Source organism: Trachypithecus francoisi, unplaced genomic scaffold (assembly GCF_009764315.1).
Source record: "Trachypithecus francoisi isolate TF-2019V2 unplaced genomic scaffold, Tfra_2.0 Lachesis_group8, whole genome shotgun sequence".
Lineage (NCBI taxonomy): Eukaryota > Metazoa > Chordata > Mammalia > Primates > Cercopithecidae > Trachypithecus > Trachypithecus francoisi.
Genome location: NW_022681473.1, coordinates 15,690,689 through 15,828,686, shown reverse-complemented (window position 1 = coordinate 15,828,686; position 137,998 = coordinate 15,690,689). Strand labels below are relative to the sequence as shown.

Sequence of the window (137,998 nt, the reverse complement as noted above, 5' to 3'; positions counted from 1 at the left end):
TTTTTAAGACAAAAGTGCCTAATAGATTTCCAGCTTCCTTTGCAGCTAAGGCATATGACTGGGCTCTATCAAAGAGAAGAAGCATCTGTTCAAGACTTTGAATCTGGAGCTAGTGACCAAAAAGATGGAGGCCAAGAAGGCCTCTCTCTGGCGGTTGCATTGGCAAGATTGAGTACCTGGAGTTGTAGTACCCACAGAGGCACTGCAGGATACATTGATCCAGGGTCTGAGCCCCACAACATCCTGGGTGCCAGCCACAAGGTCTAGGTCTCAGCAGCAGTGGGATTCTCCCTAGACCTGTTCTGCAGCCTGACTTTGGCTCCATGTCTGGTTTTCTGGCCCTTCCTACAATTTCATGAGCTACTCCATTTCCTTTCGGTCCTGGATTTTTCTACTCAGATCAGCCGTGAAGAGTTTCTGTTGCCTGCCATTAAGAGCCCGGACTGACGCAGCATTTAGCACAGGAACTGGTATTTAGTTATTGCTTAGTAAATGAATGCTACCCAGGGTCTTTGAGTGTGACCAACATTAATCAAACTCTCAAGAGACTGATGTCTACTTCTGGTGCCAATGACATAAATGAGGTTGAACTGTACTCACACGGGACCCACTTGCCCAGGCTCTCTGATAAGTACATTATCTCCCTGCATCACAACTATGGTGTGCTCAGGACTTGAATTTTGAATAGGAGCAAAGAGCTGGAGGCCTTTGGGTCCGGTGCCTTTGAGCAAGAGAACTGATACCCATCATCTCCACTTAATCGTCAGCCCTGACTCCCTCCCCAAGAAATGTTGACTCAACACTGCAGGATCCTGAATCTTAGGCATCCTCCTTTCTAGCCCTAAAGTTACTACAGAGGCTTGGAGGTTCCTAAACGGACTCAGTCAATCCTCTCCATACTAGCACTCTCAAAGGGGACCTGACAGATCACCGGTGCATTTAATCTTTTCTGATCTCATTCTCGGGGACTCGAGGGAGAGCATGCTATAGCTCCTGGTACAACCTGTCCAGTGTCAGACCTGGCACTGAGGGATCTGCCCCTCTACAAGGGTGGGCTGCTGCAACAGGAGAAAAACGTGTGCATCAGGCAGAGCACAGATCACCTTGGAGATGGTGCCAATACCAAGGAGCTCTCGGGATGCCCCTCCCATGCCCAACCCCCAACACACGGCAGCTTAAAGACTAAAAAAAATCACAGCTCCAGATATGCAGCTCACATTATTTAGCCCTCACCTCCACCTGCATCCCTCCCCACACCCTGCAGCAGAACTTTTCAAACTGGAAACTATGAATAGGCTTCAAGGAACCATGAACCCTGCAATTATGGACAACATATGGTGCAATGTTTCTACGGTGAGGGTCCAAACCCACCATGAGATTCTTTGATGACTTCCCAAAAGGCAAGAGAACCTCTAACTTTACTGGCTGATTTTTTTCCAGAAGAACCAAGAATGACATCCCACTGTTCTTCACCAATAAAATCCTGCTTGGCCCTTTTGATAGGCAGGATTCAGTTGTCCCCTGGTGCACTCTGCATAATCGCTGGGACTGTAAATAGGATGGATTTTACTCGTGTGGTTGTGTGATGTTACATGCCACAGTTGACTTTAAGGAAAAGGGACTGCCCTGTCTGGGTACGATCTAATCAGGTGATCCCTTAAAAGGGACAGGGTTCTCTTCCTGAAGTCAGAGATTCCAACCATGTGTGGGATTCAATACAAGGGAAATTCTCCATTGCTGGCTTCAAGGATGGAAAAGACCACGCATGTGGCAAGGAATGTGGGCAGCCTCAAGGACCTGAGAGCAGCCCTCATCTGACGGTCAGCAAGAAAACAGGACCTCAGCCCTGCAACCCCAGGGAACAGAATTTTGCCACAACCACATGAGCCTGGAAGAGAACCCTAAACCCTAGATGAGCACACAGCCCAGACAACATCTTGATTTTAGCCTTGTGAGACCCTGAGCACAAAACCTAGCCATGCTGGGCCCACACTGCTGATGGACTCACGGTGAGCTAATAAACATGAGTTGTTTGAAGCTGCTAAATTTGTGGCAATTTGTTATGCAGAATAGAAGACTAATACAGCCCTCAAGGCCCATCTCCCTCCCATGGTGAAATTTACAGTGGGTGCAGGCATTGGCAGAGAAGGGTCCCACAAGAATGGGCTGAGCAGCTGCTGGAAAATAACCCAGGGACAGCAGAGAGGTAAGATGGACAGTGAGAAAGAGAAGTTTGATTCAGGCCAGAGATCTCACCATTCTCTCCCTCAGACCACAGGAAGCCAGGTGGCCCTTCTAGTTACAAGTTCTGCTCCAGGATTCTCTCCCCGCCCTCAGAAAAGTGATGGACTCCAGGGACCTGCCCTCTGGGGCTGATCAACTGCTTGTTAGCTGGGCTTAGCCAATATCCCCATGGGGCAGATAAAAGCTGGTGAAAGTGCTAACACCACCGCAGGGGCGAGTGGCCCGGGAGATACGGACTGGGCCTTTGTTCTGTGAAATCGGCCTGGACAACAGTTCCCCATTTGGATGCCCCAACGATTGACATAGACCAAGACGATTGGCATGTGAGATCTGGAAGGCCCCTTAGAAACGAGCCAGCCCAGTCCCCATGCTCAGATAGGTTCTTCCCGCTTCCTCAGGAAGTGACATTATCCTCCTTCCCCTCCAGGAACCTCTGCTCCCAGAGACCATGAACACTCAGTGAGTTTAGAAGGAATATGACTTTGCAGTAATTGCCTCCCCTGCCCCACCTTCCACCTTCCCCAGTCCATCTACTTCTCCCCATCTCTGCTGCCACCTCACTAGCCCCTGCGACCATATTTGATAACATGTATCACAAGCCATTGTCCCCATGCTTCCCATTCAAAGTCTTCCCACATACTAGCAATTAACTCAAACCCATTACAACCATCTGCAAAGTCTTTCATGATCAGGCTCTTGTCTACCAGCTCAAACTCATCGGCATGCCAAGTGATGCTTGTCATACTGGTCCCAGCTCCATTGGCCAAGCTAAAGCATTTGTACTGGTTAAAAGTCTACCTCCTCAGATCAGCCTTCTCTGAGAACTCTTTCTAAAAGAAGCCCACCTACCCCACTCTCCTATTTGGTACTTTTGTTCCACGTCATCACATTTATTTCCACCAGAGCATTTACCAAAATGATACAATCTTGCCTTCTTACTGGTTTCTTGTTTATTGTCTGTCTCTTTCAGAAATTAAACTTCATGACAACAGGGACCTTGTCTGTCTCGTTCACGGCCTATAACTTACTCAGATCATAGAAGGAGTTTTTCCATTACATAATGAATGAATTAATTAATTGACTAATCAACTTGAACTTTACCCCCTGGAGAAAGTTTAACTGTGTTTAGGTCAGAGTACAGTCTACTTATTTCGATTCTGCAGGTATTTTCTGAGCCTCATCCACCATGCACACAAGCCTCCGCCAGACTCTGGATCATCAATTCATTCATTCATTCATTCATTCATTCATTTAATAAATACTTAAAGAGAATCTCTAGCTTCAGGGAGGTTTAAGGCAGCTGATAAATAAGGCAAACAGGATGAACATACTAGTAAAACAGGGCAATGTATTGAGGGGACACTCAGAAGTGTAGAACTAACATGAATGGAAGACACACACATTTTCAGTGCTGCCAGGATCACATAAAGGACGAGGGCAGGCAGAGAAGGCTTTCTTGAGAAGTGCTTATCCTAGGCTCAACAGACTGACAGACAGGATAGGACAAGCAGAGGAGAAGTGGGATGGCATTTTTGGGGGCCAACCATGTCCTCGTAGTGCTGGAATTTGAGCCAGGATATGGATGATTTTGTGTTTTTTGGAGGTTAAGTCAATGAGTGAGCTGGCTTCTCTGCTTTGCACCAAAGCCAAGCTCCTCCAGCAAGCAGTGTAGACTCACTGACCACTTCCTCAACACCCTCTTCCTCCTCATACCATAGTAATCTTGTTTCTGTTATCCCTATTGCTCCACCAAAACTGCTTTTGTCAAGGTGCCCACTGACCACCCCATTGCCAAACCCAACAGACATTCTTCAGTTATTATCCTACTTGACCTCTGCAGTAGTGATACCTCTTCACTTCCCCCTTCTTAAGAACTGCTTCCCTTCTCAATAGCCTTTGTGGCCATTCCCTCCCAATTTCTGTTGGCAGGCTCCTCTTATTCTTCTGGATGGTTAAATATTGGGGATCACCTGGCTTCTTAGGGCACGTCTCTCCTAACTCTGCACACCCTCCACAGGTTATGTCATCTCTCGTGGCTCAAGCTACCAAATATATACACAGATCATTCCCAAGTCTTCATCTCCAGCCCCAGGCCTGCTTCTGAGATGCAGACTCACACATATGATCACCCAAGATGCTTCTCCACTCCCATGGGCATTGTGAGTCCAACACATCTCAGACTGAACTCAACACACAAACACACACACACACATACACACACAAACCCGCTTCACTTTTTGTGGGCACTTTCTCAGAAGAAATCATCACCTTCCAACTAGACCTGCAAGGCAGGACTCTGGGCATCCTTCATCCCTCCTGCCCATCATCCACATATTAGTAAGTTGTAGTGCTTTCTTCACCATCTCATCCAGCCATCCATCCCCATTTCCTCTGCCACTTTCCTAGTTGCCTGCTGACCATTTTTCATCTGGATCATTTCAGTGGCTCCCAAATTACTTTCCCTACCTCCAGTCTTACCACCTCCTCCACCTCTGATGCACTGTCTACAAGCAGCCAAAATGAGCTTTCTAAAACCCAGAACTGATTACACCAGCACTTTCCAATTACTCCTTCTTGCTCTCCGGCACACTCTCTTTATGTTTTGGCCCCTACTTACCTAAACCTCTCAACACTGTGGACATTTTTGACTGGATACTTTTTTGTTACAGAGGCCTGTCCTGTGCATTGTTAGATGTTTAGCAGCCTCTCTAATCTCTACCAAAACGATACTAGTAGTACTTTCGCTGCTGGGCTGTGACAATCAAAACATGTCTCCAGACATTACCAAATGTCCCCTCTGAGGCAAAACTATGCTCAGCTGAGAATCACTTGACAACCTCAGTTCTCCCCCTAACCACACACACACAGTGCTCCAATCATGTTGAATGCCCTGCTATCTTCCTAACGTGACATGATCGCCCATATTTTGTCCCATGTCATTTCATCTGCCCAGAATGTCCTTTCCTCCCTAACCACTGTGCTCATTCCTTTTCTTCATCGAAGTTTCAACCAAGGATCACCTCTTCCAGGAAGCCTGCCTTGGCTCTCCCAGAGAAAGGTAGCAAGGAGACTAATCAGGGCTTCTCTCTAGTCCAGCCCCCTTCCCACCTCATTGTAGCAATCTTCTTGCTGTTTCCCCAGTACAGCCAGAGCCTTGCCTCCTTCACCTGTGCCTCTCTGGTCCTGCACAGTTCCGGAAACACAGTAGAGGCTCAATTCATGTTTGCTGTGTAAGTGAATACATGAAGAAAAGCAATTTTTGTTTAAGCCTGTCAAAGATTGAGTTGGGCTCCCTGAAATGAGATCTTAGGCAGGAATTTCTAGGTGCTGAGTATGTTAAGTGCTCCATATCATTCAATCTTCTAAACAACTTTAGGACACAAGTGCCATTAAACTTCATAAATTACAGACAAAAGACTGATCCTGGGAACGGTTAAGTCACTTGCCAGGCAAGTGTCAGAGCCAGGATCCGAATGAAGAGACTGCGTTCTTGTCCATGCCTCACTTCCCCGTGGTGGTGAATAACTAGCACAAAGCCATTTGCATACAGTTCTTTAATGTAACTTACCCTTTGCGTACGTTCTTTAATGTAACTTATTTGGGTATGTACGTTCTTTAATGTAACTTACCCTTTGCTTACGTTCTTTGTGTGTACATTCTTTAATGTAACTTACCCTTTGCATACGTTCTTTAATGTAACTTACCCTTTGTCTATGTTCTTTAATGTAACTTACCCTTTGCCTACATTCTTTAATGTAACTTACCCTTTGGGTGTGTACGTTCTTTAACGTAACTTACCCTTTGCTTATGTTCTTTGTATGTACATTCTTTAATGTAATTTACCCTTTGCATACATTCTTTAATGTAACTTACCCTCTGCGTATGTTCTTTAATGTAACTTACCCTTTGGGTATGTACGTTCTTTAATGTAACTTACCTTTTGCTTATGTTGTTTGTATGTACATTCTTTAATGTAACTTACCCTTTGCTTACATTCTTTTTTTTTTTTTTCTTTCTTTTTGAGACGGAGTCTTGCTCTGTCGCCCAGGCTGGAGTGCAGTGGCCAGATCTCAGCTCACTGCAAGCTCCGCCTCCCGGGTTCACGCCATTCTCCTGCCTCAGCCTCCCGAGTAGCTGGGACTACAGGCGCCGCCACCTCGCCCGGCTAATTGTTTGTATTTTTAGTAGAGACGGGGTTTCACTGTGTTAGCCAGGATGGTCTCGATCTCCTGACCTCATGATCCATCCGTCTCGGCCTCCCAAAGTGCTGGGATTACAGGCTTGAGCCACCGCGCCCAGCCTTTGCTTACATTCTTTAATGTAACTTACCCTTTGTCTATGTTCTTTAATGTAACTTACCCTTTGCCTACATTCTTTAGTGTAACTTACCCTTTGCATACGTTCTTTAATGTAACTTACCCTTTGGGTATGTACGTTCTTTAACGTAACTTATCCTTTGCTTATGTTCTTTGTATGTACATTCTTTAATGTAACTTACCCTTTGCATACGTTCTTTAATGTAACTTACCCTTTGTCTATGTTCTTTAATGTAACTTACCCTTTGCATACATTCTTTAATGTAACTTACCCTCTGCGTACGTTCTTTAATGTAACTTACCCTTTGCGTACATTTAATGTAACTTACCCTTTGCCTATGTTCTTTAATGTAGCTTATCCTGTAAGTTGCATGGGGCAGGTGATGATTTGGAAAGCATAAAGAATGTGGTCCTTGGATTTTAAAAGACCCTAGTTCCATTCTTGGTTCTGTTGGACCACCCTGGTAGTTCCCTCATCCCCCCAGTCTCCTGTTGCTCATCTGTGAGTTGTTAAGGATGACTACCTCGCAGATGTTGCAGGGCTTGAGGAGGACCAACTGAAATGTGGCGACACAGTAATCTACTAAGTGCCTGAAACATGGTGCCCCCAACAAACAATCAACAATCCTGAATATTGTCCTATGTTAGGGATAGAAAAAACAAGGCTTGGAAAACTTAAGTGGTGGTCCAAATTTTGCATGCCAGTAAACAGTGGAGCTTGGAAAAGAATTCTTACTCTTCCGTTTTCTGTGAGGAGAAATTTTCTGAGCCTCTTCTACATAAATGCTCATTACCGTGTGAGACACATCACAGTCCCCACCATCAGGGAACTAGAAGCTCAGAGCTGGGGTTGTAGGTTGAATCTCTCTCTCTCTCCCCCTCCCCCCATGTGTCCAGTATTTATTGATTTACTGAGCCTCCATTCTGTGCTAAGTAGGGTACAAAGTTCTCAGGATATAGTAGGCAATAAAAAATATAGTTACTGTCTGCATGGAGTTCCCAAATGAAAGCCTAATGAAAGACATACCTGAATATTTTTAAAATCCTATGATAGTACATTAAACTGCAACTGTGACAAGCTCTATGCCAGAGAGGTAGCTGGTGCTATGAAAACCAGTACTAGGTAACAGTACAGAAAGGAAGGGATATCTGAGCTGAGAACTGAGAGAACTATAGGAGTTAGCTATAGGTTGGGTAGGACGCATTCCACAGAAACACAATAAAACTGTTTCACGTCCAGGCCTGGTGGCTCATGCCTGTAATCCCAGCACTTTGGGAGGCTGAGGTGGGCAGATCACAAGGCCAGGAGTTTGAGACCAGTCTGGCCAATATGGTGAAACCCTGTCTCTACTAAAAATACAAAAAAATTAGCCGGCGTGGTGACGCATACCTGTAATTCCAGCTACTCAGGAGGCTGAGACAGGAGAATTGCTTGAACCTGGGAGGTGGAAGTTGCAGTGAGCTGAGATCGCGCCATTGTACTCCAGCCTGGGTGACAGAGCAAGACTCTGTCTCAAAAACAAACAAACAAATAAAAAACTGTTTCACTGTCATATAGTGTACTTGACCTGTAACATGATTTTGCATATGTAATAAAAATTAGTAACTGCCATTAACGAAGGACCCTGTGCCAGGGCTGGCCACTTTTCACGTGGAGACTTAGGTATCCTTATTACTCTCTGAGGTAGGCACTATAGGTAGCAAACAAAGGCACTAAGAGGCTTCATGACTCCTAAAACGACACCTGATCTGAGAACGTGATAACAGGACTCAGATCTATCTGCCTGCACAGTGATAACAGGACTCAGATCTGTCTGCCTGCACTCTTCCCCAGCCCAGGGCTCTGAGAGAAATTCATAGCCCCGCCCCTGATAACTGACATTCCTGTGCACTTGGATTCTCTCTGTTGACTGCTGGGGAGACAAAAGTATCGCAAAATTTGAATGTAAAGATGGATATTTTTCATTGACTTTGGCTTAAGATTTGGAGTAATTCGAAAGTCTTTTTTTTTTTTTTTTTGCCTTTGAAATTTTCCCATTCCAAATAATAAAGAACTTCTGATGTTTTGTTAGGTGGAAACAAGCTAAGGCAAGTGCTTGCAGGGAGGTTTTCCATCCTGACCTATAGTAGTGGCATTCCAGACACCACCAGGAGTGAAATGTGGTGCAAGCTCTGAAGGGCGCACAGATGTTACTAATAACACCTGCAGCCACACACAGCACATCTGCTACAAGCCAGGTGGTTTATATTGATCACTCACTACATGCCAGGTCCTCTTTGAAGTGCTTGATGTTCGTCCAGCCACTCAATCCCTACAACTCTATGAAGTATTCCTATTGTTACTCCATTTTACAGATGAAGCAGTGGAGGTACCAGGAATCTAAGTGCCAGAGCTTGTGTTGGGAGGAACTGGAAGTTGGTCTTAGACAGTCCATTTCCAGATGGACTGTCCAGAGCCCAAGCTGCTGCTACCTTTTATTCCCAGGGTTAGTCCTTGCAACAAACCCCTGTGGTACCTATTTCCATTAGAGCTGAGGAAACTGAGGCTCAGGGTGGTTAAGGTCACACAGCTGGCCAGTGCCTGCAAAGCACAGAGCCTTTCCCACACACCCGACTGCTCTAGCCTACCTGCAGGCCTGGGAGGTGACACTGGACCCAGGAAAGAATATGCTGAGGGGCTTGTGAGCAGATGTTTGGGATTAGAACATAAAAACTCAAAATCGGGCCGGCTGCAGTGGCTCACGCCTGTAATCATAGCACTTTGGAAGGCCGAGGCGGGAGGATCATGAGGTCAAGAGATCGAGACCATCCTTGTCCAACATGGTGAAACCCTGTCTCTACTAAAAATACAAAAATTAGCTGGGCGTAGTAGCACCCACCTGTAGTCCCAGCTACTCAGGAGGCTGAGGCAGGAGAATCACTTAAACCAGGAGGCGAAGGTTGCAGTGAGCAGAGATTGTGCCACTGTACTCCAGCAAAGAAACAACAACAACAACAAAAACAACAAAAAACACCTCAAAATCCCTGAAGAGTCTGGTGTGAACACAAGCCATGGTCCTGGGTTTAAGACTCACTCAGGCATTGTCCTGTCTGTGAACTCCTTATCACCAAAAGACTGGAGCTTATTATGCCTGGAAGCCTGGATGGAAAATGTTCTTCCCAAAGAATGTCAGAGGAATGACTCACTGCTGTGCCCATGTCACACCTGAAGCGTTTGAGAATCATCTATTCCCTGAGGGGCTGGCAGGAAAAAGGGCTCCTAGACATAACCACTGGGACCATCACTCCAAGCTTTGAATTTGGGAAGGATTGCTTGAGCCTGGGAGGTCCAGGCTGCAGTGAGCCATGATCTTGCCACTACACTCCAGCCTGGGTGACAGACTGAGACCCTGTCTCAAAACAAAAACAAAACAAAACAAAAAAACGTTGCAGGAGGAAGGCTCTTAGGGCAGAAAGGTGAGATCTGTGCCTGTGGGTCGCTTCTCCTGCTTACTCCCTCTCGCCCATCTTCCCTAGAAATCATCTCTGATTCTCACAGAATAGACGTGTTCTTGGCAGCCCCTGGCCAGGACCTGCCAGCACCTTCAGCTAAAGCACAGTTAGCACCAGATTATGGATAGTGATTAGCAGGTGTGAGGTCATTCTCTGGAATACCCCAAGGTGCTCTTTTGTGATAAGCCCACTTGACAACTGCTCGCCCGCCCGCTGAGTGTTATTATTATTTGTACTCTCTAGTCTGCTGACCGAAGGTGCCCTCTGGCTCACCACCATCTAGGACCCCTGCACAAGCAGGGAAGGGGAAAGGGAGTAGGGGGTGGATGGGGATAAATAAGGTATGGCAAAGCCATGAGATGGAGTTGTGAGCAGCCATTTAAAATCATGGTTTTGGCTACTATTTGATTACATAAGGAAAAGCTTATGAGATAATTCTAATTATCACATACATCCAGTCAAATGACAGGAGGGAACATAGCAACATGTTAACCATGAGTATCTCTGAGTTGTCCATTTAATAGTGATGCGTCTTTTCCATGCCCCTCTTTATTTTCTCATCTGTTTTACAATGATATCTTTCTTACGAGAGAATAAATGCAGGCTGGGCATGGTGGCTCATGCCTGAAATCTCAGCACTTTTGGAGGCCAAGGCAGGAGGATTGCTTGAGGCCAGGAGTTCAAGGCTGCATTTAGGTATGACGATGCTGCATTCACCCTGGGCAATAGAGCAAGACCCCACCAGAAGAACAACAAGAAGAAGAAAAGATAGAAAGAAGAAGAAGAAAAGATAGAAAGAAGAAGAAGAAGAAGAAGGAGGAGGAGGAGGAGGAGGAGAAGGAGGAGGAGGAGAAGGAGGAGGAGGAGGAGAAGGAAGAAGAAGAAGAAGAAAGAAGAGAAGAAGAAGAAGAGAAGAAGAAGAGAAGAAGAAGAAGAAGAAGAAGAAAAGAAGAAGAAGAAAAAGAGAAGAAGAAGAAGAAAAGAAGAAGAAGAAAAAGAGGAGGAGGAGGAGGAGAAGGGGAAGAAGAAGAAGAAGAAGGGGAAGGGGAAGGGGAAGGAGAAGGAGAGGAGGAGGAAGAAGAAGAAATGTAAAGTAAAGGTAATGTCTACATGAATGTGATCTTGCAAGTCAGACAGACCTGGTTTAAATACCAGCCCCACAATGCACTAATGGGTGAACCTGACTTTCTTCATCTGTGAAATGGGGCTGATCATATGCACTTCCCTGGGCTGAATAGGCTTAAAGGGGATCATCACACAAAGTTCCTATTTCATGCTGTTTTCTGTTCCTTACACAGCAGGTGTTCTCCCCCTGATGGAAGGGCCCAGGTTGGCACTGTGGAGGTGTGATGGGGGCCAATTCATCTCCAGTTCCTCTCTACTGAGGCTGGTTGCAGGAGAGAAGGGTTGCATTGGAAGCCCATTGCTGATTGAAATCAAAACTTGTGAAACTCCTGGGTTGCTTGCTTCCTCATTGGTTCCACTTGAGGAAGAAGTTGCAGGAGGTGCCAGTTACAGTGGCTCACACCCATAATCCCAACACGTTGGGAGGCCAAGGTGGGAGGATCACTCGAGCCCAGGAGTTTGACACCAGCCTGAGCAACAGAGTGAGACTCCCCAATCTCAATAAATAAATAAATAAATAAATAAAAGATTAGCCAGACATGGTGGCATGAACCTGTAGTCCCAGCTACTCAGGAGTTCAAGCAGGAGGATTGTTTGAGCCTGGGAGGTCGAGGCTGCAATGAGCTGTGATCACACCACTGCACTCCACTCTGGGTAACAGAGTGAGAACCTGTTTCAAAATAAATAAATAAATAAATAAATAAGTTGCAGGAGGAAGGCTTTCAGGACAGAATGATGAGAGCTGCGCATGTGGCCGCTTCTCCCACTTACTCTCCTCTTGCTCATCTTCCCCAGAAATCATCTCTGATTCTCACAGAAGTGTACTGTACACTTCCTGCGGAATCCAGGCATCTTTTCTTCCTTTAAATAACAGTTTTATTGAGATATAATTAACATACCATAAGTCCACCCGTTTTCATCACCCAAAAGAAACCCCTTCCTCATTAGCGGTCACTACCCATGGCCTGCACCCAGGGCTACCCAATCATGAATCTACTACTTTCTGCTGCCTCTACAGATTGGCCTATTCTGGAAATTTCTTTTTTCTCTTTTCTTTTCTCTTTTTTTTTTTTTTTTTTTTGAGACAGAGCCTCACTCTGTCACCCAGGCTGGAGTGCAGTGGCACGATCTTGGCTCACTGCAACCTCCACCTCCCAGGCTCAAGCAATTCTTGCGCCTCAGCCAACCAAGTAGCTGGGATTACGGGTGCATGCCACTACGTTCGGCTCATTTTAAGTAGAGACAGGGTTTCGTCCTCTTGGCCAGGCTGGTCTCGAACTCCTGGTCTCAAGTGATCTGCCTGCCTTGGCATCCCAAAGTGCTGGGATGACAGGCATGAGCCACTGCACCCTGGCCCAACGTTTCATATTTAAATAGAATCATTAGCAGTTTCTTGTATTTGGCCTTCTTTCACTTAGTCTCATGTTTTCAAGTTTAATCCGTGTTGTAGCACGTGTCAGTACTTTTCTTGATTGCCAGATAATATCCCAAACACGGTACGTTTCCTTTGTTCGTTCACCAACTGATGGACATCAGGCATCTTTTTTTGGTTTTAACGTATCATCTGTAATGCTAGCTGTGATCTGTTCAACCTACCACATGCCAAGCAGTCGACCTAATTTGTCATCCTTACAACAGCCCAGAGAGGCATGTCTATTTCTTCCACCATACTGACAAAGAAGTTGTCCATCCAAAGTCACAGAGCTGATAAAGTAAGTGACAGAGCTGAGATTTCCAGAAGGGTTTTTTCCACTGCACCACACTGCACCTCCCCTACCCCCATGTGTTTTTTCTGGCTCCTTCTAATTGGTTCTGAGGCCAAAACAAGAATCCACTCATTCAGCGATCATTCATTCAACAAGAATTAGCTGACACCATGTGGATGGGAAGCACAGATGAATTAGAGCCAGGCGAGACCAGACCTTGCCTCCTGGAGTTTGCTGCCCAAGCAAGGGGTGGGAGGGTCATGATGTGGAGGCAGATGCCAGTCACCAGGAAGGGTGTGACCAAGTGCCAGGGACTCAGACATGCTGGAAAGCCTGAGTAATGATTTTTGGAGAAGATGACATTTTGAGCAGGATCCCAGCAGACCAGATGGATTTCACAAGCCGAGGCAGGGTGAGCCGCCCACTCAGAGAAACTGGTGCACACACAGACCCAGAGACTGGGAATCCTGGTCCACAGGGATGGGTTCTGCCCCTCTGTTGGTAGGAGGTAAAGAGGGCAGGGGAGAGGTTGAGATCACACTAGTGACAGCCTTGAATGCCAGGCTAGCATCTGGGCTTTTGTCCTGTGGGCAGTAGGGAGCTGCTGAAAGCTTTTGAGCAGGGTAATAAGACCAAATTCATCCATTAGATTTAGACGCTGCTCACAGACACCACTAGAACTCTGGTGTCCACCCTCAGATCCAGGCTCTCGGGCCCCTGGAAAGTATACCCGGATGCCTACAAGAAGAAGGAAGAGCTGGGCTTCAGACCCTTCTGTATCTTTATAGCCCCAGCACCCAGGACAGGGCCTGACACATGGCAGGTCCTCGATAAACATTTGTTGAATGAATGGATGGATGAACCTGCCTGCCAGCCCCCTGCCTTCCACCCCCATCCCCGCGCCTCCCACCGTTCTTTCCTAATCCTTCTCCTAACAAGGTGGGAATGAGACAGCGGGTGTGCCCCAGATTCTCCCATCCCACCCACCTGCCATCTCTCTTCCTGCACCCTCAACTTCTCCCTCTTTGCCTCCATCCTCCCCGAGGGTCATGAGTAAACACAGGAGCAAACCCTCATGTGCTCCCACCACAGGCTAGGCAGTTGAAATGATTTTACACTCTCACAATGACCGTCAGAGATAAAAATGATTAACTGTACTTTACAAGTGGGGAATTAATGTCTCAGACTGGTTAAGGGGCTTGTCCAGCTGCTGAGGGGCAGAGTTGAAACTCAAACTAGGACTTTCTGATTCCATCCAGTGCTTCTAGCTGGGGATGTGGAGTGAGGGGTAGGGTTCTGCTGAAGGTTAAGGATGTGGAGAGGAAGAGGAAGCGAGGGGTTCCTGCAGGAGGAAGTCTCTGGATCCATGTGCCAGGACCCGCGGGGTGAGTCATAGACAGGGTTCTCGCCCCACCTCTGGGTCCAGCTGCCACACTAGGATGTGTAGCCAGATTCCCTACGCTCTTCTCATGCCAGGGTAGGGCCTCCTCAGAAACACACACATACACACACACACACATACACACACACACACACACACACACACACACAAACACACACATACACACACACACAAACACACACACACACAGCCCAGCCCCAAAGCCTAGAGAGATGGAAACAGTAGTTGCCTTAGACACAGAAGCTTTATTTTTCTATAAAATTATTCCCCAGAGAAATTTTCTTTTAAATGCCCAAAGTAAATAACTTATATCCCTTCTTGAAGAGGAAAACATCCCCAAAGATAGTTTGTCCGAAATCCTTCGGTCAAGCAGGCCAGCTGGCTCCCACGGCCCTTGCAGTGGCCTGACTCTGTCACTGTCCCTAAAACCTTCTAGGACATCTGCTCCAGGAAGAACCTTCAACACCAAAACTCATCTCAGTTTTACAGATGGGAAAAGTGATTCTGAGACCAGACCAGGGTCAGGCCAAGGTCATCCAGCATCAGTGGCCGGGCTGAGACTGGGCCCAGGGAACCCTGTCTGCTCCTCTTTTTCCCAGAGCTGTGAGTTCTCTAGCCAAGGCTGCACTCTTGAGGGAGAGCTGGGAAGGATAGCTGAGGCCATGACAACCTTACTCTTCACCTGAAAATGTAACCCGTGGCAGAGGATCCAGGCACACATAGGCTTCAGAGCCAAACAGGCATAAAGAAGTAGGTGACATACTTCCTCCCCCATGTCACCTCCCCTGGAGTCAAGGGTCTGCCAAGGTTAAGTGCAAGGAGACACTCTTGTTTTGAAATAAAGAAGTTCCACGTCTTTGCTTTGAGTCTGTGCGATATCAATCTGCTCAGCAACTGAGATTCTTTTCTTGCTGCTCAAACGTCCTTGTTAACAGTTAAATATGTCTTTGCGTGCGTGTGTATGTGTGTGTGTGTGTGTGTGTGTGTGTGTTTGCTGGGATAGGCAGTCTTTTGGGACACGAGGTCCTCAAAGGTGGAGAAAGATGAACGAAACCATCCTCAGGGCTGAAAAGTGAGGGCTTCTGAACTATGCAATTGCACAGGGAGTTTCTTTCCAAGTGTGGCACTCCCGGTATACCAGAAAGGGGTGGACGAACGTCAGAAGAATGGCAAGCATGAACGTCACATTTACCTGCAGGGAGAGCAGAAGTGAGGTGAAATCCAGGAATTCTGAACAACAGAACTGTTGCTCAATGAAGGAAGCACTGATCCATTCCATGACCAACGAAGGGACCAGAAGTCTGCCGAGTTTATATTCTACTTTTCACCCAGACACCATGGAGTCCTGGAGGAAGGATTTTCAGTTACTTTTCATTCTGCACTACGGGGTGGGGAAGGGGAGGAATATTAAGCCCATTTCACAGGTAAAGAAACAGAGGCCTAACGAGCATTCAGTGTCATGTTCACGGTCACATGTGAAGCTGGTAGAGGCACCAGCTAGAACACACATCTGATTACTTGGTCATCTGATGTCACAATCAAGTCATTCGCCTCAGATTTCAAGTTTAGTCTTTTGGCCATGCACGGTGGTTGACGCCTGTAACCACGGCAATTTGGAAGGCAGAGGCGGGTGGATCGCTTGAGGCCAGGAATTCAAAACCAGCCCAGGCAACATAGCGAAACCCCAGTGTCTATCAAAAAAATAAAAAATAAAATAAAATAAAATAAAAAGCTGGGCATGGTGGCACATGCCTGCAGTGTCAGCTACTCGGGAGGCTGAGATAAGAGGATCACTTGAGCCCAGGAGATCGAGGCTGCAGTGAGCCGAGACTGTGCCACTGCACTCCAGCCTGGGTGACCAAGCAAGACCCTGTCTCCAAAACAAAAACAAAAAACATTTAGTCTTTCTTTTCTCCAAGTGATGGATTTAAACTCCTATTCTACAATTTGCTGCTTTTTTTTAAAAAATGAGGCAAATAAGAGCTGTGCAGTGGTCAAAATACAGAATTCAAAGTTGAAAGACTTTTGCTACTTAGCCAGTGCCTCTGAACACATAAGTAACCTCTTTGAGCCTCAGTTTCTGCAAACAGCAGAAGAGTCATGCCCACCTCCTAGAGCAGGACCTCAGAGCATCCCTCCAGGTGTAAGGACACAGAGGTGAAAGCACAGAGCTCTTGTGCTTTCTGTGGAAACCCTGCGTGGGCCTAGGGGAGAGGCCAGGGTGGGCCCGCACTCACCACAGGCAGGAAACACCTTTGAGGTCTCAGGATTTTGCTTGAAGTTTTGTGAGAATTTCCACCCTACTCCAGAATGTCTGTTTCCTCACACACAGAAATACTTTTGCCCCAAATATGTGAATAACACAGACTCTTTGGGCAGCTGCGCCGTGCTACATACCCAGGCCATCACAGCCAGATTTGGGGCAGCCAAGGCCTCCTGCCAGGGGTGACCATCCTCCCAGTACTCACGTAAAATGGGTCATTCTGAAGGGGGCCTTTGATGAGGGTAAAGATGGGGAACTGGAGCAGAGACACCACAGCCGACAAGGCCATCACCAGCCCAAAGAGCTTGCCAAAGTGCTCCGAAGGGAAACTGGGGAGAGAAACCAGAGGAGTTCCAGTGAGCTTCAGGGACCCTCCCTCCAAGCAGGAGCCTGGCCTCAGGGGCCTCTGTCGGCCGCTTGTCCCCAGCTCCCCTGTCCTAGGCCTGCCCTCCACCCACACCTGTCTGGCCTTTCCCTCATCACCTCTGCTCAGCCATTTGACCCACAGAACCCAGAGAAGGCACATGCGGGGCCCTGGACAAACAGAGAGGACCCTCATGCAGGCTACACCAGGGAAGAAAAGACAGGCACGTAAATGGATAGCATGCCAGACAATGCACGTACTAGCAAAGGAAGTAAGACTACAGTACTAAGGACACAAAGAAGGGAAGACACTTTTCCATCTCTTCCCTGGAGAACTGGAACAGAAGTGGGCCTCAGAGGATGAATACAAGTTCACCAAGTAGAAAACAGAGGGACAGGGCACCGCAGATGTAAAGGCTCAAGTGCATGAATGTTCTATCCTTCCCACCACCTCTGGTCTCACTCCCTCCACACCTGCCCCCAAACCCAGTCTCCCGCACCTGACTGCCTCCAGGCCCAGCCTCACATCCCAATTTCTTTACCTCCCACTTCTCTTTGCCCCAGTGTGTTCCATTGCGTACACCCCAAGGCCACTTACGCAATAGTGAGGAAGGCCGCATTGCTCCCATAGAGGAAGGAGCGGCTGATCACTTGCAGGATGAAGGTGAGATACTGGAGAGGGAGGACGGGGACTGAGGCACAGAGGGCGAAGGCCAGGCACAGCAGGGATGTCAGGGCCAGTGAAGGCACCGTCGAGCAGAGAGCCACCGCCAAGGTGGAGGAACCTGGGCGAACAGAGAGGAAAAAGAGGCTCTCTGTAGGCCAACCCAACAGAAGTCAGGGAAGGGCCAAGGAAGACTGGAAAAGGGGGAGGAGCCACTATCCATTCACTGCCCCAGCAGAAACCTGGGAGTCATCCTCGAATCCCTTCCCCACAGGCCCCACCTCAAATTCATCAATGATGCTGATCATTCACCTCCTATATACCATTCAAATGTGCCCACTCCTCTGCAACCCCACTGACTCGTCCTAGCTTTAAACCACCATTAACTCAGTCATGGATTACTGCAATGCCCTCCTGACAGGCTACACACATCTGCCCCTCCCCACCCTGAACATGTGGCCAGATCCTCTTTGTAACACTACTGGTAATAGCAAAAGACTGGAAACAATCCAATTAGCCATCAGTACGGAATGCTGCAGCAACTATGTTGCAGCCATATAATGGAGACCCAGGCAGTGGTTAAAAGGCATGAGGAGAAGTCCCTGCTACAGAGAACCCTCAGGATAGAGTTACACCAAAAAAAACAAAAAACAAAAAACAAACAAAAAAAACCCTGTGGAATAGTGTGTACAGTATACTACCTTTTATCTAAGAGAGGGAAATGTATTGATATGGTTTGGCTGTGTCCTCACCCAAATCTCACCTTGAATTGCATCTCCCAGAATTCCCACATATTATGGGTGGGACCCGGGGGGCGGGGGGGGGGGGAGGTAATTGAATCATGGGGGCCAGTCTTTCCCACGCTATTCTTGTGATAGTGAATAAAGCTCATGAGATCTGATGGGTTTATCAGGGCTTCCCGCTTTTGATTCTTCCTCGTTTTCTCTTGCCACCACCATGTAAGAAGTGCCTTTCACCTCCTGCCATGATTCTGAGGCCTCCCCAGCCATGTGGAACTGTAAGTCCAATTAAACCTCTTTTTCTTCCCAGTCTCAGATATGTCTGCAGCAGCAGCAAGAAAACAGACTAATACATGTATATACACCTACACAATGTTTATATTAAAAAACATAAAAATGGTTACCTAAAGAAGAGGAAAAGGGGTACAAGAAACAGAGAGGGAAACTAAACTTCTTTGAATATATCTTGTTTCACAGTTTTAGCTTTGGGAAAATGTAAATGTCTGATATGTAAATGTTTTACAAATACAATTAAATAATAATAAGAAGAAAAGTAAAACAATCTTAAAAAATCAGAAACAAAATAAAATAAAATGAAACCAAAGAACATAGCTCTACACCAAGTTGGTGATCCTTCAAATACAGTAATTTGGCCCAGTGTGGTGGCTCACACCTACAATCCCAACACTTTGGGAGGCCAGGGTAAGCTTGAGCCCAGGAGTTCGACATTAGCCTGGGCAACACAGACCCTTTCTCTACAAAAAAAAGAAATTCAAATTAGCTAGACATGGTAATGCATGCCTATAGTCCAAGCTACTTGGGAGGCTGAAGGGAGAGGATCACTTGAACCCAGGAGGTTGAGGCTGCAGTGAGTCATGGTCATACCACAGCACTACAGCCTGGGCAACAGAGTGAAACCTCATCCCTAAAAATAAAAAAGAAAATATGGCAACTTGACTGTATATCTCTCATGGGATATATCCTAAGGATGAGAAAGGAATAAGAAAGGACAGAAAAAAGGAAAGAAAGAAGTAGCAACAGTATTTAGCAATTGTACTGTTATCAAGTAACATCAATATTGCTAAAACCAGTAATTATATTTAAAATACTATATATGTGTATGTATGTGTATATATGCATATGTTAGGAACCAAGATTATCAGAGGAAGAGAAAGGGCTGCAAATGTAAAGTCAAGGAAATAAAAATTTGAATAAAAATATCAGTATTAAGTATTTATGATCTTTTTCTTATCAAAAAGTATGTACATGTTAACTCTATCCAAAGCACAAAAGCAGTGACAACACAGGAGCAGTAAGAAACCTCGGCATCCAGACTGTAGCCTCTAAATACCATTTCCAATTAAAGAAACCCAGGGTTAGTTGGGAAAAAACGATGATTTCAGGCCTGGGGCAGGAAACACACCTAGTGAAATGGACCTGAACATTTAATTGTGCTAGAAAGTAAGGATACTGTCTAGAAATAATGTGATTTTGTCTAAGTCTTTTAGACAAAATTTGTCTAAGTCTTTTAGACAGATTCTGGGTTGGTAAAGTTTTCAATGGCCAAAGGTGAGACAATTTGAGCATCAAGAAGAATCATGACAGAACAGATTGAAACATGTCAAATATATTTTAAAATGAAATTTTATTAAAAAAAAATTAGTAGCCATGTCTGGAGGTCACTAGGGCACCAATTCATTATTTCAGACTGGTAAATAAACATGTAAACCAAGCATTTATTTCTAGGTAACAAAATAGTAAAGAATGTTTTTCTTTCTAGAAGAATTCTAGTGATTAAAAGCAGAAGATAGAAATAGAAATCATCCTTTTGGCCAGGAGCAGTGGCTGTAATCTCAGCACTTTGGGAGGCCGAGGCAGGTAGATCACCTGAGGTCAGGAGTTCGAGACCAGCCTGGCCAACATGGTGAAACCCCATCTCTATTAAAAATACAAAAATTAGCCAGGTGGTGGGTGCCTGTAAAGCCAGCTACTCGGGACGCTGAGGCAGGAGAATCGCTTGAACCTGGAAGGCGGAGGTTGCAGTAGGCCAAGATTGTGCCACTGCACTCCAGCCTGGGCAACAGAGTGAGACTCTGTCTCAAAAAAGAAGAAAGAAAAGAAAAGAAAATCATCCTGTTGTAATCCTAATAAAATCATAGGCCTAGGCATTGATCATTAATGGCTGCTAAAATCACTAAGTATATGGTTGATGGGAAACTTTACAGCGGATGGATCAGACTGGCAATGTCTAAACCAGTTGATCAGTCTTAACACAGCAACAAGACAGCAGACACCAGGGGCTGCTGATGGGAGACCAGAGGAAACCCACAGCTCTACCTCTAAGTTATTCACGCCAAAAAAAAAAAAAAACCCAAACAATTAAACTGTGTTTCCTCCAAGCTTCTAATCCCACTGTTTACAGGAAATACCCAAGGAAAGGAATACTTTTAAATAACACATTAAAACAATGCCAAATCCAAAATATGGGGAAATGACCCAGTTTCTTCAACAAATAAATAAGAAAAGCGGGGAGGACTCTTCTAGATTTTAAAAGCTATAGAAGACACAGCAACCAAATACACTGCATGGACCAGGCATGGATCCTAATTTGAACAAACCAAATGTAAAAAGATGTATTTGAAATGATTGGAGGAATTTGAACAGTGACTGCACAGTAGATGATATGAGAAATTATTGTTTTTTTTAGGTGTGATCATGATTTTATGGGGATGTTTAAGTAAAAGAGGCCTTATATGTTAGAGAAACATTTATGGGTATAGAGAAATATTTACAGATGAAATGATACAATGTCTAAGATTTGCTTTGAAAACTCTAGCAGGTGTGGGAGAAGCAGGTGCGTGGGGTGGGGGAAGGGATAGATGAAATAAGTATGTAAAATGTTGGTCTACTTTTGTCCCTCCTGACCCAGCAGGTTAAAATACCTCAGCATATCTCTACTCCTCCAACCATGTCCAAGGACCAGGCCAAAACTCCCTGATGTGGTAAACAGCCTGACCCCTTCTTACCTCTCTCTCTCCAGCCACTTCCCTAAGATTCCCCAGTGCTCTGTGTCCTAGCCAGCCTGACTCACCTGCCCAGATTCCTCAATGTTTCACTCTGTCATTCATCATTTTGACCCCACTGTGCTCCTGGGCCACTCTCCAAGGCTCCACTTCTATATCTCCTCCCTTCTTATTCATCCTTCAGGTCTTGGCTTAGATGCTACCTCCTCCAGGAAGCCTTCCCTGGCACCAATCCCATCCTCACCCAGAACAGATTATGTGCCCTTCTTTGTGCCCCCATAGCCCCCTGTGGGTTTGCTTCATGGATTGTAACTGCCTGACTACCTGCCTTTCTCCACCCTCTAGACTGAGAACACCTTGAGAAAAAGAACGTATCTGTCTTGTCTGCTGTTGAATTCCTGGTGTCTGGCACCACGGCTGACACATAACTGTCACTCAGTACTAGTGTTTTAATGAATCAAGGAGTGTAACCAGACAGGGTTAAGAACACAAGAGAAGACTGGGCATGGTGCTTCACGCCTGTAATCCCAGCACTTTGGGAGGCTGAGGTGGGTAGATCACCTGAGGTCAGGAGTTCAAGACCAGCCTGACATGGTAAAACCCTATCTCTACTAAAAAGACAAAAATTAGTAGGGGATGGTGGCACATGCCTGTAATCTCAGCTACTCGGGAAGCTGAGACAGGGGAATCTCTTGAACCCAGGAGGCACAGGCTGCAGTGATCCAAGATCACACCACTGCACTCCAGCCTGGGCAACAGAGTGAGACTCTATCTCAAAAAAAAAAAAAAAGAGAGAGAAAGAGAGAGAGAAGATGTCATGGGGTAAATGAAGACCTCCCTTCCTGGTTCCCTGACCAGCCCTGCCCTCCCCCGCATCTCACCTGTCTTTCTTGCTTCCTTCTGGTACTTCTGTTTAAGCCGGTCCATGAGCAGGCCATTCCAGGGGGCACACAGCACTCCGAACTGAGTGAAGGCAAAGGCATTTGTGTAGGTGCTGACTACAGAGGGAAGAGAGAGATTGGTTGATGAGAAGTTTCCAAAACTCCCTTCCAAGCAGGGACTCTCCCACCTTGCTCTTGTCTGCACGTCCCTCCTCCCCACACCATCAGACCCTCCTCTGGTGTGTACAGCCCTGTTGGGAGGCTTTGTGTTCCCAGCTGTGATGTGCAGATGAGCTACCTCCCAGCCCCACCACATACCTCGTGCCATGTCCCCACCGGCCATGTTGGTCAGCAAGGAGTTGAGAGTGCCAATGAAGAGGTAGTGCCACAACTGTATCACAGACAGCCACACCAGGTGCCAGGCAAAGCGCCGAGACAAAGCGTAGCTCCAGAAGGAGCGGGGTTCCTGCTTCTGCCCTTTCCCTGGGGTCTCTAATGGGGAGAGGAGGATCTGGGCGTGAATCGCGAGGCAAGTGGACAGGTAGGATGGGGAGGGTGGAGGCCTCAGTGGAACATTTCAGGTCCGGGCCCACCTTCTACCCTTGGCTCCCATAACTCACCCGGCATGCTCTGCGCCTGCCTCAGACTCACACATCCCCACCTCCCTGCTTTGTCATGCTGGCCCTACCACCTTGGATGACCCTCTGTGTTCTTCTCTATTGAAATCCGATCTGTCTCTCACAGCCTGGTCAATGACACTTCTTGCAGTAATACCTTCCTGATCTTTCTCAGCCAGAAAGGTGAAAGGAATGACAAGGAGAGGAGAAAGTCCGAAGGGAGACGAGGATGAGTGTGGACACTCTGTTCTAACCTGCTCCTCAGTGCCTCCCTTTCTTTTGGTACCAGTATCTTGAGCTTCCTTAGGAAATCTTCCTCTACCCTAATCTTCATGATCCAGATGGCACCGTGAATTCAGGGTTCTGTTCCTCTCTCAAGGTTAACCAATGAGATGGTTCCTCCTAACAAGGCAGACCGGCCATAAGTTTAGGACGGACCTAATCTAAAATAGGTCCTACATCCTGGCAAGTCCAATTTCCTCCCTTGATTTTGGAAGCTTCCCAGAACCCTATTCTTCTTTCTTTAAAATAAATAAATAAATATGTGTTTTGGATCCAACTGTCAGATGGTAAAAACAAAAAAAATCAATTTTATTGTGTATATTTAAGATATACAATATAAGGTCATAGGATACATATAGCTACTAAGATGGTTACTATAGTAAAGCAAATTAACATATCCATCATCTCACATTTCTACCTGTTTTGTGGCAACAGCAGTTAAAATCTACTTGTTTAGCAAAGTCCCAGACACAATGCAATTTGATGACCTATAGTCTTCATGCTGTGCATTAGATCTCTAGGCCTGTTCATCCTGCTCATCTGCTTCTTCATGTCCTTCGACCTGCATCTCCCATCTCCTCTCCCACCCCGTCCTTATTTCTACTGTAGCTAGCTGCGGTTTGTGATGTGTGTAATCAAAGAAGCAGAACAGAGAGGAAGGAAAGGAAGCAGTGATAGAGTTGGGACAATAAGAGAGGACGGACCCAGAAGACCTGGAGAAATGGGGGCATTGCACCAGACTTAGTGCAATGGCATCACAGAAGAGGGCACAACCAAGGAGTTGGGGGAAGGGAAGGCAACCCACGGAAGGCAGGCTTGAAGGCGGGGAAAGTGACGGGATGTGAAAGAGAGAAAAGAGGGACAGAAAAGAGACAAAAGCCCTGCCCCTCTCTGGACCCTCCATTAAGTGAGGGGGTTGGAAAGATGCCTAAGGTCCTTTCTCTGTCCTGCCTTTCCTGATTCTGGGTCTCTGGGGGAGCTCTGGAGGTGAGGGGCCAGGAAAGGCACAAGGAGAGGCTCAGGTCTGGAGGAGAGAGAGATTAGTCAGCAGAGCTCACCTTCCTTTGCTGAAAGGACCTCCTTTGATTGTAGCTCCCTGTTTTCATGCTCAGCTGTTTCCTTCTCTTCCTTCGTGGTGCCATTCCCAGAGCACAGGCTATGGAAACAAAAGCCCAACCAGCAAGGCCAAGGACTGTGAGCTGAACCTGAGACTCAGACTGGAGGGAACAGTATGGTGAATCCCACATTTCACCGCACTTTGGAATCACCTTTTAGCCACCCTGATTGCCCAGGCTGCAGACCAGACCAATTAAATCAGAATGTCTGGAGGTGAGAGTCAGGCTTTCTTTTCTAAGATCTCTATGTGAATCTAGTGACTCTAATATGCAGCAAAGTTTGGGAACCACTGGAAGTATGAAAAGAGCAGGGCAGGCCCGGGTTCAAATCCCAGCTCTGCCTCTTCCTAGCAAAAGTCTGAGATGGCTCAGACTTAACCCTTCTGAGCCTCATTTTTCTCATTTAGAAAATGGAGATAAGGATATCTGAGGCCGGGCGCGGTGGCTCAAGCCTGTAATCCCAGCACTTTGGGAGGCCGAGACGGGTGGATCACAAGGTCAGGAGATCGAGACCATCCTGGCTAACACGGTGAAACCCCGTCTCTACTAAAAATACAAAAACTAGCCGGGCGAGGTGGCGGGCGCCTGTAGTCCCAGCTACTCGGGAGGCTGAGGCAGGAGAATGGCGTCAACCCGGGAGGCGGAGCTTGCAGTGAGCTGAGATCTGGCCACTGCACTCCAGTCCCGGCGATAGAGCGAGACTCCGCCTCAAAAAAAAAAAAAAAAAAAAAAAAAAAAGGATATCTGAGAGGATTATCGTGAGGATGAAATCAGAGAGCACATGGGGTCTGACAAATAGTGAGCAGCAAATGAACACCCTTCCTCTACTCCTTGTGGCAACTGACTGCAAAAATGATCACATGTTTTCACCTCCTCTGTATTTACCCCCATTTGAATGAGACTTTGCAGCTCTATTTCCCCATGCCCTGAATCTGGGCCAGCCTTGTGAACTGCTTCAGCCAAAAGAATGCAGCAGAAGTGGTTGTGCCAATTCCAAGCCTAAACCTCAAGAACACTTGTGCATTTCTGCGCTCTTTCAGAACCCTGAAATCACAGTGTGAATGAGCCCACGCTGGCTTGCTGGAGGATGACAGCCACGTGACCCAGGCCTCCCTGTCACTCCAAACCTATGTGAATGAGGCCATCCTAGCATAGTCAGCCCCCTTGTAACCCTCCAAATGATCAGATGCATGAATGAGCCCTGTCAAAATCATCTACATCTGACCCTGATCAGTAGAACTAGCCAGCTACCCACAGACTTATGAAAAACGATAAATGCTGAACGTTTTAGGCTGCTGAGTTTTGAGATAGTTTGTTATACAGCAATAGCTAACAGATGCACTGCTCCAGTCCTCCTCCTCTCCTATGACAGGTTTGCTTTGCCCTGTCGGGCTCTGGCCCACAATCACCAGATAGTCCTTACCCGTAGCTGTAGTTGGGGGGCAGTGGATATGGGATGTGCCCCCGGGGCATCAGGAGGAAAGTGCGTGCTACATGCCAGGTACTGCAGACAGACAGGAAGATGAAGGAGGCCCTGAGGCTGATGCCCTTTTCATAAAGAAGCTGCAGAAGGAGGAGGAAAAAGTCAGTGTCACGCCCATGTTCGCAGCAGCACTATTCGCAATAGCCAAAGGATAGAAGCAACCTAAAGGTCCATCAGCAGATGAACGGCTAAACATAATGTGATCTATACACACAGTGGAATATTATTCAGCCTTTAAAAAGGAAGGAGGCCACCATGCTGGCTCACACCTATAATCCCAGCACTTTGGGAGGCAAGAGGACCACTTGAGCCCAGTTCAAGACCAGCCTGGACAACATCACCCCTTCTCTGCTGGGTATGGTAGCACACACCTGTAGTCCCAGCTACTCAGGAGGCTGAGTGGTAGGATTTCTTGAGCCCAGAAGTTTGAGGCTGCAGTGAGCCATCACTGGGCCACTGCACCCCAGCCTGGACAATGAAGCATGACCTTGTCTCCAAAAAAAATAAAATAAAAAGGAAAGAAATTGACATACACTACAACATGGATGAACTTTAAGAGCACTATGCAGGGCTGAGCTCAGTGGTTCCTGCCTGTAATTCTAGTGGAGGATGGCTTGAGTCCAGGAGCTTGAGACCAGCCTGGGTAATAGCAAGACCTCATCTCTACTAAAAATAAATAAATAAATTAGCTGGGCGTGGTGGTGCACACCTGTAATTCCAGCTACTCGGGAGGCTGAGGTGAGAGGGTATGATTACATGATTACATGATTACACGCCTGTAATCCCAGTACTTTGGGAGGCTGAGGCAGGCAGATCACTTGAGGTCAGGAGTTCCAGACCAGCCTGGCCAACATGGTGAAACCCCATCTCTACTGAAAATACAAAAATTAGCAGTGCATGGTGGCACACACCTGTAATCCCAGCTACTCGGTTGGTTGAGGCAGAAGAATCGCTTGAAGCCAGGAGGCAGAGGTTGCAGTGAGCCAAGATCCTGCCACCGCACTCCAGCCTGGGCAACAGAGCAAGACTCTGTCTCAAAGAAAAAAAAGCTTAAGATAGTAAAATTTATGTTACGTATGTTTTATCACACATAAAAACATCAGCAGAAGAGGCAGGAGCTGGAACCCTGTTTTCTAAGGAGTCCGAGTACAAGCCATCACCTACCACCCTGGAAGCTGATTAGGAATACCTAGTACACATATGCACCCACCCCAAGACACACCCGGCAGTAGAGGAGTCCTCATATGACCCATCCCCGCAGCCGGTGCAGCCTCCTTGTATGGCTCCCCATAGATCTTCTAGCCCAGTGCCTTTTTTCCCCCAATAACAGCAAAGGCCTTTTGTTCAAAGAAAATTTTACACAGAAATTCAACTTACAAAACACATCAATAGGGAGCTTGCCAGTCATCTCCCTCTTTGTTCTCCTTGGTGACTGGCATGACATCAAAGAGAATCCCTAACTTCCTCGATGCTCAGTTTGAAACCACTGACCTAGCCCAACCTCCTCCCATTTTACAGAGAGTGACATTGAGGTCCAGAGAGGTGCAGTGAATCACTCAATGAATTGTCAGAGTAAGCAGCAGCAAAGTCAGATTAAACTAAGAATTCCCACTCCTGCTGCCTTTCCCCTTCCAACTCTAGACAGACAGGAGAGAGGTTGGGCATGGTAGTTCATGCCTGTAATTTCAGCACTTTGGGAGGTCAAGGAAGGCGGATTACTTGAGGTCAAGAGTTCAAGACCAGCCTGGCCAACATGGTGAAACCCCATCTCTACTAAAAATACAAAAATAAGCCGAGTGTGGTGGCAAGCCTATGGTCCCAGCAACTCAGGAGGCTGAGGCAGGAGAATTGCTTGAGCCCACTAGGCAGAGGTTGCAGTGAGCCAAGATCCCACCACTGCACTGCAGCCTGGGAGACAAAGTAAGATTCCATCTCAAAAAAAAAGAAGAAAGGGAGGCATACCCAGGGGAAGGAGGAAGAACCTGGAAAGTGGCTCTTGTGCCAGGAGAGGAAAGGCTTGAGTACCCCAGGGACTCAGTCTCTGCATGACCCTCCAAACCTCCAGAGCTTATAGGACTAAGCTAGACTCATGTCTGGGTAGTGACTGCCAGAGATCCTCTTCTCTGCCCCCATAACCGACACGGAATGCCAACTGCCTCTGGCCTAACACTAAGCCCAGAGAGAAGTCCCAGGTTGGGCGGCTTGAGATCCACACTCTTCCCTTCCTTTCACTCACCCATCTGTGGCATGCTAGCTTTAGTACTCCAGCTTGTTGTCTCATAACTGAAGCATGGTTGCCACAGCCCCAGCTATCACATCCTCACACCGCAACATTCAATGAGGAAGACTTCATTTGTACTCTGCTTTCACCTTCCATCAGGGAAGAAAAGTCCCTTGAGTCTTCTAATATATACACTCCCTTTATCTCATTAAAAAGGACTGGATCCTATGCTGACCTCCATCCATCACTAGCAAGGGGTAAACGGATTGCCGTGGTTGGCTTTGATCAATCAGGATTCATCCCCTGGGCTAAGCAGGTCACTGCCCAGATAAAACCATTCGCAATGAATAAGGCAGAATGGTTGTTGATTGACCTCTAATAGGCTTGGCAACAGTTCATCCCCTGAAACCTCAACATCAGCCATTGGGACAGCTGGACAAGCCTCCGTGTCTGCCCCTGCTGTACCCACTAGCCACTTGCCACCTTCTTGTCCAAACTAGAAGCTCACGGCAGCAAACACCCCACTCTAAAGGGCCCCCAGCCTCTGCCCAACATTGGCCCAAGCACGTCATGACCACTGCCACAAAAGCTTGGGCAAGGCTGAAGGAGGGGCTTAGCGGTTACAAGCTCAGGCTCTAGAACCAACAAGCCTGGGTTTGATTTCCAGTATCATGGCTACTAGCTGCAGAACCTTCATTGTTAAAAGGTTTTTAACCTCGGAGACTCATGCTTCATCTGTAAAATGGGGGCAACATAGTACATACCTCACCGAGTTGATGGAGAGAAACAATGCAAGGTTCACAAGACAAGCGCCTGGCATATACAAGTGCTCAATGAATGTAGGCTGTTACTATATTTACCTTAATAATAAGGAAGACTGCCGAGGAAGAGTCAAATGCTCCATTGTAGAGAGTGATGATGGTCGAACGGTGTTGGCCAAATAGGTTCCCAATCTGGGGATGATAGAACCAGCCTGGATCACTCATTTTTTCATGAAACAGATATTTCCTGAGGACCTAGCATGTGGCAGGCACTCCTTATACCCAAACTGACCCTCCACCACTAGAGCTCCCACCTCAGCTTGAGCCAACCCCATCTGAGGCAGCCAATTATAGAAAAGGGTCTCACCTTCCCTCCACCTTCCCTCCACCCTGCCAAGTGCCTGGGATTAGGGAAGACTCCCACCTGCAGGTTGGTGATGAGAAACAGGATTCCCCCAATGGTGAGCATCGGCATGGCCAGGAAGAGCAGCACAGCTGAGCCTGGACCATCAAAGTCAGAAGCAGGATGGTGTCATAGTGCAACCCAAACATGGAGCCCCAACCTCTGCTCCCACCTGCTCCAAATTCCCAACAATCCTAGTGTCCAGGCCCCAGTTCGAGCCAGCGTTCCAGCGTCCTTCAAGGGTTTTCAGGATACTGGCCAAGGTTTCCCCAGATATCTCTGCGGAAGTCTCCCGAGCCACCTTCTTCTCAACCAAAGTGGGTCCTCAGTCTGTGGCAGGCCAGGAAGTTTACAGACAGAGGCAGAGCTCTAAGTGAAGCCACCTGTCTCTTCCCTCAGTAAACCACAAGCTGCCTCTCCTTTTCATCCTTGACACTCTAGGAAAAGAGGACCCTGGACTCAGGTGCCAGGCTCAACCCTTGAGCCCATCCCCTAATTCATGGCATTGGCCTTGAGCCTCAGTCATCTTATCTGTTTAATGGGAACAACAGTTCCTGCTCTTCCTGCCTCAGGTGCTAAGAGAACTGAGTGAGAAAAGAACCATGGTCTTTTCTTTGTTCACTAAACTCTGAGTACTTCCTTGGTTCCAGGCATTGTGCTTGGCACTGGAAATGCAAGATGAATAAAAGATACTCCTTGCGCTTAAAGAGACTGACATGCAAACAAATGGTTATAACAGGTCTGGTAAGTGTGAGACCACAGCAGAAAAGCTCAAGAGCTGGGGTAGGGGAACCCTTGACAAATTATTCCTCCCCAAACCAGACTTCCGCGCACCATTATTCTGGCCATAACCTATGCCTGTCCTATTATTTGCTAAAATGTTTTAAGTTGACTCACTTTTATCCAAAAAAAAAAAATCTATTTTTATAGGACACTTTATTTCACTACTGTAGATGAAATCACTGGCATTGCTTGTCATGAATAGGAAGTAACTGTAAAAATAAATGCAATGAAAGGAAAACAATGTTATTCAACTGTAGCTGGATGCATTTGCCCTTAGAATGTTCAAAGCCTAAGACCTGCTCTTTCCATCAGTGTTAAAATCACACTGGCCCCACATCAAGACATTCTTTCATGAAATCAGAAGGACTGAAAGAGACATAAAAACGGAATAGCTGTTCTGTCAGGTGATTTGATGTTTGTTAGTGTAGTTGATGTAGTATGCGTGTGCCCCTAACATCCTCTTAACTACTGTGCTATACCTTAAGAAGCACTGCCAAGAGCCAATTTTAGAGTATTCACACAATTTACCATTCAATTTGTCGTTATAAAATGTACATCCCTCCTATTGCTAAAGGTTGGAGACTTCTTTCACTATAGAGTCCTTGTAGGCTCAAAGCTTTTTTCAAAACCGAAAAGCCCTATACTATGGAGGAAGAGGAAGATTGTTGCTCAGACAATTTGCAAGCACAAGTCAAATATTACCCAGCCACCACCTCCACATTCAGTCGCTTAAAAATCATTTACAGGCTTTTAGAGTAGATGATGCTGGTTGGATAAGGAGAGTGGTTTGAAATAATTGGTTTGAGGTGCCAGGCCATCTCATGAGATCTGTGTGGACAAAGACACTCAGTCTCTGTGTTTGCCCAGCATGAGTGCAGACAATCTCATGATGCTGTTGGGCTTTAGCATAGCTTACACACACAAGAGTAATGTACTCTTCTTTCCTAAACCAAAAATTGAGCCACAGGTCTGACACTAGGGAGGAACCTCGGGAGGCATCTCGTGGCCACCATAACCAAGGCAATGAGAGAAAGAAGAGTCAGGGATCAGGAGGCCTGCACACCAGGCCCACCTCCCACTCGCTTTCTCTGTGGCCATGGACGTGTCTTTGCAAAGGGTGCCTCTGTGACCTCAGTTTCTCCTCTGTGTAAGGGGTGGAAAGGTGGTGGAGGATAAACCAGATTGGAATTCCAGACTTATAGACTGGTAAAATTTGAAAAAAAAGATTTTGAGTACAATAGAGTTGTCAACTTTCACCCTGCTAAGTAAGGATATTTTCAAAATGGTCATTCATATAATCATTTCATTAAAAAGAAAGAGAACATTTTAACACATACAAGAAAGATATAAAAGCTTTTTGTAGTTGTTTTGTTTTTTAGGGTTTGTTTGTTGATAGAGTCTCACTTTGTCACCCAGGCTGGAGTGCACTGGTGTGATCTCGGCTCACTGCAACCTCTGCCTCCTGGGTTCAAGCAATTCTCCTGCCTCATCCTCCTGAGTAGCTGGGATTACAGGCGTGCACCACCGCCCAGCTAATTTTTGTATTTTTTTAGTAGAGAAGGGATTTCACCATGTTGGCCAGGCTGGTCTCAAACTCCTGACCTCAGATGATCCACACACCTCAGCCTTCCAAAGTGCTGGGATTACAGGAGTGAGCCACTGCGCCCGGCCAGATGTAAAGTTTTGAATAAATTCTACTCTATGAAGTAATCCCTCTCATCATCCTTGCTTTTCACATTTTCTCAATAGATTAAACTGTTTTCACAGACCAGCAATAGCTCAAGATCCTTCCAGGATTCTTTCAAGCTGCAGATCTCTGAATAACCACGTGGTCTGTATGTCTTGCCTATAGCGCTCTGCTCACACCTGCCCCAGCCACCAGGTGCCCCTGAGCTTGCATCCCTCCCACCCACCTGACAGCACTCACCTGCAGAGGTGAAGGCTATGATGAGTGTGGCAGTGGTGTAGAAAAATCTGAAACACAGAACAGGAAAAGCAGAATATTGTCAAGAAAGGAGAAACCTGGGAGACAAACATGATTCTGCTCACCCAGCCCACAAGTGTAGGACTTGACCGCACCCTCAGCCTGGGATGCAATGAGCACTGATGCCTCTGAGCCCCAGGCTCAAAACCAGGTGAGAAGCCGCGATGAGATTGAGATGTGGTCCTGACCTCAGGGACAGTGCATTTTGCTCATTCTGAGGCCCAAGGCTAGCATAGGCAGCCTTGGACAATGAGCTCAGCTGATGACGTAGTTGGCTTGGGACTTAGCCAGGACAGAGTGGGCAAAGCCAAGGTCCTCCCACCTGGAAGTCCCAACAGCCCAACCCCTTGGAGAAAGGGGTTAGTGCCTGGTCTGCAAATCAAGGTCCTTGAGTTCTAACTCCTCCTCACTCTGTGACCTTGGGCAAGGCGCTGTCCTTCTCTGGGCCCCAGGAGCCTTTTCTATAAAAAGAAATGATTGGACTGACTAGCTCAGAGTGCTATGATTTCAGGACTACAGTCCCAAGGTTATAAGGCTCCCTTAGCATTTAGGGGTCTTGTAAGGCATGGAGTCCAAAAAAAAAAAAAAAGCAATGTCCTAAGGCTGGAGAAGAGGGAGGGGACAAAGGAAGGGGAGGAAAGGGGAGGTAGCAGGGAGCCAAGGACCAAGAAGGACTGAGACACAGTCATTCTGCATCCAAAGGCTTAAAATGTAAGGGACTGGCTTTACTCTCTGGCTATTTCCAGAAAGGCAGGCCCAGCCAGCCCTCCCGTTCCTATCTCTGATAGCTGATCTCACATGTGCCTCCCTGGGAGCACCTGCTCTGAGCTGTATCAGTCCCCAGCAGGGCGCTGATTATCACTGAGCCTGCCCACAGACCACGAGATTAGGATGCAGCAACACACTGTGTGTGTGAGATCACATCCCGAACCTTCTGACTCATCTGCACAGGAAACCCCCACTGTCTCCCCTCTGGTCAGAAGGGGCCTGAAATTCCACCAGTGGCAATACCACGGAAACTTCCTATTAGCTAAGCCCCTAGGGAGTGACGGGGGAGGGAGGTGGTGAGGAGGATGAGGATGAAGCCTGAGCAACCTGGATGTGAGGCTGTGCAGGGGATGAGGACAAGGATCCTCAGGGTGAAGGAAGAGAAGAGCAATTTTAGTTTTTGCTAATTTTGTAACCTTGGCTCCAAGCCAGCCCTTACAGGAAGTCAGCCTGGCCTCCGGCTCAGTTCAGCACGTGATAGGGAAGCCACATTCAGGCGGAGCAGGGAGAGGTAAGGAAATGGAAGTGGGGCTGTGGGGAAGTGGGGAGTCTACAAATTCCTGCTGCCTGGGGCTGCTCCTAACAGCTGCTGGGAGCGAGCTGCAGGTGTGGTGCCCGGCAGGGCAGCCGGGCTGTCTGACCTGGATTTCACTCCAAGCTAGGCTGCGGCCTGAAGGATTCCTGTCGCCCACCTTTGCCTGGGCTGGGCCTTTGGGACTTACATGGCTATGAGGCGTGCCACGGTGGTCTTGAACCGGTCAAAGATGTAGCCAGTGGGGAATGTCATGAAGTTGTTCATGAAGGACCCCAGGGTGAAGATGAGTGAGAACCTCTCATCCTGGGCTTTGCAGTCTGGAGGAGAAAAAAGGTCTCCTATGCATCCCAGCCTTCCTGCCAAATGAGCACACAGCCTGGGCTCCCCTCCGCCTCGGACAGCTTGTCAGTCAGAAACTTGTCCCTTAAGCTCAGATGAAATGTGGCTGCCCCTAATTACCCCTCAGGAGCTGGTGCCTCCCTTCCAGGCACTTCCCAGACCAAGTGGGGTAAGGGCTGCTGACCCTTCCTCTCATCATAGAAAGAGGGGTGGGCAGGGGGCAGTCCTTCCTGCTCCTTGCCACCACCTGGGAGCCAGACTTAACTTCCTTAGAAAAGTCATCCCTGCCCTTACCGGCCTGCCCTGTGGCATTGCCAATCGGCCCAGCATCTTGTCCACACAGGTCCTTAAAATAATCCTCATTCTTGAAGACAAACACTAGTGAAGGCCAGCCAAAGAGGATGCCAGCAAAGCCCAGGCATTCCAGCAGCCCCGTCAGCAGTGTGGCCACGTGCAGGGGCAGGCCCTGGCCCGCCATGAGCAGAGGTGGAGTGGATCTTCAAATCCCACTTTGTCCTCCTGGACCGATCACAGGCGCTGTAAACCTGGCGTTTGAGCACTTGGAAAATTCCTCTGGCAAGCCAAGCCCTTCCCTTCCTGTAGCTCTCTGGTTCTGTTTCAGGCCTGGGCAAAAACCATCAGCGGGTGATTCTCTGGATCCTGTAAAATAAAGACAGAGGCTGCTGGAAGAGGAGGCCTGCAGGAAAGGGAAAGGTGGACTAGAGTTATTTGTGGGGTGCATTAAGAGGCAGGGTGATCGTGGCCGCTGGCAGCAAATATGGGGAATAAATACTCCAATACACCATCTTAGGCACTGCATTTGAGTAACCACGTGGCAAGTAGAGCGGCAGATCTTAATTGCCACCTGGAGTCACAGGTGAGATAAACGACTTACCCAATAGCTCCCCGGCAGCAGGTGGAGAAGCGGAGGCTCCTGCGCTCGAATTCTGAATACCGTCCACTAAAATAATGACAGCCACTCAACCAGGTGCAGGGGCAGGGAGACTCTACACAGAAGACACAAACTCCCGCTGCCAACTTCGTGTTGTTATCTTCAGTTTATTGACAATGAAACAAAAAACTCTCGCAGATTTCAGGAACTTGCCCAAGATCACAGGGCTAGTTTAGTCACGAGGCAGGCCATTCTACTGCCAGAAATACCCCAGCTCCCATGACCCTCGCCTAGGACTCGCAAACATGGTCCCCGCTGCCCTTCCTCGCATCAGCTTCTACCAGGAAAGCCTCCGGGGCCCGCTCCCCGCCAGCCTCCGCACCCGCTCCAGCCTGCGGCCGGCCCTCCCCGCAGAGGAGCCCGAGGGGCCAGCCCGGGCTCGGAGCCCCAAGGCCCCGGAAAGGGGACCCCTCGCCCTACCCGCGTGCTCCGCGCCGGGGCTCTCCGCGCCCTTTCCGCGCGGGCCAGGTTCGCATTCGCGCCTCTCGCCGCCCCTCACAGTCCCGTGCTTGCCTCCGCCCCTGCCTGCCCTCCCGGAAGGGGCTGGGGCAGGCCTCCCCATTCTCCATCACTTCCTTCTTCTTTTTCCTTGCTCACAGCCTCTCGCGCCTTTTTTACCTCTCCCTTTTGAAACTTCTCCCTCTAGGATCCCCTATAACCCCAGCGGTGCCTTTCCCTCCCTCCTCACTGCCTTTCAGCCTCCCAGCCCCCTTGCCTCTGCCTCCCCTAACCAACTTAGTTGAATGCTGTTACACGCTCAGGCCCACCTAGGAAAAATGTCACTCACTTACAGCACCCAGAGGACACACAGACAGCACATGCGGGCATAGGGACACACACTTTTATTTGTGCATTTTGCCTTGACCGCTGGGTGGGCAGGGAACATATTTTTCCTATTTGCTCACCACCTCAACCCTCTCTCCCAGTTTCACACTCCCACAGCTGCCAAAAACATCCCAACCACAGAATCAGGGAGCCAAGAACCACGACTGAGGCCTTTTCAGAAACCATCCCCTGGAGGACTGCCCCATCTCTTCACTCCCAAAGACCCCTTAGATGACTCCCTGCCTCACCCCCACCCCCCAGGTTCTGAAAGAGCCTTCCCACCAGACTGCATTGATTAACTATTCATTCATTGCCCCATTTTTTATTCATCAAAGACATGTATAATTGCCCATCGGAGCTTGTGATCAGCGTGAGGTAACCAGTCTAAGCAGCTGCCTTACTATCCTCCCAGTCCAGAGCACGTGAGCTGATGTCTTCTTTGGCCTGTGTGGCTGTTTCCTTGCCAAAAGCTCAGTTTGGGGGAGAGCTTCTTGCATATTAGATGCAGTCTGCAGACTCCCAACCCCAGCTACCTGGATCCCGTGGGGGCCCAGGAACTCCAGCTATTCCAAGCCCACTCCTCTTTTTTTTTTAAGAGGAAGAAATAGAGGTTAGGATAGGGGACAGCCAGAACTGAGTATTTTCCAGATCCAACTGAGTATTTTCCAGTTCGCCACCAAAACACAAAAGATAAAGTCTGTGACCACTCTAGTGACTTGACTGAATGGAGGAAGGGTGGCTGGGGTCCTGTACCCCAAGCTACTTGCTAGTTATACAACCTGAGGCAAGCTCTTTGGCTGCCCCATCTGTAAGACAAGGACAGTAATAGTACCTTAATTATAGGAATTGTCTTAAACGAAGTATGAGATGGGTGTATGAGGTCCCTGCATGGCGCAGGTGCTGTAGGCAGATTGTAGGGTAGTGGATTTCTAGTCTGCAGTTATGTAGACAGAGCCAGAGAAGCAGCTTTGGGGAGGAATTTTAAAGGAACTTGCCCATGGTCACTCTATGAAGCCGCAATACCTTCCCAACTCTGAAACCTATGCCCTCATCGCCCCATCTTAACAAACATTTGGACATTAGAGAAAACAAGTCTCTTCTTAAAATAACATTTTAGGCCGGGCGCGGTGGCTCAAGCCTGTAATCCCAGCACTTTGGGAGGCCGAGACGGGCGGATCACGAGGTCAGGAGATCGAGACCATCCTGGCTAACACGGTGAAACCCCGTCTCTACTAAAAAATACAAAAAACTAGCCGGGCGAGGTGGCGGGCGCCTGTAGTCCCAGCTACCCGGGAGGCTGAGGCTGGAGAATGGCATAAACCCGGGAGGCGGAGCTTGTAGTGAGCTGAGATCCGGCCACTGCACTCCAGCCTGGACCACAGAGCGAGACTCCGTCTCAAAAAAAAATAATAATAATAACATTTTAAGTTATTTTAAGAAATATATTTTAATCCACAAAAATATAGCAGCCCAGGACAATCAGGGCTTAAGATGCAAGATTTTCTATTTTACTGCAAGACAGACTCTGAAATTAATGCATGCCCTATCTTCTGCTCTGGCGTGCATTTTAGTCTCCTGAGGACCTTGGAGGATCAGTAAGTGTGGAAGTAGCAAGGGAGAAACAGAAAAAAGTCAAAGCAAAGAAAGAATCTTATCTTGTTACCTCTCTTGACTGAGAGCCTCCACTACACACCTCCCAACAATGTCAGCAGAAGACATGGCCTCTACTAACACAAGTCTTACTGAACTCTTGGGACAGGAAATTAGAATATCCTCTGAACCATTCCCATGTTCTTTGGTTCGAATTCCAGCAGCTAGAAAAGGCAGATGCTATTCTGATCACTCTCCTGCCTGGCTCCGATGAGGATTAATGAGTAACATCGGAGAGAGAAGTGATTATAATAAGGTCTGACGTCGCACCCGATGTCTTCATCCCTTTTCTTTTCACTTCCTTCTGCATCATCTCACATCTTTTTTTTTAATTGATTGATTGGTTCAACAAATACCTGTGGCACCCCAGGCTCTGTGCCAGGTGCTGGGATTCATAGAGAAGAGATTCAGTGCCTGCCCTCAAGGGGCTCATTCTCTAGTGGGAGAGACAAAGAAACGCAAGATTTCTGGAGTGAGGGAATGGTCTTCCAGGCGGAGGCCAGCACAGCACATTGAGAGGCACGGAACCTCAACAAAACAAGAACATTTGGGAACCAGCTAGAGCACAGGTTTGTGAAAGAAAGTGGCAAGATTTGAGGCCAGCATCACTGTCTAAGTGAGGACATTAAGATTTCAGCCCACATCAGTCAATCATGTCCTATTGATTTCACCCCTTAATATCTCTCCTATCCATCCTTGGCCACTGCTCTATGCAGACACTTATCTCTCACGCAGGCATCATCTGCTTCCAAGCCATCGCCATTCTGCTGCAAGAGTTTATTTCCATGGTTGCCACTGGATGACTTCACTTAACTGCTGAAAACCCTTCTGAGGTCCAGTCAACTGGCTAGTAAGGACCAGTCCAGGGTCTGGGGACGCCAGCCATGGGACATTGCTTTGAGGGGAAGAGGGGTCATAGAATGGGGTCTCTTGCATCCTGCTACCGAAGTACCAATGCGGGAGGTGGTTCTCCTTCCCATCATCAGCAGATCTGGATACCCAGGATCCACCCTATGGATGTTTTTATGGACAGAGTGGGAAGATGGATATGTTGAGGTCAGGGAAAGAGGGTTTGCCAAACAGGGCAGTATAAGTGAGCTGCACTCCATCATTCCCCTGGCACAAGCAATGGCTAGTATCCTCTAGTCCTCAAGAGCACCACCTTCCAATGCAGCCCCCACCTCTCCACGGACCTCGCTCCTCAAGCTTCCTCTGAACAACCTCAGAGAGGGCAGTTGCCACTCCCTGGGCAGAGTCCAGATATTCTCTCCTACCCTCTGACATCACTTTCTAAATTTATATATGCAGATAAACCCTGAGCCCCATTCACATAAAGAGCTTTGATTTCCCATATGCCAAACACATAAACAAACAAACATCAGCTTTCCTTTCACAATGGGCTCATGCAAATTAAAACATTTAGTTTTCTCACCTACGGTCTTGAAAGGGATTTCTAGAGCCTGTTTTGGAAGTCAGAAAGCAAAAGGTAGATGCAAACATCATTTGACCTGCAGAGAAAATTCTAATCCTCTTGAGGCAGTGCCAAAAATAATACAAGCACACTGCTATCAAGCCAATTACTGATATTCTCCGAGCTTTGGTCTCCTCATCTATAAAATTGGAATTGAGTTGTATGGATTAAAGATAATGTATGAAAACTGCCCGATTAGTACACTATTAATAAATAGCAGCTACTGTTGTTAACAAATGTGATTGACTTACCGGAAAACAAAGTCACATTTAGGGAGAATTTTAAAGTGTTCCTAACCCAAAAAAGAAATAAATTAGGAGTGAAAAAAATCCACTAAGTAATGGGTGAGCTCAGTTTACCTTGCTTAAGAAGCCCCACCCTAGAGAACTGATCTCTAGATAACACCCAAATGTTATCCCCCAAATGCAACCCCCCAAGACTGTCTGGGCTTAAGGCAGGGGCTTGGATTGTCCTGTAAGCTGTGGGAAGTCTGCTCGTGAGCCAGAGTAGACAGGAAGGGGATGGAGCCTTAGAGCTGCACTCTTCAGGGTATCTCCTAGTGTGTTCAAAGCAGTTCTCAGGAGGGTGGGGAACTAGTACACAGCCAAAATGAGGCCTCCTTGCTCTGGGGAGACCTTTCTGCTTAACAGAGAGAATCTGAAAGGACACCCAAAAAGGCACTGGAGGGAGGGGCCACTCTGGCCCCTCAGAGCAGCCAGCTCAGCTTCAGTGGATGCGAGAGGCAGCAGAGGTTGTACCTGGATCAGCCTCCCTTTCATCATGCAGAAAACAGAGCTCCTCCACCAGACCAGACACTGGAAGCGCTGGGCCAGGCCTAATAGAAAGAGGAGCCCGAGGCCCCACCACACCAGGCCGTATGAGGCTCCTGCTACTCACCCTCCCAAGCCCCAGCTCCACGTCATCAAGCCATGTTCATCAAGCAACCGTTGACTGGTAACTGGACTTCCCGACAGACTTTGCCAGAAAGGAATGCCTCAGTGCACGGACAATATCTAAACCTGCAACTCTGAGGACCAGGCTGGGGAACAGTGTGTCAACGTGCAGGCGCGTCCCACCCCTGAGAAGAAAAAGAAGAAATATCAGTAATACCTGCAGTGCACTGAGCGCTGACTATGTATCTGATTCGAAGCGCTTTTTGCTTAATCTGTCACTGAATCTCTCGATAGGTGTTGTTATTAGCATCTATTATCTGGGCCAACTGAGGCCCAGAGGGATGAAGCAGCTCCCCCAACATCACCAGGTGGCAGTGCCAGGACTGGGATAGAAATCTGATGCTCTGAATGCAGCGAATGCTTTTTTTTGTTTGTTTGTTTTGAGAGAGCGTCTCACTCTGTCACCCAGGCTGGAGTGCAGTGGTGTGATCTCAGTTCACTGCAGCCTCCATCTCCCAGGTTCAAGTGATGCTTCTGCCTCAGCCTCCCGAGTAGCTGGGATTACAGGTGTGCGCCACCATACCCACCTAATTTTTTTTGCATTTTTAGTACAGATGGGGTTTCGCCATGTTGGCCAGACTGGTCTCAAACTCCTGGGCTCAAGTGCTCTGCCTGGCTCGGTCCCCCAAAGTGCTAGGCTTACAGGACTGAGCCACCATGCCCAGCCAGCTGATGCTCTTAATCTGTGCCCTACCCAGACTTCCTGGGAGGCTTCCCAAGAGCTAGACAGAGCAGGAACTCTGGAATCGGGTTGATGGGGGTACCGATTATTACTAACAGGAATGAAGACGGGTAGTTCTTTCAGACGGCACCCTTGATGAAAACAGAGAGTAGTGCTGCCTGTCTGTGATTCTGTGTCTCCCTGCTCTGCTCACACAGACGCCCACACCCACCCACACGCATGATCATGAAAAGAGGAAATGGATCCAGGAGGAGGAGACAGGACTCCTGAGTGAAAACAATGGGGTTTTTCACACTGGGAGCTTTGCCCAACTCCCCCAAGATGAAAAGAGCAGGAAACTGCTGGGGCCAGTTGAACATTGGACTTTTGTTGTGAAAAAAGGCAAAGGGAAGCAGGAAAAGACTGGAACAGTTTCCATGGTGCTGGCGGGTGGGGAAGTGGGTAGGGATTAGCTGGAGGAAGAAGGAGAAGCTGGGGCGGAGGGGAACCTCCACTTGCCAGGAGAGCACATGTAGGATGGGAACCCCAGATGATACTCGAGGCATGGCATTAGACCAGAAGCAAGTGTGTGGTGAAATTAGGGAAGGCTCCACTGGGGACTGTAGACAGAGCACTGGACAAGGAAGTGGGAGACCCAGGGTCCAGTCCCGGCTCTGGAGCCCCCTGGGTGGGCTACCCTGGGCACCTTTCTCTCTTGGGGCCTCCATTCCTACCTCTATGAAGCGAGTGCTGAACCTCTCTTAGCCCTGACTTGCTGAAATGCTGGGACTCCATACAGAGGCTGACGGTAAGCAGGGATCTGTCGTGGGGTGCAGCAATGTGCCTCCAGATGCTGCACGGGAGAGGGCAGAAAAGGCCTGTATGGTGAGTCTGCCCTGGGAGCCTCTGCTTGTGAGCTCAAGTGGCCTGAGAGTGACTCAGAAACCACGGAAGTTCCTGGGGCTGATGGGTTCTTATAGATTGTACATGCAGCTCTCCTCATGGGCTGCAAAACCGCACGATGGGCTGTGACCACTCTCAAGGAAAAGAGCCCTATCTGCAAAAAGCATTCTGCCCTCCAGGTCTTAAAGCAAACACAGACTCAATTCTTATTCCTTTTAAGACAAAATTGCCTCAGGGGCCTGAGGGGAGGCAGTAGGCCTCAAATGTGTGCCTGTCTAGAATTCTCAATGAAAGCACCCTTTTGGGTATTAATAATGGGCAACAGTAATGACAATCATTTACTGAGTGTTGCTTTTGGGACAGGCATTATGCTGAGAGCTATATGTAATATATATTATTATTTAATGCCCACAGCCACCCCATAAGGAGGGGAGGTACTATCATTATGCCAACTTTAAAGATGAAGAAACTGAGGCCTCAAGAGATGAAGTCACTTGGTCAAGTCACTCAGTCAGTAATTGGGAGGAGATAGACTTCCAGCCCAGATAGGCAGACTCCAGAGTCCATGTTTTCACCGTTATGCTGAAGGACCTCTTTTCCTATGCCAGTGTGATCTGCCTCCAGGAATCCTGTCTTGATGTTCCCTTCCCCATACAGAAGTCCTCTCTGTGTCCTCTTCAGCCTGATAGTATATCTTTTCATACCATTCTTCGGACATCTCTGTTATACTACTCCAGTGGTGTTCCCTTCCCCGCCCCTCCCTGGGAGCTTAGTTGTTGTGATTAAGTCTAGGGGAAATGACCCACACTAAACCAACTCATAAGAGACTGATTGATAAACCTGAAATGCAATTTATTAATTTACACTGAGAAATAAAACCACCCAGCAGACGGGAATCCTAAGGCTGACTGGTCAGCACAATCTCTTTCAGGAAGAACAGGCTTTTGGGAAAGGAAATCAATACCAGAAGGTTCTTTGTTGAGTACAAAGTCAGAGGGAAGGGAGTTGATGGATTAACACTTAGGTGAAGCTTGACATACCTCTATAAAGCCTCCATCCAGCCAAGGATCAGAATATCCAAGGCAAGGAGCCATCTGGGTGTCCTCTCCTTTGGACAGTGCTGGATTTTTCTGGATCCTAGGAAGAGCTTACCTTTCTGGCTACATTTATCATGATTGTGGAAGGCTTTTTGTTTCCTTGTTTGCTTAGATTAATTTCTGCATATTTAATAGAACTGAAAGGCAATTTCCCATTGAGACTCACTGAAGAGAAATAATCAATACATACTAGCTGTGCTGCCCTTTGCAGATAATTCACTTTCGTGTTGTCACTGTATCCTTGCGCTTCCTTACAATGGAGGAACAGAGATGGTAAAAACATGGACTTGGAAGCCAGACTCTATGGGTTTGAATCCTGGCTCTGTTATTTATAAGCTTTGCAACCTCGGGCAGATTACCTAAGTCACTTTCCCTTTCTCCAAATTGGGGATAAATAATAGCACCTACCTCAACGTTTGTCAAGAGGATTCAATGAGGGAATACACATAAAGTGCTTAGAACAGTGTCTGCCATCTGGTAAGCAGTCAATACTTGTTAGCGATGATTAATAATTCATTTCATAGATGAAAAAACTGAAGCCTGGAGAGATAAAAAGTCAACTAAGATCATACAGCCAGTAAGTGGTGAAGATATCATTGAAAATCAAACTGGCATCCTTTAAGCACTGAATTCTTTCCTCAGACTAGTTTCTTACCCACTTGCTTTCATAACAAGCTGTTTAAAAATGCAGGTATATCCACCCACTGGAATGGGTAACATTTTGAAGAATTAAAATATCAAGGTGGGGCTTGGACACAGAACAACTGGAGGCAGTAACAGTAACAGCCACTTTGGAAAAGTGTCTGGCAGTTTCGAAATGAGTTAAACAAACACTTAATGAATCAGCCAAGTTCAACCAGGGATGCGGAACCATTCTCTCTGTGGATTGCTACAGGGATTTGGCCTGACTCAACTGTAAGAGGTAGTTAAGCAATCTTGCAAGGCTATTATCTTTGCATGTCATGTTGCAGTTGAATTCCACAGGTCAGGAAGTTGGGAAGGGAAGATGGATATAAAGTGGGGAAGACAGAGCAAGCTGAGCCCCATAAGTATGAACTGGAACCCCAGGAGGATGAACTGAAGCCTTTAAATCCACATCAGCTTATGTTGTCTCTGTCGTTGTTAATGTGAGTATTTTGCAGAAGCCCAAATTCATTGCATGGAGCTAACCACCTACACACCTGGCCCTATGGTAGGCGAAGCCAAAGGAGAAGCCAGTTGCCTGCCAACCAGGTGTACCAGCAGTTCAGCCACAACGTGTGTGAGCCACAAACGGATTGCTGCTTCCCTTCTGCCCTCCATATTCCTCCAAGAGTCACCCTCATGTTCCAGTCTAACCAGAAATGCACAAGAAAGGGAATTCAGGATAACCAAGTCAGCCCATTACAAAGCCAACACACCTACCTTATGATCAGGTAATTCCACCCAAGATATTTACATGAGCGAAAAGAGTGCATATGCTCACCAGAAGTAGTGTACAAGAATATCCAGAGCAACTTTATTCATAATAGCCAGAACCTGGACACAGCCCAAATGCCCACCGATAGGAATACAGATAAGCAAATCATCCTATAGTCACACGACGGAATACTGCATCACAACAAAAAGAACCAACCTTTCATACGCACAGTATAGATTAATTTCGCCAATGTGATGTTGAGCAAAAGACACCAGATGCCAAAAAGTACATAATGTATATATATACACATATATATATACACACACATATATATATATATATATTTTTTTTTTTTTTTTGAGGCAGAATCTCACTCTGTCACCTAGGCTGCAGTGCTGTGGTGCAATCACGGCTCAATGCAGCCTCAGCCTCCCAGGCTCAAGAGATTCTCCTGTCTCAGCCTCTCAAATAGCTAAGACTACAGGCATGCACCACCATGACCAGCTAATTTTTTTTTTTTTTTTGTAGAGTTGGGGGTCTCATTATGTTGTCCAGAATAGTCTCCAACTCCTGGGCTCAAGTGATCCTCCCGTCTCAGTCTCCCAAAGTGCTGAGATTACAGGCGTGAGTCACCATGCCTGACAATGTGTATCTGTGTGAAATTCAAGAATGGCCAAAACTAATTGATAGTGAGAAAAGTCAGAATAGTGGTTCATTACCACTGGAGCAGGAGAGGTGGGTCTGTTACCTCTGCTGGGGAGGGGTATGATGGAGTCTGAGTGCCTGGAAAGTGTTTTGATCTAGGTGGTAGTTATATAGCTGTATAGATGTGTAAAATTTCATTGGGTTGTATGCTTAAGGTCTGTGCCCTTAACAGTAGTATGTATGACATACTTTCATCTTTTTTTTTTTTTTTTTTGAGACAGAGTCTGGAGTCCTGTGGTACAATCTTGGCTTACCGCAACCTCCGCCTCCCGGGTTCAAGAAATTCTTCTCACTTAGCCTCCTGAGTAGCTGGGACTACAGGTGTCTGCCACCATGCCCGCCTAATTTTTGTATTGTTAGTAGAGACGGGGTTTCACCATGTTAGCCAGGCTGGTCTCAAACTCTAGACCTCATGATCCTCCCACCCCGGCCTCCCAAAGTGCTGATATTACAGGCGTGAGCCACTGCGCCCAGCACCGATGTACTTTAATTTTAAAATGGATTGTAGATTCCTAAGCTCTACCCACAGAGATACCTGATGGCCTGGGTGCAATTCAGGGGTGACTCTTGGGAGAGCTCTGAACTGTGCCTTATTTCTTCCCAAGTTTGCTCCCCATTCTGCTTGGTCAGTCATTCTTGAATTCACCCTAAAACCAAATTTTTCAAGGATGGAGAAGAGCCAACTTTAATCTTACTTCTCTGGGATTTGAAAAAGCAAATTGCTGTTCATAAAGGTACCCACAGGGTGGGACGTCATCAAACAGAGCTTCTTCCTAATAACGGCGACGATGTTGTAAGGTGTGTTAACAATCTCCAGGCCGGGCGCGGTGGCTCAAGAGATTAGCCAGGTTCAAGCCTGTAATCTCAGCACTTTGGGAGGCCAAGATGGGCGGATCACGAGGTCAGGAGTTCGAGACTATCCTGGCTAACACGGTGAAACCCCGTCTCTACTAAAAAATACAACAACAACAAAAAAGCTAGCCGGGTGAGGTGGCGGGCGCCTGTAGTCCCAGCTACTCGGGAGGCTGAGGCAGGAGAATGGTGTGAACCTGGGAGGCGGGGCTTGCAGTGAGCTGAGACCCGGCCACTGCACTCCAGCCTGGGTGACAGAGCAAGACTCCGTCTCAAAAAAAAAAAAAAAAAAATCTCCAAACTGGAACCGCTCTTGGTTTTAAGATGCCAAGTAGCTTAATGCTTTCCTATCACTAGGAATTGGAGCATCTCTGGTTTTTATAAGACTTTCCCACGTCCCAAACACCACTCATTTGCCCTCTCCCAGTGTGAACAGAACCCAGCCCAGGCCTGGAACTGCTGCCTCCATTTTGAGAGGCTGAATCTTGTAAGGACTGGAGGTCCTCACCCTCTAAGGGGAGTGGTGTCCTCCCTGGGGAAAACTCATGAAGCTCATAAGAGTCCTAGACACAAACGGCCCAAGCTTCCACAAAATGCACATTATCCCCTTTCCTCCCATTTAAAACACAGATGTGGCCAGGCGCAGTGGCTGACACCTATAATCCCAGCACTTTGGGAGGCCAAGGCAGGTGGATCACTTGGTCAGGATTTTGCGGCAAGCCTGGCCAACATGGTGAAATCATCCTGTCTCTACTAAAATTACAAAAATCAACCGGGTGTGGCAGTGTGCACCTGTAATCCCAGCTACTTGGGAGGCTGAAACAGGAGAATCACTTGAACCCGGGAGGCAGAGATTGCAGTGAGTCAAGATCGCACCACTGCACTCCAGCCTGGGTGACAGAGCAAGACTCTGCCAAAAAAAAAAATTTTTTTTTAAATAAAAAATTAAATAAAATAAAACAGACATGCCTGTGGAGGAAAGGGCACTAATATGAACTCAAGACCCCTGCTGGCTCTTCCCTATACCCCTCCCAGAGCCTGCTTCCATTCTTCATAGCTGAACATGGGCCGTGGGATGCTGACTGCTGGTGGAAAGAAAGGGAAGGACAGAATAGTCACTCCTATTTACACAGTTCTCTACAATTTGCAAAGCAAAGCACTTCCACTTGCCCTCCCTGAGGCCCCCACTCCATTCCCGCCCCCACGCTCCAGCCCTTGCAAGCCTGAAGCCATGTAGGAAGCTTCCTTTAGACGGGCTTGACCTTGCTTTTCGTCTGGTTTCGGAGTTCCCAGTGAGAAGCAGATACCTCCCCGGAGTAATTATTTAGGTGTCAGCCAACACCTGATAAGTATTTGGGCTCAGGGAAGTGATACCTAATAGGTGACACGGAGAAATTAAGTGATTAGGCACATGCCTAGCACCTGAGCAGGTGAGCCGGGGCAGGGGTGGGGAGCGATACCCAGACTCCATGTTGCAATCAGAGGCCCAAGGCTTTTGGAAGAGCAGACCCAGGTTAAGTGTTCTTTATGTGCAATCTCATTGTGCCATTAGGTGACAAATCAGAGAAAGAACCTGTCTTTCTTCTACCAAAGCCAGGCAGCTAGGGCAGCCAGAGCACCTGGGCTGCAGCAAGAAGGAAGCCTTCCCGTATGCTCCACCCTCCACCACGGAGCAGCTGGGCAGGCCTCGCTACACTGCGGCCTGGGCTGGTTGTGGCTGCACTTGTCTAACCCTCCAACTTGTGCACCTCAACGTCAGGGCTCCTCGGTTTTTTTTCTACCTCTGATAGGGTCTGCCAGTAAGCCATATTAAGGGGCATAGGGCAAAGAAGAGACCTGAAATCAAATCTGAAAATTTTAGATAAAGCAAGCCACCCAACAAAGAATTTCAAAGTACGTGATGGGATTGGAGGAATGCTGACGAACGGAACTCAGAGACGCCAAGCTGGCAGATTGCTCTGGAAAGGACAACAGCAACGAACGGCTATCATGAGGCTCAGTCTGTACATCACCTAGCCAGTGGATTGGGTCCAGCGAGGATGCAAGATGCATTGAGTGTGGTGTGCCTCTTCTGCACACACCTGCAGCTCGCTGGGATTCAGGATGAGGAGGGACTGAGAGCTGTGACAAACCAGGTCAGGCCACAGACTCTGGATTTAGGACAATCAAAAAGTAGGTGGGACTCATACCTGGGGGAAGAGTCCAGGGAAGTTGGAAACTGACCCTGAGACAATTCTGGAGGTGTCTAGGCCCATTGCTGCAGGCACTGGCTTGACAATGCTTTCGAGAAAAACACAAAGTATATATTCTTTTTTGTTTGTTTTTATTTTTGTGTTGAGAGGTAGTCTGGCTCTGTTGCCAAGAGGCTGGAGTGCAGTGGCCCAATCTCAGCTCACTGCAACCTCTGCCTCCCGGGTTCATGTGATTCTTCTGCTCAGCCTCCCGAATAACTGGGATTACAGGCATGTACCACCACGCCTGGCTAATTTTCGTATTTTGTAGAGATGAGGTTCCACCATGTTGGCCAGGCTAATCTCAAACTCCTGATTTCAAGCGATCTGCCACCTTGGCCTCCCAAAGTGCTGGGATTACAGGCATGAGCCACCGCACCCGGCCCACACTGTTTTTTGTCCCGGCCCTGACTCACTTGTCCTGATTTCTCAAGAGAGGGACTTTCAGAAAATGAAAATAGAGAAAAAAGAGAACTTTTACTAAAGATCTTCAGTATTGGTAAGAAGAGAACCCATCCTCTCTCAGCAAGGACAGGAGATGGCGAAGAGATCCGCGTCATGGGAAGAGGACAGCAGAACATCAGCAGGAGGGGGAGCGACAATGTCCTCAAGACCACAGACACCTGTCGGGTGTGTTTGGGAGGGCCTGGCCCCCACCAAGTCTACAGAGTTGAGGCTTGCTGGTCCAAGTCATTATGATCTTTGTCCAAGCCTTAGATGGTCACCCTTTCTCCATAAACCTCCGTCCCGCACTGAAACACTCCCTGTATGTCCTTGAACAAGTCCTTCCTCCTCTGAGTCCCATCTCAACCAAAAAAAGAGAAACAAACTTGCACTGAGCTCCCTCCCAGGGCCCCATGAACATCTCATGAGATTCGAACCCCTAACTCTGGGCTATCACAGTCCCATCCTTTATGCACTCCATCGTCATCATAGGATGTAAGCCCAAGAGCCCTGGCACTGAGTGAGAGCCACTCACTGAGAACAGCTTGGTGCTGAGACCCTGGGGCATGCAGAGGGCCAGGAAGTGGCGAAGGCGGGGCAGAGCCACTTGTTTTCCCTGAGATGGTCTGCCTGGGCTCTAGCACTTCCATGGCTGCCATATCAATGCTGAGATCCCAGAGGTCCTGGGAGGAGCCATTGCTCTCCCTTTACTAAAGTGACCTGAAACTTTGGACAGGCTGCCAGTGCTCCTTGGCCTTTTCTTTCTTTATTTATTTTAATTGTTTTTTCTTTTCTTTCTTCTTTCTTTTCTTTTTTTTCTTTCTTTCTTTCTTTCTTTCTTTCTTTCTTTCTTTCTTTCTTTCTTTCTTTTCTTTCTTTCTTCTTTTCTTTCTTTTCTTTTCTTTCTTTCTTTCTTTCTTTCTTTCTTTCTCTTTTCCTTCCTTCCTTCCTCTCTCCCTCCCTCCCTCTCTCTGTCTTTCTTTTTTGATGGAGTCTCGCTGTCTCCCAGGCTGGAGTGCAGTGGCGCAATCTCGGCTCACTGCAACCTCTGCCCCCTAGGTTCAAGAGATTCTCATGCCTCAGCCTCCCGAGTAGCTGGAATAACAGATGTGAGCCACCATGCCCAGTTAATTTTTGCATCAGGGTTTCACCATATTGGCCAGGCTGGTCTCAAACTCCCGATCGCAGGTGATCCACCTGCCTCAGCCTCCAAAAGTGCTGGGATTACAGGCGTGAGTCACTGCGCATAGCCTATTCATTCATTTTTTAGACAGGATCTCGCTTTGTCCCCTAGGCTGGAGTACAGTGGCACAATCATGGTTCACTGCAGCCTCCACCTCCTAGGCTCTAGCAATCTTCTTATCCCAGCCTCTTGAGTAGCTGAGACTGCAGATGCATACCACCACGCCCAGCCAATTTTTAAAAACTTTTTACAGTGATGGAGTCTCGCTATGTTGCTCAGGCTGGTCTCAAACTCCTGAGCTCTACCCATCAGGAGCTCTCCCCCATCGGCCTCTCAAAGCCCTTGGGATTACAAGTGTGAGTCACCACACTCAGCCCTCCTCAGCCTTTCTGCTCCTCACTGCCCTGTAGGAGAGTCCACTGGGTCCTCAGTGCCCAGCTGGGCTCGTGCAGGAAGCCCCAACTCTGGGTCTCACTGCCTCACCCCTAACTAACTCCTATCATACTTCAGGGCATGGCTCGAATGTCACTTCCCGAAGGACATTGTTCCTGATCACCAGACTGGCGCAAGTGCTCTCCCGTGGCCCATACTCCTCCATCATAGAATTTATCCCTGCTTATACTTACATATTTGTGTTTGGCTTACTCAGTTTCTGAGCTTTCCCCCTATCATGCACGTACATAAACACACACACAGGCCGGGCGCGGTGGCTCAAGCCTGTAATCCCAGCACTTTGGGAGGCCGAGACGGGCGGATCCGAGGTCAGGAGATCAAGACCATCCTGGCTAACACGGTGAAACCCCGTCTCTACTAAAAAAATACAAAAATCTAGCCAGGCGAGGTGGCGGGCGCCTGTAGTCCCAGCTACTCGGGAGGCTGAGGCAGGAGAATGGCATAAACCCGGGAGGCGGAGCTTGCAGTGAGCTGAGATCCGGCCACTGCACTCCAGCCTGGGTGACAGAGCAAGACTCCGTCTCAAAAAAAAAAAAAACAACACACACACACACACACACACATACACATAAACACTGTTAAAACAAATGAAAACCGAGGTCAGGCCTGAAGATCCCTTGAGCAAGCAAAGCTAGTTAGGCTTCGTAAGTGACCTAAACCTTGCTTAATTTGAAAACATAAGTGGCCTGGGTCTATCTTCCACTTCCACACTAGAAGGTTTTCAGGTTCACACCTGTAATCCCAGCCCTTTGGGAGGTCAAAGCAGGACTGATTGAGCCCAGGAGTTTGAGACAAACCTGAGCAACACAGAAAGACCCCACCTCTACAAAAAATAATTAGCTGAGCATGGTGGCTCACAGTCTCAGTTACTGGGAAGCCTGAGACAGGAGGGTCCCTTGAGCCCCGGAGTTGGAGGCTGCAGTGAGCTACAGTTGTGCCATTGCACTCCAGCCTTGATGACAGAGTGAGAATCTGTCTCTTAAAAAAAAAAAAAAACGTAACGGCTGAACATGGTGGCTCATGCCTGTAATCCCAGCATGTTGGGAGGCCAAGGCGGGCGGATCACCTGAGGTCAAGAGTTCGAGACCAGCTTGGACAACATGATGAAACCCCATCTCTAATAAAATACAAAAAAATTAGCTGGGCGTGGTAGTGCGTGCCTGTAGTCCTAGCGACTCAGGAGGCTAAGGTCAGAGAATCGATTGAACCGGGAAGACAGATATCGCAGTGAGCCAAGATTGTGCCACTGCACTCCAACCTGGGTGACAAAGCGTGACCCTGTCTCAAAAAAAAAAAAATTTTGAGCTATTTCTTGTAAATGCTTATACATGTGTTGCTTAACAACAGGAATACGCTCAGAGAAATGTGTCATTAGGTGATTTTATCTTTATGCAAACATGAGAGAGTGTATTTACACAAACCTAGACAGTATAGACTACTACACATGTAGGCAACATGGTGTTGCCTAGGCTACTTTGCTCCTAGGTTACCAACCCATACATGTTACTGTACTGATTACTGCAGGCAGTTGTAACACAATGGTAAGCATTTGTGTAGCTAATCATAGAAAAGGTGCAGTAAAAATAGAGTATAAAATATTTAAAAATGGTTCACCTGTATAGGGCATTTACCATGCATGCAGCTGGCAGGATTGGCAGTGTCTCTGGGTGAGTCAGTGAGTGGTGAGTGAATGTGAAGGTCTAGGACATTGCTGCACACTACTGGAGACTTTATAAATAATGTATACTGGCCGGGCGTGGTGGCTTACGCCTGTAATCCCAGCACTTTGGGAGGCCGAGGCAGGTGGATCACCTGAGGTCAGGAGTTCGAGACCAGCCCGGCCAACATGGTGAAACACCCGCCCCATCTCTACTGAAAATACAAAAAAACAGCTGAGCATGGTGGCTCACACCTGTAATCCCAGCACTATGGGAGGCCGAGGCGGGTGGGTCACTTGAGGTCAGGAGTTCTAGACCAGCCTGGCCAACATGGCAAAACCCTGTCTCTACCAAAAATACAAAAATTAGCCAAGTGTGGTGGCACATGCCTATAATCCCAGCTACTCGGGAGGCTGAGGCAGGAGAATCTCTTGAACCCAGGAGGCGGAGGTTGCAGTGAGCCCAGATCATGTCATTGCACTCCAGCCTGGGTGAAAGAGCGAAACTCCGTTTCAAAAACAAAAATGCAAAAAAACTAGCCATGTGTGGTGGCGGGTACCTGTAATCCCAGCTACTCGGGAGGCTGAGGCAGGAGAATCGCTTGAACCCAGGAAGCGGAGTTTGCCATGAGCCAAGATCATGCCATTGCACTCCAGCCTGGGCAACAAGAGTGAAACTCTGTCTCAAAAAAATAAAAAATAAAATAAAAGCAATGTACACTTAGACTACACTAAGTTTATGCAAAGATTTTTTTTCAATAAAAAATTTACCCTAGCTTATTAGCTTTTTTACTTTATAAACTTTTAAATTAAAACTTTTGACTCTTTTATAATAACACTTGGCTTAAAACACAAACATTGAACAGCTACACAAAAATATTTTCTTGCTTTACATCCTTATTCTTTAAGATGTTTTCTTTTTTTCTTTTTTATTTCTTTTGAGACAGGGTTTCACTCTGTCGCCTAGACTGGAGTGCAGTGGCACAGTCACAGCTCACTGCAGCCTCAACCACCTGGGGTCAAGTGATCCTCCCACCTCAGCCCCTCGATTAGCCAGGACTATAGCCGCATGCCACCGCACCCGGCTAATGTTTGTATTTTTTGTAGAGATGGGGTTTCACTGTGTTGCCCAGGCTGGTCTTGAACTCCTGAGCTCAAACAATCCACCCTCCTTGGCCTCCCCAAATGGTGGCATTACAGGTGTGAGCCACTGTTCCTGGGCAGCTTTTTACTATTTAAAAATTTTTAAATTTTATTTTAACTTTTTAAACTTTCTTGTTAAAAGCAAAGACACAAACATACACATTAGCCTAGGCCTACACTGGGTCCTATCATCAATATCACTGTCTTCCACTTCCACACTAGAAGGTTTTCAGGGACAATAATATGCATGGAGCTGTCATCTCCTATGATAACAATGTCTTCTTCTGGTCTTGAACTCCTGACCTTGTGATCCGCCCACCTCGGCCTCCCAAAGTACTGGGATTACAGGCGTGAGCCACAGCGCCCAGCCAATTTCCCTTTTCAATGAGGCCTCCATACTCCACTCCTCCACCTGGCCCACTCAGCTCTACTTTTTCTTCCCCATAGCACTAACGGCCTCCTAACATACTATGTAAGTTATTTATTTACTAGGTTTACTGCTTACTTTCTGTCTTCCTCTACTAGAATGTAAACTCCATGAGAATAGAAATTGGTGCCTTTTTATTTAGTGTGGTGTCTGCAGCCCCTGGCTTAGTCCCTGGCACACGACAGTCACTCCACCCACGGCTGTTGAATAAGTGACTAAAGGTTCCTGCCCTCATATTGTTATGAGGGGGTGTGCAGGTGGTTAGAGAAAAATCTGAGGCACAATAAAATGTATAGAGTTTAAGAAAAAAAGCAATCCATGAATTGGGGTAGTTTCAGAGGTAGTTTTTCAGTCACGACATATTTCAGCGGCTTCACTGAGCCCAAGTTCTTTCACCGCTCTAGGACTTTATTTCCTTATTTCTAGAACAGGGATAACACATACTTCATAAGGCGGTAATGAGAGTAAGGGAGCTGGTATGAGGTGATGCATAAGGACAGCATAGAGCAGTGGTGAGACCGCTCAGATGACAAAGCGTCAGAGACCTGCCCGAGGCTGTTTTACAGTTAGCTTTTTATAAGTATAAGGCGTATACTCTAAAATAATGATAAATAGGCCATGCATGGTGGCTCACGCCTGTAATCCCAGCACTTTGGGAAGCCGAGGCGGGGTGATCACTTGAGGTCAGGAGTTCAAGACCAGCCTGGCCAACATGGCAAAACCCCGTCTCTACTAAAATTACAAAAAATATTAGCAGGGTGTCATGGTACACGCCTGTAATCCCAGCTACTCAGGAGGCTGAGGCAGGAGAATCGCTTGAACCCAGGAAGGGGAGGTTGCAGTGAGCCAGGATCACGCCACTGTACTCCAGCCTGGGTGACAGAGTGAGGCTGTGTCTCAAAAATAAAATAAAATAAAATAAAGATAAATAGTATAGTAAATACATAAACCAGTAATATAGTTATGTATTATCATTATCAAATATTATGTATTATATGTAACTGTATGTGCTATTCTTTTATATGACTGGCAGTGCAGTAGGTGTGTTTACACCAGCGTTGGCACAAACGTATAAGTAATGCATTGTGCTACAACATCAGGACCGCTACGCCATAGACAACAGGAATGTTTCAGCTCTGTTATAATTTTAGGGGACCACCATTGTGTATGGGATCTGTCCTTGACCAAAATGTCATTATGGGGCACATAACTATATTAAAGGAACACAAAACTTAAGCTTAACCAATCAGAAACAGTCAACAAACTTAAAATTATAGAACTAGGAACTTTCAAATGGAATAGACCAGATAGGGCACCTGTATAACTGTAACCAATCAAATAATATTTCGAACCAGGGTCTCACTCTGTTGACCAGGCTGGAGTGCAGTGGCAAAATCACAGCTCACTGCAGCCTTGACCTTCTGGGTTCAAGTGATCCTCCCACCTTGGCCTCCCACAGTTTTGCTATTAGTTGTGAGTCACTGTGCCCAGCCCAAATAATTTCTTTATCATGCTTCCACATTTCCCTTGTAAATACTGGTCTCTGACGCTTTGTCATCTGAGTGGTCTCACCATTGCTCTATCCTGTCCTTATGCATCACCCCATACCAGCTCCCTTACTCTCATAACTACCTTATGAAGTATGTGTTATCCCCATTCTAGAAATAAGGAAATAAAGTCCTAGAGCGGTGAAAGAACTTGGGCTCAGTGAAGCCACTGAAATATGTCATGACTGAAAAACTACCTCTGAAACTACCCCAATTCATGGATTGCTTTTTTTCTTAAACTCTATGCATTTTATTGTGCCTCAGATTTTTCTCTAACCACCTGCACACCCCCTCATAACAATATGAGGGCAGGAACCTTTAGTCACTTATTCAACAGCCATGGGTGGAGTGACTGTCGTGTGCCAGGGACTAAGCCAGGGGCTGCAGACACCACACTAAATAAAAAGGCACCAATTTCTATTCTCATGGAGTTTACATTCTAGTAGAGGAAGACAGAAAGTAAGCAGTAAACCTAGTAAATAAATAACTTACATAGTATGTTAGGAGGCCGTGGGTGCTATGGGGAAGAAAAAGTAGAGCTGAGTGGGCCAGGTGGAGGAGTGGAGTAAGGAGGTCAGTGAGGCCTCATTGAAAAGGGAAATTGGCTGGGCGTGGTGGCTCTCGCCTATAATCCCAGTACTTTGGGAAGCCGAGGTGGGCGGATCACAAGGTCAGGCGTTCAAGAGCAGCCTGGCCAATATGGTGAAACCCCGTCTCTGTTAAAAATATAAAAATTAGCTGGGCGTAGTGGCAGACACCTGTAGTCCCAGCTACTCGGGAGGCTGAGGCAGGAGAATCGCTTGAACCGAGGAGGCGGAGGTTGCAGTGAGCTGAGATCTGGCCACTGCACTCCAGCCTGGGCAACAGAGCGAGACTCCGTCTCAAAAAAAAAAGAAAGAAGAAAAGAAAAGAGGAATTATGAGCAAAACCTTTAAGAAACCAAGGACTTGGAAGAGATCTGCCTGGTCCCTGCTAGCTCCAGCCCCTGGCCCCATGCTCCAGCCCCTGGCTCCATGCTCCAGCCCCTGGCCCCATGCTCGGCACCCAGCAGTTGTTTCATACATTATTAAACAGAGGAGCCAGGAGCAGTGGCTCATGCCTATAATCCCAGCATTTTGGGAGGCAAAGGCAAGCGTATTGCTTGAGCTCAGGAGTTCAATACCAGCCTGGGCATTATGACGAAACCCCATCTCTACAAAAAATGCAAAAATTAACTGAGTATGGTGGCATGCATCTGTAGTTTTAACTACGTGGGAGACTGAGGTAGGAGGATCACTTGAGCATGGAAGGGTCACTTGAGCTTGGGAGGTTGAGACTGCCATGAGCCATGATCGAGCCACTGCACTCCAGTCTGGGTGACAAAGTGAGACTCTGCTTATAAAATAAAAAAATAAAAAACCAGATGAATAGGTACATAAATGGATGGATAGTCTTTCTTTTACTACATTTTATGTCCAACCAAGATGCTGTGACCTGGACCTAGGGATCTGGGGTAGACATTGTGTTTGACATCTCCCAAAATGTCTCTTTCCCACTCCCCACTGTTCAGAATAATGTGGCTTGGGGTTTGATCTCATCTGCAGAGCTGTCCTGATGAGCCCAAGACAATCATAACAGTATCACACTCCTTGCCCAAGACTGGCTCAGGAATCCTGACTTAAGACAATCAGTGCATATTACCTTCCTGGTGACCATCATTGGTTCCAGGTGGGTTTTGACCTAAGCAATCCCAGACAGAAAGGAAACTCTTGCATTCCATGACTGGGGAAGAGCCACTTTCTACTTCTGAAGATGAACAGGGAGGCATGCAGCGTCGGCTGGCCCAGCAGCCAACTTGTAATCAAGACAAGAACAATCTGACTTAGGATTAAGCTCGCCTTGCAGACAGAGGTGCTAAGACAGAAAGAACCTGGGTCCTTGATGACATCGTTAAGCCACTGGACCAACAAACTCTGCAGTCCCCTACCTCTGGGCTTGCTGCTGCCTGAGATAGATAATACAATAGATCTTCTTACTATTTAAGCCAGTTAGGGCTGGGTTTTCTTTTTTTTTTTTCTTTTGAGATGGAGTCTCGCTCTGTTGCCCAGACTGGAGTGCAGTGGCGTGATCTCGACTCACTGCAACCTCCACCTCCTGGTTTCAAGTGATTCTCCTGCCTCAGCCTCCTGAGTAGCTGGGATTACAGGCACATGCCACCTCGCCCAGCTAATTTTGTATTTTTAGTAGAGGTGGGGTTTCACCACGTTGGTCAGGCTGGTCTTGAACTCCTGACCTCATGATCCGCCTGCCTCGGCCTCCCAAAGTGCTGGGATTATAGGCATGAGCCACTGCGCCCAGCCAGGGCTGGGCTTTCTATAACTTGCACCCTTCAAATATTGTAACTGATGAGGGGCATTCCTTCTACTCCTACTGTGTGCTGATTTTATAAGTGGCACCCTCGCAGGTCAACTTTTCACTTTTTGAGCGGTCTCACTATTGCTCTATCCTGTCCTTATGCACCACCCGGTACTAGCTCCCTTAATCCCACAACCATCTTATGAAGTATGTGTTATCCCTCTTCTAGAAACAAGGAAATAAAGTCCTAGCGAGGTGAGGGAACTTGGGCTCAGTGAAGCCACTGAAATATGTCTTGACTGAAAAACTAGCTCTGAAACCATCACCAATTACTGGTCAGAGAAAGGAGAAGATAACATCTTCTACTGAAAAGAGACATAGAGAGGGAGTCCCTAGGTCCCAAAGGTGTGTGGAAGCGGCATTCAGACCTTGACATCTTAACCTCTCCCACCTGGGTCCACTGATGCTGAGCCTGGATGCATTAGGCTGTTCTTGCATCGCTATAGAGAAATACCCGAGACTGGGTAATTTATCAAGAAAATAAGCCTCCTGGCTGGGCACGGTGTCTCATGCCTGTAATCCCAGCAATTTGGGAGGCAGAGGTGGGCAGATCACCTGAGGTCGAGAGTTCTAGACCAGCCTGGCCAACATGGCAAAACCCTGTCTCTACTAAAAATACAAAAATTAGCTGGGTGTGGTGGCGGGCACCTGTAATCCCAGCTAGGCGGGATGCTGGGGCAGGAGAATTGCTTGAACCTGGGAGGTGAAGGTTGTAGTAAGCCGAGACTGCACCACTGCACTCTGGCCTGGGCAACAGAGCCAGACTCCGTCTCAAAAAAAAAAAAAAAAGAGTGAGAGGAGACAGCAAGAGGAGGAGGAGAAGGAGAGAAAGAGAGAGAGAGAAAGAAAAAGAAAGAAAGAAAGAAAAGAAAGGAAAGAGAAAGAAAGAAAGAAAGAAAGAAAGAGAAAAAGAAAGAAGGAAAGAGAAAGAAAGAGGAAAGAAAGAAAAGAAAGAGGAAAGAAAGAAAAGAGAAAAGAAAGAAAGAAAGAAAGAAAGAAAGAGAGAAAGAAGGAAAGAGAGAAAGAGAGAAGGAAAGAAAATAAGCCTCTCATCCATTAACGGAGTGCCTAGCGGGGCTGGTGTGGTCATGTTGGTGAGAGGCAACACTGGGAGAAGTTAGAATTCTCCGTGATCTGTTACTCATATTCCCAAACCTCTCAAATTAGCCTGAGGCTCATGGTTCTGCAGGCTATACAGAAAGCATGGTGCCAGCATCAGCTCAGCTTCTGGGAGGCCTCAGGAAGTTTTACTCATGGCAGAAGGTGAAGCAGGCGTAGGCGTGTCACGTGACCAGAGCCGAAGCCAAAGAAAGTTGGTGCAGAGAGATGCCACACACCAGTTTGTTTTTTTTTTTTTTTTGAGACGGAATTTTGCTTTTGTTGCCCAGGCTGGAGTGCAATGGCGCGATCTCAGTTCACTGCAACCTCCGCCTCCCAGGTTCAAGCGATTCTCCTGCTTCCACCTCCCAAGTAGCTGGGATTTCAGGCATGTGCCACCACACCCGGCTAAGTTTTGTATTTTTGGTAGAGACACGGTTTTGCCATGTTGGCCAGGCTGGTCTCAAACTCCCGACCTCAGGTGATCTGTCCGCCTCGGCCTCCCAAAGTACTGGGATTACAGGCCTGAGCCACCACACCCGGCCCCATACACCTTTTAAAAAATCAGATTTCATCCATGGGTCAGTGCCTGCAGGGCTGGTGTGGGCATGTCGGTGAAGAAGACACTGAGAGAAGTTAGGATTCCCATGACCTGTGTTACTCATATTCCCACACCCCTCAAATTAGCCTGTGTCTCGAGGACAGTCTGATGGCTGGGCAAACCCTGCGGCAAGACGAATCCCCAGCCCTCCCCTCTCAACCAGAGTCCTTCTGATACATTATTCTGGGCAGCTGTTGTTACCCGTGTCCTCCATATTCTTCCAGAGATATCCATGCGTGCGTCAGCATATGTGTGCAATTATTATATCTATATTTCATCCCACAGGCTTTTGACATCAATAGTAGCATATTATTAAATTGTTCTGTACCTTATTTTGTTAACTTAGTATCTTTGGTACTGCTCAATATAAGAACATATAGATCTGGCCAGGCGCAGTGGCTCATGTCAGTAATCCCAGCACTTTGGGAGGCTGAGGTGGGCGGATCACTTGAGGTCAGGAGTTTGAAACCAGCCTGCCCATCGTGGTGAAACCCCCATCTCTCATAGAAGTACAAAAATTAGCCAGGTGTGGTGGCAGGTGCATGTAATCCCAGCTACTCGGGAGGTTGAGGCAGGAGAATTGCTCGAACCTGGGAGGCAGAGGTTGCAGTGAGCCGAGATCGCACCACTGCACTCCAGGGTGGGCAACAAAGCGAGACACCATCTCAAAAAAAAAAAAAAAAAAGAACATATAGACCTTCTTTATTCTTTTTGAAGGCTGTAGGTGGATGTTCTAAAATTTATGTAACCAATTTCCTATTGATAATATTTAGGTTATGCCTTCAGCATCATATGCTACTTACAAACAAGGTTGCATTGACTATCCATCTATAAATGTCTTTTTGAACATTTCAAGAATAACTGTAGGATAAATTCCTAAAATGAGAATTTCTGTGTCAAAGGGGATATGCATTTTACATTTAATAGCTATCTGTCAAATTGTCTTCCAAAGTGGTCGCACCAATTAACACCCCCACCTGTAATAAATGAGAGTGACTTTTTGCCCCATACCCTAGAGAGGCACAAAAATGTAGAGGCCCACTTTGGAGTGCATGGTGGAGGAAGCTGTTAGCCTGTTATATAACCCTCATCATTAATAAGCCTGGGGGTGGGGGGGAAAGATAGGTCGGTTAGTGGGTGCAAACATACAATTAGATAGAAGTAATAAGCAGAGTAGGGTGACTATAGTTAACAACAATGTATTGTGTATTTCAAAATAGCTAGAAGAGAGGACTTGAAATTTTCCAATACATAGAAATAATAAATGCTTGTCTGCAGCCATACCACCCTGAACATGCCAGATCTTGTTTGTTCTTGGAAGCTAAGCAGGGTTGAGCCTGGTTAGTATTTGGATGGGAGAAATGATAAATGCTTGAGGTGAGAGATATCCTAAATACCCTGTCGAACATTATACATTCTATGCATGTAACAAACTATCACATGTATCCTATAAATATGTACCAATATATCAGTAAAGAGAGAGCTGGGCACCGTGGCTCACACCTGTAATCCCAGCAATTTGGGAGGTCAAGGTGGGAGGATGGCTTGAGGCCAGGAGTTCAAGATCAGCCTGGGCAACATAGCGAGACTCTGTCTCCACAAAAAATAAAAATAAAAATGAATTAGCCAGGCATGGTGATGCATGCTTATAGTCCCAGCTACTTGGGAGGCTGAGGCAGAAGGATTGCTTAAGCCCGGGAGCTTGAGGCTGCAGTGAGCCTATGACTGCACCACTGCACTCCAGCCTAGGCAATACAGGAAGACCCTGTCTCTAAAAGAAATAAATTAAATAAAATAAATAAAAATAAAAAGACTGAAAAGCAGAAGGGTAAGAGAAAGGACTTCTGGGCTCAACAGGACTAGCCTTGAATCCTGGCTGTTACTTACCCATCGTGTGATAAGCAAATGCCTTAACCCCTGTGTGCCTCATTTTATTAACATATAAAATAGAAGTAAAACATCACACCTGCTTCAAGGGCCATTATAAAAATCCAGTAGAGATAATGTATATAAAGCTTCTGGAATAATGCCTGGCACACAGTAGCAGTTTAAGAAATGGAAATTCATTGTTGCAGTGTGCAGGCTTCTGAATCTGTGTTCTCTTTGTCCACTAATGCCTTTGATCTGGATTTGGCTCAGGCAAGACCTGGGAAAGTGCTGAGACTGGGGGCAACTAGAGGTATAGGGTGGTCTGAGCTTCCCCAGCGGAGTGAGGCTGGGGAAGCTCTGGGAGATGGACCAGGCAGAGGCTGATAAGACCGGAATGGGAGGCTGGAGCATAAGGTAGTTCACTTTTTCCCAAAGCGGGGTGTACAAACCTTTATATTGTCAATGATTTCATTTTATTGTGCACTGAAAAATAAAATCAACACATTTAATGAATGATTCCAAGGGGATTCCTGCTTTTACAAAAAATGCTAAAGTAGGCATTCACTTTAAATTAAAGTGAGTTGATTTAAATTTTAAAATTACAAAGTCACAGTACATAATGTGTGAGCCGCAGCTATCCTCAAAATCATCATAGCGATACATTAATGACTGAAGTTCTTTAAACATTGACATACAATGCCAATTCTGGAATTCAGCTCAAATTCTGTAATTACACAGGCTGGGGTTGAAACCCAGGTTTTTTGCTGACTGTGTAAAATTAGGCAGGAGGGCTAACCTTGCTGAGTCTCAGATTTCTAATCTGTAAATTCAAGATAATACTAGTTTTTAATCTCACAGGGTTGTTGTGAAGATTCAATGAAATCACAAAATGTGAGGACAATCTGGCTGTGACATCTGTCACCCCACTGATCTCCAAAGTTGATTCGGCTGATCAGGCTGGCTGGGCACCTGTCCCCTTTCTCCTTCACCACTCCACATGTATTCCTCCCGAAACTGCACACTTGGTCAAAGAGGAAGACCTTTCCTGATAGAGGAGGACCATCCTTCAGTCAAGGGTATATGAGCACCTGTTCTCCCCTGGCAGAATCTCCAAACGAGCTCTCAATAAAATCACAAGATTTTATTGTGCACGGTAGCATGAGCCTGTAATCCCAGCTACTCAGGATGCTGAGGTAGGAGGATTGCTTGAGCCCAGGAGTTTGAAACCAGCCTGCACAACATAGCGAGACCCTGTCTCAAAAAACAAAAAAAAAAGAAAAGAAAAGAAAGAAAAGAATAATAACAGTAATACATCACCTGTGCAACGTGCTCACTTCTTTCTTTGGAATGTAGCAAGTATACCTAATAAATGTGATCATTGTAATCATCATAGTGAGCACAGTCTAAAGCATCTTGACTTTATTCTATAAGCAATAAAAGAGGATTTGTTTTTACAGAACGCATTCTGTTGCGAAAATAATTTTTTTTTTCTTTTTTTTTTTTTTTTTCTTTTTTTTTTTTTATTATACTTTAAGTTCTAGGGTACATGTGCATAACGTTTATATCATGTATAACTCCCCAATGCAATCCCACCCTCCTCCCCCCTCCCCATGATAGGCCCCAGTGTGTGATGTTCCCCTTCCCGAGTCCAAGTGATCTCATTGTTCAGTTCCCACCTATGAGTGAGAACATGCAATCAAAACCGCTCAACTACATGGAAACTGAATAACCTGCTCCTGAATGACTACTGGGTACATAACGAAATGAAAGCAGAAATAAAGATTTTTTTTTTTTTTGAGACGGAGTCTTGCTCCGTCGCCGGGGCTGTAGTGCAGTGGCCGGATCTCAGCTCACTGCAAGCTCCGCCTCCCGGGTTTACGCCATTCTCCTGCCTCCGCCTCCCGAGTAGCTGGGTCTACAGGCGTCTCGCCCGGCTAGTTTTTTGTATTTTTTTTTTCAGTAGAGACTGGGTTTCACCGTGTTAGCCAGGATGGTCTCGATCTCCTGACCTCGGATCCGCCCGTCTCGGCCTCCCAAAGTGCTGGGATTACAGGCTTGAGCCACCGCGCCCGGCCTGAAAATAATTTTTCAACATTAACAAAGAACATTCTTCAAGTAAAAGGAAAAACACCCATCTTTCTCCCAACCTTCAATAATTTTCAATTTTGCATATTCTCCAGACTTTGTCAATATGAATATTTACTTTGCATGGTCGCCATCAGTGTTCACGCGATTTTTTTATCCTGCCAATTTATAAACAAATATGATGTTATAAACTGGTTTCCATATTTCTGCATATTCTTCATAATTATCATTTTGTGGCTGTATAATATTGCATTGACTATATTAACCATGGTTTTCTTAACCATTTCACTGTTTGGGGAAATGGAGGATAATGCCAGGGTCATGCCTGGAGCTTTTTTTGTCTATTGCATTATATTCTTAAGATCAAATCCCAGCAGTGAGATTAGTCAGTCAAAAAGTAATAATATTTTCAAGGTTCTTGTTATATTTTACTAGATTGTTTTTCAGAGTTTTGCACACTGCTTCCAGAGATGTAGGAACACAGACGTCATCCAACCTTGCCAGTGCTGGGTGATGGTGTTTATAAAATTCTGCTAATTTAATAAGTATGAAATGCTATCCTCACACGGCTTTCATTTCCATCTCTTTGATCACTAACAGGTTGAACTATTTTCCAAGTATTTGTTTACTCTCTGCATAGCCTCTTGGGTGAAGTAGTCATCCACATCCTTCACCTGTTTATCTGTTGAAATCTTGAGGCTTGTCCTATAAAAGTGAGCGAGCACTTTGGAGTCGATAGACATTAATCACTTCCAGCCAGATTTGGCCATTGCGGCTTCTGAGCAGGGGGATGCATGATCAAAACTATACCCTGGACAGATTAACTTTAAATTAATTAGAGAAAATGGGCTGAGAGGCAGAGACATGTGTCAGTGGCCTACTGTGTTTGATCCTACAGTGGGGGCCTGAACTGGAGCAATGGCCTGAGTCCCTCACTACCAGTAGCAGGAGGCTCCATGTCCCCCATATTAGAGCTTGCAGCACTTCCATTTGCCCCACCTCCTACAATACCCCACATACATGTACTCACTCTCTCTTGCAAATCTAATGGCTTCCACCCCCAGAATTTAAGGGGGAAGGAATTGATCTGTCCTGTTCACTTACTGTAGAAATGAGAAAAGTGTTGCCCACATGGGGTCACCTAACGAAGGGATGCCATCCCCAACTGGTGCCTATAAGGAAATGGGGGAGGGTTGGAAAGTTGGTGCAAAAGGCAACAGGGAATCATCAGAGTCTCTTGCCCCATGAATAGAGGGTTCTCGGACTAAGAGAGTCCCAGGCAACTACGGAGGCAGACTACAGGAGGCACAGCAACTACAGGAGGCAGAGCTTGCAGTGAGCCGAGATCGCGCCACTGCACTCCAGCCTGGGTGACAGAGCGAGACTCCATCTCAAAAAAAAAAAAAAGAAAAGAAAAAAAAGGGAGAGTCCCAGGCAGCTAATCTCACGGCCACTCTGGGCAGGGCTTCCCAATGCTTCCCCAGCCCACCTCCATCCTAGACTTTACCCACTCCGCTGAACACAGATGTGACCTATAGCACCTCACACCACGATTATTTGATGAGCGCCTCCCCCAGTAGACTATGTTTCTGATAGGTCAGCAACATTTGCTGAACACCTACTCTGAGTCGGGGCTGTGCCAGGTGCACAAAATAAACAAAGCCAAAGAAAACATGGACCCTGAACTCAGCAAGTTCAGAGTCAAGTGGGATAGGGAGGCTCTCTTCACTGGAAGGTAACTCCAAGAAACAATGGGACTCAACTTTCTAACCAGAGAACTCCAGGGAGCCAAAATTCTGACTTCTGGTTAAGACTGGCGTGGAGCTTCATTAAAGAAGAAAAGATTTACGCAGACCTGAGTTCATAGCCTGGCTTTGCAGCTTTTAAGTCATGTAACCTTTGATGAAGTTATGTGACCTCTCCACCCAGCTGCCCCTAACACTTGCAGGGACAGGGCTGGAGCGCAAAGGGAGGCACTGGTACCACAGCTTGGGAATCGCTACCCCACTAGTACAAGCCGGGCAACCCCTGCCCACAAGGCATCCCTAGCCTCCCAACTGCAAGCATCACTCTTGCATTTTGAAAGGAACCTGACCTTCGAAATCTAGGTTCAAATTTAGAATGACCCAACTCCTTGAAGTTCTATACAGAAATACAGCCAGCAGCCAGGCCCAGTGGCTCATGCCTGTAATCCCAGCACTTTGGGAGGCTGAGATAGGTGGATCACTTGAGGATAGAAGTTCGAGACTAGCCTGACCAATATGGTGAAACCCCGTTTCTACTAAAAATACAAAATTAGCCAGGCATGGTGGTGCATGCCTACAATCCCAGCTACTTGGGAGGCTGAGGCAGGAGAATTGCTTGAACCTGGGAGGTGGAGGTTGCAGTGAGCCAAGATCGTGCCATCGCACTCCAGTCTGGGCAGCAAGAGCAAGTGCGAAACTCCATCTCAAAAAAAAAAAAAATAATACACCCAGCTCCCCTCCACTTCCCAAACACAGCTCCATCTCAGGCAACAAAGAGCCTCATGTCCATACATGTGAATATCCCACTCATATGTCTAAGGCCCAGCCACACCCTCTCCAAACATCTGCCCCTTGGCTACCCTTTGGCCGTGGGTTCATGCACTGGCAGAAAGGCAGTTCAGAGAAGAAGCCCACAAAGGCCCAGGAAGTCAACTTGGGCTTTTTGAGACTCCAGGGTCCAGGATACCCTAAGTGTGGTCTGCAAGAGAGACGCAGCCTCTGGGAGGCACATCCCTTGGCCTTAGGGACTTCTTGCCCCATTCAGGGAAACTGGCTAGAGGAGGGCCAGAGCAGAGCCCTCTAAAGCACAGGGCTCAGGAAAGGACTGTTTTTGCCCAGATGTAAGAGCAGCACCACCTCTCTGAGTCTGTTTCTCCATCTGTAAGAAGGGGATATTCACAGACTCTCCCCCATAGAGTTACTCTACATCAGCCAGCACACATAAGTTCATGACATGAAGCAAGGATTTAATATATACCCATTATCTTATAAATAATAGGCCGGGCATGGTGGCTCACACTTGTAACCCCAGCACTTTGGGAGGCCGAGGAGGGTGGATCACAAGGTCAGGAGTTTGAGACCAGCCTGGCCAACATGGTGAAACCCCGTCTCTACTAAAAATACAAAAAATTAGCTGGGCGTGGTGGCGTGCGCCTGTAGTCCCAGCTACTCGGGAGGCTGAGGCAGGAGAATTGCTTGAACCTGGGAGGCAGAGCTTGCAGTGAGCCAAGATCTTGCCACTGCATTCTAGACTGGGTGACAGAGAAAGACTCCATCTCGAAATAAATAAATAAATAAATAAATAAAATACATGAACAGGGACCCTAAAAACGAGACAAGGAAAGAGAAAAACATGTTCTGACAACCTTGGCCTTTATACTAATCTAGGTTTTCTTCCCTGGTTTAGAAAGGGCCTAGAAAGGAGCCCTGTTCCCTTGGACCAGGCAGAACAGGGCGTGGAACTCACTGTGGAAGGGTTCTGGGTGACAAGTGCACCTCCGTCCCTCTACCTCCCAGCACAGTAGGCAGCACATGGGGCCACTGACTGGCTCAGGAGCAGGTCTGGTGACCAGTGGGAGAGCTGAGGAGCCCAGGGTGGGGTCTGGAGGAATCCCTAGAAAATCTGATTCTCCCCCGTGCCCAGAGCTGAGAAAGTGGAGGCAGCGTGGGATCTAGCTGAGAGGCTCCATTTTTGGTAACTTCTAGTTTGGCAGTCATGGAGACACCCAGATGATACTAAGATGTAGCTTTGCAGGACTCTCAAGAATATAGTCCAAGATATTCCCTTCAATAATGGGACCCTGAAGCCCAGACAGGAGAGGTCTGGCCCAGTTACTCAGCTGTCTGGAGGGAGAGTCCACTCTGGAACTCAGGACTTTTAATTTGGGCCAGGATTCTTTTTACCACAGTGGGCATCCCTGGCAAAAGCCAGGTAGGGTGGAGCTGTGAAGGTCATCTGAGGGGTAGTTAACGTGGGTAGGAAGTCATATCTAAAAAATGACCCCCAGACCTGGCTCTGCCACTCACTCCTTATGAGACCACAGGTGCCGGGTGCAGTGGTTTCACACCTGCAATCCCAGCACTTTGGGAGGCCAAGGCAGGCAGATTGCTCGATTCCAGGAGTTCAAGACCAGCCTGGGAAACATAGTGAGATCCCCATCTCTACAAAAATTGGCCAGGCGTGGTGGTATCTGCCTGTACTCCCAGCTACTTGGGAGGCTGAGGTAGGAGGATTGCTTAAGCCTGGGAGGTGGAGGTTGCAGTGAGCCGGGATCATGCCACTGCACCCCAGCCTGGGTGACAGAGTAAGACAGAGTGACACACTGTCTCAAAAAAATAAATGACTGCAGGTCATCATTTTTCTTTCTGCCTCTAGACTGCAATGCCTATTTCTCCAGATTGTCATTAGGCTAAAAGTAAAAATAATATTATCAGCATTTATCCAACACAGGGTCAGCTACTCTGTTATGTTCTTTCATGTTTTGTTTCTTTTACTCCTCAAACAACCCTATGAGCTGGAAATGAGTATCGCCCCTCCTTCCTCCCACCTTATTTATTTATTTATTTATTTATCTATCTATCTATCTATTCATTTATTTATTTTGAGACAAGGTCCTGCTAAGTCACCAGGGATGGTCTCAAACTTGAGCTGGGAACTAGTGTCAACACCGCCCAATTTCTTTTATTGATTGATTGACTGGTTAATTTTGAGGCAGGGGTCTCGCTAAGTTGACAGGGCTGGTCTGAACTCCTAGTCTTAAGCAATCCTCCCACCTCAGCCTCCCAAATTGCTGGGATTACCAAGACGACCCACCATGCCCGCCCCCTCCCATCTTCTGAATGGGAAAACTGGGGTTTGAAAAAGTAAGCGACTTGCCCAAGGTCCCCCCTCTAGCTAGAGAGCCGCAGAGCCAGGGCACAAACCCATCAAAGCCTGTGCTCTCCACCACTGAGCCACCGCACCTTGCACACTAACCGCCAAGCGTTCTACACAGTGAAGCAGTGAAGGTGCCAAAGAGGTGAAGGGAAGAGCCAGGGAGGTTCTGTGGACTCACTCGGTGGGTATGCCCAGAGGGAAGTGGGATCTTGGGTGGCACATTGACAGTAGCTGCGCTGTTAGTAAGTGGGAACTCGGAAGTCCAGACTCATCCAGTCTGTGCCAATATACCCCTCCTTCTACCTGGTCTCTTTTCCAAAGCCTGCTGTTCTCCAGACAATGGGGTGGGCGGGGGTGGGGGTGGGGGTGGCGGTCGTCTTCCTTTCCAGGGAAAATCCGTCGCTGAGCCCATCTCCAGAGATCTTGGCTTCCCGTGGGGCTGCAGATCCATCTAGAGCCACCAGAGGGCGGGCCAGCACTGCAGCTGAGGCCTGAAGACCCAGCACCCCAAAGCCCGGCCAAGCCTCCAGCCCAGAGTCCAGCCAGAGGCTGAGTCCTCGATTACACCTTGCCATCAGCTTACTCCTCGGATCTCAAAACATCTAACTGCAGAAGCCCAACTCATGTTCAAGCATGGTGTGCCTGATTCTACTGGGACAACAATCGCCACCGAAGAATTACTGCCAAAATAGTAACGACATCACCTACCTACACCCCTCCACACACACAGACCTCATTTTACCAAGCACTTTCTCATACCTGGAGTGCCTGGAGACTTAATGCAGCCTCGCGATGACCGGGTAGCCTCACCGTACAGATGAGGAAACTGAGGCACAAGGAAGGGGAGTACATTGTCCAGGGTCACCTGGAGAACTCTGATCTCCAGACTCAAGTTTCCAATTCCTCCCCTCTCCCCAACCCTAACTGGAGCTGGGTGGAATGGGGACAGCAAATGTGGATGGCGAGAGGAAAGAGGGATCAGAGTTCTCTACAGAGAAGACCAAATGCATTGTGGCACCCACTGTAAAATGAGACCAGCCAACCACTAGCCAACCACCCAAAAGTCTTCAGTGGGCACCTGCTGGAAACACAACAATGGATGACAGGAGTTCCCTGCCCTCAAAAAGCTGGTAGTCTAGTTGGGTGTGGAGGGGATGAGTCAGCAGATAATTATGGGAAATCGTGACACCTGTATAACGGGCGGGGATGAGCAGAGGGGCTGCGACTGCCTGGAGCCAGGGATTCCTGGACGGGGCTTCCCTTTCCTCGCAGCTCGTCCCGGGAGGGGGAACTCCCCTCCCAGCTTCGGGGTTCCGCCTGCGCTGGGGGCCCGGGGTCCCCTCCCACCTCTCTCCGAAGAGCGCGGGCCCCGGGAACCGATGACAGCACACCTGAGTCAGCCCGCCGCCCACCCGCCCCTCAACGTCTGTCTCCGCATCTTGTGATATTTCGCTCCCCGGGAGCCAGCCCCACTGCGCTCCGGAGGCAGCTCGGCAAACAAACCCAGCGACAGATTGTGCCGCGGCTCATTCCGGGGAAGGACGCCAAACCCCACCCTGCTACCCCCAACACTCCCTCCCCGCCGCCGCCTCCAGGCCCTCCCCCCAGGCGCGGGCCCTAGTCGGGGTGGGTCCTGGGGAAATGCAGGGGCCTGTCCTGCCTCCAGGAGATAGGGGGAGCCCGGGGTGAGGGGAGACGGGAACCCCACAGATGCTCCTTTCTGTTTCTACCTGATCCGAAAACGAGAGGGGCGGGAGAGGAAATTTAGGGGCACAGAGAGGAGCTGGGAGCCCCGGAAGGTCCGAAAATGGAACCAGCAGGGGGCGCCCGAGAGCCGAGGTGCCCGCGGGCCGGGAACTTGCGAATGAAACTGGGGGAGAGAAAGGGAGGCAGAGACACCGAGACACACAGAGACGAGAGACAGAGATGCAGGGAGCCCCGAGCGGGAGGAGGAGAGAGACGAAGACACGGAGAGACAGTGAGAAAGAAGACCAGGCAGGGAAACAGACGAGTAAAGAGAGGAAAGGCCCGAGAGAGGGAGGGAGGGAGGGAACAGAGACGGAGACCACGAAATATGAATAAGAGTCGGGGGAGAAAACCAGAGAAATCGAATGAAAACGCAAGAAGAACGAGAAACCGTGGAAGGAGCAGAGAATGAATGGGAAGAATAAGACCAACATTTATCAAGCGCCGACTGTATGCCAGGCACTGCGTTGGACCCTGGCACGGATAGGAAAGGAGGAGCCGCGGCGCGGGCGGCGGGGTGAGGGGCTTCTGTGCTTGCGGGAACGGCAGCGCACGGGGCTCAGGGGCCCGGCACGGCCGCACCCGCGGCTCCAGCACCCCCAACCCCGCCGGCGCTGCCTGGTCACCGTACCCGAAGCGGCTCCCCCGAGGGCCCCAAGCGTATCCCACGCCGGGGCGGCTCCGCGGACGAATTGGACCGAGTCAAGACCTGGGAGCTTTTGTAGGGAAGTGCATAGGTGATGGGTCGGCTGATACTGCCACGAAGGGCCAGAGGGGCTCCAGTGAGACCATAATCCGCCCCTCTTTAAAAGGGTATAGAGGAAGTTCGCACGAAACCAACAGTCTTCTCCCCAGCTTTGGGTTCTCTCCTGCACCCCCGCGGGGGATAAGATCTCCCCTCCCGGACGCATCACACATACACAAAAAAACGCACACACTCGCACACGTGCCCAACTCGCACCCGCTCGTAAATGCGCTAAGGGGCATACACACACCGGGCACATATTTCTTCTCCACCAATCCCCAAGATCGCAAGCGCAAAACCTCGCACAGCCTCACGTTTCCCACCAGCTTAGACATGCACGCTGGCGAACTCTCAGCCGTTCACCGTGTGCACACTCACGTGCCCCCCGCTTCCCCAAGCCCGTACAGAGGGTAACGTGCAAGCATCCTGAGTCACACCTGCACAAGCATCCTTGCGCGCACGTGCACGCTCATATGCACTCTATCTTTCACGCACAAACTCCTGCATATGCTATTCTTATAGTCGCACACTGGGCTTGAGGTCTGGGAATGGAAGGAGAAGTGGAATCTTGGAGCTGTCCCAGGGGACAGAAACGCTGGAGGCCGGGGCACTGGCGCGAGGGAGGCGGCTGGGGGCGGGGGAGGGGGTGACCCAGAAGCTCATCTTCTCCTGGAAAGTTGGGAGGGGGGAACAGGACAAGTCCACGGGGTTCCCCTAAACTACCGCATTCCCCCAAGAAGGGATTTCTCTAGAAGCGTGGCGCCGCGAGGACGATCGAACACAGTCCTTCGGGTCCCTTGAGCGGGGGGAGGGGGGTGGAGTGGAGGGGGTTAGAAAGCCGCTCCCGCCTCCTAGTGGTCGAGAAAGGGTTAAGTCGGCAAGTCAGCAAGCGAGGGAGGAGCCAGCGAGTGCGGGAAGGAGTGGGGGTGGTTGGGAAGAGCTTCCTCGCTGTCCCCACTCTCCCTCGGCTAGCAGCCTGGGCGCACGGACCGACGGACTGACGGACTCTCGAGCCGACAGTGCAGCTAGCGGGGCGCGGGCGCAGGGCGTTGACTGCCAGCCCCAGCCCTCCCCGCCCCGTCGCGCCCCGCCCCGTCCCGTCGGGGCCGATGGCTCCTCCCGAGGCCCGCAGCCCGGGGGGCGCAGGGTAGAGCACAGCGGCCCGGCCACGCAGCCCGGGGACTCCCGGGCCCTCCCGGAGCCCCGCGGGGTCCCCGCCGTGCATCCGGCGGGCTCAGGGAGCGAGTGGGAGCGCCCTCCCCCCGCCGCCCCCTCCCCCGAGCGTCGAGACAAGATGCTGCCCGGGCTCAGGCGCCTGCTGCAAGGTAGGAACCCCGGCGGCGGGAGAGCGGAGGGCACCCTGGGGAGAGAAGCAGGGCGCCCCTTCTTTCAGGGATCTAGGGTGGGGCAGTTGGGGATGTGGGGTAACCTGGGGAAGGAGAAAAGCTCAGCGCTGGGGCCGCGCCCCCGCCGCCAGGGCTGCTCTCAGCAGGAGGGCACTTGGCTAGGAGCCTGCAGGCGCGTGCGAGGAGCTCGTGACCGAGGTGGGACGCAGGGGACAGGTGGACCCGGCCCGGAGGGGGAAGGGAAGCTCAGGTTCCACTGTCCCGGCTCCACCTGCTCCGGGGGACGCCGAGGACTCGGGCCGGCTGGGGAAGCGCCGACTCAGCAACTCCTCCTGCCCGGTGCCTCAGCACTTTCTGGCCACCTGGGAAGACAGGAGATGTGGGTAGGGGGCTGTCTGGGGGGGTAGGAGGCGCAGAGGGAAATCCAAGTGTCCCTCTTTGGTAGGACAGATGGAGGGCGCCAGAAAGAGGATAGTTCTACTGATTGAGTGACAGATAAGGGTGTGGGCCAGAGATTGGGGGTGGGGTGGGGAGGGGTCGGGGAGAGTGATAGGAAGGGGAAGTCAAAGATGGAGAAAGTGGTGAGGGAAGCTGAAAGGAGGAGGGAGATGGAGCGGGGGAGGGGGAGGAGGAGAAGGAATAAAGGTTAGACGGGAAAAGCGTGGAGGGAAGTAGGACCCAGGTGAGAACCAAGGAAGAGGGAAGGAGAGGAAAGACCAGATCAGGGGAGGGGTGGGAAGAAGACTAGGGACGGGGACCCAGAATCCGCGGATGGAGGTAGCAGGAAAGAGAATTAGGACTGGGACCCTGGGGACCAGAATGGAAAAGGAGAATGGAAAGATCAGAAACCAGAGAAGGATGGGGATGGTGGCTAGAGAAGGGGCAGCAGGAACCGGGGAAGAGGGTTGGGGACTGGGAACCATGGGTGGGAGAAGGGCTGGAGAGGAGGGACAAGGAGGAGGAAGAGAAGATCTGGGAGAGAGGGACTGGGGGCTGGGGGGGTGCTGCCCAGGGATGAGACAAAGAGGCTTCTGGTAACCACTTCCACGTGGGAAGCCCTCCTTTCCCAAAGCGCCTGCCTGCCACATTTCTTCTCTCAGGGAGTGGCTGGTGGGCCAGATGGGGGGTGCTCTGAGCTCAGGGCCTTGGGGATGGCTGTGAGGGACAGAGGGTGAAGACTTTGGAAGGGGAGTGGCAGCCTCTGAGGGTGGGCAACCAGGCTGGCTCCTGTGCTGCCATTTATTTATCCGGCCCGGACATTGGATTCTGCAGCCACCGCCACCACCACGGTGGCTGCTTATTTTGGGGTGTTACATTCTGGCAGAGTGAGAAGCTGTTTGCAGCAGCTCTAAACCTCCGTCACCCGCGTCAGTGCCTCCCCAGGCCCCTGCGTCACTGGTATCACCACCTCCTCCATCCCACTCCTCAGCTCCCACCTCCTCAGCCCCTGCCCCCACAGCATCTGCCCGCAGGCCCTGGCCCTTCCCTGAAGCAGCCTGTTGGGTGTGGAGCCCTTGCTTCTCGTCTGGGACCCTGTGCCCCTCCTTTCAGAGCAAGAGGCCTCCGCTGCCTTTCCAGGGAGCATCCTTTCCTGGGACCACTCTCTACCAGGGACTCTGCCCTGTGGGTGGGTAGCCTGGATCCTGCCCCCTACCTTGGGTCTAGTTTTCTCCTCCTCAAGTTCCTTCTTCTACAGGGGCCTCCAGCCCAAAGAGCGGCCTGTGGGCTGAGAACTTTGTTTCTGAGCCTTGGTACTCCAAGGTTTCATAGCCAGAGTCCTGGACAGTGGTCCCTCATTGAACGGATACTTTTGGCTCTGGATACTTCAGCCTTCCGGGATCAATACCATGTTCTAGCCTCTCTTGGCTCCCTCCTCTGGTCAGTTCTGGCCATATCCTCTGGACAGGGGTCATCTCTTCTTGACTCCCAAATGTAATTACTACTCTAGAACAACTGCAACTGGAAGCCTGGGAGATGAAATTTGCAGAGAGCTGGAGTCCCTTTCTTGCCTTGACCCTGAAATAGCCAAACAGACTCAGCATTGTGGCTGGCCCAGCCCTAGGCACCTGTGTGCAGTTTCTCTCCTGTCTTTACCTCAAGGGCAGCGTCTCACACATTCAGGCGTGGTTTCTGCGGAGGATGTGACGACCTCTTAAAGAAAGGTCAGAGAGTCTCTCTGACATGGGCTTGATGCCCCTCTTTTCCAATCTGGGTTCCACCTTGTACTAGCTGCATGACCCGAGGCCACTGTGTCAAGTTTCTGGGGCTTCCTTCATCTGCAAATTGGGGGCCACAATGCTGACCTCTAGGGGGTTATGTGTGTTGTGTTTAATGTATAAAGAAGTTGACATGTACAAATGCAGTGCCTGGGACAAAATAGGTGCTTCCTGGTTTCCTCCTACCCTGCTATACTCTCCCCTGCAGCTCTAGCCAGCCCCTGCTGACTTTAGAGGAGGGGGTGAGCCGAGAGGGCGGGGGAGGCTGCTACAAAGGGCTTTCCTCTGTCCATGAAGTAGTGGAGGGATGAAATGAAGGCCTCTGAGAAAGACAATGAAGACAAGCTGTAGAGATCTGATCAGGAGGCCTGGGGTGCTCAGAAACTGACACTGCCCCTCCCCAGCTCTCAGCGGTGTTACCTGTGACATGAGGGGTCGGCTCTAGGTGGCCACCGAGGTATCCCCCTTTCCAGCTCTGACACTCTGTGCATCTTGCCCCAGTCTCCACCGGGAATTCACAAAATGAAGGCCAGGAGCAGAGCTGTGGTCCTCGGGAGAGAGAGGAGGCCTGGGCCTGGAGGGAAGGAGTGGTGGTGAGGAGGTGTGAGAACAGGGGGTGGGGAAGGGACATGGCAAGAAAGAAAAGGGCACACACTGGGTAGGGCAGGGACCGAGGGCGGGAGAGGGAGGGAAAGGCACAGCTCTCTAGTCCTCCAACCCCCCAGTCCCGCCACCTCTGCCCTGGAGTGCTCGCTCCAGCCCCAGCAGGCCTGGGGACAGTGAAGCCCAGAGCCCCCCACTCTCCCCTCCTCCTTGCCTCCAGTGAGAGCCTCAGCGTGAATTATGGATGAGCTCCTTGGGTTACAGCTGCTTTGCACGGCAGTGGCAAGGGCCAGAAATGGCAACAGAGTCACTGTTATGCAGCAGCTGTTATGGAGGGGCGCCCAGCATGGGGTCGCTCTTCAGAGAGCCTGCAGGGACCACTCTCATGGGCTGGGGGAGGTGAGCCCTGGCTGGGGGAGACATGGGAACAAGACGGAAGGAAGGAGCGTGGGGAAAGAGAAGAGAAGCAGTCTAATGCGGGCAGGTGGGGAGCAGGAGAGTCTAGGGAAAGAAAGAGGAGTAGGCACCCTTGCCAGCTCCTGCAGAGTTTACCCTCAAGCTGGAAGGAGCCCTGGTGCCAGGGGAATGGGCCATGCCTCTGGGGCCCTCTGAGATTGCATGTCCTTCCCTCTGTCCCTCCTGGGGCAGCGTCAGTGCGGAGGCTGGGGAAGAACTCCGTAATCCTCCAGGGGCTGGTGGCCATCAGGGCTCACACTCTGGTGAACTTGTGGATAAGGGGTAGGATTAAGGGATCAGAGAAGGATTTGGCTTCTTTTGGTGTCAAGTCCTTAGGGAGGCAGAGATTAGAGGGTGACTCTGGCAGGAAGGGAAGTGCCCTGGCTAGGCATCGAGAGACTTTTCTGGCCTTTTCCCTGCCAACACTTTGCTGTGTGACCTTGGGTAAGTCGTTTTCTCTCTCTGAGCTCCAATCATCACCTCAGTAGAACAGATGCTTGAACCAGAGGAATCGAGGGCACCTTTCCAGCTTTGAAATCTCCAGTTCTAAGCCCCAAACTTCAACCCTCATGAAACCCACTCAGGGTCCCCACTGTGCTTCCACACTCCACCTCTGCCTGGTTCAGATGAGGGGTGAGAGACATTGCTCCTCCACCCCACGTGGGTCTGAGAAACTCAGGAGGAGAAAGTAATCGTGAAACGCCGCACGGGGGAGGGGTGAGAAGGGCCGAGAAACGCGGAGGTGGTGTGAACGAATGGAACAGCAGCCGCTGTGTCACTGAGTATTACATCACACCCAGCCTACACACGCACGGGGCCCGGCGCTCACACACACGCGGAGGACAGCCAGCACGTACCGACGCAGCACCGACGCAGCACCCGGAGGGGCCGGGGACACTCACGGTGGGGCCCAAAAGCGAGGAGCAGCACACTGGGAGTGTGGATTTTTCACCCCACACCTGTATGCTCCCCCCTCTGGAGGAGGAACACCAGGGTAGCTGGGATGCCAGCGTCACACTCGGGGCCTGTCGGTCCCGTGCGTGCACACCTGGCTCAGCAGCACTGCATTTGGTGAGCACCTGGCTCACACCACTACCCAAAATCACAGACACATACACACATTCACACACATGACAACCTCAGGAGCGTGACACATCACATACAAAACAACCACTGAGCATGTGCAGTTTGCAGCCTTGGAGATCCCACACTCAAAATCATCAGCCCCTCAGTCTCTCCCAGGGTCTCTGAACCCCAAGGAGCCCCAGGATCTCAGGGTGCAGAAACAGGTCTTCCTCCCCTCTGCCTTCAAAAGCCTAGGATGTTGCTTGAAGCAGAAGGTGTTCAGTCACCGTGTGCCCAGGGAATGACTGCCTGGCTTTGGGGGTGCAGGCTCCCTTTCTCCCCAGGCAAAACTGCCAGAAGAAAATCCCAGGAGTCACCTGGAAATCATGAGAAAGTGCAGAGGTCAAGCTAGTTCCAGCCTAGAACTTTATCAGCTATCGTGAGGGCAGGAAGGTAAAGGCCAGGGATGATGGTAGGCCCTGCACCCCTATTAAAGTATGAGTACAGGCACCTGCACTTCACTCTCTAGTCCCCAGGCTCTCTAGGCCTGCTTTTTCATCAGTATCATAAGAAGGATGGATCATATTCAACCTTCAAAAGTTACTTTGGGAAAAAAAAAATTTTTTTTTGGCTAGATGCAGTAGCTCATGCCTGAAATCCCAACACTTTGGGAGGCCAAGGTGGGAGGATTGTTTGAGGCCAGGAGTTTGAGACCAGCCTAAGCAACATAGCAAGACCCCATACCTACAAATTTTTCTTTTTTTTTTTATGGAGTCTCACTCTGTCGCCCAGGCTAGAGTACAGTGGCGCAATCTCAGCTTACTGCAAGCTCCGCCTCCCAGGTTCACACCATTTTCCTGCCTTAGCCTCCCAAGTAGCTGAGACCACAGGCGTCTGCCACCATGCCGGCTTTTTTTTTTTTTTTTTTGTATTTTTAGTAGAGAGAGGGTTTCACCGTGTTAGGCAGGATGGTCTCGATCTCCTGACCTCGTCATCCACCCGCCTCGGCCTCCCAAAGTGCTGGGATTTCAGGCGTGAGCCACCGCGCCTGGCCAAAATTTTAAAAAAATTAGCTGGGTACAGTGGCATGGGCCTGTGGTCCCAGCTACTCAGGAAGCTGAGGCAGGAGGATCGCTTGAGCCCAAGTGGTTGATTACAGTAAGCTGTAACCGTACCACTGCACTCCAGCCTAGGCGATAGAGCAAGACACCGTGTCTCCAAAAGAAAAAAAAGAAAAAAGTGTTTAAGTAACTGCGAATGAGGAGAGCCTGGGGTGTAAAATGCAGATTCCCAGGCTGTCCCCCCAGGAATTCTGCATCATGCCTAGGACTGGCTGGTGGCCTCACTTGGAGACCCACTGAGCCCTGACCCTTAAGGCCCCTCCCAGCACAGAAAGGCTCTGACTCTGCAAGGGTGAAAAGTACAGGAAAGTAGGGCACTAGGCACCAGTGGGCTGGCAACACCAGACTCCAGGGTGACCCCACTTCACACGGGTCTCAGATCTCCAAAGGGTCCCAGGTTACTTCCAGTCATTCTCCAGTAGAGTGACTTTGCCCTGAAGGGGACATTTGGCAATGTCTGGAGACATTTTGGTTGTCACAACTGGAGGCAGGGTGCTGCTGGCATCTAGTGGGTAGAAGACAGAGATGCTGCTAAGTGCCTTATATAGGGCTGCCTCCACAACAAGGAACTATCCGGCCAACTGTCAATACTGAGGCAGAGAAACCCTGACGTTAGTCTTTTGACATTAATTTCTAGACAAGGTCAAACATGCAATAGTGAAAACAGGAATGAAAAGATTATCATTCTTCAAACAATTCACAGTGCTTTCTACAATGGCCTTTTGGCATTATTTTTTAATATACCAGAAGCCCCAGAAAGTGGAAATGGCCAGGCCACTTGAGGCTGTAACGTTGTCCCCTGAGCCCCCACGGGAGCGCCAGGGTTCTAGGCCTTTATTTTTATTTTTTAATTTCTTCCCCCTGAAACAGGGTCTTGTTGTGTTGCCCAGGCTGCAGTGCAAAGGTGTGATCATTGCTCACTACAGCCTCCAACTCCTGGGCTCAAGCGATCCTCCTGCCTCAGCCTCCCAAGTAGTTGGGACTACAGGCACATGCCACCATGCCTGGCTCATTTTTTTTTTTTGTAAAGACAGGGGTCTCCCTATGTTGCCCAGGATAATCTCAAACTCTTGGCCTCAAGCAATCCTCCTGCCTTGTTCTCCCAAAGTGCTGGGACTACAGGTGTGAACCACCATATTCAGCCGGATCTAGGCCTTTACCAAGTGGGTGGGCTGGCACTCCTGCCCTGGAAGCCCACCTAGTAAGTTTTGCTTCCCCTCCCCACAGCTCCCGCCTCGGCCTGCCTCCTGCTGATGCTCCTGGCCCTGCCCCCGGCGGCCCCCAGCTGCCCCATGCTCTGCACCTGCTACTCATCCCCACCCACCGTGAGCTGCCAGGCCAACAACTTCTCCTCTGTGCCGCTGTCCCTGCCACCCAGCACTCAGCGACTCTTCCTGCAGAACAACCTCATCCGCACGCTGCGGCCAGGCACCTTCGGGCCCAGCCTGCTCACCCTGTGGCTCTTCTCCAACAACCTCTCCACCATCTACCCGGGCACTTTCCGCCACTTGCAAGCCCTGGAGGAGCTGGACCTCGGTGACAACCGGCACCTGCGCTCGCTGGAGCCCGACACCTTCCAGGGCCTGGAGCGGCTGCAGTCGCTGCATCTGTACCGCTGCCAGCTCAGCAGCCTGCCCGGCACCATCTTCCGCGGCCTGGTCAGCTTGCAGTACCTCTACCTCCAGGAGAACAGCCTGCTCCACCTACAGGTGAGCCTGCCCTGCGCCCACCCTCAGCCCCTTTCTGCTTTCCTCTCTCTGTGGGCCCCTCTGCTCCCCGACCCTGGCGTGCATCCCTCCTCTCTCCCCAGGCCACCCTTCCTGCCTCAGCATCTCCATTTCTCTCTGTCTCTGTCTGTTTTCTAAGTTTCTGTCTCTTTCAGATTCTCCAGGGGCTTTACTTTGTCCCTTCTGTCTCTCTCTCTACCTGTTTAGGTCCCTTGCTGCTCCTCTCTCTCTCTCTCTCTCCAACTCCACAACCTTCACCTCTCTGCCTCTGCCTGTCTGTCTGTCTATCCCTTTCCATCCATCACTGCCTCTCTCACTAACTTGCCTCCCCCATCTGTCTTCTGCCTCTTCTGTCTGTCTCCCTTCACACACCCACTCTGCATACACCCCCATGTCTGTCTGCGTGTGTGTATCTGTCTCTTTCTCTGATCTCACGTGTTTGCCTTCAGGGTACTCTGCCTTCCCCCAAGGTCCACTGCCCAAAGGCCTTTGCAGCTGTTTTTCTCACCCACCCTCAAGTCTGCCCACATCACAGGGAAGTAGAGAGAGAAGGCAGAGCCACAGCCACTGGCATCCCACAGAAAGTTGCGCTTCTCTCCAATTCACTGGGTCATGGGACAGGAGAAGCCCACAACCCTTCTAGATTCTCGTTGTCCAAACCTGTCATCTCAATGCAGGGGAAGAAAGAAAAGGGTAAATCTCTGTTATGCAGCTGGAGAATGGATGCTCTGAAAATGGAAGGAATAACAGTAATTGTTATTTATTGTTATTATTATTGATCTAACTATTGTTTATTGTTGTTGTTATGCTGACTGTTTGACACACAAATCCTCCCACTCCATATCCCCAGGAAGCAATAACACACCCTCCAAACCACCCTGAGAGAAAATCTTCCCTTGGCTACAGAGCCTCTGGCTGGAAGAGGGTGAGGATATCCAAATTCTGCCCTCTCCCTACTGGAACCTGGAAGGTGCTGCCTCTGCCTCATCCAGGGCTAGTGCCTAACTAGTTACCAATCTGCTGGTTGGAAAATCAGGTCAGTGCTGATGATGCTAATGATAATAACAATAGCCATAACAGTCTAACAAACATACTGAGCGCCCACTACGAGCTAGATGCTAAGAATACAGCAGTGAACAGAACAGACCAAACGCCCTGCCTTCACAGAGATACCATTCCCATGAGGAGGGGAAGAAGTTAAATGCACAGTATATTGGAGAAATAGGTCTTCTGTTATTCTTATTGTTGCCTAAATAGTGACAGTAATAGCAGTAGCCACCACCACTTAGTGGGTACACAGGGTCAGTCCCTGTGCCAAGCACTTTACAGGTATCCACTCTGCCATTTACAAGCGTGTGGCTTTTTTTTTTTTTTTAACCTCCTCAGACCTCAGTTTTCTCATCTGTACAATGGGGGTAGCAGGAGCACCCATCTCCTAGGGATTTTGAAAGCATTAAATGCATGAATAATTTGTAAAGCACTTAGAATAGTGCTTGGCATACGGTAAGTGCTATATAAATGCTTGTTAAAATACTATTTTAAAAAAAGAAACGAGCCTTATTTAACATTGGTTTCAGTGAAGTGGCCCAACTTGGACTCCATCCTGAAGATGTGGGTCAACTTCAAGGATTATACTGAGGTCATGAGTGAGTCCCAGACAACACCCTCCTTTTGTCCTCTTCCTAAATTTCCCAGCACCTCACAGTTTATGAAGTGCACTCAGCCACCTCATCTCATTTCTATAGCCCAGTTGGGAGATTATTTTTGCCTCCTTGTTAACAATGAAGAAGCTGAGGCTGGGGGCCCTGAAGACTCTATAGAGATATAGTCGCCTCTAATCATAAATCTTTCAACCATTGTCGACATGACTCGAGGCTTATGTCTTCTCACCACCACGTTCAGCCTCACAACAGCCTGGTGATAGGGACAGTTAGGGGCACTGGGGACATGGAACGAATGTTCCTGAGGCCATATAGCCAGGAAGAGCTGGTGCTTGAACCTCATGGTCTGGCTACAAGGGGACAGTACTCTGGAGTACTATTGAGCAGACTCATGTTTGAAAGCACACACTTTGGACTCAGCAAGACCTAGGTTCAAATCCTGGCTCCTATATAACTTTGGACAAATTACTTAACCTCTCCCAATCTCCATTTCCTCATCTCTAAAATGGCAATCAGGATAGTACTAAATAATAATCTTTTTTTTTTTTTTTTTTTTTGAGACGAAGTCCCGCTCTATCGCCCAGACTGGAGTGCAGTGGTACGATCTTGGCTCACTGCAACCTCTGCCTCCCAGGTTCAAGTGATTTTCCTGCCTCAGCCTCCTGAGTAACTAAGATTACAGGCGTGCGTCACTACACCCAGCTAATTTTTGTATTTTTAGTAGAGACGGGTTTCACCATGTTGGCCAGACTGGTCTCCAACTCCTGACCTCAGGTGATCCACTCGCTTCGGCCTCCCAAAGTGCTGGGATTACAGGTGTGAGCCACCATGCCTGGCCAATAATAATCCTTATTTAAGAAGTTTTGTAAGGATTAAAATGTAAGGCATTTAGCACAAGGCCATACTCTCAAGATATGGGCACTATAATAATAATAATTACTACTACTACTACTACTACTACTACTACTACTACTACTACTGAGATCAAATACTACTACAAATTGATCATGCATTTAATGCTTCCAGAATCTCCTTATCAATATATATTAGTTGTTTAGGAGGAATTTGGAGTCAGAGGTCCTGAGCTTGAATCCCTGGTCTGCTATTTTCTGACTTATTTAACTTTAGGCAGGTTGCTAACCCTCTCTGAACCTCACTTACTTTATCTACAAACTGGGAATAATGAAAATAATACCTTCCACCAAGAATGGCTGTAAATAGGAAACGAGTTAGTGTATAGAAAGCCCATAGTTCAGGCCTGGTATGGTCAAGTATGGCCACTTGAGGTCAGGAGTTCGAGACCAGCCTGGCCAACATGGTGAAACCCCATCTCTACTAAAAATACAAAAATTAACCAGGCGTGGTGGCAGGCAGCTGTAATCCCAGCCACTAGGGAGGCTAAGGCAGAAGAATCACTTGAACCTGGGAGGCAGAGGTTCCAGTGAGCTGAGATCGTGCTACTGTACTCTAGCCTAGGTGACAGAGCAAGACTCCATCTCAAAAAGAAAAAAAAAAAAACATAGTTCAGTGCTGAAAAAATGTTATTATTATGATCCCATCCTCCATTGACTCTCGGGCCAAGAACAGCGATCAGGACCTGAGGTCAGCAAAGGCTTGGGCAGAGGGGACCTCAGGTGGACACTGGGGTCTTCTGAAATGGGAAGTGTTTGTTCTCCATGCCCCTGGCATGAATGGTACCAGGCATCATGAGAAGGAAGCAACTTCACACTTGGCCTTTTAGAGGAGATGGAAAAAACCACCTCTGCCTGTGAACTGCCTGGTGGAGCTGGGCTGGGAGATGCCCCAGGCAGGTGAGGAAATATGTGGGTTGGGGTGAGATCTGCAGGGTACAGGTGTAACCCAAGATGGAGCCAGGCCTGCTGCCCTGAAGGGGAGCTCCACCAGAGGACCACAGCTTTTCAGGTTGCAGAAGGTAGACACGGAGATGGGGTTGGGTAGAGGTTCTCAGGGACTGTCTGCTGTATGCCAGGCACTGTGCCAGGTGAGTTCATTCATCAACAGATATTTACTGAGTACCTACCACATGCCAGGCAATGTTCCAGGTGCTAGGGATTCAGGGGAGAACAGAAACAGTGGCCCTGTTCTCCCAGAGCATATTCCCTACTCAAGTGTAGACAGATGATAAAGACACTTGTTTTCTATTTTTATTATTATTATTATTATTATTTTGAGATGAAGTCTTGCTCTCTTGCTCAGGCTGGAGTGCAGTGGCACAATCTCGGCTCACTGCAACCTCTGCCTCCCAGGTTCAAGTGATTCTCCTGCCTCCGCCTCCCAAGTAGCTGGGATTACAGTCATGTGCCACCATGCCTGGCTATTTTTTGTATTTTTAATAGACATGGGGTTTCATCATGTTGGCCCGACTGGTCTCGAACTCCTGACCTCAGGTGATCTGCCTGCCTCGGCCTCCCAAAGTGCTGGATTACAGGTGTGAGCCACTGTGCCTGGCCGACACTTGTTTTCTCTTTCAATCATTAAAATGGCCTGCATGGTTTTTGTTTATTTTGTTTTGTTTTTGTTTTTGAGACAGAGTCTCACTATGTCACCCAGCTGGAGTGCAGTGGCGCAATCATGGCTCATTGCAGCCTTATCTCCTGGGGTCAAACAATTCCCTCATCTTAGCCTCACCAGTAGCTGGGACTACAGATATGTGCTTTCATGTCCAGCTAATTTTTGTATTTTTATAGAGACAGGGTTTCACCATGTTGCCCAGGATGGTCTTGAACTCCTGAACTCAAGCAATCCACCCGCCTCGGCCTCCCAAACTGCTGGGATTACAGGCATGAGCCACTGTACATGGCTGGCCTGCATGGTTTAAAAACAGTCTTTACGCTCAAGCAGATCAGATCTCAGTTTAAATCCCAGCCACACCTCCAATTTGCTCTATGGTTTTGTGCAAGTTATTTAACTACTCTGTGCCTCGATTGACCCATCTGTGAAATGGGGATAACCTGTACCTTGGGGAGCAGGGGTTGTGAGGATTAAAGGAGATACTACTGAGCTCAGCCCAATGTCTGATACGAAGTGAGTATCCAATGAATGGTAGCTATCCATGAACATTTACCAGGGAGGACACCAACTGAAGCCCAGCAAAATAAAAGCACAGTCCGAGGTCACCCAGCTAGTAAGGAACGTGACCTAGAATTGGCCCAGGTCTGTCTGACTCCAGAGTGCAGTTGTTCAGTAGTCTCTGGAGTTGGGAGCCACGTTACTGCCTATTAGCTGTTGGACCCTAGGCGAGTCACTTCACTTCTCTGAGGCTCCCTCTCCTAATCTCTGAAATGGAGATAATAATAGTATCCACCTCATAGGGTTGTGACGATTAAGTTACTATATAAGATCTGTGTAGCACAGAGCTTGGCACGTGGTAAGAGCTCAATAAGTTACCTGCTTGACAATGCTGACGCCGATGATGACGATGATACCCATCCTAGACTGATGAGCTCTGTGAGCGGGGGTGCCTGGCACAGAGTAGACACTCGGTACAGCTCTGTTGAATGAATGAGGCACATCCCAGAACTCACAAATTCATAAAAATCAGATGCGGATGGGATCTTAAAGATCACCTATCCCAAGGCCCTTGTTTCACAGATGAAAAGACCAAGGCACAGAGAGGTGCTTGGAGCTGTCCAAGGTCACACAGCCCAGCAGCTGATTTGATTAGTGTCAGAGCCAAGAGCTGGGAGTTTGGAGGGAGGCAAGGTTAAGAACAGGATGCTGTCAGGGAAGCGGGCAGGGATGCCGTGTTAAGATTCCAAATGGATGCAGAGAGCTGTGAACCGGCCAGTGGGGAGGCGAGGGAAATGTGGTTTTTGAAATGGAAGAGGATGACTTTAGCAGAGGCTCTCAGCCCAGAGGGAGGGGAGATAGGGAGGGGCGGAGGAAGAGCTAGGGCTGTGAAAGTCAAGAGCTTATTAATGCACAGAGAACGGTTTTAACAGGGGAGAGAGGAAAGACCGGATTTGAGAGCTACAGTCAAGGAAGTGGCAACGGGATTTGGCAACAGCTTGGATGGGGGAGGGGCAATGGACCCCAAGGTGGAGGCTCAAAGAAGGGAGGGGCAGGACTTTTTGCAGAGAAACAAAAGGAGAGGAGAGGAGGTTGGAATCAAGAAATTCTGTGGGCCAAAACCTGGGGCTGTGGGTCAAAGGTACCTGAATTCCCTAGGATCTCTGAACATTTGGTCTACTCTTCCTGACCTCCCAAGGTCCCCAAAATGTGAATTACCCCTGTTCCCTCTCCCCCCACCCCTGGCCCCTTATCTATCCTCTGATCATACATCTCTGGGTGTGTCCTACTCTTGCTGCCACTCCATAAAAACAGGAACCCTATTTAGGTGTTTGAGTGGCAGGGATTCCAAGCCTACCCCCTGGATGGGCCTGGAAGAGAAAAAGAGCACCAGGCCATGGTGAGCCAGTCTGAGGCCAGGGAGGTGCAAGGAGCCAGCTGGAGGCCTGAGCCAGGATTTGGGGTAGTGGCAGCAGGGGGCGGAGAACGCTGGTGTCAGAGGCAGCCGAGAAGGTTGAGGGGGACGGATCTCAATGTGGCCAAGAGGAGGGCTCTTGGCAGGCTCAGTTCCTGTAGCGAAGAGGGCGGAAGCCAGATGGGAGGGGGCGAGAACAGGCAGGAGCACAGGAAGGTGGAGGCTGTGGGTGTGGGCTGGGAGTCAACGCCCTCCCCCAACCTGAGGCCTCCGACCAGGCTCCTGGGTGGCAGGCACAGGGAGGGGAGTGTCTCCCCAGGCAGTGAGGGAGGGAGAGCCACAGTCAGGGAACAGGCCTCCCGGGGTGAGCTGGCCTGAGCAGAGTGGATGCTCCTATTCCGAGACCGGGACCTCCTGGAACCTGCTGACCACAGTGATGCCCTGCACAAGAAGGGAGGACCTCAAGGCAGTGAGGTCAGGGAGCTGAAGTCCTGCTCCCCTCGCTGGCAAGCCCTTATCTCTTTGAGCCCCGGTGCTCTCCTCTAAAAAAGTGAGATGGGCTGATGGGTGCCAAGGCATTAGCTCCCAAGTCAGCTGATCATCAGCTCACTAACCCTGGTGAGGTGGTTATAATGCAGAGTCCAGGAGTCCCCATTGCCACCGTGGGCCACACCCCCACCACCCCCCAACCCCCGTTAATTCTGAACCATAGTTCCAAGGTCCTTTCCACACTAACGTGGCCTGATTAGGTGACTCCCTAGCCCCAGGCAGGTGGGACAGCGCATCTAAGGGGAATAGTAATACAATGCGGCTTCCTTCCTCTCCTCTCCTGCCGCCTCTGGGGGTGGAGCTGATGCCCCTCACCGCAATGCCCAGCCTAGTAGCGGGATTTTGGTTCCCCCAGGGAGCTCCTCTTTTAAAGAAAAGGGACAGGACCCAATTCTAACTGAGCCTCTGTTGTCATAGTAGCTACCATTTATTGATGATTGACTATGCACTTGCCAGATACTGTACCCTTAACAGCATTTTATCATCCAGCCCTCCTTTAGCCTGCTAAGGGGGTTATACATAATAAGGAATGTTACACATACTGAGGAAACTGAGACTCCATGAGGTTAAAACTTGCCTAAAATAACACAGCTAGGGAAAAGGCAAGCTGGATTTTGAACCAGGACTCTACGTGCTGAGTCTGTGGGCTTCATCACTGGACTGAATCCCTGTGTGCTGGGCATGTGTCCAGCACTGCCCTTATATGATCTTTATGTGAACCATCTTCTGGAATCCTCAGAACAAACCCAGGAAGTAGGTACACTCATCCCCATTTTACAGAGGAGGAAACAGGCACAGAGGGATGACTGGCTTGGCCAAGTTAAGAATAATGGCTAACAAACAAAAACAAAAACAAAAATTAAAAAAAAAAAATGGCTAACTCATGGAACGCCACAAGGAAAGGTGTTCTAAGCACCTTCATACATGCTGCTTAATTTAATCTCCACATTATACAGATGAGGAAACAGAGTCACAGATATCCTGAGTGACTTGCCCAAGGTGGCATCAGTTAATGACAGATCCAAGATCTGAAATCAGAAAGGCTGGCTCCCCAGTCTCCATACTTCACCAAACCATAAGTTCTGAAACTCAAACTGTGGTCCTGCCATGGCCACATTGGCTTCCCTGGGGAGCCTGTAGACATGCGGATTCCCAGGCTGCACCCCCAAACCTCCTGAATCAGAAACTCTGCCCCCCACCCTGCCGCCCGCTCAGAGATCCGCAGGGGATCCTAATACACCCGAAAAGTTTAAGAACCACTGACCTCACCAATACCACTTTTTCCACAGCAAATAGGTTAAGAGGAGGCAGAATTCAAATCCAGGATGCAATGAATCAAAAGGTCAACCCTTTCTCTTCTGCCACGGTGCACCCCCTTCCCTCCCTCGGCCCAGGCCCCAGCGGGGTCCGCACCCTGCCTTAGGCCCACTCTATTCTTCTGTGTCCCACCCCACCCCACCCAGGATGACCTGTTTGCGGACCTGGCCAACCTGAGCCACCTCTTCCTCCACGGGAACCGCCTGCGGCTGCTCACAGAGCACGTGTTCCGCGGCCTGGGCAGCCTGGACCGGTTGCTGCTGCACGGGAACCGGCTGCAGGGCGTGCACCGCGCGGCCTTCCGCGGCCTCAGCCGCCTCACCATCCTCTACCTGTTCAACAACAGCCTGGCCTCGCTGCCCGGCGAGGCGCTCGCCGACCTGCCCTCGCTGGAGTTCCTGCGGCTCAACGCCAACCCCTGGGCGTGCGACTGCCGCGCGCGGCCGCTCTGGGCCTGGTTCCAGCGCGCGCGCGTGTCCAGCTCCGACGTGACCTGCGCCACGCCCCCTGAGCGCCAGGGCCGAGACCTGCGCGCGCTCCGCGAGGCCGACTTCCAGGCGTGTCCGCCCGCGGCACCCACGCGGCCGGGCAGCCGCGCCCGCGGTAACAGCTCCTCCAACCACCTGTACGGGGTGGCAGACGCCGGGGCGCCCCCCGCCGACCCCTCCACCCTCTACCGAGATCTGCCCGCCGAAGACTCGCGGGGGCACCAGGGCGGGGACGCGCCCACCGAGGATGACTACTGGGGTGGCTACGGGGGTGAGGACCAGCGTGGGGAGCAGACGTGCCCCGGCGCTGCCTGCCAGGCGCCCCCGGACTCCCGAGGCCCTGCGCTCTCGGCCGGGCTCCCCAGCCCTCTGCTTTGCCTCCTGCTCCTGGTGCCCCACCACCTCTGACTGCGGTGCTGAGATTGAAGAGGCCAGTGTCCGATACCCGCTTCCCGTCCAGCCGGGGCTGCGGCTCCGGCCCCAGTCCCGCCCCCGCCCCGGCCTTGCTGCTTCCCTTTCCCCTCCCAGCTCCTCTCCTCCCCCGGGGACCAGGCCTCCTCTCCTTGCCTGCCTCCTGGGCTGTCCTGACTTATGGCAGCCCCAAGAGGGCGCGTGTGGTGGCTCAGCCCTGCCCTCCCCAACTCTGGCCATTAATTCTTCCCCATCCCAAAGCTGGGGTGGGGCACCCCAGGCAGCCGCTGACCCGCGCTCCTAAGGCCCCACAGCGGACCCCAAGGGGCTTTTGTCTGCAGAGCATCTTCCACCAGCAGAGCCTTTGGAAGCTCCCCCAGGGAGCCCCACCCAGGACCCTTTGGGGGATGCCTCAGTCAGGGCCAGGCTGATCCTGACCCCTGCTTACCCTAGTCCCCTCAACCTCCTGACACTGGAGGAATACTTTTCTCCTAAGTCTACCCTGGACACTTTTTAGGGCACCTGGAGAGAACTTTCCTCTCCACTGTGGCCCCCGCGTGGTGAAGATCAAAAGAAGTTGTTTGGGAAAAAAATTTATTAAAAAATTCTATTATTTTATCTACTGTAAGATTTCTTGACTTGGGACCCCGAAAGTGGAATGAGGTCTCAGAATGTAAGGATTTTCGGGCCAGGAGGGTTGGAGAAGGGGAGCCTTCCCACGCCATCAAAGAGCTTCCTGGTGGCTGGAGGTGGTGTGCGCTCTCCCTCGTGATGAGGAACTGAAGCCCTGCGTTCCAGGTGAGACGCAGTCTGGCAGCCAAGAGTGGGTGCTGGTGGCACCTCTTCTCTTCATTTGTCCAGGGGAAGAGCTGCAGCCAACCCTGAGTCGTCTGGCACCTGAGGAACGAAGCCTGGAGAAGACCTCCTGGCTGGTTAACAGCCTTCTTTCAGACCCTGGTCCTTCAGGAAACAAGAGCAGTTCTGCAAGGAGGAATCATGTACACACTCCTGGTCACAGACAGCCCAAACATGACTTTGGGTAAATGTGAAAAAGGCACTGCTCCCTCAGGGAAACACAGCCCCATGCCAGAGCAAACATCTTAGCAAACAGAGACCAAGGCTGGGTTTCAGCACACACTTGCTTCCTTGGCTAAATGCCCTTTTGCAGTGCACAGCCTACACACCTGCACACAGCAACCCTGTGGATATGTGGTCTCTCTCTCTCAGCTCCTGTGAGGTAGAAGCCATCAGGGATGAACCAGGTCAGAGAAGCAGGTTTCCAAACAGGCTAGAAGAGGGACTGAGGAGCTAGGGTGATCAGAGGGACAGGAATCCCAAACTGGGATACATTACTGGCTTGAGGTACAATCAGAACCTTCATCTTTCTGGTGTGTGGAAGAGAGGCTGGGAACTGGGAAGGGCTCAGGCTAAGAAGGACTTGCACTGGAATTTAGGGATAAGTCTCATCAGACTGAGCACTTGGAGAGAAGTTTGGTAGTTTGAATTTGGGGTTAAGAATCTAGCTTGGGCTAGATTGGGTGTGGTGGTTTGCACCTGTAATCCCAGCTAATTGGGAGGCTGAGGTGGGAGGATCACTTGAGGCCAAGAGTTTGAAACTAGCCTGGACAACATATTGAGACCGAGTCTTTTAAACATTTTTTATAAAGAATCTAGTTTGAAGTGGGGTGTGGTGTCTTACACCTGTAATCCCAGCGCTCTGGGAGGCTGAGGTGGACAGATCACTTGAGGTCAGGAGTTCGAGACCAGCCTGGCCAACATGGCAGAAAACCCGTCTCTAGTAAAAATTCAAAAAAATTAGGCAGGCATGATGACGGATGCCTATAGTCCCAGGTACTCAGGAGGCTGAGGTACAAGAATCGCCTGAACCCAGGAGGTGGAGATTGCAGTGAGCTAAGATCACACCACTGCACTCCAGCCTGAGTGACAGAGACTCTGTCTTTAAAAAAAAAGAAAAAATCTAGCTTGGGAGGTGGGAATAGAAAGAGGGGGCCTAGATGCTGGGCTTGAGGAGGCAGGCTGAGGTTCTGTGACTCTGGCTGGGGAGGTCAAATGATCTTGAGAAGAAGAGGAAGAAATGAGAAGAAATCAGCATCTAAGCCTGAGGCAGGTAGACTCTGGTTAAGGGTGTGGGGTGGGTTGGGGGAGAGTGAGAGCAGCTGGTCAGGAACCCAGGGAGCTCAGAGTCTGGGGTCTTGCAGGGAATTGTATCAGGCTGGCTCTGAGGAGGTTAATGGGTTGGATTGGGGGGACAGCCAGGCAAGAGCTCTGGTGGAGGAGGGGCTGCTGGGGCCTGGGCAGGGGGAGGGGGGCTGCTGTAAATTAGAGGCAGGCTGTCCAGGTCACAGAATTATCATTGTGAAATATTCATGGGCCTTCGGTCCCGATGCTATTTCAGAACAGTGAAAGCAGGAGGAGTGTGTGAGCCTCAGGAAGAAGGCTGAAGCAAAGCCACTCTCCACCAACCCCCACCCCTCCCACCACCAGCCCAGACAGACCCACGGACGCCCATCACGTGCACACCCACACTCCTGAGCTCTCACACACACTCGCACCAAGCAAAGCCATATAGCACATGCAAGCACACCAACCACCCACGGCAGGTGCCCCCTGAATTCTGACATGCACCCCCACTCAATCAGGACCCAGCACAGAGACCACCTCCAGTGATCTCACATGCACAGACCCCCAAGCTCTCCAAACAACCCAGATTTACCACCTTGACCCACACAGCCTGAAACAGGAGGAATGTTAAAGGCCATCCAGCCCAACCCCCACCAACGCTCTGATGGGGAAACTCTGGTGGGGAAACTGAGGCCAGAGAAAGGAAGGGATTTGTCTGAGATTCCTCTATCCCCTGAAAAAAGCAAAATTCATTCACCTCCCACATTCTGTGAGTGTACCCCCATTCTGCACTTTCATCTGCCAGACACCCAGCCTAGTTGTAATTAACTCCTCCCTTTCTTTGATTTCCTGTATCTATTCAGTTACCCAGTCCCCCACCCAGCCCGAGTGTATTCCTTCCTTCCCATTCTCCCCACCACCTCCCTGCTCCAGCTACTCATTACCTCATGCCTGGAATATAAAAGAAAACTGCGATAACCTCCTCGCTGGTTTCCTATATGGAATCTCTCCCTCCCTCCCACCCAGCCATACCATGGTGACCAGATTCATCTGATCAAAATTTGCATATGTTATGATGTCACTCGGGAGCCTATAATGGCTTCCTAATGCCTATAGGGTAAAGGTAAAACACCTTAACAAAGCATCAAAGATCCCTCAGAGTCTGGTACCAACTGCTTTTCGAGCCTTTTCTCTCACAGTCTCATCCCAAACCTTCACTCCAGCTGGAAGGTTTACATCATACTGGCCACCAGTTATCATGTATCTGAAACCCACCAACCGACTTTGAGTGTCCCCTAAAATTTCTCAGTCTCCCCTAAAGTAGGAAACCTCTCCCCCATCCTCAGATCTCAGACTCTAGAGCCCTTTCCCAAGGCCAAGACTGCACCTCTCTGACCATATATGGGGGTTCTTCAAAGCAGCAGATAGAGGCTCAGGCTCTGGCTTCCTCCAAGCAGACGGCTGCCCCCGACTGGCCACCTGGGGAAGCACAGCCAGGCTTCCGTCGTCCGGAGCTCAGAATGAACATCTAACCGCCCGGGGAGAGGAATAGAAGGACACCAGATGATAAGGTTTATAAGCCCTTAAGCCTCTAAGGTTCTTACACCCCGAGTAGGGGGAGGGTTCTCAGCCCTGTTTTCCTAGCTGCAGGCTCCCAACTTTCGATCCCTAATCCGAGAGGTACTCCTCTCCTATGAAACACAGACATGGGACTCTCAGGACACCGTGGAAGGGAAATTTCCCAATAGACTCTGAGAGGCCAGGAGGCCAGGGATAGTCCAGGTGGCAGGCCCAAGGTCCAGCGGGGGTCAGGTTTCTATATGAATTTTTAATGCTTCCAGACAGACCTGTCAAATGTTCTGAAACCTGAGCATCTCCTTTCATCTCTGTACATGATGCCCTTTTCCAACCCCATTGACCCTGCAGGAGGGCAGGCCTGGGACAGATATTCAGCAGCCTCTGGAGAAATGGTTTGGGGACAGTAGAAGGGTGAATGACCTAGTTATGCTCCCACTAGTAAGCTGTGTGACCTTGGGCAAGTTACTTAACCTCTCTGAACATTACAGTTTTGTGTTTTTTGTTATATTTTGTTTTGGTTTGGTTTTTTGGTTTTTTTGTTTGTTTTGTTTTGTTTTGTTTTGCTTTTGTAAGCTGGGGACAATAGTGCCAGCCTAAATCAATTTGTTGTGGGGACTCAGTGCACTAGCCCATGGAAAGGTGACCTACATGCTTGCTGCAATTATTCTCTTTCCTCGAGTTCTGCCTCACGCTTCCGGCTTTTCTTCCAACCCCAAAGGTGTTGCTTAGAAAGCAGGAGTTTTGGTTGGTTCTTCCCTCTCCCTTCAGGCCCAAACTCCCCACCTCAAGATCCTTTGGCCTTTGTAGAAACTTCAGGTGAGGAGGTGGCAGGGAGATAAGAAAGTGGGCAAGGCTGGTGGAGTGAGAGAGGAGGATAGACGGCGAAGCCCTAGCAGAGGGGAGGGAAGTGGGCAGTGGAGAGAGGAAGGGAAGACCCTGCTCAGAGAGAGAAAAGCCAAGTGCAGACTCATTCCTTCATCTCTCCTTCCTTCCTTCCTTCCCTCCCTCCCTCCCTCCTCCCTCCCTCCCTCCCTCCCTCCCTCCTTCCTCCTTCCTTCCTTCCTTCCTCCTTCCTTCCTTCCTTCCTTCCTTCCTTCCATCTTCTCCACGCCTGGTACCATCACACAGAAGCAGAGAGGACTACACTTGGTGAAAGTTTCAATTCTCCTCTGTGGAGAGGTGAGCACTGAGGAGGGGTGGGGGCTGTCGAAGGAGACTTGCCCAATCTTTCCAGCCCACCAATCCCTTGCCCAGTGTTTCTACAAAATAGGGGCCTTTTGCATCTGATTTAAGTAGGAAGCTGATTCCTGAGCCCCTCAGATCTGCTGAATCAGATAGCTAACGGGGCCCTGGAATCTGCATTTTAGCAAGTGGAGGTGGGTTATGAAGCACTCCAAAGTATGAGACACGCCTCAGAGGTGGAGTGGTGCGTGAGGGGCAGACAAGAGAATGCAAACTGGGAAGGGGTCACACTTGGGGAAGGTTTCAGACAATACTGAGTGGAAAGGGTGTTGCCAGGTGTGGGGAATAAACAGATGGAGGAGGCAAAGTGAGCGGAGACCAAACCAGACCGGGGAGGAGGGGGCCACAGCCAATGTGAGACAGGTCAGCAGCCAGAAACCAAAGCAGACATTTGCAGGGTGCGCCCAGCCCTCTCTTCGTGGAGATCGGAGACCCTGGAGAGCCCCCCACCTTGTTTCTGGGGCGGGGGTCAGAGAGGAAGCCTCTCATCCCCGAGCACCAGCGGCCCTCCCCGGAGGCTCAACACGCAGATACCTGGATAGGCATCAATCTCTCCCCTGGCCAGATCCCACCAACGCTCCTCGAGGTCCGACCTTGTCCCTCCTTCTACCCCACATTCTCCAGTCCTAGCTCATCTGCATAAAGCTCCAATTAACACGTTTTTCCTTTGCTATTTGCAGTCCCAGAACTCGATCCCCACCCTGAGCCCGTTTCCCGCCGCCCCCTCGCCCCTGGGAGGGCGGCCCCATTAACCCTCGCGACCCGGGCCGCTCCCCGCGGTCCTGACCCCACCACCGCGTCCTGCGGTGGGGGGTTGGGGGTGAGGGGCGCGCCCTGGGGCGGAGGATTGCGCGGCAGGGTCTGCCACAGGCCAGAGGCCAGGGCTCTCCGGGAAAAAGGCAGGCGCATATCCGCCCCCCTTTCTGGGAAAAGATGGGGAGGGGGGCTTCTCCTGGGAGACTCCGGGCATCGAAATTCCTCGTTCCCTATCCTCCGGCCCCCGCACCCCTCCTCCTCCCCGCCACGCACCCTCTCCCCTCCCCAGCCATCTGTTCCACTCCGCAGCGCCGCGACAAACACGGCTCCAGCTCGCTTCCGCCCCTGCCCAGCCCCCTCCCCAAGCCCCGGGGAGTGGGGGAGTGAGCAGACGCCCTTCTCCTAGGAGGCCGGAATTCCTGCCTCCATCTCCCACCGGGGTCCGGCTGACCAGCGGCAAGCGACGAGACCCCCCAACACCACCACCACCGTGGCGAGGGTCGGTGAGGCTGCAGATAACGCTTGCAAGGATAGGGGTCGGGGAGGGTGTAGGGAGAGTTTAAAGGACCGGCAGAGCAAGCACCAGGTAGAGGATCTGGTGCTTCCCGAGACCCGGGAAGAGGCAGGGGTTTTCCCTCCTGGTTCGCCGCCCCCCTTCCCCCGCACCCTCGTCGCCAGCCGCAGCCACGCAGCGCCGCCTGCTGGGCACACCAAGGACCTGGCGCGCACGTGGCGCTTCCCCCCGGCCCCCGCCCCCGTCCGCTCCTGGCTCGCGCTCAACCTCCCCAGACTATTCGCAAAGTGAGGATTCCGGACAGAGAGTGCAGAGACCCCGGCAAGTCCACTGAAAGCCAGCCGAACCCGCTGGTGGGTGCTGTCCAATTCTGATTTTGTACTTTGCAAAAACAAAAAAAGTCAAGTGTTGGAAGTCGGGAGTCTGGGCTCAGAGCAGCAGGGATCTGCGATGTGACTTTGCCAAGTCTCCAGACCCCTGTGGACAGGTTTTCCTATTTGAAAATGGGGGGGGGGGTCAGTCTCTCTTATTAACTTCTCAAGAGAAACAAAGATAAAGGGAGGGAAGATGACTGTATCTGGAATGCTGTCTTACAGTCAACCTTTGGAGGTGGGGGGGATGGCCAAGGCCTCTGAGGTCCCTCTTGGCCCCAGGAGCAGCTGAGAACTGGAAGCTTGGAACCTCCTTTCTGCAGAGCTGTCCTTTCCACAGACTGCCGAGGTTCCAAATTGAGCTCCACCACCTACCACTGTATGCCCCTGGGTGTGTGCCTTAACCTCTCTGGGCTTGTTTCCTAGAGCGACAAGAATGACACCACCAACCTCTTAGGCTATAGTTTGGATAAAATGAGATAGCTGTGTAGAACAGACAGACCCTAAACCAATGTTAGTTTTCCCTTCATTCGGGGACTTGCTCTCACCTCCAAGGCTTATGTCCCAGGTACACAAGCAGGTGCAGGGCTGGACAAATAAGGTATGTCTTCCTGCAGTATCTCTTGTCCTCACTGATGGTGTCTTCTCTTGATGTAGATAATTTTAAAGCCTCACTTTATTTATTTACTTTAAAGCCTCACTTTAATGTTAAAGGTAAATGTAAATATAGTATAACAAGGAAGCTCAAAATTTGCATACAGTTTTAAGATAAAATTGGGAGACTCCAAAAAAGTTACTTTCGGCAGGCCCTCGGGATGCTATGGTGGGAAAGTTTGAGTCATACCTTAGCATTCTTTCTAAAGCATTCTGTCCTAATCCTCTGCATGGAGAAAAGCCAGCTTCCTGGATGTACCCCAATCCTGGGAAGTACAGGGCAGAATCTGGACTCCCTCCAAGCACTAAGGGAAGGGCATGGTTGGGAACAGGGAGGTGAGCCAGACAGCCAGAGGCAAACAGGCTGGCATGCCAAGTGTCCTACTTAATGCCCAGCTGAGCCTGGGTGAAGAAGGATGGGGGTTTGGGATGACACCCCCCACCCCCCACCAAAGACAGGCGCACACCAGCCAGTCTCTCACTTCCCTTTTTATTTCCTCTAAGACTTGCAAGAAGCAGCACCAGAGAGGGAACCCGCCCTCCTACCCCTGGAAGGGGCCGACCTCCAACCCCCAACCCAGGACACAGTCGGCACCTCAGGCCCCCTTTCCTTCTGAAAGGAGGGCTGTGTCTCTCTCACATTCGCACACACACAGACACATGCATGTGTGCATACTCATGGCACATGGGACCTTAGTGATAGCCTGTTTGCGGATCCCCCCAAGAGGCACCAGGAAGCAGACCCCTAGAAAGAGGTAAGAGGCACCTCCACATCCTGGTCTCCTCCAACCCAAGGAGGAAGAAGGCTCGACCCCTCTAGGACAGGGACTGTCTTCAGTCAATGGAGCGTTGCTTTGGGGGACCTTTTTGCAGGTTTTTTTTTTTTTTCCTTTTTGCAGTCTTTACAAAAATAGAACTTCTCTTGGTATTTATAAATCCACGGCCATGGCTCTGTGTGCATGTTACAGGTAGAAAAGCCATCAGGGGACTCCTTTTGGTTGCTCAGGCCTTGATTGCCTGTCATGCAGGTCCCTTGGTCTCAGAAGTCTATGCAGTCACCTCAGAGCCACTAAGCACCTTCAGTGGGCCCATCCCATTGGCAGTGTACTCCTTCCGGAGCCGGGCACGGTAGTAGAAGAGGTAGGAAGGCAACAGGAATCCCAGGAGTGAGAATAGCAGGAGGCCCAGATTCACCTTTAGGGCAAGGAGAGAGAAACAGAGTCAAGTAGGTATTCATCTGCCCTTAGCCTCCCACAGGGAGGAGAAGGTGGCCATTTTTCTCCAGGTCCTGAGCCAGAATAAATACAGCTAGTACTTATGATGTGTTGTCATTGTTCCACCAGTATGTCACTTAATGTTCAGCAATTCTGCAAAGTGGCTGAGATGAGACCGCTCAGGCCTAACAAGTGGCAGGGCCTGGTGGGTGCCCACACCATATGGACCTCTCTGGGTAGGTATGAGGAAGGCACAGCACTGTAGGAGTCTGGGCTGGTCAGGCTGCTCCAGGAATGGGGCCTTGTGGGCTCACCACTCTGACCTTTGGAGATGTTAACCAATGGTATCCCATTCAGGGTGGCGAAAGGAGGCTCTCAGACACAGTTCAAGGAGCTGGGATGTACAGCCTGGCAGACAGAAGGCTTGGAAGGCCCAGGACACACGGGCTCTGACTCGGTTCACATCCCACTCTGCATTACTCACTTTGTGACTTCGGGCAAATAATGGCAATTCTTACTGAGTGCCTCCTTCTCAGGGCTGTTGTGGCAAAGATGTAAGTTAAAAAAAAGTATGCATCATGCTTAGCACATAACGAGTGCTCGGTAAACAGAAGCGGTTATTTCATCACAATTCTTGTGGGAGGAGGGTTTATGTGTGGGTGGCCCCACAAGGCAGATGCAAGATCAGCATCAGGGAGGCAGATGAGTTCAATGTAAGGAAAAGACTTTCTAACAGCAGCAGGGCTGCCTCATGCAGGAGTGGGTGCCCTACCACTGAGGGTATCTAAGCTAAGAGGGAAGAATCCCCTTGCAGGGGTGCTGGAGACAGGATCCCACACTAGGTAGAACTGGACTGGACCAATGGTACCTGAACACAGGCCCAAGAGTCAGGACTGGCCACTTCACAAAGTACCTGGAGTTTATTAAAAACAGACTCCTAGGAGGCCAGGCACTGTGGTGCATGCCTGTAACCCCAGCACTCTGGGAGGCCAAGGTGAGATCATTTGAGGCCAGGAGTTTAAGACCAGCCTGGGTAACATAGCAAGACCCTGTTTATCTCTACACAATTTTTAAAAAATAATTAGCTAGGTATGGTAGCCATCACCTGTGGTTCCAGCTACTCAGAAGGCTGAGGCCGGAGGATCGCTTTAGCCCGGGAGTCAGAGGCTGCAGTGAGCTGTGATTGTACCACTGCACTCCAGACTGGGCAACAGAGCGAGACACCATCTCTATAAAAAATAACAATAAATTAAAAACAAAAACAGACTTCTAGGGTCAGGCTGAGATATCCTGATTCAGGGGGCTGGGGAATTACACTCTGTGAGGGTTCTAAAAGGCAGACAACTTGGGAACCTGCAGATTAAAGACCTCTGAGGTGCCTCTGGCTGAGATGAGTGAGGGATGGCACCACATACAAGGCCCTACCCCTGCCCCCAGGAGAGTGGCTCCTGCTCCCCCCGTGCCAACCCTTGCTCTCACCCAGAAGGGCTCTCCTTTCAGGGGTCCCACCATCGCCATGAAAAGTGGCTGCTGAAGCAAGGCGAACACAGCACTGATGAGGGACTGCAGGCCTGTCAGCGTCCCAAAGTGGTTGGATGGGAACCTGTCCACGAGATGGGGGGCATCAGGGGTGTGTGGCCCTCTCCAGTCCAGGCCGGAACCTCTCCTATCCCCTCCCCACCATGGTCCCCGTTGGCCAGGCAGGGTGGTGCTTGAGCGTTCAGGCTCTTTGCATGGGCTCTTTGGTCCCCAGCCTTGAGGGTAAATGCTGCAACTTCGGGGCCACTGAGCTGGGTTCTGACACCTCCTGGATGTGTGATATTAACAAGCGGCTCAACTTTCCTGAGCCCCACTCCTCCACTAATAACAGGGATGGCACTGACCTCGCAGGACTGTCCACTGTATTCTGTCAACAAATGTTTAGCTGAGAACCTACTATGTGCCAGGCACTGTTCTAGGTGCTGGAGATATCGCGATCAAGCAAGCCAACAGATTCCTGCCGTCGAGGAGGTGGCATTCCCATGGAGCAGGTGGCAGTAAGACAATAAGCAAGAGAAATGCAGAGTGTTAGACAGTGACAAATGCTAAGGAGAAAAGCCGAGCAGAGAAGGGGGCAGTAGGGAGGTTGCAGTTGTACATGGGACAGCCAAGGGAGGCCTCACTGAGAAGAGGACAGTCAGGGAAAGACCTGAAGGAGAGAAGGTGAGACTGGGCACCTTGCAGATAGCTGGAGAAGAATGTTCTAGAAACAGGGAGTAGTACATGCAAAGATGCCAAGCAGAGAACACATTTGAGACTTCCGGAGCGCTAGGACGCCACTGTGGCTGTGGCAGAGTGAGCAAGGGAGGAGGGAGAGCTAGAGAGGAGTGAAGTGCTGGGGCCAGAGCTTGCAGGGCTTTTTAGGCCATAGTAAAGCCTTTGGCTTTTACTCTGAGACAGATGAGATGGGAGGCCACAGAGTGATGTGAAGAGACTTATGTCCCGACAGGTGACTGCAGCCCCTGTGTTAAAAACAGACTGAGGCGGGGGGGCCAGGGCAGATGTGGGAGACTAAAGGCTGCCACAGTAATCCAAGCTAGAGATGTTGGTGGCTAGGACTGGAGAGGCAGCAGTGGAGGTGACAAGAGGGGTCAGATTTGGGGTGTGTGGGAGCTGCTGCTGGCTGCACTGAGGATGGAGTGAACACGGAGGGTGAGGGAGCAAAGAATCAAGGAAACTCCAGGGTTCTGGCTTGAGCAGATGAAGGAAACAACTGCCCTCTGCCGAGACTGCTGCAGTGAGGCTGAACTCAGGGAGTGATGGTCAAGGATCCTGCCTACTGCCTACACCAACGGAGCACTTGATAATGGTTATGATTTTGTCATCATTATTGTAATGTCCTGTTACTCCATCACATACACAGGGGAGAGTCCCTCAGCAGCCGGCAGGGGAAACCAGGAGAGAGAGGCAAGTGGGGACTGTCCAACATGTCCCCAACATGAAGAGGAAAATTATAAGGCAAATGGCTGCCCTTAGGAAATTTCTTCAGGGTGGGCATGGAGGGGAGGCCACTCTGGGGGCCATTTCAAACAGCAGACTTAGGACTAAAGTGTCATCAAGCCAGGTATTTCAGCTTCCTCTAAGGGAAGACTCCAACAAGGGGAGTCAATTACAGCGGGATAGGCTGCCTTTAAGGAAGTGAGTGCCCTGCCATCAGAGGGGCTCAGAGACGGGTGCATGAGGGGATGCCTGGGGCCCTTCCAGCCCTGCCCTGGGGTACTCGGATCACAGTTGCAAAGCTCAGGAAGGCGTTTCAGCCGAACAGACTCACACTGCAGCATAGAGACTCCCACAGGCCGAGTGGAAGAAACCGCGAACAATGGTGTGCAGAACAAAGGTCACAAACTAAAGACAAAAAGAGAGAGTGAAGAGGTTAGGAGAGTGTGTGGAGGCTGGAGGAAGGAGGGGTAGGGCGAAGAAGCCAACTGGGCCTCAATTCCTACCCCCTCGCCAACCCAATCTACTAGAAACACTTCCTGGAGAACCCAGAAAATAGATCCAGATCAGAAGACCAGAACTGCACTTCCTGAAAAGCAGGTGCTGGGTGGACCATTCCTTTGGAGGAGTCTCGGGAGGCAGGGAGGGGGAAGGATGGAGGTGGGTACCTGGAGGTGTAAGTTGTTGATGAGGCAGGTGACGCCAAAACCCACAAGCAGCAGGTTGGTCAGGGTGAAGGCATTGATGGCATTGGTGAGCTTTTGGATCTTGCAGTAGCGCGGTCTGATGGATTTGGTAGCAACCCCGTCCCTGAGGAGAACGGGAAGTCACTGGCTGCTGCCTCTACATTCCCAGGACTCCCTGGTTCTTGGCCTGGCCCCTCCCCCTTCGGATGTGCCTTCGATATCACGGAAGCAGAAAACATAGAAATTCATGTTTCTATGGGAAACCCATAGAAACCCATGTTCTCTAGCTCCATGTTTCTCAAAGTTTTGCTCCCCTACCCAATGACACAAGCATCAAAGCGGATGATTTCTTCACATGCAGATTCCCAGGCCTCATCTCAGCCCCCGGAATCTCAGCAGGGAGATCTGCAAATCTGCATTTGGACAAACATGCCCCACGAAGTGATTCTCATGCACACTTGAAGGTTTGAGAACCAAGGATAGGAAGGAAGGTGGGAAGTGGGAAGCTCTCACACCATCTCTCATCGTCTCTCATCAGAAGTCCTCAGGAAGGTGTCCCTGCCCTGGACAAAAGCAGATGCCCTCCTGGGGACAGCAGCTTGGCCCAACTGTCCAGCGCTTCCTCTCTCTGGCACAAACAAGGGCTCTGAGGCCAGCCCAGGAGAGAGGTCAGTAGGCTGGGGTGAGGGCAGGCGGTCCCTGTGTCCTGGACAGAAGGACCCTGCTAGAGGACCCTCGCCATTAGGAGCAGAGGGTAGAGGAGGAAGGCTCAGTGCCAGGGCCAGGCTCTGCTGGCAGGGAGGGAAGCCACTGGATTTCCTTCTCTCCCAGTCTCTTTCTCCCATCCTCTCAGGATGAACACAAAAAGAGCAAAAGCAGTCACAGAATCTGGGTTCAAGACTCCATGGTGAACTCCAGCTACTCAGGAGGCTGAGGCAGGAGAATCGCTTGAACCTGGGAGGCAGAGGTTGCAGTGAGCTGAGATCGTGCCACTGCACTCCAGCCTGGGTGACAGAGCAAGACTCTGTCTCAAAAACAAAACAAAACAAGACCCTCAATGGTGGTCTCCAGCCAACAAGACAGCCTCCAAGGATCCTGCCTCCTGGTATCCCCTGTTTTGTGCGGTCTCCTTCCACAGTATATCAGGGTTACTCTGTGCCTATAATAGAATGTAACAGAAGTGATGGTGTGCTACTTCTGAGATTATGTGAGAGAAGATACTGGGTCTCTGTCTTAGCCCTCTTGCTCAAGGGGAAACCAGGTGCTGTGTCCTGAGCAGTCCTATGGAGAGGCCATCAGGGTAACTGAACTGAAATAGATTCTCCAACCCCAGTCAACCCTTCAGATGACTGCAGCCCTGGCTGACAGCCTGACTATGTCTTCATGAGAGACTATGAGTCAGAATCATCCGGCTGAGATGTCTCATACAGAGACTGTATGAGATGAGAAGTGTTTGTTGGTTAAAAATGCCAAGCCTGAGGCCGGGCGCGGTGGCTCAAGCCTGTAATCCCAGCACTTTGGGAGGCCGAGACGGGCGGATCATGAGGTCAGGAGATCGAGACCATCCTGGCTAACACGGTGAAACCCCGTCTCTACTAAAAATACAAAATCTAGCCAGGCGAGGTGGCAGGCGCCTGTAGTCCCAGCTACTCGGGAGGCTGAGGCAGGAGAATGGTGTGAACCCGGGAGGCGGAGCTTGCAGTGAGCTGAGATCCGGCCACTGCACTCCAGTCCCGGCGACAGAGCGAGACTCCGCCTCAAAAAAAAAAAAAAAAAAAAAAAAAAAAGCCAAGCCTTGGGGTGATTTGTTATACAGCAATAAATATCTAATATACCAAATCTACCTATTCTAGCCCTAACAAGACTTTAGCATGTACCCTTATAATATAGGTTCTGGAGGCTGCCACTGAAAGCTACGTGATTTTGGGTGAATGACTTAAATGTGCAACCCTGTACCTCCGTTTCCTCATCCGCAAAATGGAGATATTAATGCACCTACCTCAGAGAGGTGTTATGGGACTAAACAAGGCAAGGTGCTGAGTGGTGCACAGTCAGCACAATGCATTAGCTATTCTTATCATTAAGCAAGCCAGGTCCCTTCCTAGCCTCAGTTTCCTCATTTGTAAAACGGGGAGGTACCTCTACTCTCTTAGGGTTCTTGGGAGAAAGAAATGAGCTGCTGGATGTAAACGTGCAGAGAAAATGAAGAGCGCTGCCTGACCACTTGCTGTCACCATCCCTGTACCGGCCGGGCACCTGGCATCTCCGAGGACAGTGCGCTGAGTTGGGGCATCCACGCAGTCCTTGATCCGCCAATCCATGATGTAGCCAATGAGGGGGCAGGTGAGAAGGCACAACAGCTGCATGGCCCCAAAGATGGAGGAGTAGAACCCAACTGGGCGGGATGGGAAGGGCAGTGGGGTCAGGAACTGGCACTCAGTGGACACCACTACCCCTTCCAGCAGAGGCCAGAGAGCACCAAAATAGCCTTCCTCTGAACCCAGACTCTTACATCCCCCAAATGCCCAGGGTTACCTGAGTGGGCCCAGACCTAGAGGAGTCCCGCCCCCTGAGAAGCGGGTTGCAGCAGGGTGGGCGTGAGCCAGGGCCCTGCTTTCATCGCCCTACCTGTCTCTGCCACCTTTTGTTGCTGCTGTTCATTCATCTCTGTGGATAGGGAAAGGTATGGTGAGGGGAGCTCAGCCAAGGTGACCCCCCTGTGCCCCCCAACCCCGAGGGGCCTCAGCGGTGCCTCACCATGCTCCTGGCCTCCAGTCACAAGGTACTCCAGCATCTTGTTCATGGCAGCCATGTAGAAGATGATCCGCAGCTGGGTCATGCCCATGGTGAGGAGGCTCCACAGGAAAATGGGGGAGCAGAGGCTCTTGCGGAAGGGGACAGACCCTGGGGAGACAGCAGGGGGCGCCCCTGAGCCCCAGACCTTCCACTGCCCTCTGATTGTCCCAGCTCATGCAGTTCTTGAGGGAAGTGACACTATGTGACTTTGGAGACGGACTGGTTTCTTCAAAGATGGGAAAGTTCAGATTCACTTGCCTCCAGGTTCCTGCTCAGCTCAGAACATTTTTAGGTGCCCTCTGGATGTGTGTCCTATGCTTCGTGTGGTAAAAATAATTCAGTTGAGTGCCATGGCTCAGGCCAGTAATCCCAACACTTTGGGAGACAGAGGTAGGAGGATCACTTAGCCCAGGAGTTCAAGACCAGCCTGGTGGTCAACATAGCGAGATCCTATCTCTAAAATAAAAAAAAAAAAAGTATATATATAATTAGCCAGGCATGGTGGTGCACACCTGTATTCCCAGCTACTCAGGAGGCTGAGGCAGGAGGATTGCTTGAGCCCAGGAGGTCAAGGCTGCAGTGAGCTATGATTGTACCACTGCACTCCAGCCCAGGCAACAGCAAGACCCTGTCTATTTTTACAAAAAACAAAACTGGCAGGGCACGGTGGCTCATACCTGTAATCCCAAAACTTTGGGAGGCTGAGGTAGGAGGATCATGAGGTCAGGAGTTTGAGACCAGCCTGGCCAACATGGTAAAACCTCATCTCTACTAAAGATACAAAAATTAGCCAGGCATGGTGGGGCACGCCTGTAGTCCCAGCTATTTGGGAGGCTGAGGCAGGAGAATTGCTTGAACCCAGGAGGTAGAGGTTGCAGTGAGCCAAGATGGTGTGCCTAGGCAGCAGAGCGAGGCTTCATCTCAAAAAAAAAACCAAAACCAAAACAAAAAAAACTCTGAAGCACTCACTAAGGGCTACATACTTGACATTTATTATCCCATTTAATCAATCTTACAACAACCCTGTCCTTATTACATTTTACTGATGAGGAAACTGCAGTTCAGGAAATTAAATGACTCGCCCAAGCTCACAGGGCTGGAAGCAGCAGGTCAGCCTAACTCCAGCTCATGCCCTTAGCCATGCTGCCCTCTGAGAATCGGCTCTGGGGGTAACCACCATCAAACTGCACACCGTTTTGCACTTTACAGAGAGCGTCCACATCCATGGTGTCATTCAGTCATCACAACTAACTTTACAGTTTGTGGGTTGCTTTTAGTGCTAGTTTAAGAGGTAAGGAAATCAAGAGCAAGGTTAGGCGATCTACCCAAGCCACATAGCCTATAACTGGAGAGCAGGACTCAAACCCCTCAACTGACTCCAAGGAGCTCCTTCCACTTATGGAGCTGACAGTCCTGGGATCTCATGTCCCTCCTGAGCAGCAGCCCAGGCAGGTTGCAGCTCCTCCTGTGACCAGCAGGGGGCAAAAGCCAACCAGGTGTGGAGGACCCCTGCTAGGAGGCTTGTAGGCCTGGCTGCACCTGATGCAATAAGCTCAGAGGTTGCAAGGGGCCGTGAGGAAACCAGCTACCTGACAGGCCCAGAGACCTTGTCCCTGACAGGCCCCAGAGACCAATCCCCCTTGTACTCCATGGGTACAAGGAGCTCCTCCCTCCCCCATCCCAGGAAACCAGCAGGGTAACCCTGAATCTGAACTGCCCAGAGTTAGTTGACCTTTGATTTGCCCATCTGTAAATGGAGAGCATGCCCCACCTACATCATGCGATGTTGTAAGGACTGAAGAGGGGCACGAATAAATACTCAAGCATGAGTGCTCCCTGAACATGAGGACCCACCGTCCCTATTCCCCAAGGCCGGCACGTTGACCAGACACTCACTCTCAGGAGGGTTTTCTGAGATGCCCCGAACATCCTGGGATGACATGAAGGCATCCGACCCGTCCTCCAGGCTGGGGGCCTTCTGGCTCAGCCTCTGGCCCACGGTGGTCACATGGGTGTAGAAGCGGTCGCCTGTCACCTTGTGGTCCAGGGCCAGCCCACTCAGCTTGATCTTCTTCCTGCAGGCAGCCAGGCCAGAGTGTAGGGGGAACCAGTCATACAGAGCCCACCTTCAACAGCCTAGTGCTCGCCCGCCGTCCCAGTGGTGTCCAGCACCCCTTTACCCAGCATTGACGTGCTTGCAAGCTCCCTAATGCAGAGCTCCTGGTTGTGTTGCACAGAGCTTGGCTCAGGGACCAGCTTAGCACAGATGCCAAGTAAATGAAGAGTGGATCAGCTGTTTTTCACTTGGGCTGTTCCTATGGCAGAGGCGGCATTAAGACCTCAGATTCCAGAGTCAGACAGCCTGTGTCCAACCTAAGATTCACCCTCCTTTGAATGGCATGACCTTTGGAAAGTCACTTTGTTCCCTGCGCTTTTGTTAATGGAATCAATACCAAATCTACATCATACAGCTGTTTGAGGATGGGATAGGAGCTAAGTACAGTGCCTGGCATAACTGTCAGCTCTGTAATGTCACCTTATGTGCTTGGTGGGGAGCATCACCTCTTGCCTTGGCTGCACTGATAGGGGGCTGGAAAAAGTTGGCATTCAGGTGGCCCCACAAAAGGCAGAGTGCTTGATTCTTTTATGTCCCTCTTTTTGGGACTACATGGCATCAAGTGCTATTGCTGAGGTACCTCCTACTCTGATCTCCAAACCCAGAAAGGATGAAAACAATATTTTGTCATTACCTTTTTTTTTTTTTTTTTGAGATGGAGGTTTTGCTCTTGTCGCCCAGGCTGGAGTGCAATGATGTGATCTCAGCTCACTGCAACCTCAGCCTCTAGGCTTCAAGCGATCCTCCTGCCTCAGCCTCCCGACTAGCTGGGATTACAGGCATGCACCCCCACACCCATCTAATTTTGTATTTTTAGTAGAGATGGTGTTTCTCCATGTTGGTCAGGCTGGTCTAGAACTTCCCACCTCAGGTGATCCGCCCTCCTTGGCCTCCCAAAGTGCTGGGATTACAGGCATCAGCCACTGCAACTGGCTTATTACTTTTAATGGCAAAAACCATAATTACTTTTGCACTCACATAAATAGTTACCATAGGCTGGGCATGGTGGCTCACACCTGTAATCCCAGCACTTTGGGAGGCCGAGCCAGGCAGATCACTTGAGGCCAGGAGTTCAAGACCAGCCTGGCCAACATGGTGAAACCCTGTTTCTAACTAAAAAATACAAAAATTAGCCAGGTGTGGTGGCGCATGCCTGTAATCCTAGCTATTCAGGAGGCTGAAGCAGGAGAATCACTTGAACTCAGGAGACAGAGGTTGCAGTTCACTGAGATCACACCACTGCACTCCAGCCTGGGTGACAGAGTGAGACTCTGTCTCAGAAACAAACAAATAAATAGTTACCATGTTTTGACCACCTGTTATGTACCAACTCTATCACTTCAAAACACCCATGGGAGGCTGGGCACAGTGGCTCATGCCTGTAATCTGCCACTTTGGGAGGCCAAGTGGGGAGGATCACTTAAGTCCAGGAGTTCAAAACCATCCTGGGTAACACAGTAAGCCCCATCTCTACAAAAAATAAAAAAATTAACTGGGCATGGAGGTATGTGCCTGTAACCCCAGCACCCCGGGAGGCAGAGGGAGAGGTTCGCTTGAGCCCAGCAGTTTGAGGCTGCAGTGAGCCAGGACCAAGACACTGTACTCCAGCCTGAGTGACAGAGCAAGACACTGCCTCTAAAAAGACAAACAAAAGCGATCTGTGGGTAGGTAGGAACAGGCTCACAGTACAGATGAGAAAGCAGAGCTTGGAGGGCTCAAGCGATTTGCCAAGCAGAGGTCCAAGCCGAGGTCTCTCTGAATCCCAAGTTAATTCCATCTATCATATCACCACACCCCTGACCACCCTCTCTGCCCCAGGGAGAGTCTCCGCCCACTCCAGTCACTCACGTGTAATTGACTTCCTCAGGGGCAGGAAAGGCTTCGACGGGCCAGTTGAGGGCGCAGTTCAGAAAGATAAGGCAGGCCAGGCCAGACCAGGTGAACATGATGACCACGAAGGCCACACCGGCATCGTAGATCAGCTGTGAGAGGAGGGGGCAGGCCCGTGGGGGAGACTGCCTGGCCCCAGACCCCACCAAGGTAGATCCCAGGCCTCAGAGGCCTTAAAGAAGGTTTCTTCTCCCCTTGTCCTTGTGCCCAATTTGCAGATGAGGAAACCAAGACCAGAAGTTTAGAGTCAGACTCAGAAGACCCATCATTCCTCTTTCTTTTTCACTTGAGTTCCCCTAGAGAGCTATGAAGAGTCTCCACAAAGCCTGAAGTTGCTAGCCACTGTCTCAAAATGTCTCTGAAATTTCCATTATCTTAAAAAGATACATACATTTTTGCCTATGACTCCACAAACATTCATGTTCATGTTCACACAAAAATGTCCATTTCATAGTATGTACAAAGGAAACTTAGAACTCTAGGTTTACCGGGCCTAACTGTGTTTATCCTGCCCCTTCCTGGCACGTTCCCCGGGGGAAAAGGCAAACCCAGACTGCTCAAGCTCAGCCTTATCTCACCTTTCCCAGGTGCTCCCAGTGCAACCACTGGGGGGTCGGGGAGAGGGAGGTGCAAGTGCTCTGCCTAAGGGCTCTCAACCCCGGGGCAAGTAAGTTCTCATTTGAATGAGATTCTGTGCAAATGCGTCAGCCCTTCTTATGGAAGAAGCTGGTGCACAGAGAAGACCGTCTGTCTTCTTGTCCTCCCCATGCCATGTGAACAGGATGACTAATGTCTGCTCTCCCCTTAGGCTCCTGCTCAAGCCTTTTTCTCTGCAGTCTTGGACCTTGGGGCCTCTTCCTCCCTAAGGGGCAGGACAGAGCTTCAAAGGGCCACACACCCAAATGTGTGGGGGTAAGATCTGGCTCCTCAAACACTACTTCAGTTGAAAAGAAGGGAGAACTGCCCACCCTCCATGCCTGCCCACCAGAACAACTGATGGCCCCCTACCCATGCGCTCTCTCAAACTCCTTTGGAGACACTGAGCTGAAGTACCTTCTTTGGTACTCTTTATAAAGTGCAAAACGGTATGTAGTTTGGTATTGCCCACAATGGAGGTTGAGGAGCATGGCATGGCTCAGTCAAAGCGTGCTTTGATATCTGACAGAGGAAATAGGGGCCCCCAGTTGCACTGAGCTAAAACTTTGGTCTCCTGGCTTCCAGGTACACCAGGTTGACCTGTCCAGGATCCAGCCTGGCATAAACTCACTTTGTGACCTTGGACCAAACCACCCAGCCTCTCTGGAAGGTGTGGAAAAATGTGGCCCCAAAGGCTGAATAAAGCCAGCGAGTCAGGGACCTTGAATGCGTGTGAAGGGGCTAGACTTGATTCTGTAGGTGAAGCTAAACCACTGAAGGTTTTTCAGCAGTGTGTGGGCCAGTTCCCCATCTGGGATCCTTCTGGAAGTCATGTGAGTGACAGATTACAGAGAAAAAGAATCAGAGGCAGGGAGACCAGCTGAGAAAGCTTGCCTTGGCCCAGGAGAGAGGGGGAAGGTCTGCACTGGGATGATGACAGAGAAAGGAGAGTGCAGAAGTCAGACCTGTGGGTCAGCACTAGCTGCTGCTCATTCAGCCCCACCCAGTTCTTGTGTCAAGACAAAAAGAAAACCCAGGTGGCCTCACTGGCCCCCCAAGCAGCTCCATACCTTGATTCCTGGGAATGTGATGGCAGAAGAAGCATAAGAGCCAATCATGAGGGCCATTAATGTGGAGCGCAGGTTCCCAAACATGTTGGGCAACTGAGGGGGGAAAGCAGCACCCATGAGGTGGGGACACCCTGACCCTCGCCCAGCGTTCCCAGCCCTGCTCCATACAACAGCCCCGGGAGACGCAGCAGAAAAGCCCCAAGGCAAAACAAACAGAAAAATCAATGTGGGAAACTGTACTCTGCCCCCTGCCTACACACTCACAGTGCTCTTTAGCTTCAAAATGGCTCCCAGACACCCCTCAGAGAGACATTTTGTTAATTTTGTTTAATCCCAGATTTCCCAAGTTTGTTACGTAACACCTCTGAACAACGCATGGAATAGGTGCTTAAGAAACACCGATCTGGGCTGGGCGCAGTGGCTCACGCGTGTAATCCCAGCACTTTGGGAAGCTGGCGGGAAGCCTGAGGTCAGGAGTTCAAGATCAGCCTGGACAACATGGTGACACCTCATCTCTACCAAAAATACAAAAATTAGCTGGGCATGGTGGCAGGCGCCTGTAATCCCAGCTACTCGGGAGGCTGAGGCAGGAGAATCGCTTGAACCTGGGAGGTGGAGGTTGCAGTGAGCTGAGATCACTCCACTGCACTCTAGCCTGGGTGACACAGGGAGACTATGTCCCCACCAACCAAAAAAAAGAAAATAAAGAAACAGTGATCTTATCCAACCCATTTTAGATTAGAAAATTGACACCCAGGGAGGAAAAGTGTACTCAAGTTCACAGAGCACATTAATGGCTTTCTCCCCATTGTTAGACTGTCCCAGCCCTAACCCAAGGCTGTGACCATGGCTGTGTCCGGTAATAGGCGGTGCCTCTTAACCCTCTCGGTTGGTATCCTAGCCCAGTTTCTGCTTAATCAGGACAAATCACGTCCTGGGAGGTGAGGGTGGAAATAAGGGAGGGAACGGAGGCAGGGCAGACCAAGTCTCCAGAGGAGGTGGCTCTGACGCACAGCAGGGTCAGAACCCCCACCAGGAGAGAATTTAATTGATCATGTGTTCCTGCCTCAGCCAAGCCCTCAGGACAGGGGAAGGCAAAGTCAGGATGCCCTTCGCACACACCCTCCTCTGGCCCCACCATCCTCCCGGAGTCACTAGATCCCACAGCTGAGAAGGACCTTAGGATTCGTACAAAGCCTAACCCCACTCCACAGAGGGCGAAACCGAGACTCTGAAGGGAGGCCTCAATAGCTCTGGTAAAGAAGGCGCGGTAGCTCACGTCTGTAATCCCAGCACTTTGGGAGGCCGAGGCGGGTGGATTGCCTGAGCTCAGGAGTTCGCAACCAGCCTGAGCAACACGGTGAAACCCCGTCTCTACTAAAATACAAAAAAATCAGCCAGGCGTGGCGGCGTACGCCTGTAGTCCCAGCTACTCGGGAGGCTGAGGCAGGAGAATTGCTTGAACCTGGGAGGCGGAGGTTGCAGTGAGCCGAGATTGCGCCACAGAACTCCAGCCTGGGCGACACAGCGAGACTGCGTCTCAAAAAAAAAAAAAAGTGTTTAAACACAGAATAACTAAATTCTCCTTCCCCCTCCCACCGAAGTGGCTGGCTCAGGAAAAACCTCTACCCACTCAGGCAGAGGTTTTCCTGCACCCTGCATCTGAGGCACCGCTGCCAAGGACTCCAGGGAAGGGTGCCAGGCCTGGAGAGGGCAGGGCCCTCTCCCCTCCAAGGGGCCACAAACGCCGTCTCCGCCCAGTACCGTGGGTAGAGCGAGGCCGGCCGGCTAACCCTGGGCTGGCGGCCTTGCAGCGCGCGTGGCAACAGCAGCTGGGCCCGCAGGACGCAACACCGTACGTGCGGGTCCAAGTCTAGGCCAAGCGCAGCTGCCCAGGGGGCGGGGCCGGCCAGAGGGAGCGGAGACCGGCTGAGGGGCGGCGCCGGCGCTGGACCCTGCCATTGGCTGGAAGTTACAGGAGGCGGGGATATAGCGGGGAGGAGCCGCTGGTCAAGCCCCACCGCGCCGCCACGGAGGGTCTGAGGCCAAGCCCCGGAGAGAAGGGATTTAGGACCCTGGGCCAAGTTGCACAGCAGGGAGAAGGGGCTGCGCTGAGGGGCGGGGAGAAAGGGATCCGCTTCCTTCCTTGAGAGTTATGAAATGCCCCCGTTGGAATTAAAGGCGGCTGCTGGGGCGAGGTGAAATTCAGCCAAAACCACCCAGTCAGGCAGCCCTTCTCAGAGATAAACAGTCCGAGCCAGCCCGGCCAGGTACCTTCCCCTCCACCCTCCCGACACTCCTAAGCCTTTAACGCGTTTACACACTCACATAAATAAACACACTTAGAACAACACACATACACACCACATGCCACGTGCACGACGAAGTGTTGACAATTTCATATGGTTCAACCTGGTACACTCACAAACACACCTACCAACTCATGGCTTTCACAGGGACAGGGTCACACACCCGCTCTCCCACGGCATGGCAAGCGTGCACACGCTGCCTCAAGCTGCTCCCTCCCCCTCACGATCATGTTACCCAGTTTTACTTTCTTCCCAGCACCTATGACTACTGACATAATTTATTAGTTTACTTGTTTATTGGGTTATCTGTGCCCCTCACTCCCGAAATGTAACCTCCAGCGGGGAGAATGACATGGTCAGTCCTGATTGTGCTGTAGTCCAGGACCTAGAACAGAGCTCCATAGACATTCATGGGCTCTGTACACACAGACACACACATTAACATACAGCCTGACACACAGCCCCATCCACACACGCACAGCCTCACACCTGCCCTTTGCAGCCACCCTGCAGTTTCTCTACACACGCACTTGATCTAGTGATCTGCGTCCACAGGCCCCTCCCCCAGCCCACTCACTCTGCCTTCACCCCACTCGGGGGAATTCTGTGGCCAGGCCAGGCCTGCAACACTCACCGTGAGTGAAGTGAACGTTAGGCAGATGCCACCAAAGCCATTCAGGGACAGCGCCAGGAATATCAATGGAGACAGAACTGGAAAGGAGAAAGCGGCAGATGAGGGCATTTGGGGAGCTGTAGGAAGCCAAGGGCAGGAGCTGGGGTACACATCCACCTTCATCCCACCCATTCTTTTCTTGTGGAGCCACAAGAGGACAGACAGCTCACCTTCCACGTCCCGGGAGGCCAGGGCCATGAGGGTGCAGGACGCAGCGAAGCAGGCGCTGTGGAGACATAGGAAGGGCAAGGGGTTGGCCTGTGAGCGCCTCCCCTCCCCATCCCCTGCAGCACGGTCCCTGTCCTCCAGTTCCCCATAGCCCAGCCACCTCACCTGCCAACCAGCCGCACGGGTCGGGGGCCAAAGCGGTCCATGAGGATCCCCAGTGGCAGGGTGGTGGCGCTGAGCACGAAGGAACCGATGGTGAAGCCCAGGTTGAGCATCTCGTCCTGCCGGTCACAGCCCGGCCACCTGCGCTGCTCATCCTGGGTGCTGTTGGTTCTGTTCTCAGCTGAGGAGGGGAAAGGGAGGGCTCAGCACATGACAAGAGGAACAGCTGGGCACAGGAGACAGCAGCCTGCAGTCGGGGGCCTGCTTTCAAATCCCATGCCAGGTGCCTTTAGGGGTACCCTAGAGTCACATCTCCTCTTCTGACGGGGCTGCTCCAGAAATGGCAGCAGTTAGTACCTGACCCTGGGAGAGTCTAGCACACACACAGCCTGAGGCTTCAACTAGCTCAAATGAAATACTGGACATAAAAGTATTTACCAAGTTGTAATATGCACTCAGTGTCCAAGCTTAGGGGGTTGTGGACCCCCAACAAGAAGTGCCCCCATATCTAGAGGCAAAGGCAAAGGCAGTGAGTGGTGCTCTAATGGCTATAACAAGAATTCATTAAAATGGCCAGGCGCGGTAGTGCATGCCTGTAATCCCACCACTTTGGGAGACTGAGACAGGCAGATCGCTTGAGCCTACAAGTTTGAGACCAGCCTGGGCAACACGGTAAAACCCCATCTCTAAATAAAAAAAATAAAAGACATTTAGAAAGAATTCACTAAAACTTAGAGGACGCTTTCCCGATAAATGATAGTCTGAAAATAATTACTAATACTTACTGAGCACTTAACTGTGTTCCAGGCACTGTTCTAAACATAACAGCCCCATGAGTCAGTTAATAAAGTATCCCATTCCCCAGGTGATGAAGCTGAGGTACAGAACGAGGACCGGTCACTGCCCTCCAGTCCCCTCTAGAAGTCCACCTGGAGGACTTGTCCTTAACAGTAAACTGCCAACTCGGAGTTGTGACAAGTTAAGGAGAAAAGCTAGTGATAGGAGATAAAGGGTTGCTTTGCTTTACTCAATGCTCAGTGAGTCATGAGGTGGCTGCCCCTAGGCCTCCAATTTGTCACTTGGCAGCATTGCCAAGGGCAAACTCTGGGTACACCTAGGGCAGGCAGACAGACCAGGGTCTGAATTTCCACCACCAGCCTTACCAGCTGTGCCCCTTGACCAAGTAACTTCCTCCTTGTCTATAAACTGGAGCAAAGAATGCCTAACCCACGACCTCCTTAGGAAGATTAAACTGGAGACAGTAAACAAAGAGCTTTGCACAGTGCCTGGCCCAGAGAAAGTGCTCCTGAAGGATCTGACGAAGGGGTAGCTGACCCTCCTGGTGGGTCATGTGGTAAGCACATACTCTAGGAGCTGGGCATCCACACTGCATGAGACAGGAAGTTCTCAGCTCTAGAGTGACAGGTGCTACTAAAAGAACCAGGCCAGGGGCAGTAGCTCACACTTGTAATCCCAGGACTTTGGGAGGCCAAGGTGGGTGCATCTCTTGAGCCCAGGAGTTCAAGACCAGCCTAAGCAACACTGGGAAACCTTGTCTTTAAAAAACATATTTTAAAAATTAGCCGAGCATGATGATGCATGTCTGTAGTTCCAGCTACCCGGGAGGCTGACGGGGGAGGATTGCTTGAGCCCGGGAGGTCAAGGCTGCAATGAGCGATGATCACACCATTGCACTCCAGCCTGGGTGACAGAGCAAGGCCCTGTCTCAAAAAAAAAAAAAAAAGAAAGAAAGAAAAAGAAAAAGAAAACAAACAAAAAAACCAACAAGGGGAAAAGGGGATGTGATAATGCCTGGATACTAAGGGGTGGTATAGAACATCTGCCCTCAGTGGTGAAAACAAGCTGACTTCACGTATCCAAAGGGCATGCAGAAGGCAGAAGAGTAAGGGTAAAGGGATCTGTGTGTTAACATAAGGAAGAGCACAAAGGCCTGGCAGATCCTGAGTGCTGACCAAGGGAAGGAACTGTCCTGGACAACAAAGAGTCTTTAGTACCAGCTGCCAAGGAGGTGGGGAAAGTGTTCAGACACCTCCAGGAAGCACTTAGGGGGTTGGACCACACAGCCTTTGGGGATCAGGCCAGCCCTATAATTTAGTGATCTTTGTGATCACTGTTCATTTCTCTACAGGTGTTTTGTTTTGGTTTTTTTTTTTTTGAGACAGGGTCTCACTCCGTCACCCAGACTGGAGTGCAATGGTGCAATTACAGCTCACGGCACCTTTGACTTCCAAGCTCACTGTAGCCTTGACCTCCCAAGCCCAAGTGATACCCCCACCTCAGCCTCCTGAGTAGGTGTGTCTACAGGTGCATGTCACCACATCTGGCTAGTTTTTGTATTTTTTTCTAGATACGGGGGTTTTGCCATGTTGCCCAGGCTAGTCTCGAACTCCTGGGCCCGAGTGATCTGCCTGCCTGGACCTCCCAAAGTGCTGGGATTAAAGACATGAGCAACTGTCCCCAGCCTCTCTACAGGTTTATCTGCATTGGTTTATTCATTCTACACCCACTTACTACACACCAGCACTGTGTTGGGAAAATGCGTAAAGTAAGAAGAAATGCAAAGATGATTTAGACCAGAAGCTGCACACCAGTGACCAGCAATGGCCCCCACTCATGTTTTGCTTGGTTGGCAATGTTGATCCATCCTTATAGTGTTGTAAATTATAATTGAGTGCCAGTTTAAATTCAGGAGTTATCACATAAAAATCCAGATTTTTGACTTCTCTTTAAAAAGCTAGAAGATCTGGCCAGGCGCGGTGGCTCAAGCCTGTAATCCCAGCACTTTGGGAGGCCGAGACGGGCGGATCACGAGGTCAGGAGATCGAGACCATCCTGGCTAATACGGTGAAACCCTGTCTCTACTTAAAAATACAAAAAACTAGCCGGGCGATGAGGCGGGCGCCTGTAGTCCCAGCTACTCGGGAGGCTGAGGCAGGAGAATGGCGTAAACCCGGGAGGCGGAGCTTGCAGTGATCTGAGATCCGGCCACTGCACTCCAGCCTGGGTGGCAGAGCAAGACTCCGTCTCAAAAAAAAAAAAAAAAAAAAAAGTTAGAAGAGCTGGGCATGAATGTAGCTGAGTGGAGGCCATCCCTTTTTGCCAGGGCTTGCCTTCTCAAGGTCATACACGTCCTCACCTCTCTTTTAATTCCCATACATTTGCTATCCTACACCTGCCCTACTTTACCCAATTATTAGCAAATGCCTGGCCCCAACTGGCATTTCCATTTGCAGTCCCTGAATTAGACACTGTTCCTGCTCCTGTTTGATAATCAAATGACAATTTCCCTCACAAACAATCCCACAAGCATGCAAATTGACACCTACTTTGTGCTAGTATTTTCTATAGAGAATCCCATTTAAACCTTGCAACAACCCTAAAAGGTGAGTACAATGGTCTCCATTTTATAAATGGTAAGGATCCAAGATGCAAAGCAATTCAGTTACCCAGCTTTTAACAGGCAGGCTCAGATTCAAACTCAAGATAATCTCCAAAGTTAACAGTTTTCCACTGCACCAAAGGGCCTCTGTGTTACATGCGCCAGTTTGCTTAGTAAGTTTCTCAAGCACAGTCAGTGCCAGAAACGACCATGTGCTCTTCCACTAAAGGAGAATCCAGTCCCATGAACTGCTAATGACTTAGTGTCAATTCATACATTCATTCCTGTTTTATCGATCAGCCTTTTATGAGTTTCACCAATGAGTTCATTTATAAGGCTTGATCACTCTGAGTAGTTGGATAAAATCCAGATTCTGAACTAAGAGGGGAGCCAGCCCAAGATGCCAAGACCTCTTAGAGTTGTGTCCATGTTAATGACAACAGAAAAGGTCTTTGGCAGGGCCGGGCGCGGTGGCTCACGCCTGTAATCCCAGCACTTTGGGAGGCCGAGGCGGGCGGATCACAAGGTCAGGAGATCGAGACCATCCTGGCTAACACGGTGAAACCCCGTCTCTACTAAAAAATACAAAAAAAAATTAACCCGGCGTGGCGGCAGGCACCTGTAGTTCCAGCTACTCGGGAGGCTGAGGCAGGAGAATGGTGTGAACCCGGGAGGCGGAGCTTGCAGTGAGCTGAGATCACACCACTGCACTCCAGCCTGGGAGACTCCATCTCAAAAAAAAAAAAAGGTCTTTGGCATCAACCCCGCACCCCAACATTTATAGACAAATAAAGCAAAGCATAGGATGGGACGGTGATTAAGCTGGGCTTTGAAGCCAGGGAAAGCAGTTTTTCCCAATATGTGGTATGCACAGCATGTAGGCACTCCAGATGGGTTCAGGAAGTAACATGGAGCAGTTTTTGAGGTTTCATAGTTATTTGTTATTTGAATGTTTATTTAACACATACATTGGCCAGGCGCAGTGGCTCATACCTGTAATCCCAGCACTTTGGGAAGCCAAGGCAAGTGGATCACTTGAGATCAGGAGTTCAAGACCCAGCTGGCCAACATGGTGAAACCCTGTCTCTAGTAAAAATATAAAAATTAGCCGGGTGTGGTGGTGGGTGCCCATAATCCCAGCTACTCCAGAGGCTGAGGCAGGAGAATCACTTGAACCTGGGAGGCGGAGGAGGTTCCAGTGAGCTGAGATCACACCACTGCACTCCAGCCTGGGCTACAGAGAGAGACTCCATCTAAAAAAACTAACTAACAAAAAAAATAAAATAAAATGACAAAATAACATAAAGTAAATAAAATAACATAAAAAAATAACAAAATAAAAATAACAAAAAACGATGTATATATGTACGAGAAACACATATGTATATGTATAGTGTGTGGGGGTGGGTAACAGCAAACTCAATATTCCAAGAATACTACACGTTAGAATGAAACTATTTTTTTAAGTAGACTGATTCAAAAGGAATTATTAGTAAATAACAGTAGCTATGGCACACAGAAATGGTAAAATCATGAAGGTGAACTGCAAATGACTAGGTCTAGGAAACACTGGAAAATGGGATGGTTGTGAAGCATCTGGAGTCTGGAAGAGCCAGGTTCAAATTCTTTTTTTTTTTTTTTGAGACGGAGTCTCGCTCTGTCGCCCAGGCTGGAGTGCAGTGGCTGGATCTCAGCTCACGGCAAGCTCCGCCTCCTGGGTTTACACCATTCTCCTGCCTCAGCCTCCCGAGTAGCTGGGACTACAGGCGCCCGCCACCTCGCCCGGCTAGCTTTTTTTATATTTTTTAGTAGAGACGGGGTTTCACCATGTTAGCCAGGATGGTCTACGAACTCCTGACCTCGTGATCCGCCCGTCTCGGCCTCCTAAAGTGCTGGCATTACAGGCTTGAGCCACTGCGCCCGGCCGCCAGGTTCAAATTCTAATTCCACTAGCTGTGCTGCAGAAACTCTCTGAGGCTCCATTATCTCATTGGGAAATGGGGACAGTGGTCTCAATCACCTGAGAGGCTGGCTCTGAGAACCGTCACACATACACACACAGCGAACACTCACAAAATGATCCCATTTTCTTTGTCTCCCTGCTTACCCTTCCTTTCCTAACCCCATGATGCTTCCCTTTCCTGCCTCAGACATGGTCACATTCAGCAAAAACACCTTAGGGGTTGGGTGTGGTGGTTCATGCCTGTAATCCCAGCACTTTGGGAGGCCAAGACAGGAGGATTGCTTGAGTCCAGGAGTTTGAGACTAACCCTGGCAACATAGTGAGACCCCATCTACAAAAAATAAAAACATTAGCTGAGCATCGTGGTGCACACCTGTAGTCCCTGCTACTCCAGAGGCTGAGGTGAGAGAATCACTTGAACCTGGGAGGTGAAGGCCGCAATGAGCTGAGACCACACCACTGCACTCCAGCTTGGGTGACAAAATGATACCGTGTCTCAAAAAATAATAATAATTAATTAATCAAATAAAATTAAAAATTAGCCAGGTGTGGTGGTGTGCACCTATAGTCCAAGCTACTCAGGAGGCGGAGGTGGAGGATTGCTTGAGCCTGGGAGGTCAAGGTTGCAGTGAGCATTGATCATGCCACTGCACTCCAGCCTGGTGACCGAGTGAGACCATGTCTCAAAAACAAACAAACGTCAACAAAAAAACCTTAGGATTGGGCTCTCGCTGGTTTCTCGTCTATGGCTGGATTCTCCCAGGAGAGCCCTGGGCCATTGGAGGTCGGGGACATACACACTATTCCCATGAGTCCCAGTAGAAAGGTTCTGGAGTCCAATGTGAAACTGAATCTTTACTCCACCCTTTATTTACTAGCTGTGTGACCTCGCACAAGTTACTTATCATCTCTGAGCTTCAGGTTTCTCTTCTATAAAATGGGGTTAATAATAATAATATCTGTATCACAGATTTGTAGTGAGTACTAAATATCTAACTAACAAATAGTAAATGCCTAAAGAACTTTAGCAACTGTTTTATTTGGGCACTTATGCTGGATTTAGAGTAGTTAGTGATAAATTGAACTGCTTCTGCCTAAATTCTGAGAAACAGAGGCTCCGTTAGCTGTGATACCCTTATAGGTAGGTCAGAGGATGCAGCTAGGTAGCCCCAAAGCCAATACTAGTGAATGCTTCAATAATGAGTTCCAGGCCAGGCACAGTGCCTCACATCTGTAATCCCAGCACTTTGGGAGGCTGAGGTGAGAAGTTCACTTGAGCCCAGGAGTTCAAGACCAGCCCTGACAACATAGTGAGAACCTGTCTCTACAAAAAAAATAAAAATAAAGAATTAGCCGAGACTGGGCGCAGAGGCTCATGCCTGTAATCCCAGCACTTTAGGAGGCCAAGACAGGTGGATCACTTGAGGCCAGGAGTTCAAGACCAGCCTGGGCAACATGATGAAATCCCGTCTCTACCAAAAATACAAAAAAATTAGCCGGGCGTGGTGACACAGGCCTGTAATCCCAGCTACTCGGGAGGTTGAGGCAGGAGAATCACTTGAACCTGAGAGGCGGAGGTTACAGTGAGCAGTGATTGCGCTGCTGCACTCCAGCCTGGGTGATGAAGTAAGACTGTCTCAAAAAATAAAAACAAAAAATAAAAAATTAGCCATGCATGGTGGTACATGCCTGTGGTCCCAGCTACTTAGGGGGATGAGACCTAAGGATCACTTGTATCCAGGAGGCTGAAGATGCACTGAGCCATGTTTGTACCACTGGACTCCAGCCTGGGTAAGAGAACAAGACCCTATCTCTAAAATAATAATAGTTGTAATAATAATAATGAGTTTCTCATTTGTTGAACTCTTTATATTTTTGTTAAATGACATCATTTGATCCTTACATCACTGTTCTTTGGGAGAAAGGTTAACAATTGTCCACTTTGTTTTATAGACTTGGAAAGAATGGATCCAGAGAAGATAAGGTTATATGCAAATAACAGCAAAGCCAGGTCCAGAACGTAGTAACAATCCCATCCGTAGTCTGAAATGTTATCTGCTTACCCTCATTTCATTTTCACAACAGCGCTATAAGGTAGGGATTATTGGCCCCATTTTACCATATGGGGTAATTGAGGTATTAAGAAAATTAAGTGCCGGTGCGGTGGGTCACGCCTGTAATCCCAGCACTTTAGGAGGTCAAGGCAGGTGGATTACCTGACGTCAGGAGGTCGAGACCAGCCTGACCAATATGGTGAAACACCATTTCTACTAAAATTATGAAAATTAGCCAGGCGTGGTGGTATGCACCTGTAGTCCCAGCTACTCGGGAGTCTGAGGCAGGAGAATCGCTTGAACCTGGGAAGCGGAGGTTGCAGTGGGGTGAGATCGCACCACTACACTCCAGCGTGGGCAACAGAGTGAGATAAAAAAAGAAAGAAAGAAAGAAAAAGAAAATTAAGTAACTGGCTTCAATCACCCAACAGCACATAGCGGAGTTGGAAGCCTGCCTCTTTCCACACACTATGGCAACACAGATTCCTGGTCTATGTTCTTGGGACACTATAGAGGAAGACTGACACCCAAAGTGAATAAAGTTCCAAGAAGCAGAAAGCAGACACTTTTGATCATGTAGCATGACTGAGGCCGATCAGGGAACAGCACCCGCAGTCAGCCCGACAGCCTCAAGGATTTAGGCTGGGGCCCCTTGAAGGGAAGAGAGGTAGGTAGAGAGAGGCATGTTGTACCCTACTTTGCAAGAATGGACAAATAAGTCCTGGAAAATTAAAAAAATTAGCCAGGTGTGGAAGCACACGCCTGTAATCCTAGCTACTCAGGAGGCTGAGGTGGGAAGATCACATGAGTACAGAAGTTCGAGGCTGCAGCAATGATCGCACCACTGCACTCCTGCCTGGCTGACAGAGTGAGACCTCATCTCAAAAAGAAAACAAAACAAAAAAAAACAACAAATAAATTCTGAGAAAAGGACTGGGCACGGTGGCTCCCCCCTGTAATCCCAGCACTTTGGGAGGTAGAGGTAGATGGATCACTTGAGGCCAGGAGTTTCAGAAAAGCCTGGCCAACAGGTGAAACTGTGTCTTTACTAAAAATACAAAAATTAGCCAAGCATGGTGGTACATGCCTGTAATACCAGCTACTCAGGAGTCTGAGGCAGGAGAACTGCTTGAACTCAGCAGGCAGAGGTTGCATTGAGCCAAGATGAAGCCATTGCACTCCAGCCTGGGTGACAGAGACTCTGTCGAAAGAGAAAAGAAAAGAAATTAATTCTGAGAAAAAGAGAGGAATTCACTGTGGTCACCTCTAGTAATCCCTAACAGCCAGATTTAGAAGCATACCCACTTCTGGGCAATTTACAACACCCGGTGGATATCTCACACTATACACAAAATCAACTCAAAATGGATCAAGGATCTAACTATAAGAGTTAAAAATACCAAACTCTATGAAAACACAGGCTGGGTGTGGTGGCTCACACCTGTAATCCTAGCACTTTGGGAGGCCAAGGCAGGTGGATCACGAGGTAGGAGATTGAGACCATCCTGGTCAATATGGTGAAACCCTGTCTCTACTAAAAATACAAAAATTAGCCGGGCGTGGTGATGGGCGTCTGTAGACCCAGCTACTCAGGAGGCTGAGGCAAGAGAATTGCTTGAATCCAGGAGGCAGAGGCTGCAGTGAGCCAAGATTATGCCACTACACTCCAGCCTGGGTGACAGAGCGAGATTCCGTCTCAAAAAAAAAAAAAAAGAAAGAAAGAAAACACAGGCCGGGCGCGGTAGCTCACGCCTATAATCCCAGCATTTTGGGAGGCCGAGACAGGTGGATCACAAGGTCAGGAGATTGAGACCATCCTGGCTAACACGGTGAAACCCCGTCTCTACTAAAAATACAAAAAATCAGCCGGGCGCGGTAGCGGCCTATAGTCCCAGCTACTCGCGAGGCTGAGGCAGGAGAATGGCGTGAACCCAGGCGGCGGAGCTTACAATGAGCCGAGATCGGGCCACTGCACTCCAGCCTGGGTGACAGAACAAGACTCCGAGAAAGACAAGAAAGAAAGAAAGAAAGAAAGAAAAGGAAGGAAGGAAGGAAGGAGGAAGGAAGGACGGACGGACGGACAGACAGGGAGGGAGGGAGGGAGGGAGGGAGGGAGAGAGAAAGAAGGAAAGAAAGAAAGGAAGAAAGAAAGAAAGAAAGAAAGGAAGAAGGAAGGAAGGAAGGAAGGAAGGAAGGAAGGAAACACAGGTGTAAATCTTTGTGACCTGAGCTTAGGCAATAGTTCCTTAAACATGACATCAAAACACAAGTGGCAAAAGAGAAAAATAGGAAATTGGACTTCAATGTTAAAAACTGTTGTGGGCCGGGCGTGGTGGCTCAAGCCCGTAATCCCAGCACTTTAGGAGGCCGAGACGGGCGGATCACGAGGTCAGGAGATCGAGACCATTCTGGCTAACACGGTGAAACCCCGTCTCTACTAAAAAATACAAAAAAACTAGCCAGGTGAGGTGGCAGTCGCCTGTAGCCCCAGCTACTCGGGAGGCTGAGGCAGGAGAATGGCTGGAACCCGGGAGGCAGAGCTTGCAATGAGCTGAGATCTGACCACTGTGCTCCAGCCTGGGCGACAGAGCAAGACTCCGTCTCAAAAAAGTAAATAAATAAAATAAAATAAAAAAATAAAAATAAATAAATAAATAAACCTGTTGTGCACTAAAGGACACCAAAAGAAACTGAAAGACAACCCAGCAATGGAAGAAAAATTTTTGCAAATCATATATAGGAGACTTATATCTAGAATATAAAGAACTCTTACATCTCAGTAATAGAAAGATAACCTAATTTTAAAGTGGGCAAAGGATCTGAATAGACCTTTCTCCAAAGATATACCAAAAGCCAATAAGCACATGAAAAGATGCTCAACATCATTGGTCAGCAGGGAAACACAAATCAAAATCACAAAAAACCCTTTACATCCACTAGGATGGCTATGATTAAAAAAAAAAAAAAAAAAAAAAAGATGGGCTGAGGTGGGCAGATCATTTGAAGTCAGGAGTTCAAAACCAGCCTGGCCAACATGGTGAAACCCCATCTCTACTGAAAATACAAAAAATTAGCCAGGCATGGTGGTGGACGCCTGTAATCCCATCTACTCAGGAGGCTGAGACGGGAGAATTGCTTGAACCCGGGAGGCGGAGAGGTTGCAGTGAGCTGAGATCGTGCCATTGCATTCCAGCCTGGGCGACAGAGTAAGACTCCGTCTCAAAAAAAAAAAAAAATACAAAATACGAAAAGATGGGCAACGACACACATTGTTGAGGCTACAAAGAAAGTGGAACACTCATTACTGCTAACAGCAATGTAAAACAGGCTGGTCCCACTGCAGTGGTGTTTACACCTAATCGATCAAAATCAGTTCCTTCTCCACTCCCACTGCTTCGCTTGGCTAGTCTTAAAAATACATATATGAGAAATTAAAAATTAAAAAATTAAAATTAAATTTAAAAAATTTTAAAGGAGGCCGGGCCTAGTGGCTCACGCCTGTAATCCCAGCACTTTGGGAGGCCGAGGTGGGGTGGATCACCTGAGGTCAGGATTTCGAGACCAGCCTGGACAACATGGTGAAACCCTGTCTCTACTAAAAATACAAAAATTAGCTGGGCATGGTGGCGGGCGCCTGTAATTCCAGCTACTCAGGAGGCTGAGGCAGGAGAATCGCTTGAACCCAGGAGGCGGAGGTTGCCGTGAGCTGAGATAGCGCCATTGCACTCCAGCCTGGGCAACAAGAGAGAAACTCCATCTCAAAAAAAAAAAATTTTTTTTTTTTAAGAATGTGAAATAGTGTAGCCACTTTGGAAAACAATTTGGCAACTCCTCAAAATGTTAAACATAGTTACCTTTACAATTGACCAGCAATACCTAAGAAAAATGAAAGAATACGTTGACATTAAAAACTTGTACAAGGGCCAGGTGCGGTGGCTCAAGCCTATAATCCCAACACTTTGGGAGGCCCAGGAGGGAGGATCACTTGAGCCCAGGAGTTCGAGACCAGTCTCGGCAACACAGCATGACCCAGTCTCTACAAAACAAATTTAAAAATTAGCTGGATGTGGTGATGTGGGCCTGTAGTCCCAACTCTTCTGGAGGCTGAGGTGGGAGGATCATTTGAGCCCAGGAGGTTGAAGTTGCAGTGAATTGTGATTGCGCCGCTGCACTCCAGCCTGGGTCAGAGTGAGACCCTGTCTCAAAAAAAAAATCCAGAAGAACATTTGGGTCTCACTCTGTGGCCCAGGCTGGAGTGTAGTGGCGCAATCATAGCTCACTGCAGATTCAAACTCCTGGCCTCAAGTGATCCTCCTGCCTTGGCCTTGAAATGAGCGTGGATTACAGATGAGCCACCACACCCAGCCAGACCATTATTCATAATAGCCAAAACGTGAAAACAACCCAAATGTCCATCAACTGACAATAGAATGCTGGTTGACCCATACAATGGAGTATTATTGAGCAATAAAAAGAAGTCCTGATACATGCTACAAGAATGAACCTTGAAAACATTATGCCAAGTGAAAAAAGCCAATCACAAAAGGCTACATATTACAAGATTCCATTTAAATGAAATGTTCAGAATAGGTAAATCGAACTTTTATCACAGGCAAAGCTATGACAGGAAATGGATGAGTGGTTGCCTAGTGCTTTGGGGGGTGGAGGTGGGGGTGAGAGGTGTGAGTACTGCTAATCGGTACAGAGTTACTTTTGGGGACAAAGAAACTGTTCTGAAATGGACGCTGGTGATGGTTGCACTATTCTGAACACACTAAAACCGTTAAATTATATATTTGAAATGGGTGACTTGTAAGGCATGGAAATTATATCTTAATAAAGCTGTTTTACATATTTTACATATTTAAAAGTGCAGGTGGAGGGATGAGCCCTCAAAAGAGAAGCAGGAGTTTTGGGGGGTTCTAAATACTGTGTGGTGGGTACTGAGGCATATAAATTTGTCAGATGTATGATGTAATCTTCAAGCAAGTTGATTTTAAAGAGACGCCGCCAGCATCAGGTGGAGAAGGCAGGAAGAAGTTACACAAGGGGTAGGCCAAGCACGGTGGCTCATGTCTATAATAATCCCAGCACTGTGGGAGGCTGAGCTGGGTGGGTCACTTGAGGTCAGGAGGTCGAGACCAGCCAGGACAACAAGCCCATCTCTACTAAAAACACAAAAATTAGCCAGACGAGCTCGCTTGAACCCAGGAGGAGAAGGTTGCAGTGAACCAAGATCATGCCAATGCACTCCAGCCTGGGTGACAGAGTGAGACTTTGTCTCAAAAAAGAAAACAAAAGAAGTAACATGGGGGGCAGTGGCAGGTGTCAAGGGCAGGCAGGGTCTCTCCTATCTCCAGGATAAACTCACAGGGGACTGAGATGTCATGTGGGTCCCTAATAGCCCTCCACTTGGTTCTTGCAGCCACCCTGGTATATGTATCATTTCATCTCAGGCCTCTTCTTCCTGACCCACCCAGCCATCCCAGCCTGGCTGCCAACCCCACCTCCTCCAGCCCCTATCACCCCATAATTGGGACCAGGAGGCATGGGAGAGTCGCCATCTCTCGGTGCCACCTGTTGCATCTTTACAGATAACCATGGCTGGATGGGGCAGATCCTGCGGTGGAGCAGCTGCTGTTCAGAGCAGTGATCAAGGCCTCCCCATCTCCAACCCTCAAGGAATCGGTTTTCTCCCATAGTCACATCAGGTGCTGTGCAGCAAGGAGCAACCAGAAAGACACTAACATTTATTAAGCACTGCAGACTCTCACAGCACTCCCATGGAATAGATATTATTATCCCCATTCTGAAGACCAGGCAACTGAAGCTCAGTGTTTAAGGAACTCACCAAAGTCACCAACTGATAAAAGTGATGGAAGCTGGGATTCAAATCCAAGCTAACCTTCCTTCCAAGCTTACTCCATAACACGGAGGTTGTGGGAAGAGGATAAAAAGAGAGGAGAGCCAAATTCCATTTCCACCCAGCTCCTTAGGCAGAGCTCGTCAGCACAGCTCTCCCCTTCCCAGAATAGGAAGACACCCATCAGAGACAAGTCCCAGACACCAGCAGGGGTAACTCCCTGCCCCAAGGCAGCTGCAGACAGCTTATGGCTGTAGTTACTGCTCCCAAAGAGTGTTAGAATTCCCACTCCCAGGTTCCAAGCCACTCACACAAGGTGATTGAAGTGGAAACCAGAGCCCCCCCACAATGCCCTCCTAGAGGAAATAAGGCTATGTAACTTTGTCCAAATGAGTAATGTGAAAACCTGGGGACTCCCAGGTCCTGAAAAGGGAAGAATGTGGGGCCCTTTACGTTCATACTCCACTTCGTACAGTTCTCCCTTGTCTTATGATAGGCTTATTAAAAAATTCCTCTCCCAGCACTTCTCCTTCAAAGAGCTCTAGGCCTGGGGCTGTCAGAGGCTTAGGACTCTGCCTATTAGTCCCAGGGTCTGGATGCCCAGCAGGACACCTGGCATTCAGTGACTACTGGATTGGATAAATGAGATAGAGTGGGCAGAGTGCCACCCATTCTTCCCCTGAAGTTTAAAGAGGTCGAGAAGTGAGGCTGTCCAACTGCAGACCCTGATTTCTGCACCTAATCTGGCCCACCTGGCCACCTAACCTTCTCCGGCTTCCACCTACCCCTTTGCCATCCCTCCCCAGAGCCCACCCAGCCCATTTTCAGGCATACCTGGGCACATGCTGGAATAGAAGCCCTCGTTCTTCAGCATGATCAGCAGAGAGCCCCAGCCCAGGAGCACAGCAGAGAAGAAGAGGTTCTCCAGCACAGCCGTACAGGCCATCCACCAGCGCCTCCGGTACGCCTGTTGCAGCGTGGGGGCCATGCTGGCCGCGAGCCTGCACAGAAACAGAGCGCTGGGTGAAGGGCCCCCCAGTGGCCCCAGGGAGGGGTCCTGCATCACGGTGGCACCCGAGACCTCTCGGGCCGGCCCTCGAGGAACCCCTCATGGAGGCCCCATAGAGCCCTAGGTTTCCCAGCCGGTGCCACGGAGCTGGCTCCGCGCACACTAGCAGTGCCAGGGGTGCACGCGGCACGAGACTCCCGCTGGGCCACTATCGGAAACAAGGAAGGTCCTGTCTGCGCGCTGCAGCTTCCTGGCAGGCTGCCGCGTTCTCCCACCCAGGCCAGGGCGCGCAGGGCCGGGCTGCTGGGGAGCGAGACCGCATTTGTCCAAGCCCCCAGAGGACAGCAAGAGGCAGAGCGCGCTCTGAAGCACCGCTGGCCCATGTCCAGATTCCCGCGCCAGGAAAGACCCCTAGAAGTTGCAGGAAGAAGGGCAAGTTCAAGGCTACCCTACGACCCTATCTTCCAGTTGCCCCTCCAAGACCTCTCCTTCCCTCTGGGGCCGGGCGACAACAAGCTTTCCCCCTTTCCGTATCAGGCGACCCACGACCCTAGAGTCTCTCCGGCCAAGCCAACAGCTGCCACGTGGAGGGAGACCCAGGACCGGCTCTCCCCAGTCCCCTCCTCCCCTGCGCGCCCCTCACTCACTCCGCAGGGCGCGGGGCACCAGGCTTTGCACCTCGGAACCCACCTCCCCCCTCCAGCCCTGGGAGGGGGCTCGGACTTCGGCAGGAAGTCTGGCGGCTGCTGACTTTACAAGGGCAGCGGTGGCGGATGGGCTGGCGGGCGGGTGTGTTTACCAGAGGGAGGGAAGGAGCCCCAGCTCCCCCCGCCACGGCCGCTGCAGCCTCGGCGGGAGGATAGCGAACGCGGGCGGCGCGGGGGCGGGGAGCTACAACCCGGGTGAGACCCAGGAAAGCGGAGAGGAGAAGGGCAAGAAAGACCCAGAGCGAGGGGAGGAAGCACCAGTCACTTCTTCCAGGGGGTCTCGGTATTCTCATCTGTGAAATGGGGCTTTGGGTTCAAGCGCTCCCGGAGGTCTGCTGGAACTCTGGCAAACGCGCAGCTCTAAGCAGAGGAAGTGCAGCGAGCGGGGGCCTGGGAGGAAAAGAAGAGTCGGAGGGGTCAGAGAAAAGAAAAGGGAAGGACCTGCTTGGCGAGACTGGACACTGCCGCGGGACCACGGGCGCAAGAAACGGGCTCTCCTTGGGGAGCCTGGCAGTGTCGGCGGGAGCCGGCCTGGGTGTCTTTCAGCGGACGCACAGACGGAGACCCTACGCGCGCCCCCTCCCTGCCCACGCTGCTCACCTCCGGTCACCGGCAAATGAGCAGCCAGCAGCAGCGGACGCCTCGGGGAGCGCAACGCCTTCGCGGCGCGTCCGGAGTCCCGCTGGCCCAGCCCTGAGCCGCGCCCGCGCTGGGGTCTTCTCTGCGTGCGGGACCCGGCTGCCACGGAGCTTCAGCCTGACAGCCCGGTGGCCTCGCCTCCGCTGTCCCCTCGGAAGAAGCGGGGGAACTGGGAACCCGCTGGGGGCCAGAGGTCTGCGAAGCCGGGCTTGGAAGAAGTGGATCTGCGGAGTTGATAGTTGTATTTACACGCGTCCAGAGCTGCGCCCCGAGGTGGGGGCGGGGGCTCCCTTCCCTTCCCCTCCCCTTAGGTCGAGTTTCACGCGCACGTGACTCGCCCGCTGGTCCCGGACACTCTCCCTCTGGCATAGCCCCAGCACCTACACTTCCACCCTGGACCCCCATCTTCTCCCCCAAGCCCCCAGACTGACGTCAGGCAGCGCCCTCTGTATCGTTGTTCAAAACAAAGTGCGATTCGGCTGAAGCCGACTGACCTCGATTCAGGGCCGGCCTGGGTGCGGTTTTGAACTGTGCAGCTGGGAGCAGTGTTTTCCGACAGGCAGAATGGCACGGGTTTCTTTGGAGTTAGATCGAGGTCTGAGTCTTGACTTTTCAACTGACTACCCTGGGTACCTAGGGCAAGTTACCTCTCTGAGCCTCTGCTTCCTCCTCCCTAAATTCGGTTAAAATGGAACCTATCTAACTGCCCAAAGGAATCAGGATTGTGATGCAGGTAAAATGTTGAGCATAGCATTTGGCATAGTAAGCATAATGTTAATTGTTGCTGCTGTCATTATTTCAGAAGACCTGGTGATCAGACGCTTCCAGATGAATAATTGACTGACTCCAGGTAAATCTCTCAGCCTCCCTGAGCCTCAGTTTCCTCATCTGTAAAATAGACTACTATGGTGTGGAGTAATGAGACGTAATCTCATTACATGTGTGTTTAATTGTGTGTTAAGAGTGCTGCTAATGCATGCTGGGCTTAATACCTAGGTGATGGGTTGATAGATGCAATAAACCACCATGGCACACATTTACCTATGTAACAAGCCTGCACATTCTGCACATGTATCCCAGAACTTAAAATTAAAATTTAAATTAAAAAAAAAGTGATAGTGGTGGCCAGGTGCGGTGGCTCATGCCTATAATTCCAGCACTTTGGGAGGCCAAGGCAGGAGGATCGCTTGAGCTCAGGAGTTCCAGAACAACCTGAACAACATGGTGAAATCCCATCTCTACAAAAAAGAAAAAAAAAAAAAAGAACAGCCAGGCATGGTGGCACACACCTGCAGTCTCAGCTACCCAGCAGGCTGAGGTGGGAGGATCACTAGACCTGGAGAGAGAGGGGCTGCAGTGAGCCAAGATCATGCCACTGCACTCCAGCCTAGGTGACAGAGTGAGACTCTGTCTCAAAAACAAAACAAGAGTGACTACAGAAAGCTCCAAGAAGGCCCCTGATAAAAGGGAACCCCTGAACAGATGAGCCACCAAACCAAGAGAGGAACTCATGGCTACCATAGACAGGGCACTTTCCAAAATAAAAATATTGTTATTAATTCCTCAAGACATCATGGTCTCACTTGAACCTCATAGCTTTTCACAGAGGGAGAAAACTGTAGGCTTGCAGCTGGAGCAAGGTTAGAGGTAGGATGCAGAGTCAGGTCGGCCCAGCATTTAAGTACGGCCCCTCCCAGAAGGAGAACGGCAAGAGCAAAGGCTTAGCGGTGGGAAAGGCACAAGGAGTTCTCACTGGCCAAAGCACATGTCAGGCTCTGACGGTTTAACTTCTTAAAATGCAGTACTGCCTCCCAAAACTTCCAGATCAAGATCAAACTCCTCAGCTCTGCACAGGGGGCCCTAGAGTCAACTTTCTAAGTAGGAGGGTCATGGATCCCTTTGAGTATACAAGACAGTGGGCGCGGTGGTGGTGGCTCATGCCTGTAATCCCAGCATTTTGGGAGGCTGAGGCAGGAGGATCACTTGAGCCCAGGAGTTCAAGACCCACCTGGTCAACATAGTGAGACCCCTATTTCTACAAAAAATTTAGCTGAGCATGGTGGCATGTGCCTGTAGTCTCAGCTACTGGGGAGGCTGAGGTAGGATGATCCCTGAGCTCGGCAGGTCGAGGCTGCAGTGAGCCAAAATCTCGCCACTGCACTTGAGCCTGGGTGACAGAGACCCTGTCTCAAAACAAACAAACAAAAAAAGAATAAAGATGTTATTGATCTACTGTCAGCAAAAATGCTTGTGTGAACATGGACACACACACTCATTGACATTCACATTTCAAGATTTTCGTGGGCCCTTTCCATGAGACTCTAGTGGTCCATGGACCCCCATGGCTGGAACACTTGCTCTTCCTCATCCCAACCCATGTTTCCATGGGGCTGGACTGCCTGCTGCATGAGGACACAGGCCTCATTTGGTGTGTTCATTCACTGCTGTGTATCCCAGCACCCAGAACAGCACCCGCACCTAAGGGGCACTCAGCATATGTGCAATGAAGAGTCAGCCAGCTGGTTTCACACCTCCCAGTCTTTATACCTGCTATCCCTTCTTGTGGGAATGACAGATTTCCTTCATTTCTTTTTTTTTTTTTTTTTTTTTTTGACAGATTCCAGCTCTGTTGCCCAGTTTGGAGTACAGTGGCACAATCTCAGCTCACTGCAACGTCTGCCTCCAAGGTTCAAGCAATTCTCATGCCTCAGCCTCCCAAGTAGCTGGGATTACAGGCATGCACCACCCCCGGGCTGATTTTTTTTTTCTTTTCTTTTTTTTCTGAGACGGAGTCTTGCTCTGTCGCCCAGGCTGGAGTGCAGTGGCCGGATCTCAGCTCACTGCAAGCTCCACCTCCCGGGTTTACGCCATTCTCCTGCCTCAGCCTCCTGTGTAGCTGGGACTGCATGCACCCGCCACCTCACCCGGCTAGTTTTTTGTATTTTTTAGTAGAGACGGGGGTTTCACCGGGTTAGCCAGGATGGTCTTGATCTCCTGACCTGGTGATCCGCCCGTCTTGGTCTCCCAAATTGCTGGGATTACAGGTGTGAGCCACCGCGCCCAGCCAGTTTTGTTTGTTTTTAATGAAGGCGAGAGTTATCGTCAGGTTTTTGTGTTTAATTAATGGAGGATATATTGGAAAGGACAGAAACCTTAAAGCAGTAGGAGACCACCATAATAGTTCACATTTTGCAGCCATGAGAAGGAATGAGGCCAGGCATGGTGGTTCATGCATATAATCTAAGCACTTTGGGAGGCGGAGGCGGGCGGATCACCTGAGGTCGGGAGTTTGAGACCAGCCTCACCAACATGGAGAAACCCTGTCTCTACTAAAAATACAAAATTATCCAGGTGTGGCAGTACATGCCTGTAATCCCAGCTACTCAGGAGGCTGTGGCAGGAGAATCACTTGAATCTGGGAGGCAGAGGTTGTGGTGAGCAGAGATGGTGCCATTGCACTCCAGCCTGGGCAAAAAGAGTGAAACTCTGTCTCAAAAAAATAAAAATAAAAATAAAAAAAAGGAAAAAGGAATGAGATCATGTTCTTTGCAGGTACATGGATGAAACTGGAAGCCATCATCCTCAGCAAACTAACACAGGAACAGAAAACCAAAAACACAGGAATAGAAAACCGCATGTTCTCACTCATAAGTGGGAGTTGAACATTGAAAACACATGGACACAGAGAGGGGAACCTCACACACCAGGGCCTGTTGAGTGGGGGTGGGAGGTGAGGGAGGGAACTTAGAGGATGGGACAACAGGTGCAGCAAACCACCATGGCACACGTATACATATGTGACGAACCTGCACATTCTGCACATGGATCCTGTTTTGTTTTGTTTTGAGAAGAAATAAAGAAAAAACAAAGAAAAAGAAGAAACAAGCAAACAAAAATGATTCACATTTAAAATAATAAAAAATAGCTCGGGCATGGTGACTCAAGTCTATAATCCCAACACTTTGGGAGGCCAACGCAGGCAGATCTCTTGAGCCCAGGAGTTCAAGGCCAGCCTGGGCAACATGGCAAAACCCTGTCTCTACAAAAAGTACAAAACAAACAAACAAAATAGCCAGGAGTGGTGGTGTATGCCTGTCATCCCAGCTCCTCAGGAGGCTGAGGTGGGAGAATCACTTGAGTTTGGGAGGCGGAGGTTGCAGTGAGCTGAGATCACGCCAATGCACTCCACCCGGGGCAACAGAGCAAGACTTTATCTTTAAATAAATAAATAAAATAATAAAAAACAGAGAAGAGGAAAGAGACCAGAAAGATTCCAAATCTGAATCAATAGGATTTATCAACCTTCTCCCTTGCCCTCAAAACGAATTCCTTCCTCAAGTCTGTTCTCCTGACACTACTCATAGGTTACGTATAACAGCATTATCACATTTGCTGTCATGTGGGCTCCTGGCTAGCGGCTGCTTCACAGCTTAGTGGACAAGAACACTGAGACAGGGTGGGTCTAAATCCTGATCCTGCAGCTGATTATTTGTGCGATTTTGTCCAAATCACTCCATCTCATGAGCCTCATTCTTCCAGTCTGTTAAGTGCTCAAAATAAAAGTATCCAATTCAATTCAGTATGTAATGAATTATTTAGCCTAACAAATAGTTATTATAAATCTTTGCGCCAGGCGCAGTGGCTCACGCCTGTAATCCCACCACTCTGGAAGGCCAAGGCGGGTGGATCACCTGAGGTCAGGAGTTTGAGACCAGCCTGGCCAACATGGTGAAACCCCATCTCTACTAAAAATACAAAAATTAGCCAGGTGTGGTGGCAGGTGCCTGTAATCCCAGCTACTCAGGAGGCCGGGGCAGGAGAATTGCTTGAACCCAGGAGACAGAGGTTGCAGTGAGCCAAGATCGTGCCACTGCACTCTAGCCTGAGCAACAGAGCAAGACTCCGTCTCAAAAAAGAAAAAAAAAATCTGCATGAGGAATGTACATAAAATAGTGCAGCCATTTCGGAAAATAGTCTGGCAGGTCCTCAAATAGTTAAACATAGAGTTACCACTATAGCCCAGCAATTCCACTCACCCAAGAGCACTGAGAATATCTGTTAACACAAAAATGTGTACACAAGTGTGTATAGCTGTATTATTCATTAGAGCTAAAAAGTGCAAACATCCCAATAGTCCATCAACTGATGAATGGAGAAACAAAATGTGGTATACCCATACAATGTCATATTATTTGGCCATAAAAAGGAAGTACTGATACATGCTACAACATGGATGAACCTTGATAACGTTATGCTAAGTGAAAGAAACCAGACACAAAAGACCACATGTTGTATGACTGCATTTATATGAAATGCCCAGAATAGGCAATTCCGTAGAGACAGAAAGTAGATTAGTGGTTGCCAGAGACTGGAGAGGGGAGATAATGGGAAATGCGGAATGACTGCTAATGGTGTGGGGTTTCTTCTTGGGGTGATAAAAATGTACAATTAGATAATGGTGATCATTGTAAAACTTTGTGAATATACAACACGCTGAATTGTATACTTTATTATATATATTTTTTGAGACAAGTTCTCACTCTGTCACCCAGGGTGGAGTGCAGTGGCAAGATCTCAGCTCACTGCAACCTCCGCCTCCCAGGCTCAAGCAATCCTCCTGCCTCAGCCTCCCGAGTACCTGGGACTACAGGCATGTGCTACCATGCCTGGATAATTTTTGTATTTTTAGTAGAGATGGGGTTTTGCTATGTTGTCCAGGCTGATTTTGAACTCCTGGACTCAAGTGCTCCACCCACCTTGGCCTCCCAAAGTGCTAGGATTACAGGTGTGAGCCACTGCTCCCGGCCTAAATTGTAGTCTTTAAAAGAGTGAATTGTACGGTGTGTGAATTATATCTCAATTAAAAAAAAAACAACAACAACAACCTTTGCATGTGTCAGGCACTAGGGATTCAATGGTGAATAAGACACAGACCCTATCCTCAGAGAACACAGAGCCCAGTGGGAGAGAGTCACAGACAAATCAAGTGTTACGTCATCTACAGGAAGCACCATGGAGGAGAGACATGGTGCCATGAGAACATATGCTTAGAGAAGGGGATTTCATCTAGACTGGGGCTCAGGGAGGAATCTTTCAGGGTGAGGCTTGTGCTAAGAATTTTCCATGTCAGAATCAGTAGAATTTATCAATCCTCCAGAGGAGTAAACAGCAAATGAAAAATCTTACAACAGGAGGATGCAGAGACATTCCGAGAGCTAAAAGAGGGACAGTGTGAACAAAACACATAGGATACAGGGCCTGTGGTGTGAGGTTCCAGCTGGAAAGGTAACAAGCTGATTACATTGGATCTTCTGAGACAATAAAGAGTATGCAATAATCTCAAATGACCGAAACTGACCTTCCTCCTCCCTAACTTGCCTTGCCTCCATTGTTGCCCATATCATAAAAGCACCACCCTCTTCCACCCAGTGGCTTAAGACATGAAACTCAAGTCATCCCAGGCTTTCTCCCCGCCTCACTCTCCACATCCAGCCTATCGGCGAGCTTGTAGGTCCTACCACGTAAAGACTTGTCATCTCCAGCCACTACTGTCCCCCAAGCCCAGATCACCATCAGTTCAGGCCTGGACTCCTGCAACCCTCTAACCTGGTCTTCCCAATCCTACCACCCACCCATGTCCCCACCAGCCCATCGGAATGGGCTACTCGAGATGCAGATTTGATCAGGCCACATCCCTTGAAAGGCTTCCTGTGACCCTTGGGGAAATGCACAAACTCCCAGTGATGGCCCCTGAGTCCTGTGCCATCTGGGTCTGCCCTCTGTGTTTTTGCCATGGTAACCTCCTTCACACCCATTAATACTCCATGCTCTCTCCTACCTCAAGTTCTTCCTGGGCCTGGAACATTCTCTGCACTAGCCTAGCCAACTAATCCTTCAGATCTTTTGTTTGTTTGTTTGTTTTTGAGACAGAGTCTCACTCTGTTGCCAGGCTGGAGTGCAATGGTGCAATCTATCTCAGCTCACTGCAACCTCCGCCTCCTGGGTTCAAGCAATTATTCTGCCTCAACGTCCCGAATAGCTGAGACTATAGGCACCCCCCATCACGCCCGCCTAATTTTTGTATTTTTAGTGGAGGTGGGTTTTCACCATGTTGGCCAGTGGTCTCGAACTCCTGGCCTCAAATGACCACCCTCCTCGGCCTCCCAAAGTGCTGGGATTACAAGCGTGAGCCACTGTGCCCAGGCAACTCTTCATATCTTAATGGTCATTTCCTTTAAGTGCCTGACCTCTTGTAGTAACTTGACTGACTCCAGCAATAAATCCTTTTGCAATGTAACCTATGTAACATCTGAGTTTCCCTTTGATAAAACTCATCATACATTTGTTCCTCCGACAGTTCAGAGGGCAAGGGCCTGTGCCCACCTTCCTCACCACTATCCTCTCACCACGTAACACAGAACCCACCACCCACCATGCCTCCTGCCTGACAAATTCCTAACCATCCTTCACATCTCACTCACCTATTACTTTCTGGGGGGCAGTTTCCCTGAGCACCAAGACAACGGGACACATTCCTTTACACACACTGCTGAACATCTCTTTTTTGGGGGGCAGATGAGTGTCTCACTGTGCTGCCCAGGCTGACCTCAAACTCCTGGCCTCAAGCGATCCTCCTGCCTCGGCCTTCCAAAGTGCTGGTATTACAGGCGTGAGCCACCGTACCTGGCCACAACTGGTTTAGATTTTCTATCTTCTCTGCCCCAGCACCTAAAACAATGCTTGTCACAAGACTCCTCTCAGGTCAGCCCACAAGAGCTCTTATGAAAATCTCTAAACTGTGGCTGGGCACAGTGGTTCCTGCCTGTAATCCCTGCACTTTGGGAGGCCGAGGTAGGTGGATCACCTGAGGTCAGGAATTTGAGACCAGCCTGACCAACAAGATGAAACCTCCTCTCTACTGAAAATACAAAAATTAGCCGGGCACAGTGGCAGGTGCCTGTAATACCAGCTACTTGGGAGGCTGGGACAGGAGAATTGCTTGAACCTGGGAGGTGGAGGATGTGGTGAGCCAAGATCACATCACTATACTCCAGCCTGGGTGACAGAGGAAGACTATCTCAAAAAAAAAAAAAAGAAAAAAGAAAAAAAAAGTAAATCTCTAAAATTGCATAATTCTATGTGCATTCAGGAGATAGGCTGTGACTTCTGTCAGATTTTCCAAGAGGCCTAAGATCTGAAAGAAGAACCTTTTCCCCAGATGCTAAAGGAGCTTCAAACAACACTGCCAACACAGACTTCTACTATGAAAAACCATCCCCCTCTAGAATACAAGTTCCAAGAGGGCAAGAATCAAGGACATTTACCTTTTTTTTTTTTTTTTTTTTTTTGAGACAGGGTCTTGTTCTGTTGCTCAAGCTAGAGTGCAGTTTTGTGACCATGGCTCACTGCAGCTTCAAACTCCTGGGCTCAAGCGATCTTCCCACCTCAGCCTCCTGAGCAGCTGGCACCAGAGGCATGTGCCACTATGCCCAACTAATTTTTTTCTTGAGACAGTGTCTCACGATTGTGCCCAGGTTGGTCTCAACTCCTGGGCTTAAGCAGTCCTCCCACCTTGGCCTCCCAAAATGCTGGGATTGCAGATGTGAGCCCTGTGCCTGGCCTCTTTACCTATTCTGTTAATTGATGTATTCCAAGTACCTAGAATGGTGCCTGGCACATTCTTGATGTAGGTGTAAAATGACTAAATATAGTCTCAGACAACTGAAACAGTTATGTAGACAGTATATGTATCGGTTATCTATTGCTGAGTAACAAATTATCCCAAAACATGGTGGCTTAAAACTACATGTATTATCTCAGTTTGTCTAGGTCAGGAGATAGGGTACAGCTTAGCTGAGTGTTCTGTCTCAGGGTCTCTCACAAGCCTGCAAAGCATCAGCCAGGGCTGCAGTCATCTGAAAGCTCAAGTGGGTAAGGATTTGCCTCCAAGCTCACCCATATGGTGAGTGACTCAGTTCCTTGCTGGCTGGAGGCTGCCCTCAGTTCCTTACCACCACATGGGCCTCTTCATAGGTTAGCTCACAACATGGATGCTTGCTAGCTTGCTTCATCAGAGTAAACAAGAGGGAAGAACAAGACAGTGAGAGAGGGAGAGAGGGAGAGAGAGAATGAGAGGAAGATCAAGAGAGGGAAACAAACAAGACAGACTTTACACTCTTGTAATTTAACCGTAAAAGTAGCACCCCATTACCCTTGCTGTGTTCTGCTTATTAGAAGCACGTATCTAGGTCTAGTACACACTCAATGGAGAGGATTATACACAGGCATGAATACCAGGAAGGAGGGATCATTGGAGGCCCCAGTGATCTTTGAGGCTGCCTACTGCAAGACATGTACAGAATGTTTTCTCATATAGCATCCGGGCACCTAGAGCAGAAGGCACACACTGAATGCCTACAGGTCAAGCAGATGATGACAGGGAGGGAAGATATCAGTCGGGGGAGGTTTGGCAGACAACTGAGCCTCTGCCCACCCTCCATCAGGCTGATGCCAAGCAGGAATACAGGTCAACTGTTGTCAGATCTTCCAAATTTTCTTTTTCTTTTTCTTTTGAGACAGTGTCTTGCTGTCTCCCAGGCTGGAGTGCAGTGGTGCAATCTCGTTCACTATAACCCCTACCTCCCGGATTCAAGTGATTCTCATACCTCAGCCTCCTGAGTAGCTGGGATTACAGGGGTGCACCACCAGCCCAGCTAATTTTTGTATTTTTAGTAGAGACGGGGTTTCACCACGTTGGTCAGGCTGGTCTCCAACTCCTGACCTCGGGCGATCCACCCTCCACCCACCTCAGTCTCCCAAAGTGCTGGGATTACAGGCACGAGCCACCGCTTCCGGCCCAAATTTTCAAAAGAAGCCAACACCCTAATTTTTTGAGACATTTTCTGATTTTTAAAACGGATAAGCAAAAATACACCCGTTTATTATTTTATTAATTATTTATTATAGCAGTTTATGACTCCTCCCTATGGCAGAAAGTACCTACTTCATTGTTTTGTTTTGTTTTCTTTTTTTGAGACAGGGTCACACTGTCTCCCAGGCTGGAGTGCAGTGGTGCAATCTCGGTTCACTGTAACCTCCTCTGCCTCCCAGGTTCAAGTGATTCTCATGCCTCAGCCTCCCGAGTAGCTGGCATTACGGGCACGCACCACCAGTTCAGCTAATTTTTGTATTTTTAGTAGAGATGCGGTTTTACCATGTCGGCCGGGCTGGTCTCAAACTCCTGGCTTCAACTGATCCGCCCACCTCGGCCTCCCAAAGTGCTGGGATTAAAGATGTGAGCCACCACCCCTGGCCGGCCTAATTGTTATTTCTTATACCCTTTTATGTGTGTTCCAACCCTCTTACTGTCCACTCCACCCCCGTCCCACTTGCTCATAGGGATCTAACTAATTCACTTTGAGCACTTTCCACAGCTCTTTGCATGTAGCAGGCCAACAATATTGTTGAATGAAATATGAAACTCGACACATATCTCACATATTTCCCCCTGTCCTAGAGCAGGGGTTAAAAGTGGTCTCTGGTGTCTAAGTTAGAATCCTGGCTGGATGACTTGCATGCTGCACAACCTTAGGCAAGTTACTAGCTTTTGAGAGCCTCAGCTTCCTCAGCTGGGAACAATCGTACCTGCCTTAGAGAGTTGTTAGATGGATTAGCTGAAATAATACATATGAAGAATTTCGCACAGAGTTTAGCGCACAACAGCAACTCAATAAATGATTTACTGTCACTCACATCATCCACCCCCTTTCTCTCCTCACTGGCTTCCTGCCTCATCACCCTTTAGTCCTTTATCGACTATCTTCTGCCACTGTCTACCTGGCTGGCAGCTCGCGTGAGCCACCACAACGCAAACTTGTCATTATCACTGAACGATTTAAACTCTTCAATAGTTTGCTGTTGCCCTTAGTAGGAGAAAATCCAAACTCCTTATCACAGCTCACCAAGCTGTTGTGGAGCTGTCTGCCCAGCCACCAAGTCTCATCTTCACCTCTCTTCACACTCAGCACTCCAGCCACACTGAAGCTGACGCTCTCCTTTCCTGAATGCTCCACCTCCACACTTAGCGCCACTTCAACAAAGCCTTTGCAAGTGCCATTGCCTCCAGCTGGAACCTCTAATCTCCGCTCCTACCACCCCTTCTAGATGTTCCATCTATGTGCTAACAGAGAATTCTTGATGTTTCTTGCTAAACCTGAGGGCATGCACAACATCGATTTTCCTCACCTGTCCTCTCGTCCAAGAACAAGGCCAGCAGAGAATAGGCAAATAATAAAATGTGCAGAATTGTCCACAGCAGCGCTGACCATGAGCAGACAGCGCCACCTGTTGACCAAAATCTGCACTTCAGTACCTGGAAAGGAGCTTTATTGCTTTCTACCCCTAAGACATGAGTAATGGCTTTGAAGTTTTCCAGTACATCCGATATCTTCACTCCCACCAAACTTAGCAATGAAAAAAGCTAATGTTATTGCATACTTAGTGT

General features: G+C 49.6%; 3 protein-coding genes across 17 annotated transcripts; 1 reads left to right on the top strand and 2 right to left on the bottom strand.

Moving 5' to 3' along the window:
• Positions 1-14,510: 14,510 nt before the first annotated feature.
• On the bottom strand, positions 14,511-35,436 carry SLC43A3 (solute carrier family 43 member 3). 5 transcript variants are annotated; one of them, XM_033203794.1, is made up of 14 exons: positions 35,230-35,436; positions 34,406-34,562; positions 33,805-34,170; positions 33,359-33,488; positions 31,812-31,858; positions 29,123-29,199; positions 28,798-28,890; positions 25,657-25,796; positions 24,177-24,274; positions 22,538-22,711; positions 22,220-22,336; positions 17,510-17,696; positions 16,754-16,877; positions 14,511-15,477 (listed from the first exon to the last, which is right to left on the bottom strand). In XM_033203794.1, the coding sequence occupies exons 3-14, from the start codon at positions 33,986-33,988 to the stop codon at positions 15,373-15,375; spliced, it is 1,476 nt and encodes a 491-aa protein (XP_033059685.1). In that variant the 5' UTR covers positions 33,989-34,170; positions 34,406-34,562; positions 35,230-35,436; the 3' UTR covers positions 14,511-15,372. The 5 variants fall into 5 exon arrangements, with proteins under 5 accessions (XP_033059685.1, XP_033059686.1, XP_033059683.1 ...); XM_033203795.1 differs by having other exon boundaries at positions 34,406-34,471; XM_033203792.1 differs by lacking the exon at positions 35,230-35,436 and adding an exon at positions 34,883-35,008 and having other exon boundaries at positions 34,406-34,471.
• Positions 35,437-70,406: 34,970 nt separating this feature from the next.
• RTN4RL2 (reticulon 4 receptor like 2) lies at positions 70,407-87,525 on the top strand. Its single transcript, XM_033205520.1, has 3 exons — positions 70,407-70,828; positions 77,538-78,019; positions 86,155-87,525. The coding sequence occupies exons 1-3, from the start codon at positions 70,798-70,800 to the stop codon at positions 86,902-86,904; spliced, it is 1,263 nt and encodes a 420-aa protein (XP_033061411.1). The 5' UTR covers positions 70,407-70,797; the 3' UTR covers positions 86,905-87,525.
• A 7,110-nt stretch (positions 87,526-94,635) lies between these two features.
• On the bottom strand, positions 94,636-126,709 carry SLC43A1 (solute carrier family 43 member 1). 11 transcript variants are annotated; one of them, XM_033204712.1, is made up of 16 exons: positions 126,457-126,585; positions 126,115-126,246; positions 124,975-125,141; positions 110,864-111,041; positions 110,701-110,756; positions 110,492-110,568; positions 107,549-107,641; positions 105,801-105,934; positions 103,733-103,911; positions 101,798-101,944; positions 101,669-101,707; positions 101,297-101,435; positions 99,023-99,164; positions 98,689-98,762; positions 96,858-96,981; positions 94,636-95,358 (listed from the first exon to the last, which is right to left on the bottom strand). In XM_033204712.1, exons 2-16 carry the CDS (start codon positions 126,147-126,149, stop codon positions 95,212-95,214), a joined length of 1,731 nt encoding a protein of 576 aa, XP_033060603.1. In that variant the 5' UTR covers positions 126,150-126,246; positions 126,457-126,585; the 3' UTR covers positions 94,636-95,211. The 11 variants fall into 11 exon arrangements, with proteins under 11 accessions (XP_033060603.1, XP_033060609.1, XP_033060605.1 ...); XM_033204719.1 differs by lacking the exon at positions 94,636-95,358 and adding an exon at positions 97,315-97,374 and having other exon boundaries at positions 96,853-96,981; XM_033204718.1 differs by lacking the exon at positions 98,689-98,762.
• Between the last annotated feature and the right edge of the window lie 11,289 nt (positions 126,710-137,998).

Bases quoted from the DNA above. Each gene is read 5' to 3' on its own strand.
- SLC43A3 (XM_033203794.1), bottom strand. From the start codon at position 33,988: ATGGCGGGCCAGGGCCTGCCCCTGCACGTGGCCACACTGCTGACGGGG. The intron at 31,859-33,358 runs GTAAGTCCCAAA...TCTGTGTTTCAG, and splicing joins GTGGCACGCCTCATAGCCAT to ATTTTTCTACACCACTGCCA. The intron at 15,478-16,753 runs GTGAGTACTGGG...CTCTCCCTGCAG, and splicing joins TTCAGAATGACCCATTTTAC to GTAAATGTGACGTTCATGCT.
- SLC43A1 (XM_033204712.1), bottom strand. From the start codon at position 126,149: ATGAGAATACCGAGACCCCCTGGAAGAAGTGACTG. The intron at 110,757-110,863 runs GTGAGGTGGCTG...ATGTCTCCACAG, and splicing joins CCCGTGCGGCTGGTTGGCAG to CGCCTGCTTCGCTGCGTCCT. The intron at 101,708-101,797 runs GTGAGGCACCGC...CCCTATCCACAG, and splicing joins GACTGGAGGCCAGGAGCATG to AGATGAATGAACAGCAGCAA.
- RTN4RL2 (XM_033205520.1), top strand. From the start codon at position 70,798: ATGCTGCCCGGGCTCAGGCGCCTGCTGCAAG. The intron at 70,829-77,537 runs GTAGGAACCCCG...CCCTCCCCACAG, and splicing joins GCTCAGGCGCCTGCTGCAAG to CTCCCGCCTCGGCCTGCCTC. The intron at 78,020-86,154 runs GTGAGCCTGCCC...CACCCCACCCAG, and splicing joins ACAGCCTGCTCCACCTACAG to GATGACCTGTTTGCGGACCT.